General features: G+C 39.2%; 1 protein-coding gene, 1 long non-coding RNA gene and 1 pseudogene across 10 annotated transcripts; 1 reads left to right on the top strand and 2 right to left on the bottom strand.

Moving 5' to 3' along the window:
- The first annotated feature begins 40,032 nt into the window (after positions 1-40,032).
- FERMT2 (fermitin family member 2) lies at positions 40,033-117,324 on the top strand. 9 transcript variants are annotated; one of them, XM_036010117.1, is made up of 18 exons: positions 40,033-40,311; positions 41,927-42,092; positions 75,126-75,359; positions 86,051-86,185; positions 96,160-96,192; positions 96,510-96,735; positions 96,846-96,948; positions 98,566-98,673; positions 102,107-102,241; positions 102,933-102,982; positions 104,437-104,561; positions 110,596-110,702; positions 110,869-111,090; positions 113,063-113,086; positions 113,623-113,643; positions 114,236-114,360; positions 114,702-114,843; positions 116,048-117,324. In XM_036010117.1, exons 2-18 carry the CDS (start codon positions 41,936-41,938, stop codon positions 116,219-116,221), a joined length of 2,121 nt encoding a protein of 706 aa, XP_035866010.1. In that variant the 5' UTR covers positions 40,033-40,311; positions 41,927-41,935; the 3' UTR covers positions 116,222-117,324. The 9 variants fall into 9 exon arrangements, with proteins under 9 accessions (XP_035866010.1, XP_035866008.1, XP_035866007.1 ...); XM_036010115.1 differs by lacking the exon at positions 40,033-40,311 and adding an exon at positions 41,280-41,446; XM_036010114.1 differs by lacking the exon at positions 40,033-40,311 and adding an exon at positions 41,280-41,535.
- On the bottom strand, positions 48,885-48,982 carry LOC114493612 (annotated as a pseudogene).
- LOC118496914 lies at positions 100,041-102,499 on the bottom strand. The gene is made up of 2 exons (XR_004899471.1): positions 102,289-102,499; positions 100,041-100,479 (listed from the first exon to the last, which is right to left on the bottom strand). It is a non-coding gene; the product is annotated as an uncharacterized LOC118496914 (long non-coding RNA).
- Positions 117,325-128,245: the final 10,921 nt, after the last annotated feature.

The following is a 128,245-nucleotide window of genomic DNA, read 5'->3' as shown; positions in this document are numbered from 1 at the left end:
TTTAATTACTTTCAGAGGTTTTGATTTCTTCCAAATGCAAAATATCCTTAATTATTTTAATTCTTACATTCCACGTAGAAGTTGGAAGAAATATGCAAGTAACACATACACAAATAAGATACATCTATCATTTCTTACTTAAAATAGCTAATTCAACATGATCAATGTTCTCCTCAGGGACATTCTGATGAGGGAAGTGGCCTTAGACTCACTCTGAAGTCTCAAGGAAAGAGCAGGGTTTGGGGCTTATTACTCATTTGAACACATTGGAGACCAGAAGGCAGAGCAAGAATGCAGTTGTACACCTTTGGAATATTTCAGTAAATTTAAATCTTGTATTTCTTTCATAATGGAAATGGTGAGTCATCTGGAGTCTCTGGTACAACTAGTTAGTTTACAAACACTTTGGGGGAAGAAGATACCTGCACCCCTGACAGTAAAGCGTTTTCTAGTCTGGTTGGAGCCCAGGAAATGGTCCCTCCGGGATCGTTCTACTGGTGATAGAAGCTAGTGTCCAAACAACACTCATTTCTCATCCTTGTCCCATCTGGAAAATCTCAGCTCTCACTTTCTCTCACTCTTTGTAACACACACACAGAGCCAAGAACTTGTGTGTGGGACGTTGTTCTATTTTTAAGGCCGTTTTGCATCTGTCTTTGCACCATTACCTTTTCGTGAAATTATCACAGTGGTAATTTAACTCCAACTGTACACCTTAATTTGTCCCTGTCTGCATCAAATAAACCCATTGGCCAGTTAAATATGCCCTAGTTGTAGTTAACATGAGCGGGAGAATGACGAAGTAGGCTCTGACCCTCTTTGTCCCGCCCCCTGCAGCCACTTTATTGGCACATGTTCCATCACAGTGCACTAAAGTTCCTAGGTCTTTTTCACAGTGATTGTCAGTATTCAGGTCTTCTCAGCTGACTTGTGAATCCTGAATTCAGATGTACTGTATTGATACTTGTTAACCTTCTTGATTGTAAATAACAGCAACCAACTATGGCTCCTTAAGCAGAAATGGAATGTACTAGATAGGTATTCAGTAGCTTCTAGAAGCAAAGAAAGGTGGAAATGGATCAGATAGGACCCAAGGGAGGCAAGGCTCAGATGAGCTGTCACCACAGGAGAAGGCTGCTCAGGACATGCCACACACTGCAAGGTACCACCCCAAACTGGCATCAGCACCCCTAGATACCCACTACCCCTGTGACTACCCCTGTGCTGGGCTTTGCTGTCATTGGATATGGATCCCACCCTTCCAGACTCTCCTCCCTGCAGAGTCACCCTGAACAGTCCCTAATTGACCTGAGCCCTCCCGTCACCCCCTCAGGATATCAAGCCCCAGGTGGGAGCAGTTGATCGACTGTGCGTAGGTCCTATCCTGGCTCATGCTCCCAGGAAGATAACTGCCCCCTTTCCCTCCGTAGTGGAGAGGTCTGCTTCCCTATTATTATGTTAGTGTTCCTCCCAAATACAAAATGCTTTTGGACACTGGGCAATCCAAATTGTAAATACTATATGTAAAATTTCATTTTGTTCATTTAGATTTATCACTTGAGAACAATATCTTTCAAGTAATGATTCTATCATCCAGTTAGTTTTTAAATTTTTACTTATTAACTTGAGGGAGAGAGAAACACTGATTTTGTTGTTCCACTTACTTATACACTCATTGGTTGATTCTTGTATGGGCCCTGACCTGGACTCAAACCCACAACCTTGGCATATCGAGACGATGCTCTAACAAACTGAGCTACCTCATCGGGGCCAGTTAAATAGTTTTCATTCCCAAGTTTCCACTGCTACACACTTTCTAAGCTGGTCTTTCATGTTTCTCTAGACTCAGTCACAGGGCTGCACTGCATAGGGGCAGAAGAAAGCATTGTGACCAGGCTTCCCTCTGGTTTGAGGACCACATGTTAATCCTCAGGAAATGGTTGTCTGAACAGCTACATTTCTCTTCATTGTCTAATTACCCAGTACACATACGTCCATCCTGACACTTAGATAACAGATATTAAGAAAGGTTTTTATCAGATGCCTTGCAAATATCTAGATATACTAGCTCTCCACCAATAGCCTTATCTACCAATCTATAAACCTTTCAATTTTGCTAGTTAACAGGCTCTGTCCAGTAGCCACCAGAAGTATAGGGATAACAAGATCAGAGAATAAAGATTGGAAACATAAATTTTCTGTTCTTCATGTCCCAAAGAGAATAGGAATCAGAAGTAAACTATTGAGCTTTGGGAAATAAATACTAACTTCACGATGTTATTTTTATAATGTTTTATTTGGTTTTTACTAGTCTCCACAGACCAGGGATAATGAAAGAAGAAGAAAGGGGAGCCCGCATGACCACATCAGGGAGGTGTGAGCCAGGGCAGTGCACTCTCACATGGCTTGGAAAGCTATTCTTGCAACTTGTCTGTAAGTTTCAAATTATTTACTATAAAAATTATCTTTAACATCTAAAAAGCAGAGGCTACCAGAGATATACAGGTAAAAAATAAAAGGACCCCCCCAATGCCTCATGAAATGAACACATCACTTTAAAATTTTAAAACAAATATTTATCATTTATCACCAGATGCCATGAATTTCAAGAACGAATGGCCAAAGAAAGGCCATTAAGCCATTCATGTTACTTATTATTTCGTTCCAGTTGAAATGATTAATTCTAATTGTTAAAAAATTCTAGCCCTGGCTGGCATAGCTCAGTGGATTGAGCTCGGGCTGCAAACCAAAGAGTTGCAGGTTCGATTCCCAGTCAGGGTACATGCCTGGGTTGCAGGCCATGACCCCCAGCAACCGCACATTGATGTTTCTCTCTCCCTCTCTCTCTCCCTCCTTTCCCTCTCTAAAAATAAATAAATAAAATCTTAAAAAAAATTTTAAACTCAAAAATATTCCACCCCCCAACCCCAAGAAGAGGATACAACCTCCAATTGGATGGAAGAAAACTGATGCAGGATATTAAGTAAAATTTTAGAAAAGCAGCGCTCAAATATTCTGATATTTCGTGCTCACAGCACAGACAGGACAGTGTGAAAACACAGTATTTGCAGTCCTCAGAGTGTGATATGGAGGAGAGCAGACTGGTTTCAGAAATGTATAGAGGAAAAGGATCCTGATTCAAAGCAAATGGAAAGTAGAAAATCCAAATAAAATATGAACAGTATGAAAAAAATTTCAGAGCAGTTTTACAAATATGCTTGCTTTTTAAACAATTCAAAGACAGGAAAAGAGCATAAACATGACAGATAAAGGACTCAACTTAGAATAACCATAGAAACAAAGGGATTGCCTACAAATGCTGTATACCACAAAATAATATTTTAAGAACAGGAATTAAATAAGAGCTCAAATTCCCCATGATAAAAAAAAAAAGTAAAAAAGCTGAGTAAGCTGAAAGAAAATGAGGACAAAACAACATAGTTAAAAAACCAATTAAGTAAAAACAGCAAGGGAACAATAAAAAGAGCTAAAACTTGAGCGAAGGTTTGAGTATAATCACAGTAAGTAGGTTAAAACACCCCTAAGAGATTTAGAGTCAAACACTGAGACAAGCAATATCAAATTATCTATAGGGGATGGACTGATCTCAGAATCTGATGTCAGAAACAGGAGCAGTGACTGAGGGAGTCTACCCCAAGAATACCGTCTCCAGATAAGCTGTCATTCTAGCATATAAGCAAAGCAGACTTTCCCAAACACGCAAGGCTCAGGAAACACGGTGCCCATGAGCCTCTCTCGAAAACACTACTTGGTGAGATCCTGGCATTTACAAGAATTCAAATAAGAAAAAAGAGAACACAGAAGCCATATGAAGGGCTCTGGGGGAACACCAAACCCATTTACATGGAGACCACTACAAAGTGTTGAACCGTCGCAAAACAGAATGTTAGTGTTACAAACCCATCAATGTAAGAAAAATAGTGTAAAATTTGGGGAGAGAAGAAACGAAGATGGGAGAATGTATCAGAATGTTATTATGCCCATCTTTTATAGGAGGGATCAATCAAGGTATGAATTAAAACACCCAGTTCAAAAAATGCATAGTGACTTTCAAAATCTCTTTTTAAAAAGATCTTTTAGGAGCTAGTATTTCTTATACAGAAGAAGAAATTACTGGAAATTGAGCAATTCTTTATATTTTACTTCAAGTTTGTTTTCTATTAATCCAAGTTGTGCTCTTCTATGAAATCCAAGTGAAAATAATTGAATAGTGTTATTTGTTTGATCATAAAGGGGCCTTCATGAGACAACATAGGTGAATATAAATATTGTTCATCCCCCCCTTTAAAGATGTACATTTATTTCATTGTGTTCATATCTATTAAGCCAGTGGTTTCAAATTATGCCTTACATGAGTGCATACATTTGTCAAAACTCATCAAACAGTATTTTATTATATTTAAATTTATCTTGATAAAATTTATTTAAGAGGCTTTAAAACAATTCAGCCCCACTGGAGTCTGCATAGAGGGACAGGAAGGAAAAGGAGGTGAAGGTGAGTGGGCAGGGCCTTTCCCACCCGGTTCCTCCCCGTCTCTGTGCCATTAACCTGGGCAGGCTGGCATTTACGTCTCTTATACAAAGTCCTCAGTATAGGGTTCCAGAGCTTTAAGGAAGAAGAAGAAAAAAAGAACAACTACTGTTTTAAAAGTTGATATCAGTGAGTCTGAATGTAAACCTAAATTGTGTACAGCCTTAGATGGCAGGGAAAAAGAATAAGCTAACAAGATCATTCCAGTGAATTAAAGGTTAACTCATATTGGAAACATTTCTGAATGAGACACACACATTTCTGCTTTTCAGAGCAGCTTCAAGCCAGTCCTTCTAGGACAGACAGATGGAGATGGTCTCCAGATGGCATGCGGTGCTTCTAGATGTATGAATGGGCCTCACTGAGGCTTGGACAAGCCCCTGACTCAGCCTCCACGTGTCCCCCAGCCCTGCTCAAGTTACCAGCAGGCCCAAGCCAGGGAGTGGCTGGCTGGGATCCTGGCGGCACAAAACCTTTTCAGTTTTCTTAACAATTTTTCCCCTCATCCTTGCAATGTTTTGGCAGCTGTGGAGCCTCTTTTTCAACTTGCTTTCAACTTGCCTAATGCTTCAAGCCACAAGGGAGACCCAAAACCCTGAAGAACATCCCGGAATGCAAAGCATTTGCCATGAGTCACAGCTGCAGAGGTGCCAGCAAGGACTATTCCAGACTTAGGGAGGGAACGAGGAGGGAGGGGTCAGTGGCAGCAGCTGCAGAGCCTGTGTCAAAGTTCTGGACCCAGGAAAGAGTGTCAGTGGCATTGGCTGGAATGAGGATAGAAAAAAAAGAGGAAAAAGCTGTATGGGGACCACTCCTCCAAGGCATCCAGCCCCACCTGCTTTACATTGGGGCCGTCAGCTCTTCTAGCCACATTCTCCAAATCTTAAACATGTTTACGGGGAAAAAACACCTTCTGGAATATGGAGGATTGCAGAGTGGCTCTTGGGAAATGACTCCTAACCGTCCTCTAACCAACAATCATAAAGGGCTCAGCCCACTGAGCTTTCCAATGCTCTATTTTAAGATGCCCTTTAAAAATGCAGTGGGCGTTCTCTCCTTTTAGGCCAACAGAGGGGGCATTCAGTGGATCTTTCTTGCTGCCTGAGAGTACTCCTCCCTTTAAGTCTGGGAGAGGCCATTTAGTCTCAAAAACCTCTCTTTAACTTTTTTATTAACCACGAATAGAGAATACATTTATAATTTCATCTGAAGTATTCAAAATCTAGCCCTGACTGGCTGGCTGGGCATCATCCTGCAAACTGAAGGCTCGCAGGTTCCATTTCCAGTCAGGGCACATGCCTGGGCTGCAGGTTTGATCCCCAGTCAGGGCGCATATGAGACTCAGACAATTGATGTTTTTCTCTCACATTGATTATTCTCTCCCTCTATTTCCCCCTCCCTTCCCTCTCTTTCTCCCTCCTTTCCCTCTCTCTACAATCAATAAGCATGTCCTCAGGTGAGGGTAAAAAATAACAATAATAAAATAAAATATTTTAAAAATCTAGAGAATAACAAGTGTCCCTGTCATTTCTGCCCACCTGGCCACCTAGTGCCCCATCCTGGAAGCAAGCTGTTATCTGCTTCTTGTGTATTTTTCCAGAACTATTCTTTGCATGTTCAAGCATGTCCGATGCATGTAAATTTCTGTACCAATAACATATATTGCGTAATGTTCCATTCTCTGTTTTTTAACAACCTTGGAAACTGTCTCATATCAGCACAAATAGAACTCCCTCATGTGTTTGTTTGTTTTCACTCACTATTTAAACAGTATCCTGTTTATACACATGTTGGTTATTTTCAGCCTTTCCCTGTTACAAACTGTGCTTCAGTGAATGCCTTTGAACATATATCACGTGCAGATACATACGGACGTAAAATTTCTGGAAATGGAATTGCTATAGCATATTCTGATATTTTGATAGGTATTTCACCAAATTGCCCTCCATACAGATTATACCCATTTATACTCACATGTATGTGTGCCTGTTTCCCCTATTTTCCCCTATTCCTCAGCTCAGGGGTATCCGACTTGTTCATCTTTGTCAACTGATAGGTTAAAAATGGTATCTTGTTGTAATTTTAATTTGGTTTCTTTTTTTTCTTTTTAATCCTCCTGAGAATACGCTTGTTGATTTTAGAAAGAGGGGAAGAGGAACATCAATTGGTTGCCTCTTGTGCCTGCCCCAAAGGGGCAGAACCCACAACATAGGGACGTGCCTGACCAGGAATCAGACCATGACCTTCCAGTCTATGGGACGACACTCTAACCAACCGAGCTGTACTTGCCAGGGCTAATTTGGTTTCTTCCTACTTCAAGTGACAGTGAGCATCTTTATCTGTGTTTGAGAGCCGCTGGTATTTTCTGTGCTGTGAACTATCTTCTCTGCCCGTTCTCTATTGTGTTGTTTGTTCTGCTCCTGTAGGCGGGGTTCAGTTTCTTGTCGGTTGTCAGATCATGGGCCTCCGCTCCTTGCTGGCTGCGGGCTGCTGGGGGCCACTGGAAGTTCCTTGCCACCTGGTCCTCTCCATAGGGCAGCTCTCTTCATCAAAGCCCACAAGGGAGGGAGTCAACAGAGTCCACTAGCAAGATGGAAGCTACAGCCTTATCCGATCGTATTCAGTGGACAGAGGAGACATTCTATCAGCTACACCGTACTCTACTGGCTAGAAGCAAGTCACAGGTCCCACTCACACATAAGAAGAGGGGTCACACAGGAGTGAATACTAGGAGACAGGGATTCACTGGGTCATCCTGGAGTCTGTCCACCCTCGGGCCCTCTATGATTCACGTCCCTCCTACAGGGAAAATGCACCTCCTTTCAAGTTCTCCAAAAGTCTCGTCCCGTTACAGTGTCACTTGGAAGTCCAGAACCTCGTCATCTAAATCATGCCCAAGCATGGCAGAGGCTCCTCAGGCAGTTCACCAGGTCCAACAACTACAGCACAACTCCTCTGCGTCAGTGGGCCTGTGACACCAGTGCGACGAGTCACCTGCCTTACACCTAAAACCTGCGGTGGTGGGACAGGCCAAGGAGAGCCGCTCAAGACACTTCCATTCAAACAGGAAGAAGGCAGGGGTACAAAGGAGCCACTGTCCACAGTACTTCACAGGTGTGGGTTTGCTTAACCCTTCATAGCTCAACAGCAATAGTATTCTATTTTGTTTTTCCCTGCTGGTTCGTATGTATATGTATATTCCCTTTTTTATTATTCCTTTTTATCACCACCACCATCACATTGTGCTTACCAAGTTCCAAGTACTTTAACTAACTGCTTTACATACACTAGCTTATTTAACCCTCACAACAGCCTAGGAGGGTAGGCACTATTATTATCTTTATTTTACATAAGAGCAAAACAAAGTACAGAGAGAGACATTAAGCAACTTTCCAAGAACATACGGGCAGTACAGGGCAGAAACAGAGATGAGGTCACTGGATGAGCGTTCCTGGAAGAGCAATTTGGAGGAGGTTAGAGTAAAACAGAAACTGAAGCGACGCTCCCAGTCGGCAAAATTCTCCCCTGCTCCTTGTAACACAAAGGGGGGTGTGTGTGTGATGTTTTAGCCTTTTCTGCACCCCAGTCGGCAGCGATCAACAACTGTGGGGCTGTTCACAATTTATAGGTACTTTTTCCTGCCCTCCTTCACTGACTGACGGCTTCCTGCAAATACAGCTCTTGTGTGTGTGTCCCCATCTAACCCCACCTCCCCTGCCACTCCTCAGCGCCCCTGGGAACTCCTGCATCCAGCCAAAGCATCCTGTCCCCATCACCTCCAACAAGGGAGTGGTATGTTCTTTCTCCTGATGTGCCATGTGGGGCATTTGTCTGAAACCTCCCCTGTAGGCCCCTCCTGGTGTCTTCACCAGCCCCTATGAATCTTCCCAGCATCTGGCAGCCATTCTGCTTCATTGTATGCACAATAGGTCAGAGCCTGCAGTTGTCACTTTTGGTTGCCCACTCTGTATCCATTCCCCGTTTCCTCCTTCTTGACAGAACCAGAACTTTGTTCAGGCCCCCAACACCCCTCACAGGCAGCCCAGGAGGTTCAGGGAAACGGGGCTCCAGCCCCTCTGTTCTCATTCAAGGAAGGGGCTCTAATTGACCTAAACCAATTTCAGTCATTTCTTCTCCTCTTTTTGCCAGTTTTTGCTTCAGCAACTGCGGTTCGACCAAACAGCTGGTAGCAGTCCCTGTGGTGACAGTTTCCGATTCAGAGGCGGGCATGTGAAGTTGGCCCGCCAGGGCTTTCATTTGCACTCTCCCCTGGTGGATGTGGAAAAGAATTGTGTAGCCAAACTGCTGTGGATAGCAGCGAAGAGAGGCAGAAAAAACCTGGAGGACTGATGCTACTGTTGACCCTGCCATAACTCGGAGTCCCTGTCACATGAGTTACTGCATTTCCTTATTAGGTAGTGTGAGTCAGACTCTGTGACTTGCGGTCATAAACTCCCTAATGAGCACAGAATTAAAGATGTTGCCTAGTTTGGGTGAAGACACATCTTTTTATTTCTTTAGCTTTTTTTTTTTGGTAACTTTTACATTGGGTTGGCTACAACCACTTATTTTTGAGGACGTTCACAACTGACTAGTAGTTCTAATTACCTTCATGAACTCTACTAATTCATCCAGGATTTTAAACTATCAGAAAGTATGGTTTGCTTCGAAACACAGAGCAACTGCATTGTCCGGGGAGGCTCAGCCTTGCAGTAACTGTCATACTCAGGGAAGCAGGGGCGTTCCAAGACATCACGTTTGTACACAGCTCCTTAGACTTACCACCCCCTGCCGTATTTCTCTATGTGTCAGTCATCCACCCCTGGGGGGTGAGGGAGACTGAGGCAGGGATTGGGTTCTCCTCATCCAACATCTCAGCACAGTGCCTACAACTTAAGAATAAGACGTGAAATGCGCCAATGTTCATTTCCAAATCTCAGAGTAATTTCAAAAGTCCTATATTAGGGTGCCCTAGGTATAAAACTAGAATCAGAATGGCACCCTAAATAAATAAGTGGGGGGGCTGGACGGAATGAAGACTTCCCTGAATTTTCAAAACTCATGGCTACGGTGGAGGGCAGGAGGAACTGTGACATCAGGTGTTTTTTTCCCCTCAGTTACTCATTGTGTTATAGGTGCTAAATTGTTACATGTTGATTCTAAGAGTTGAGCGGTCCTTACTATTCTTCAGATGATGATGAAAAGTGAAGAGTTTTTGCACTTCAGGCCCAGCATGGAAGACTGATTTAAATGAGTCCAGAGAAGACTAAGGTAAAGGCTGGCATTGGAATTAGGTGTGTCCCCAAGCCTGGGTACTTAGGAAGGGGCAGCTCTTGCAGGTTCTCTGGAAGTGACAAAGATGGGACCCCATCTACAGAGTGCCTCAGATAGGGGGTTGAAGGGATGCCTGAGTCTCTGAGGGTGAATTTCCCCATTGGCAGAGCGAACTACTCCAAAGAGCTACTGAATTGGCCCAAATAAAATGGTCTGAGTGGTGATCCTGGCAGCCCAGCAGTGCACAGCGGCAGCGAGCAAAAAGCGGCACGTCTATAATGTCCAGAAAATCTTGTTTTATCTCTTGGTTTGGCTTTTTGCGTTTTAGGAAGCCCTTCTCTACGCATGGGTCACAACAGTCTGTACAATCACGTTTCCTATTAGCTTCATGAAAGCTTTGAAAAAAGGTCCATCGGCAACCAACATTTGTTTATGCAGTAGGTGGGGATTCCATTTTGTTTTTCTTAATATACTAAGCCAATTTTCCCGTCTAGTAAACGCTCCAGCCTGTCCCCCACTTACATGTGGGACCGGTTCCAACTGACACGGCTGTGTCTCTGAGCCATTTGTTGTCCTGTTCCAGTTGTCCGTTTTGTATGTTCTGAACCAATACCGTAACGTCTGAATGAGCGTGGCTTAGTAGTATGTCTTAAATGTCTCCTCTTTGCCTTTCTTTCCCAAAGTAGACATAGCTAAATCATGTTTCTCAAAACACAACCAAAAAAGCTGCCATTTTGATAGTGGTTGAATTTAATTTATAGAGAGTCTGCATTTTGATACTATTAAACCATTCTATTAATGAGCATGGAAAACCTCATTTATTCAGATCTTCTTTTATGTCATGTAATAGTTTACATTTTTTCCTTATAGAGTCCCACTGTACTCTTTGTTAATAGTTTTTGTTGCTACTATAAAACATATCTTTATTTTTCTATTATATATTTTCTACTTGCATATTGCTAGTGTGAAGGAATGAATGCTATTGATTTTTGTCTCATCACTTATTTATACATTAATGATAACAAGTTCCATAGTTTCTTTTTGTTTTTTTTTTATTTTTAGTTTATTTTCTTCTCATTTGAGAGAGGGGAAGGGGAGGAGAGAAAGACATTGATGTGAGAAACACAAGTTGGCTGCTTTTGCATGCACCATAACCCAGGATCAAGCCTGCAACCCAGGCATATGCCCTGACCAGGAATTGAACTGGCGACCTCTCACTTTGCAGGACAACACCCAACCAACTGAGCCACACCAGTCAGGGCCATAGTTGCTTAGCTGGTAGGAGATTTTAGTAGGTAGAAAGGGAGAGATAGATCCATGCGTGAGGACAAGAAGCTAAAAGGACAAAGAGAGCTGCCAAATGCTTTGGAAACCAATTTTATTACTTCATCTTTTCCCCTGAATTGTTATAGAATTATCCTAGTTCTAGAATACAGGCCAGGCTCTGTAGAAATGTGCCACTCTTTCCACCAGCAGGATCTATCAGCAGTCCGGTCGCCTCTCAGCACCATCAGCGCGGTCTCTCTAATCCAAGCTCCCTCCTCTAAGCCAAGCAGTCACCTCTGACAGTAACCTTCCAAAAGGTCTCCCACATGCGACACTCCCCCATGCTGTCCGTCCCATCAAGTCTGTCCTTTTACCATGCCACTCCTCTACTCTACACTCTGCAGTCTGGATCCTTCCCTCACTGGGGTCAGCGGACAGGGTCTTAGTTGTTGCTCACAGCTCTCTGTGAGCCGGTCCCCCATTTGCTCTCTGACATCATCGTTTACCAATATTCCTCCTGCTCACATTGTTCCAGCCACAGTGAGCCCCTTGCTGTTCCTCTGACTTGGCAAGCAGCTGAAATCTCAGGGCCTAAATAAATTATGTATTGCTGCATAACAAATTATCCCAACACTTAGCAGCTTAAAATAACAAAGCTAAATTATTTCTCACAGTTTTTGAGAGTCAGAAAGCTAGGAGTGGCTCAGCTGGTGGTCCTGACTCAAGGCCTCTGTCGAGGTTGCAGTCCAGCCCAGCTTGCGGCCGTGGCTTTTGCCTCATCTGAAGGCCCAGCTGGGGGAGGGCCCACTGCTAAGCTCACCCACGAGGCCATTGGCAAGCCCCAGGTCCTCACGGATTTTTGGACTGAGTGCCTCATTTCCTCCCTGGCTGCTGGCCAGACACCACCCTCAGTTTCTTGCCACGTGGGCCTCTCTGTAGAGCCGAGAGCCACTCTCCTGGCAGCTGGCTCCCCCCAGGGAGAGCGAGCTGAGAGGGAACAGGCACCCAGAATGGAAGCTGTAATCTTTTTAAAACCTAACCTCAAGTAACATACCATCAGTTTTGCCGTATTCTGTTTATTTCCAATTCAGCCCACACTCAAAGGCAGGAAAGTAAAGCCCCACTTCTTGAAGAGTATCAAGCATTTATGGACATATTTGTTATAACAATCACAACACCTTTGCACCTGTTCCCTCCACCACGGTCACACCATGTGGCTGGCTCCTTTTCTCATTCAGGTCTCTCTGCTCGTGAGAGGTGCTTCTTGTGACCTTCTTGTCTCAAACAAAATCATTCTCTATCCCTTCCTGGGGTTTTTTGTTGTTGTTGTTGTTGTTTTGGTAGCCCTAATCATCTGACATATTAGGTTTTATTTATTTATAATTTGTCTTCCCACTAAAATATTAGCTTATTGAGGGTAGGACTTCATTTTACTTACTGTTAAATTTGCAGTACCCTAGAATTATGACTGGCATGTAGTAAGCACTCAATAAATTTTTGTAGGGAGAAAGGAGGAAGCAGAGGGTGGGGAGAGAATCCCAAAACAGGGGCCTATGTCTTCGGTGTCTACCAGATGGAAACCTGGTTCATGTCTAGAGCAAACTAGCCATCTGCCCGGCCCTTTGGATACCTGCAGGAATCCTGAGTGCCAGATGGCAGGCCAGGGAGAAACCTGTGGCTTTTCTACACATGGGAATGCGCACTTGGTTGAATTATGCTCCTGAAAAAGATGTGTCCAAGTCCTAATCCCCACAGCCTGTGAATGTGACCTTACTCAAAAATAAGGTCCTTACAGATGCAGTTAAGGATCTCAAGATGAGATCATCTTGGATTGAGGACGAACCCTAGATGCAATGGCTGATGTCCATATAAGAGTAGAGGAAGATTTGAAACACAGAAACATATACAGGACAGAAGACCAAGTGAAGGCAGAGCAGAAATTGTATCTACACTTCCCCTTGACCCTTCAGAGGGAGCGTGGCCCTGCCAACACCCTGATTTCAGACTTCTGGCCTCCAGAACAGTGAAAGAATAAATTTCTGCTGTTTCAAGCCACCCGGTTGGTGGTCATTTGTTACAGCAGCCCTAGGAACTGACCCAGGATTGAAGCATTTCTCTGAGAGACCCTGTCCCTTGGGCATCTGATTATAGGCAATTAAGAAGGATCAGCTCCATGACTCACATAAAAAATAATGATTTGGATCATTTTTATGACCCTGCACGCCAAATAAAAACTCTTTAACACGATACTGCTAACAATATATGTGACTTTTTAGTAACAACTTCCTTACATATAGTTAGAATTATCTGTAAATTCAGGATGTACATGAATACATGTTCACCGGCCTCAGGTGACGGGCACTGGAGCGGAGGAACAAAAGTGGGAGGGAGACACTTTGAAATACGAACCCTTCTGTGTTATTTGAATTTCCCCTTGTGCCTTTCTTTTCTTCAACATTCGCAAACATACAATGAAGACAAAGTAGCATGGCATTCCTGTTACTTCTATAAACTGTGATGTACTTCTCACAGAGTTACACAAAAGTATCTTCTAGCTAAAAATGTATTAATCAAAATCAAATGTCTATCAAACTGTTAATTTGTTTATATAAAGAGCAATGAGAGAAGCAGAGAGCAGAGTGGTGGTTGACAGGGGCTATGGGGAGGGAGGGGGGCACCAGTGGTCAGAGGGACCATTGTTTCAGTTACACAAGCACAATAAGTCCTAGACATGTACTCTAAGTGTACTGTGTGTAGTTAATAATACTACTGGACTATAGATTTCAAAACTTGTTAAAAAAATGATCTTATATTTAATGTTCTTATACAAAAAAGAAGGAGGGAGAAAACTTTTAGCGGCAATGGTTAAGTTTATGGCATTGTTTATGACATTTTCATAAGTTTTGCCTTCTCACTCATCAAAATGTATTCATTGAATATGCATGCTTTTTTGGCATGTCAATCATACCTCAATTTTAAAATATTTTTTAAAAAGAACGGTGATAATACTAATAACAGTTTGGCAAACAGTTGTGAGATTTGGTGCTTTGCTATGCTGATACTGTCTAAAACTTGTTTGCAAATCAAATTTGTCTTCCTCTCCTTGTTTAATTTCTTCATTATAATTTTTTTGTTTGCATTGTTAGGCTGTGTTGGCACCTTCCTTAATATGGTTGAATAGTCATTACAGCTAGATTATCTAAAAAAAAAGAAAAAAGGATAGTGACTCCAGAACCCAGGCTGTTTTTGATTATGTTTTGTCCCCCAAATAGAAAGGTGAAACAGGTGCATGTGTGAATGTTGAGTTTGAGGTTAACAATGATTATATCAGTCAATATGTATTTTCAGAGACCCAAATAAAACTATACTCATTGATATTCATTTATTCTGTCTTTCATTTAAATGTATTGCCTGCATGTGCGTTAGAAGCTAAGGATAAAAGCAATAAGGCAGGGAATCTGCTTTCAAGATGGGACAGACTTGTAACTGAGTTTGTGTGATTCACTGTGACAGGCGCAGCAAGAGCACACAGCAGCCACATGAAAGGAGTGACTTGCCTGCCATGTGGGGGAATGTCAGGGAGCTTCCAGAGGACAGCTTACACAGCAAAAGTCACAGAGATGATCAGTTGTGTTAATAGAGCCATGATGGAATATACTATTACAATACTATAGCTATAGTACCAGGCCATCTAAACAGAATCCTCTTACATTATCAACTTCTGTCATTCTTAGAAGTATCTATGATGGATGTTCTCTTAGCAACTTTCAAAGACCTGATTGAGCTCACTCACCTCTGTTGTGGGAGAAGCATGACCAACAAAGACAGGTGTAAATTAGAAGCAGGGAGAGGTCTCCCTGTAAGGAAAGTAAAATAAAAAGCTATATGTTTTGAAATTAACATTTAACATTCTTAGTTATTCAGATTTTTGGTAATTAGTTCATGCACTATATTACACTTTGCAATTTTCATAGTTAGGAGCTGGACATAAACATTATAAATCCATTTAGACTTTAGTCTATTACTTAGTAAAAGCCAACTTTGCTAAAGGACATTGTTTCCTTATGAAGGCAGAAACATGAGCTGCTTCCTTACCATATTCTCCTGTTGTTTCTGGACTAGACTACTTGTCCCAGCCTCCCTTACAGATAGGAATGGCCATGTGACTGGGTCCTAGCCAGTAAAATGAACTGAAGTGGTATGTGCCACTGCCAGGCCGGGCCCATTAAAACTTCCCATGCTTGATCCTTCTTGCTCTTTGTCCTTTGCAGCTGGCTGGAATGCAGATGACCCCCAGGGCAACCTTGAAGTCACCAGTTAATGATAGCAGAGCCTCCATCAGCCCGAATGATCAAATAACTACACAAGGAGCCATCCCACTGACCCGTAGAGTTTACCTATTACTATAATGTGAACAAGAAATAAACTCTAAGGTACTTGAGCCATTTTGCATTTTAGAGTCAATTTGTTACAGTACTTAGTCTTTCCTAACTCAAATACTTTCCTAGCAAAATTCTCTTTTACTTTTTTGAAGGAGGGAGGTAACATACAAGAAAGAATGAGTTGAGGAAAATTTAATGATAACATTGGTGCTAGGTATCTATCAGTTGCCCCTTGAGACCCTGCTCCATCCTTCTGTACCCGAAGACTGACCTCTGTTCAGGGCCTCTTAGCCCACTGAGTGCCTGGGAGATAAGAGGGAGGGAGAGAAGGAGGGAGGGAGGGAGGAGAAGGAAGATCAGGATATCTCTTGTGCTGGCTTGCTCCCTGTGAGGTTCTGACAGAAGTTCACTGCTCCTCTCAATCTGTTTTACATTACTCTCCCACTCCTGGATTCAAGTAGTGGTTCCCTGCCCTTGTCCATGGGGGCCTTCTCTTAGTCATCCTAGTTTAGTCAACTTGGGCTGCCATAACTAAACATCATAGGCAGGGTAGCTTAACAAAACTCATTACAATTCTGGATGCTGGAAAGTCCAAGATCAGGGTGCCAGCATGCTTGGGTTCTGGCGAGAGCCCTTTTCCTGGCTTGCAGATGGCTGCCTTGCCACATCTTCACATAGCAGAGGGGATGAGTCTGGTAAGTGGGGAGGCAGGGAGAGAGAGAGTTCTCATCCCTTCTCAAAATGGCACCAATCCCACCATAAGGACCCTGCATGACCTCATCTAAACCTGATTACCTGCCAAAGGCCCTGAGTCCTAATACCATTACTTTAGGGATTAGGGCTTCACGTCTGAATTTGGGGGTGGTGGTGCAAACATTCAGTCCACAGCTGGCCCAGGTGTGTACTGTCAGCCAGGCTGCTAGGAGAGCCAGGTTATAACAGCATTCTTTGCAGTGACTCTACACCCACACTTTGTAAATAAACCCTCCTCGAATCATTCTACTTTGAGTGTGCCATCTGTTTGCTGTTAACACTTTGAATGAGACAATATTGCTTTATCTTCACTCTCAAATAGTGTGCCTGTTAAGGCAGTACATTTTAGGGCAATCAATAACAATCACACGCAATAATGCACAGGCAAAGTATTACATTCCTTCTTCAGTGGCATCTTGAACTTCTTGGCATCTCCAGATTCACCTGCCTCCACAACCCAAACCTAGTATGTAACCCCCCCCTAGCCTTTAGGTCCAAATTCAAGTCCTTAGCCCTTCATAGTTTGGTCTTTATCTCCTCTCCAGCATTATCATTGCCATTTCCTCCCTGACTCTCTCCATACCCCCTGCAAGCCTGAAAAATCTTGACTGTGATTCTGCACATCACACACCCTCCCGCTGGATAAAGCTGGGATGAACATAGGAGCATGTCCCCTTCCCTTCCCATTCTCTCATCTGGGGTCATCATTCCGTCTTCATGAAGGAAAAGATAACTCATCACCCCTGCCTTTAACATGTTCAACTCACCACAAATTCCCAACCAGTAGTGCCTAAATTACTGAAGTTTTACCACTATACACATTTAATCTTCTTTTACTTTAGTTTTTTGACTAGGTAATACATGTTCATGGGTCAAAACTAAAATGTATACACAGTTCTATTATGAAATGTTTCCCCCCACCCCAGCCCCTGTCTCCATTAACCCAATCCCTCCCTCCATACATAACCACTCTTCTCAATATATACTTAGTTCCAGAATTGTTCAATGCACCTAAAAATAAACTGCAAATATACATTCTTATATTTCTCTCTTCTTTAGCAAAGCATGACATACTTTTCTGAACTTCGATTATTTTTCACTTAACATGTTTTGAAATCTGTCCTGTTTATAACTTGCCTCCTCTTTCTTTTGTAGAGTGACATAGTATTCTGGTCTGTAGATACATCATCATTTCTTTAACCAAACCTGTATTGGTAGACTTTTGAGTTGCTTTTAATCTTTTTTGCGAATAATTCATACAATAAGGTACACTTAGTCTTGCTATAATGATATAGGATTCAGTGTGTAATTCTTTTAGCATTTTGATTTTATACTTTATTTCAAAAAACTTTTAATCTGAGCACCAATCAACACAGGACATTTACTAAAGGATAAATTAAGGTTAGACCATAGATCAATGATCTGAAAAAGTTATTTAACTTTATGAGTTCATTTCTGGGCATGTATCCATAAGAATGTTGGACGCTATAGCGAAGTATGAGTTCATTTCAGTGGAGCAGGCAGCATATGTGTAAACTTTTCAGTTTCTGCCAAGGTCGTTTGGACAAAGCAGCATTCCCGGATTCCTCCTGGGAAAAGGCTCAATTATTTTGGTACTTTTGATGATTGGTAATATCTTTAATGTTATTTTTGATGCTAACACATTGCATTCAGCAGAGGTGTACAGAAGAGGAAGGGTTCGGCTGTGCATCCACAGCCAGAGCACCACGAGCCTTTGAGGAAGGCATGCTGCATCACTGTCAAGGTCCTGCTCATTTCAGAGTCTGAGAGGTCGACTGGGGGTTCCCTGTCTGCTCCCCAGTACAGAACAGACATATGTGAGGTTCCATATGGGATTCCTGCACATACCTGCTGCTGTAGAGGTTGGTGTTCCATTTGGCTACAGGGGAATTGCACCCAGCTGCCCTCTTCTTAGTGGCTGGTTGGTGGGGTTGCCTAGTGAGAAGAGCCCTCAGGCAGGGCACACGATACATCTGCTAGAAGGCACTGATGGGTTGGCAAGGACCAATAAAATACCAGTAGAATTTACTGCAAGCTTGTAAGGGTTCATTCCTCAGAGGGATCTTGAGAAGCTCCTTCTGTCTGAACAATGTCTGGGTTCACGGCCAAACCTGTAAGACCAGATGCATCTGCCTTCAGGAAAGCTGGGCCTCCAGGTCCTCTGAAGCAGAACCGACTGAGGATGCTGAGTGAGGCCACTGCCAAACCTTGTTTGTGGGGCCTAGAGACCCAAAGTCATTTCAAGCAATGAAATGCTCTCCTGTATGTCTTTCCATGTTTACTTTATACTTTCCAAATGAAAATCTTGTTCTGATTTAAGAAAATAAACCCTAACAGTGAAGTGTGAAATTAGAGATCTAAATTAGAAGAAACTAACTGTTGCTAAAGAATAAAAATATTTATGAATAGTTTCCACAAGCCTTGGCTTTATTTGGAACTTTAGACGTCCTAACCCTTTTTGAGTTTCTGGTATCGATATTATATCTATTTGATGAATTTCTGGAAGCCACTCCAATTAATTCTCACCACCTCTTCCCATCTTGCCAGTCATCGGTTTGGAAACCCTAAATTGGATAAACCACTCTATTACATTTCTGGTATTTAATAGGTAAAAAATTTGAATCATATTGTGGTTTCCTTGTTTATTTATTTCCTGCCACAGGTTTTCAGTGAGAGCTTACACGAGGCAGGCCCAGTTCCAGTCACTTGGGACACACCAGTTGATTGCTCTCCCTTTTCTTGTTCTCCTCCTTCAATTTTCCCAGGCATCTCCTTGACCTTTCCCCAACACACACACACACACACACACACACACACACACACACACACACACAGAGCTGTCTTTGTAAACCTTCTGAATGAAACCTCATGTAATTAAGCGCTTAATTAAAATTTTGTAGTATAATAATATTTTATGTTTCAGCTATCCATTGCTGTGTAACAAACGGCCCCCAAATTTAGTGGTTAATGTAACAGCCATTTTATTTCCTTATGATTCCATGGATCAGGAATTTGGGCTGGGCTTAGCTGTGTGGTCCCTCTGCTTCATATGACATGGGCTGGGCTCATTCATGGGGTTACATTCAGCTGTGAGCTTGGCCAGAGCTGGAGTGTCCAAAGTGTCTTCAAGGGTCTCTCTTCTGGTCTCTCTCAACAGAGTGGTGGGACTTCTTCAAGATGGAGATCCAGCCTTGGAAATTACACATTATTTCTGTCGCATTTTATTGGTCAAAACAGGTCTCAGAGCCAATGTAGATTCCAGTGGAGAGGGAAGCATCTCCACCTCTTGTTGAAGGAGTGGCAAGGCCACAATGCCAAAAAGCATGGGGATAGGAGATATCATTGCAGCCTTCTTTGGGAATATGAGCTACCACACTGCATAGACCTGTTTTATGTTAGCTGGTAATCTACTATAAATCCCAATCCCGAGCATTTGTAATAAATATAGTATTAGTTTTCTCTCTCTATCTCTGTCTTCTTTTCACTAATCAGTACTTTAACTAATAAAGGATGTGTTGACTTATAATCCTAATTCCATGAGTGTCAGTGAATGTTTTCAGTTCCAAAGTACAAGAAGCAATTCAGTTTATCAAGTAGTTTACAAAAGAAAAGAAGGTTTGAGAACTAGACTCAGAACAAGAGACAGAACCTAAAGAAGGCTGAAGGGAATATGTAGCCATGGTAACACCACAGGGTCACTCTGAGCAGGGCACTGCTGCGGGCACTGCACAGTGGATATGCTGCTATGGGGCTCTCAGTGCTATTGTGCCTACATCTGAGGCTTTGATTCTTTCCCTTGTGGTCCACGTGTTGAGTAGGAACAACCAATTATCAAAGTGTATTTGTTCCCTCTTTAACCAGGAAGTAGGAAAGAATCCTTTCCACTTCAGAGGTGGGGGCTTGGGGTATTCTGCCTCCTACATAGATTTACATGATGGAGTATCCCTAACAATGAGCTAGCCAGCACTGAACAGCCAGTAGTCATTGCTGAAAACAGTACATTGTCCTGATCTGGCCCCTGCTTCCTCTCTGACCTCAACTCCTGCTCACTCTCCTGAAGAAGCAATGCAAAATACCAAATATGCTTCTGTCTCAGGACTTTTGCACATGTTCTGCTCACATCCGAAATGCTCTTCCCTAACATCTTCATGACTGTCTCTCTAGCCTTATTTAAGTCTTTGCACAAATATCACCTTCTCATAAGGCCTTCCGAAAGGCATTCTATCTAAAATTGTAACTCTGCACCATACACCTTTTATCACCCTCCCTAATTTCTTTCTCAACTCTTAATGTTACCCAACATACCATATGTATATTTTCTCTTCTACCTCTAAAATCTAAGCTTCACAGGGCAAGGATTTTAGTCTGTGCTGTTCAGTGTTGGATCCCTATCATCTAGAACAGTGCCTGGAAAATAGTAAGTGTCCAGTAAATATGCCTTTCATAAATGATTGTAGAGCCAGTATCTGCATGGTCCCTTTGAAACACGTTTGCTATACTGTTGACAGTGCTTCTTTTTAGAGTGTAATCTTCCTACCAATATAGCTGCCTAGAATATGTTTTTCTCATTTTAAATTGTTATACAAGACAAAATGAAAGATTTTGATAAGTTAAAAAATTGCTTACTTTATTGCTCCCTTCCTTTCAACCAGACTTAACCCTCTGCCTGGAAGGAAATTAGATGAGTCAGAGAAGGATCATTTGTTAGAAAATTGTACCTTACACTTTGTTCTCTCCTCAGCATTTTTAAATTGATATTTTGCTGATTTATTGCACTACTTTTCAGGGTACTGCTGCAAGCTTAATACTTTTCAAGGTCATCCCTTTCATCCTTCATTCAAAATGACATTAAGTTGGCCTTTTTCCAGTTCTCAGGAATGGCTTAGTTCCCTGGAGCTGCTTTGAGCAAAGCAGCACCACGGTGACCTTAACTAATTCATGACATTCATGCCACAGGGCAAAACATCAGGACCCATAGATATGAATATATTGATAGTGTTTAAATCAGTGAGTCAAAAATGTTTACTGAGCCTCTACTGAGTACAAAGCCTGTACAGGTTCTTCCATTTCTGGGGCCTGAAGTCCTGTCTACTCATTGGTGGGTGTGAGAGGTGAAACTCTTCCATCATTGAGATGGGAGAATCTCATTGCATAATCAAGCTCTGCCATTTGCACCACTTGGGCAAACAGGAGGCAGAAGAGAGAGGCTCCCACTGGCTTCTACAGGCCCTTCATGACATTTCACTTTTGTGTCCCTGGCAGGGGGCCTAATTTCAGAGGCTCTGTTTCAGATGATCATATATTTCCCTGTTTGTATATTAACTAGTGAAGATAATCTCTTCATTCATTCATTCTTCCATTCATTCATTCATGAAACACGTATTTATTAAGTTTCTACTCCGCACCAGGCATTGTGGTTATAATAGTGAACAAAAACAAAGCTCCAGCTCTCAGGAAGCTTATGATGAATTGTATGACCTATTTTTACAATTCTTGTTTTAATGACTACAAATATGTATGTACGGAAATGTTCATGGCACCCTGGCTGATGTGGCTCAGTTGGTTGGGCATCAGCCCACGAACCAAAGCGTCACTGGTTTGATTCCCAGTCAGGGCACACACCTGGGTTGGAGGTTTGGCCTTCTGGGGCATGTGCGGAACACAACCAATTGATGTTTCTTTCTCACATCAATGTTTCTTACCCTCTCTTTCTCCCTCCCTTCTCCTCTTTCTAAAATCAAAAATACTTTTTAAAAAAATGTTTATAAAAGTATTGATGGTTGGCACTTTTACCATGCTCCAAAACTACAAAGCCTTGGGCCAAAAATTAATAAAAACAAGAAAAGGAGACTGGCTCCAGTTCTTATTCATCTCCCCAGCAAGTGTCATTCAAACATGCTCAGAAGAGATGAGTAGATGCCTTTCCCTCTCACTCCAGGCCCCTGTCACACTATAACACTGCCTCGTTATCTGTCTTTCCCCAAATGATGACATTCTTCTATCCTGGTCATGAACTGTTGGCAGAGATATATGCAGTGGGCAGGTACTCAAGTGTTACAATTATTAGAGCATTTGGGGCAGCATCAGCTCATGAAATTCATACTCTTAACTGCAAAACCAAGTACTGTATTTGCAATCATTTTCTCTCCCCATTCCTGCCTGTTTGGTACAATAGACCATGGGTTTCCAGAACTTTGGAGCTTTCTTTTTTTTATCTATTATTTGCCCCTAAGAAGCCCTGCCCATGAACCTCAGAAGTTCACCTCTTCTCCAAAGTGGAGGAAGTGGTGATAAATAAATAAACAAACTGGCATTTAGTGAGCATTAAGCACATAGAATATGAGGCGAGGTATTTCCCAGCACAGGTCGTGAGCAAAAAGGAATAAAAATTAGAACTAATGATCCACAGTCACGTGCTAGATTTTCAATTCAGTGCAACACACATTCTGTTTGAACACTTGGCTTCCACACTCTCCTGCCTTTCTCCCTACCCCCTTCCTCTTGCTCTGTTTGTGGGTTGTTCTTCCTCCATCTTACCTCCACTTGTTGAACTTCATGGCTCAGCCTTGGGCCACTTTCTCTTTTCCATCTATCTGTACTTTCTTCCTTAGGTGATTTCACCACACCCTAGTCTTTAAATACTATGTTAATTTTAATTTAATTATTTTATATATATTATTTTACTATATACAAAGGAGTGAAGTAGGAAGAGAGAGCGTAAGGGAGTCAATTCAATTCATGTATATATAACTTTAATTACTATATAGAGAGAGTGTACATATTGTACATTGACTCACAAATGCATAGTTTCAGCCCAGTTCTCTTCTCTGCACCCCAGATCCATATATCTAATGCCTCCTTCACATCTTCCCTTGGATGTTCCGAAGGCACCACAAACTCAATATGTCAAAACTGAACTCATGTATGTTCTCTCTCTCAAAATCTGATCTTCCTTTGCTTCTGATATCAGTGAATGGTGCTTGCCATTCACTCAGATACACAAGCTGAAAACCCAAATTGGACATTTCCATCTCTTTTATTGCCCACATCCAATCCATCACCAAGTTTTGATGTTTGCCTCCTAAATATTACTCACACTCTTATCGCTTCAATCCATACAGAGATCATAAATCTTCTGGATTGACTCCTGCTCGTCTACCCACATCTATTTTGGTCTCCTACCATCTATTTTCCACAGCACAGCCAAAGAGATCATTCAAAATGCAAAGCTCTCTAATGGCATCTTTACTGGTCTTGGGATAAATAAACCTGGCCCCTGCCTGCAGGCATCAGCCCTCATTTGGTCTATATTCCCTTTTATTCTCTCCATCCAGCTCCCCTGCCTTCTTCAAGCTATCCTTGAAGAAGGATAGCTTGTCCTTCAACCTGAAAGTCTTTGCCATATCTTCATGGAGTTTACTCTAATTCATGCTTTAGATCTTGACTATCTCTTCCCGGGCACCACAAAAATATCTGTTAAAAGATACTGCACTTTGAAGAGGGGATTCCTTTTTTCCTGCCTGGGTTTAGAGCCAGCTGAGAGATAAGATATAGAGGAGACCATCAGATGGAGATGAAAATGTCAGTTTTATGATCAACAGAGTTGAAAATGAGGCTGAGGTGGGGAATAACATCGTTTTCCCCAGTACAAAATCCCAAATCAGGCAATCTCATAAGTGTCCACTATGCTGGAGACCTCCACATCTGTGCCCACAGGATAAGCACCTCACAGAACTCAGACCCTAGAGGAAGAACAGAATATATGTTCAAGAGAGGAGAAGAGAAAGGGGTCCAGGCTATGCCTCTACCACCATCCTGAAGAGCCTTTCCCAGACTCACCAGCCAGGTAACTCACTCCACCTCCATGGAGTAGAGTACAGAGTGCAGCAAGAGGCGAGTGTTTTGGGAAAACCTTCCTCATACAAAACAGAGGAGTAGATAAAAAAGCAATATACCTCCAACAAGTCAATAAGCAGCTATGAGTAAATGAGTAAATAAACTGGACACCTACTAAGTATCAGGTACAGAACTCTAAGCATTTTGGATACAAAATAAATAAGAATATCCAATATTTTTCAGTACTACATGCCTAATGACTTCCAGCCAAGATGGAGGTATAGGTAGACACACTGTGCCTCCTTGCACAACCAAAAGACAACAGCAAATTTAAAAACAAAAAACAACCAGAACTGACAGAAAATAAAACTGCATGGAAGTCCGACAACCAAGGAGTTAAAGAAGAAACATTCATCCAGACCTGCAGACACTGGCAGCTGGGTGGAGAGGACTCACAGCAAGGCGGTGGCTGGCAGACCCGGCAAGATGGCGGATTGCAGACTGGGCGGCCCACATTCACATGCAGATAAACCGTGAGGAACAACTAGGGAGTGAGACAGACGGCACAACCCAGGGCTCCAACTCAGGGAAATAAGCCCTCAAACCTCTGACTGAAAACACCTGTGGGGGTTGAGGCGGCAGTGAAAGAAACTCCCAGCCTCACAGGAGAGTTCATTGGAAAGACCCACAGGGTCCTAGAACATTCACAAATCCACCTGGAAATTAGCACCAGAGAGGCCCAATTTGATTGTGGGTAGTGGGGGAAGTGACTGAAAGCCAGTACAGAGCTGAGCCAGCAGCAATGTTCCCTCTCAGACCCTACCCCCACAAACAGTGTCAGAGTGCAGAGACCTGGGTTGCCCTGCCCTGGTGAACACCTAAGGCTCTGCCCCTCACTGCATAACAGGTGCCCCAAGACAAAAAAAAAAGGCCCAAATGAAAAAACAGATCAAAGCTCCAGAAAAAACACAACTGATGAAATGACAAAGAGATAGCCAACCCATCAGATGCACAGTTCAAAACACCAGTAATCAAGATGCTCACAGAATTGATTCAATATGGTTGCAAATCAAAGGAAAAAATGAAACCTCTGTGAAGTGAAATAAAGGAAAATGTACAGGGAACCAACAGTTGAAGGGAAGGAAACTGGGACTCAAATCAATGGCTTGGAGCAGAAGGAAGAAATATTCAGCCAGAACAGAATGAAGAAACAAGAATTCAAACAAATAAGGAGAAGCTTAGGAACCTCCAGGACAACTTTAAATGCTCCAATATCCAAATCGCAGGGGTGCCAGAAGGAGAAGAGGAAGAGCAAGAAATTGAAAACTTATTTGAAAAAATAATGAAGGAGAACTTCCCCATTCTGGCAAAGGAAATAGGCTTTCAGGAAGTCCAGGAACCTCAGAGAGTCCCGAAGAAGTTGGACCCAAGGAAGCACCACCAAGGCACATCATAATTACATTAGCCAAGATTAAACAAAAGGAGAGAATTTTACAGGCAGCAAGAGAAAAGGAGACAGCATGTGCCTGGGTTGTGGATTCGTCCCCAGTTGGTCCCTGGTTGGGATGCATGGGAGAGGTGGCCAATCTATGTTTATCTCTCACATTGATGTTTCCCTCTCTCTTCCTTCCTTCCCCTCTCTCGAATAAGTAAAGAAAGAAATGTAGTTTTAAAAAATGAATTTATATAAAGTGTCTAGAATAGCCTTGGCTGGTGTGGTTCAGTGAATTGAGTACTGGCCTGTGAACCAAAGGGTCACCAGTTCGATTCCCAGTCAGGGCACATGCCTGGATGTTGGCCAGATTCCCAGCAGGGGGTGTGTGAGAGGCAACCATACAGTGATGTTTCTCTTCCTCTCTTTCTCCTTCCCTTCCCCTCTCTCTAAAAATAAATAAATAAAATCTTTAAAGAAATAAAGTGCCTAGAATAGTTAAATTCATAGAGACGGAAAGTAAAATAGTAGCTCACAGGGACTAGGGTTGGGAGGAATGGGAATTTAGTGTTTAATGAATAGACTTTTAGTTCAGGATAATGAAAAAGTTCTGTAGATGGATGGTGGTGATGATTCCACAATGCAAATGTACTTAATGCCACTAAAGTGTATACTTAAAGACAGTTAAATTGGTGAACTTTACATTATGTATATTTTACCACAAAAAAAGTCGTTATAAAAATGGACAATTAAAAAGAGAATGAGATTACAAGTAGAAAATAAGTTCATAAAGGTAATAAAAGGATAGAAAAAATTATAGGTATTCAGAAAAACAATAAAAATGAATGATGGAGGATTTTTTTAATGAGACTAAAGAAATAGATTGCCTACTGGAAAATTGTTGGGATACTAACACCATATTTGTAATTTGTAATTTTTCACAAAGGAGAAATATATAATCTCCAAGAGAACAAGATGAAATTTAAAAATTTGGGTTGATTACCAGAAGCACTCCATGTCTGTGAGATAAATATTAAATTATGAAATGGTCTCTCCAGGGAAATTGTAAAAGTCATCTTCCAAAATATTAAAAATTAAATCATACAAAACATTAGACAGGCCTAATGTAGGAAATGACCCTGCTCTGTTTGGGGGAGGCAGACTGGAGGACTTGCTGGGGTTTTTCTATTATTTATTTTAAAGATTCTGCCAAGAAGCAAAACCCATATCGTCAGTTTCAGGAATAAGCTGTGAAGTTGCTATTTAGAATTCTTGACAAAACAAGTGTTTTATTAGAGGTTGGAGGTATGGTTTGGGCTCTGTTTGGAGTGTATTAACCTGGAGACCCAGGAATGCCCAGACCCTGCACTATCAAGAATCCTTTATACTCCATGGGCTGAGCCAGGCAAAAGGAAAGCGCTAAATGCAAAGCAAAGTTCTACTTCACTCAAGCTGAATAAGCACTTTATATTGCCACAAAGAGGGAGGGGGGTCTCCGGCTGGTTTGGAGAATTCGACTTCTGCTTAAGGTCTAGATGAGGTCTCATTTCTTTCCCCCAAACAGGAAGGGCCTGAGTCCGTAAAAGCCCCATGGAATGAAAGAGAGGAAGGTGTTGAGACTGCATCAGGTGTGGTAAACCTACCACCAAAGAATGCTGTATATAGGTGCAAACTTTAACATTGACCCTGCCTATTGACAAAACTATTCCAACTAATAATCTGGGCTCCGAACAACAAAATTAATACCTCCTCTCTCAGGGCAAGCAAGCAACAGAGATGGGCAAAGGCTTACAGGTATTGGGAGCAGGGGGAAGTGTCCTTCTCTCCATTTCTCGAAGAAAGAAATAATGTATGAGGGCTGATTAACTCTCAGAAATGCAAAATTATTGAATATGTATTATGTGTTCACCTCCTTTAGAAGGGAGGAGGCCACTGGAAACCTGCAATGAAAAGCCTTTCTAGGCTTTGAGAATTGATGTCAAGGAATACTGTGCTTTGAAAATAAAAAGTCCTGTTACAAAAGGAGTCTTGTCTATGGTTAGATTAGGAAGACAAATGTTTCAGTTGGAAAGGAAATACTTTACAAGATAAACTCAGACAAAATTAAGGAAGAGTAGTACTACCAGGTGGAGCATACTGTAACATGAAATGGAATGAAACATGGAATTGAAAAATTGAACTTATGAAAGAAAAGAGGAGAAGACTAGAAGGAATATCAAAGTGTTGGAATGTAGAAGACCAAACACCTGAGAATTTCTCAGACAGCCCTCAGCAATTTATGGATGAAAGGGTACTGTCTACGCATTTTCATTCATTCAATAAACATTTATTGGGTCCATTTTTGTGTCAGGCACAGGTAGGTGTTGAGAATAAAAAAGTGGTGGGATACACACTGTTCCTTCAAGGTGGGGACAGCATATACTAACCAAAGAATCACACACCCATCTAATTATAAACCATGAAAAATGCTGTGATATAAAATAGGAGGGCAAAAAAAAAAAGAGAGAGCATGTAAAGAGTGAACTGATCTAGTTTGGAGGTGAGGGAAAGCTTCCTTTACATGGGACGTTTGCATTGTGTGTCTTAATCTGAGTTTCCCAAAAGCAGACCCTAAGACAAGGATTTGGGCACAAGTGACTAATTTCAGAGCTGATTCTGGGAAGATGTGTGAATGAGTAGAGAAGTAAGATGGGAAAGAAGGAAAACTGTTAATGAGAAAGTTATCACTGTGGTGACTGGGGCTCAGTCCTACTGGGGACTCACTGAGAGACTTTATGGAACCCCCTAGGAATGTTTCACTATGGGGTGTAAGGTTGGGACATTTATTCACCAACTCCCACCCCTCCTTAGTTAAGGGTCACTGCAGTGGTGTTAAAATCTCAGCACTTGCAACTTTTCCTTCAGGCAGACAAGCATAGGAAGCTTGAATAGACACTGTAAGCCAGTGGTTCTCAAATGGGAAGAATGCCCAGAGGACCTGATAAGACAGAGATTTCAGAATCTCAGCCCAGACCTTCTAACTCAGTAGGTCTGGGGTGGAGTTGGAGAATCCATGTCTGACAGATTCCCAGGTGATGCTGACGCTGCCGGTTTAGGGACTACACTTTGGGAACTCCTGCTCTAGACCAGCCACAGAGCAGAGCATCAACAGTACCTGCGACTTACTAATATCTAAAAGATAATGGTCATTAGGTGACGAAGAGTTAGAGAGAAACAAGAGCTGTCCATGTAGAGAGAACCCTCTCCGAAGACCCAGAGGCTAGAGAGAGTCTCTGTGGTGAGTGGAACTGAAAGGTAGAGCCAAAACGGGGAGAGAGAGTACAACCAGATGAGACTGGCAAAGCGTGCAGGATCAGGTCAGTCATGGCCCTGGGGTACATGGTCTGGATTGTAGACACACTACATGTCCTTCTCCCATTCCTTCCACAACTATTTATCAAGCACTTGCCATGTGCCAGGTGCTCTGCTAGGTGCTGGTGGTTATTGCTAGGAACAGGCAGAGGAGGGCAGGCTGCCACAGGGACCTTTGTTCACATGGACTATAACACGAAGGTGCCCATGGAGCTGTGCATTAGGATGCAATTGAAAGCTCCCTACCTTCAAGGAGCTTACATTCTTTTTTTAATTTTATTTTTCAATTACAGTTAGCATTTAATATTATGTTATGTCATATTCAGGTGTAACAGCTTAGAGGTTAGACAATCATATACTTTACTTAGTGTCGCTCCCGATATTTCAAGAACCTGCCTGGCACCATACACAGTCATCACAGTATTATTGACTATATTCCCTATGCTGCATTTTACATCCCTCCGACTATGTTGTAACTACCAATCTGAAGAACAAAATATACGATCAAACAAAACAGAAAGAGATTCATAGATGCAGAGAAAAAACTGATGGTTGCCAGAGGGGAGTGGGGTTGGGGGAGTGGATGGAAAAGGTGAAGAGATTAAAAACTACAAAAGAAGTTTACACTTGCATGGCAGAGGGAAGACTGGGTGGGATAGAGACAAATAAGAAAACAAATAAATAATATCAAATTTTCCGTTAAGCTTCCTGGGAGAAAAAAGCAGATGAGGAAACCGGGGCAAAGGCTACTATAAACAGTGTGACCAGGGAAAGCTTTTCTGAGGATATGATGTGGGGCTGAGAAGGAGAGAGTCGCAGGAAGAGCCGGGGGAAGGCTGGGGCAGCAGGGTTATGGCAAGTGCTGAGACGAAGGAAAGAGGAGTCCTGTCTCACTGGAGAATGTGAGCGGGAGGGCAGCAAGATATGTCGGCCTGGATCCCGTGAAGGCTTTTGAGCCTGTGTAAGGAGTTTGGGTTTTATCCTAGGATGGAAAGCTGTTGATGTTTCAAAGAGAAGAGAAAATGTTGTGATTGGCACATTTAAAAGAACACCCCAGCTACTGTGTCGGAAATGGACTGGAGAGAGCAGAGACCACTTAGGAAGCTGTTGAATAAATAATCCAAGTGAGAAGACAGTGGTTAGGACTAGGGTGGTGGCAGTGGAGGTGCAGAGAAGTGGATCAATTTGGAATCTATTTCGGAGACAGGCTTACCTTTAAATAAGTCATTGGAGAGGGGTGGCAAATGAATGTTGGGAAATCAAGGCTGAGTCATAAATTTTAATCTGAGCAAATGGAAGAATGGTGGTGTCATTTACTGAGATGGAAAGTGTGTTATTTTGAAATGCCTATTATACATGGATCTCCAAGTCTGGAGCCCTAAGGACAGGTCTGACATTTGGGAACATCAGCATAGAGACACTATTTTGAGTAGGAGGAAATCAGCTAGACAGAGGATACGTACAGAGAAGAAAAGAGGTCCTGGACAGGGGCCCATACCTACCATGCTGAATTTAAAGATCGGCTAGAGAAGAAGTCAACAAGGGAGACTGAAAAAAGAGGACAGAGGGAAGAAAAACATGACAGTTTCCAGACTCCAAGAGGAGCGAGCGTTTAGAAAGAGTGCAGACAAGTATCTAATGCTGCTGAGCAGTTTTGCCACACAGAGGTCATTAGTGATATAAGAACAGTTTTGATAGAGTGGTGGAAACAACAATTTAGGGTGAGTTAAAAAGTAATTTAGAGTTGAGGAAGTAGAGATAATGCATACAGGTATTTCGTTTGAATGGCTTTGTGTCCAAGGGGACCATAGCAATAAGTGGGTAGTGGTGGGATATATGTGATCAAGAGAGGTCTTCCTGTCTTTCCTTCCTTCCTTCCTCCCTCCCTCCCTTCCTTCCTTCCTTTAAATGGGAGACTGTAGAATCTGTTCACACGGTGATGGCAGTGATCTAGAAGAAAGTTAGGAGAGAATTAGATGAAGCAGAGAAAACTGCTGATGTGGGAAGAGGGTGCATGCCTTCAAGAGCTCAGTCCTGAAGAGAGGCTGGGATCCAAAAATGAAGAGTTTATCTCCAAATTGGTGCAAGGACACTTTTTCCATTTGCTTCCTACATTCTTAATGAATTATTTAGTTCAAGGGAGAGAAAGATTTGCAGTGACACCTCCTAGGCACCAGATGGTGATGTTCAGCTGTGGTCAATTGTCTGTCACCTGAGTACCTTCTCAGGAACAAGTTAATAAGAAGCGCTTTTGTCCTTCCAAGGGCTGAGTTGGCCCTAAGGCAATTGGAATTGTGACTTTCTGGTTTGGCTCTTTCAGTGGAACTGCAACTCCTGATCTGAGAAGAATAGAGAGGGTTTACGCATTTGAAGAGGACAACGCACAAAGGATAGGTCAGGATCCTTTCTCAGAATGGGGGTTGAGAGTCAGCAAAGTACCTGCTATTCAAAACTGGGAGGAACCAGCTAGACAATAAATAACACTGAGTATCAGGGAAAAGCCTAGTGAGTTCCTTACCAAGGAAACGCTTATCAAGTGGGATTTTCTACTGTGTGGTAGGAATTGAGTGCATAAAGGCTCTGGGGATTGGCCTCTTGCCCCGAGTCCTTCAGTGATTTATAAGTGATGGTCGCACTGTCCCCAGGCCAGCTGATGCCCAGCAACACCTCTGGGCCAAGCAAGTTGGCATCTGTACTGTCACTACTGGTTTTCCTTTGTGGGCCTTTGAATCACTGTCCTAGATGTACTGAAATAATCTCTTAATCACATCCTTCCTTTTTTACATCCTGGCCCCAAGCTGACCTCCTAGGAGGACATCCATTTGAGCAGCACAATAACCCAGCCAATCCCCAACCGCTCCTTGACTAACATGAACAGTGTTTACTTAAATATGTTTATGTATCATTTGCTCTATCCTGCTCTGCTTTTGCATCTTTTTAAAATTACAGCCTTCCGATAAACCAATCCTATCCTTACAGACTGGTGTGTATTTCTTCCACCTTGGCAAGGGCTGCTCCTATTTCCCTCTGAATCTTTGGGATTATCCCAAAGATATCCCAGCAGGGATCGTGGTTTCAGCTTTAAGCAACTATTCCCCGCCTCCCCCCCACCCCCACTTATATTTTCCACAGTCTTTATACATGCTCAGGTCTCCTTCGTTTTGAAAAAATAATTGCTCCTGTAGCACCTCCAAATTACTGGTCATATTTCTTGCTCTCCTTTTCCTAATAAACCTCTTTTTCTCTTTTAACTCTTTGGAACCAGTCTTCAGTTGACTATAAAATTGTTCTCTGCAAGATGAACAATGATTTTCACCAGTCCTTATGTTCTTCAATCACTATTCTCTTGGAGTTCTCTGCATCATTCAATACTGCCGACCACCATTTCTTTCTTGAAAATAGTTTTTTTTCTTTTCTTTTTTGCTTGCCTGACACTGAACTAACCTGATTCTTTTTCCACCTCTGATCCCTTTGCTCTGTTGCCTTAGATGACTCTTCTTGTTTCTGCCTTTGGGGAGCAGTTATGCAAGGGTCAGCTTCATTTGAGGGGTTGGGGCATCCCTTATGGCTGGCCTCTATGTTAATAATTTCTCTGTGTGATATGATCCTCTCACAAGATTGCCAGGCTTATTTACCTAATTGCTCTGTAAATGTTTCCCTGAAATATATGGCTTTCACCCCAAGTTCAATATTTCTTTGTTAAAATGCCTCATCTTTCCCTCACTCCCTTAAATCAGCTCCTCCCAACTCCGTGTCTCAGTTCAGTAACTCCACTGTTCTTCTTGGTCATCCAAACACAAAAACTTTGGAGCATTTATGACCTTTTCTCAGACCTAGGCTTCAATCCTAGTGCTTCTGTATACCAGCTGTGTGGTTTAGGACAAGTTACATACCCAGGTGACAAATCTGATGATCAGTTAACTCACATCAAATAAGGATAATAAAAACTCAGGATTGTTGTGAGGAACATTTAAAGTGCCCTGCACAGCACTTACAACATCAACTATTCTCAAAAGCTTCTGGTAATAATTCTGCTGAAATTCCCACTGTCCCCCAACCCCTATTACTTATCTTACCAATCAAAGACTTTTTCTTACATCTAAGTTATGAACAGATTCCAAACCAACTTTCTGGATTTGAGTCCATAGCTCTTCCAATACAGTATGTATATTTTTACCAGATTAACCTTATTTGAACATTGCTTCCATGTGTTGCTACTGTGTACCAACCAACTTTCTAATGGCTCCCTTTTTCTATCTGAGTCTAAACTTCTGTCCTCCTTGGTCTGGCCTCACTCCATGCTCACTCTTCCCCACAACTTCTCCTGGGCTCTTCTTTCTTCTTGGCTGGTGAACCAGCCACGCTCACTTCAGCCTCATGATTTTTCATACTACTCTTTATAGATCTAACTCTGTCTACTCCTTCAGATACATTTTGATTTCTCTTCTTCATAAAATGTTCCATGACTTCACTGGTGACCTCCTTCAGAGGCTAGGCTATGACAGTCCTCAAAGTAGGTCTGTACTTCACAGTTTAGACTTACAGAGTAACAGAGTTTTTCTCCCTTCTGATTTTTTTAATGAATCATTTTTAAAAACACTTGCGTACAAATAATAGCCAAGATGGAAACAACTCAAATGTCTTCATCGCTCAAAAGACATTTGGGTTGTTTCCATCTCTTGGCTATTATTCACATCTATATATAAGAATTTGTGTGGACATATGTTTTCATTTCTCTTGGGTATATATCTAGGAGTGGAATTGCTGGGCTGTATGGCAACTTTATGTTTAATGTTCTGAGGAACTGCTAAATTGCTTTTCAAAACAGCAGATCATTTTGCATTCCCACCAGCAATGTATGAAGGTTGCAATTTTTTCACATCCTTGCCAAAATTTTGCTTTGTCATCTTTTTTTAATCACAGAGTTTTAGTGAGGTGTGAAGTGTTGTCTTATTATAGTTTTGATTTGCATTTTCCTGATGCCTAATAATGTTGAGCATTTTACAATAGTATGTGCTTATTGGCTATTTATATATCTTCTTTGGAGAATTGTCTATTCACATCATTTGCCCTTTTTTAAAAAGACTTTATTTATTTTTAGAGAGAGAGGAAGGGAGGGAGAGGAACATCAATGGGTTGGCTCTCACATGACCCCAGCTGGGTACCTGGCCCATTATCCAGGCATGTGCCCTGACTGGAATTCTAAATATCACCAGTTTGATTCCCAGGCAGGTAGGTGTTCAATCCACTGAGTCACACCAGCCAGGGTTCACTTGACCATTTTTTTAAATATATTTTATTGATTATGCTATTACAGTTGTCCCATTTCCCCCCTTCTCTCCCCTCCACCCTGTACCCCCTCTCCCACCCACATTCCCCCCCTTTAGTTCATGTCCACGAGTCATACTTATGAGCTCTTTAGCTTCTACATTTCCCGTACTATTCTTGCCCTCCCCCTATCTATTTTCAACCTACATTCTATGCTACTTATTCTCTATACCTTTTCCCCCTCTCTCCTCCTCCCACTCCCCTGCTGCTAGCCCTCCATGTGCCCTCCATTTCTGTGGTTCTGTTCCTGTTCTAATTGTTTACTTAGTTTCTTTTGGTTTTGCTTTAGGTGTGGTTGTTAATAACTGTGAGTTTGCTGTCCTTTTACTATACATGTCTTTTCTTTATCTTCTTTTCTTAGATAAGTCCCTTTAGCATTTCATAAAATAAGGGCTTGGTGATGATGAACTCCTTTAACTTGACCTTATCTGAGAAGCACTGTATCTGCCCTTCCATTCTAAATGAGAGCTTTGCTGGATAGAGCAATCTGGGATGTAGGTCCTTGTCTTCCATGACTTGAAACATTTCTTTCCGGCCCCTTCTTGCCTGTAAGGTCTCTTTTGAGAAATTGGCTGACAGTCTGATGGGAACTCCTTTGTAGGTTACTGTCCCCTTATCTCTTGCTGCTTCTAGGATTCTCTCTTTCATTTTTACCTTGGCTAATGTAATTATGATGTGCCTTGGTGTGTTTCTTCTTGGGTCCAACTTCTTTGGGACTCTCTGAGCTTCTTGGATTTCCTGGACGTCTATTTCCTTTGCCAGATTGGGGAAGTTCTCCTTTATTATTTGTTCAAATACGTGCTCAATTTGTTGCTTTTCCCCTTCCCCTTCTGGTACCCCTATAATTCGGATGATGGAACATTTAAAGATGTCCTGAATGCTCTTAAGCTTCTCCTCATTTTTTTGAATTCTTATTTCATCATGCTTTCCTGCTTGGTTGATTCTATCTTCCTTCTGGTCCACTGTATTGTTTTGAGACCCAGTTTCCTTCCCTTCACTATTGCCTCTCCTCTGTGTATCTTCCTGCATGTCTTTTATGGTAACCTGCATCTTTTCATCTAATTTGCACCCAAAATCAACCAATTCCGTGAGCTTTCTGATCACCAGTGTTTTGAACTGTGCATCTGATAGATTGGCTAATTCTTGGTCGCTCAAAAGGATGAGTCCTGGGGGACTGATCTGTTCTTTTGGAAACATATCTCTCCCTGTTTCTCCTTTTTTTTTCTTTTTTTTCCCCGGTCTGGTCGCTCTTGTTACAGTGGGGGGCGGAGCCTTAGGTGTTCACCGGAGCTGGGCACCCCAGTCGCTAGATTGTGATGTTATATGTGGGGGCGGGGGCGGGGGTCAGAGCGGGGACGGGACCAGGGATGGGAGGGAACAATGGTGGTAGTTCCGTTCTCCTGGGATCTCAGTCCCTTTTCTGGGATCCTGGGCTGCAAGCTCTGCCCTGGTCCACAATCGTCGCCTCACTGGGTCCACCAGCCGCAGCTTGAGTACTGGGGACCACCGCTGCGTTCTTGTGCGCCGGATGGCTTTCGCGCTGATTTCACGCCAAGTTTTCCCACGCGCCGCCAACCCCCCCCCCCCCCCCCCCCCCCCTGCTCATCATCTCCTATCAGTCTGGATGTATGGGTCTACTTCAACTTCTTGGCTGTCTGACTTCCATTCAGATAAATCCTCTGACAGTTCTGGGTGTTATTCTGTCTGTCAATTATTGTTGTTCTAATTTTGGTTGTGTGAGGAGGTATGGTGCGCCCACCTATTCTTCCATCTTGCTGGAAGTCCTCACTTGACCATTTTTAATTAGGCTACTAGTCTTCTTACTGGGTACTTGTAATAGTTCTTTATATAGTCCAGATATAAGTCCCTTAAAAGATATATGACTTTCAAAAACAATTTTCTAATTCTGTGGGTTTTTTCCCCACATTTTTGATGTTATCCTTTGAAACATAGGCATTTTAAATGTTTATAAAATCCCATTTTGTTTTCTTTTGTTGCTTTGCTTTTATGTACTACTTAAGAAGCCATTGCATAATCCAAAGCCACAAAGGTTTACTCCTGTTTTCTTCTTTCAGAATTTTATGGTTTAGATTATACATTTAGTTCTATCATCTATTTCGAGTTAATTTTGTTTATGGTGTAAAGTATGGGTCTAATTTCACTCGTTTTTTAATGTGGATATCCTTTCTGATGTTTTACATATAAGCTTCCTGCATTACACTGATGTTCTTCAAAAGTTCGTGACCTTATATATCTACATGTCTGTCTTGGTGCCCTGCTTGCACCCTGCCAAGCACACAATTAGCTACCTTGCTTGTGCGAGCATATATGTGAACATTTCATATTTTTGATAGGGGCAGAACTTTTCACAAGATGACATGATGTTCAAATTTAAAGGAAAAAAGTTTTAAGTACCGATCAGCATTATTTTCTACAAAACACTTTCTATTGGGTTGGTCAAAAAGTCTGTTACGTTTTTTCTGTAAAATAAAAGACACATTTTTTATTTTTGCTAATAACATTATTGATTTGGATATTTTGAGTATGTTGACTATCTCTTGCTATTGACTTCTAAAGGGCAGAGGCCAGGGGTGCTGCTAACATCTTCCAATGCATAAGACAGCCCCACAGCAAAGAATTATTTAGCCAAAATGTCAATAGTACCAAGCAATTTTGCAAACCACTTTTGACACATTTGATCAGTCATAGCACCTTCTCTATATACACTGCACAGATCTTTTTTAATGTCTGAGTTTTTACCTTCCTTAAAATAATAAAGCATAACATGATGATGTGCATTTTCTTCCATCTTCAATATTAAAATGACTGCATAAAACTTCACTGATGTTGATTTTTTTTTAAAATGCACACTGATATGACAGCTGTCACAATACAACCTAACAAAATTGTTTTGAATGAAGTTAAAGGCAACTAAGCACTACTAGAGCCATCATATGGAAAAAAATCTAACAGACTTTTTGGCCAATCCAATATAATCTAGAGCATTAAACGTGAGCAGTGCATTTTTTTCCCCTAAAGTAGAGCTTTCATTTTATCTCAGAGCCCTTCTTTAGGTCTATATAGAAACAGCTCCTTTCCTAGCAAATCCTTTTTGTTTTTGTTTGCCAGCCCTTTCCTTGCTATTTAAAGTGACTGCCTGCTTCTATCAAAAAATGTGGCACTACAACCTCTCCTCCCATTCTGAGCTCACACCACATGCCCCTTGATTTCTACCTCCTTAGTAGCATTACCAGTTCGTTCCAATTTGGGGAATCCCTGAGACAGAGAGCGAATTCTGCTCACCTGGTATTTGACAGGAATAATTCATTACATTTCATCTTGCTGGCCTCATTTAGCATTATTAACCATCCTTACACATTCACACTCACACGAACCTCTTCTTATTCTTATATCCCGCGATCTCTCTTTTTATTTTCAAACCCCATGGTTATATTTTATATTGAACTTTTAGAAATATAAAGCACAGTTTAAGCTCAGAGAAAAAGCTGAAGTCAACCTGAGGATTACCAAGCTGGAGGACTGCGTTTGACGGCAGATCTGTGAGGTGTCATTTAGTCTAAATCTAAGTTCAGTGCTTGGTACCTTATTTGGATATTGCTGCTTTCAGTGCTTGAGCTGTTCTTCCAAACACTGGAGTTCTCGGCTACTTTTCAGTATGATGTAAGTACCACAAGTATTGCACTGTCTTTGAGTTTCTAGTGGGGGATTTCAGCTAAGATTTCACATCTGAATACACTGGAAGACTTGAGGTGGAAGTAAACATTTATGAAAAGCATTTGAAGGTCTCATTTGATAAACTAGAAAAAAACTGATTTAAGTCTGGCTCCTCTTTAATCTTCAAATCAACCAACAACTTGGAATATTTGAAAAGAAGGCCCCAAGGGACCAGATGCGCCCATCCTAGTCCAATTATCCCCCAATGATACTTAACAGAAGGTCACTGCCTTTCTGTGCTTTATGCCCCTCAAACATATACTGCTGGTTTTCTGAAGCTAGTAAAGTTTCTCTCTTTTAATTCTCGAGAGTCCAGACTTTTAAAAAAAATTATTATTTTTATTGATTTTACAGAGAGGGGGAGAGAGAGAGGGAGAGTAACAGAGAGGTGAGAGAGAAATATCAATCTGTTGCCTCTCACAGTGCCCAGAAGAGGGATGACTGTGTAACCTAGGCATGTGCCCTGACCAGGAATTGAATCCATGATCTCTTAGTTTATAGGAAGACATTCCACCCAACTGAGCCGCACAGGCCAAGGCTAAAGTCTCTTATAAAGTGATAATTAAGCTATTTAAAATGTTAAGAAACAGGACTGTTATTCATAATATTAAATCCACCCTCCTCTATTGCTAAATGTAGGGAATATTCAGACAAGTGGGCAGCAGCCACTACAGCAGGCACTGTGGTGGAAAGTTCAGAAAGTAACTCACGGAGAATGAGAAAAGAACTGGAATGTGTAAGCTGAGTATTAAAAGGGTTTCTGAGCCACGACAGCCAGCTTTGAGAAATTTGTCTAAAGGAACAGGTATGTTCAGAAAGGACATGGATTTTTTCACTTCTATAAAGTCATGTTTGTGAAGCCATGGTTATTCAGACTTTATTGGAGTGCTTGTGAAGGTCATTAGGTACAATTCTTAGCCTCATTCTAGCTTTCGTTGTAAATATCTATCCCCTCTACCTCTGGTCTTTTTTTGTTCTCTTGTTTTGTGCCATTAATAATGTATTCTATATCATAGTTTATGCATCCTTATACAGTGCCATAAGTCTTTTTGGGATGAGGTGTCAAAATAAACATATAAAAACTTAAAGCCAGGATTTCCCCAATAACGCAATTTCTCCACAGGAAAGACCTACTATTTCCATGACATTTGTGTTGATTTGGTATCAGCATGTTTTACATTTCTTTTGTGCCAATCTATTTGTAAATTTGTTGGCAATACAATTTAAAGTTCCTACTCTAAGTTTTATTTGTGGATATTAAAAAGCACACAAGGAAACCCCTGAGAACCCTGCTCTGGAGTCTGGTCGCTGGTCTATCATTGTGAATGTAATGGCATGCACAGAGAAACTGAGATGCTGAATACAATCTGAACTGGTGATAGAAGGGTTCTGAATGCAAAGCTTTGGAGTTTTTAGAAAATAAAAAAGACCCCTGGCTGGCGTAGCTCAGTGGATTGAGCTCAGGCTGCGAACCAAAGTGTCGCAGGTTCGATTCCCAGCCAGGACACATGCCTGGGTTGCAGGCCATGGCCCCCAACAACCGCATATTGATGTTTCTCTCTCTCTTTCTCCCTCCATTCCCTCTCTAAAAAAATAAATAAATAAAATATTTTTAAAAAGACAATAAAAAAGAAGAAAAAGAAAAAAGATCTCCTATGATCTCAACATCCAGAGAGCTTCCTAATTTTGTGGTGTGTTTCCTTCCAGATTTTTTCTCTGCATATTTAAGAATAGATAAGCTTGTGATTTTACAGCTGCATGTACAGTTGTACCCTAACAATTTTCGTTTATTAAAAAACATTTCCCCATATATTTTCAACACCGTAATTTACATAAATCTTCTCTCCTCTCTGGTTCCAAGCCAGCTACTTGAAATCTCCACTCGTAGAAATAATTGGAGAGTGGAGAGACTACAGACTTGAGGCATCAATTTCTCCATGACTACTAGCTGAAAATACTGTAATGGTTTTCCCTATTTGTGTGTGTGCGTGTGTGTGTGAGCGCCAAACCTCTGGCATCTGACTCAATTTCGCTGCTTTCCTTTGTGGGTCCCACCCTTTTCTTGAGGCCTCTAATCTGGTTTCCCAATTGTGTTGATGAGCCAAGGCTTATTTACCTGGTGGGTTCCTCTTCGAAGAGTTTTACAAAGCTCAAGACGATTTTGAGACTTTTAAACCTGGGGTCTTTTATGGGATCTGCGGTATCTCATTCGCGTCTTCTAGACCTACATTTTTTGAGCCATGCATTTGCCAGCGAGGCAGTTCCCCTGATTAGCTGTTTCTGAAGAGAGCCCACTCGCCAGAGCACTCCAGTAAATGGGGAAGTGAAAAGTAAAATGGGAAGCTGGAGGACCGTTCTCCATCGCTAGACGGTCTCAACAGGTAAGGTTCTTAGTTCCTCCCTATACTTGCTGGCACCAGTCCAGAGCTATTGAAATTCCTTCAAGGTGTGGCTGAGGGTGGGGTAGAGGAGGTATGTTCACTAAAAGCCTTCGTGGACTGTTAGATTTCAGTTGCCCATAGAGACATTAAAAGAGCTGGAGAAAGTTTCAGAGTAAAACCACTGTACTTATTATTTTTTTCTTTTTTTCCCGTTAAACAAGAGCATTGTAGGACGTATTTGGCTCACTTCTGGCTGGAGCTTCCGAATGGGTTAAGAGCGCGTGCAAAGTCTTGGGAGTCCAGTAGGAGTTGCTGGTTGTGCCGGACATTACTTGCAAAGCAATTTTTGTGGTTCACCTCCCTCTGGGTTTTGTCATTCTTTTGTGGGATGTTCATGGAGCTGGCTTGAGCAACTACTTTTTAAAGTTTTCACGTCCCAAACCTCATCTCCAGCTCTTGGAGTGCGGCACGTCTCAGCGCCCCGAGACTTCTGGTCCCGCTCCAAGCGTGGGGAGGGGGCGGGAGGTACTTTGTTCCCTGAAAACTACCCTGTCCTGGGAATTTCCTGTGGCCGTTTCTCACGGACAAGCCCCCTCCACCGGCTGGAAGCGCAACCACTCTCTGCCACGGGTCCCGCACAGCCAGGGACGCGAGCAGGGAGGGAGCGCCCCGCTGCCCACCCGCGTTCCCCTCGCTCCCCCTCGCTCCCCCTCGCTCCCCCTCCTCAGGTCCCTGCGAGAGCCCGGATGTTGGATTCTATCCCTACGCCGGGTCCTTCATTTCCATAAAAGGGCAGCGGCTCCGCGGGGCTGAGATTGCTGCCGCCGCGGGCGCCCCCCGCCCCCTTCGCTCAGCTCCCGCCCCCGCGCACCGCCCCGCCCCCAGCCCGAGTCCGCGCGGCCCCCTGCCCCGAGTGCGGTCGCTGGGGACGGTGGGGGAGGGGGCGCGGCAGCCCGGCCCGCTCCGGGCGGCTCGGCCGGGCGGAGGAAGGAGGGAGCGGGCGCGCCCAGCCGCTGCTGGACTCCAACTGAGGGGGCGGGGAGAGAGGGGTGGAGCCCCGGTTGAGAAGCGAGGGGCCGCGACGACGGGACTCCATTAGTAGCTCCAGCCGGGACGCTGCGCTTTGCCGGTTAAGGTGGGCGACCCGGACGCTGCTGCCCCGCGAGCCACCGCCTCCGCGCTGTTGCCGCGCGAGCCGCAGGTTGGGAGCGCGAGGGGCGCGCAGTGAGGGGCAGGGACCTCGGCTGATACCTCGGTGGGGAGCAGGGGTGGGCAGGAGAAGGAGGAATGTGGAGCCCGCGGGCGGCGTCTCGTCGGCCGGGGTGCGGCCGGGCAGGTGAAGCCCACTGCGGTCCGCTAGACTGGGGCCGTGCGGGCGGGTGACGTCGTGGCCGCCGAGGGCCGCCGCGGGGCGGGAGCCGGGGCGGCCGACGGGAACGGGCGCGGGGGCGCAGACTGCTGCCCGCAGCCCGGCCCCCGCCGCCGCTCTCCCGAGTTCGTGTGGAAACGCTCGCGTCCTTCACGTCCCACCCCGTTGCCGACTCGGTGCTTTCGGTGGGATTTGCCTTCTTGGGAGGAGTGACGCTTACGAGAGCCATTTCCTCCGTGCTCGCAGGAAGGAGCCATGGCTCTGGACGGGATAAGGATGCCAGATGGCTGCTATGCGGATGGGACGTGGGAACTGAGTGTTCATGTGACGGACCTGAGCCGCGATGTCACCCTAAGAGTGACTGGAGAGGTGCACATTGGAGGAGTGATGCTCAAATTGGTGGAAAAACTCGGTGAGTAGCATCCCAGACTGCGAGGAGGGGAGAACTTTAGGCGAGGGGGAGGGGTGGATTTTAGAAATCTTGGTTGGCGTCCCACAAATACGTTTTTAAAAATGTAAGATTTTTCAGTGTTTAAGCTATAGATATTTTCTTCTTCGCAACGTGTTTTTTATCGTTACTCTTTCAAGTTTTCATAATGTGGTTCCAACTTTCCGATTAATACATTTAATTGCACAGTTACCCGGGATAACGCCTTAATTCTTCTTTAAATTTAGTGAGTTCACATTAAAAGAAATGAGAAACATGCACAAGTGGATTCTGGGAGGGGGATGTTACAGGGTTTGTGGTTATCAATTACTTATCTTCAGTTTACCCGAATGTTGGTGACGTTTGAATTTGAGGAAAATCCACTTGGATGATGCAAAATCTATTTAAGAATAAACTGTACAGGAAAATGTGCAACTCCTGTCGCCAATATCAAGGTTCTGTATAGCTGTACTCCTGCGTGGAGTGTATTAAAATAAATTTCCAGTCATCCACTCTTGCAAGGGGCGGGGCAGGGTTTGACTATCTATAGTCCATGCTTTAAGTAAGCTATTTCGAGTGTTCAATTTTATATTAATAACAAGCTGGTGAAAGAATTTTGTGTTAAAAACGGACGTTAAGCTACTTAGAGATGGATAGTATTTGCTTGGGTACAACTATATATTGAGTTGATTTAAAACTGACTCAATTTTAAATAGTAGGATATACAACAATCTGAAGTGTAAGGAAATTTTACAACACACATTTTTTGTGATGGATGAAACCACTTTCAGCTGGAAGAATCTACTGAAATCATTCAGTACATAATGTTGTCACAAGAGAAATGCTGGGCGTACTGTCTTCCTGAGCTTCAAAGTGCCTTTTATATGTAATACAGTTCTGATAAGGTGGTGATGGTATGTGTGGCATAGTCTTTTTAGGCTTTTGGGTTTTTTGTGTTTTTAGAAAAGCATTCCTTCTTCAAGCCACTCTGGGAAAGTAGAAAAGTGGTATTTATCAGGAAATTTATTTCTTACCAAGGGATTATTGTATAACCTTCCATATAAACTGACTTGACTAGTGCCCCAATGCAATATGCAAAATAAGACAGAGTTCATTTAGGTGGACTGTCTTTGTATTCCTTCAGGAAATTTAATTATTGAAGGGCCAAAAAGAAGCCCCATGCAAGGTAGTTGCCTCCTCAGGACTGCATTCTTTGGCTCCCTGAGACAGCCCACGAAAGAGATTCCCCTGGGGTAGTTCTTTGAAAATGAGACTTTTCTGTATTGTTTATCCAGTTAACTAGTGGTTAACATTTTTTCTGATCTGGTTTGGATAAATCAATTACTGTTTGCAAAATATTTGTAACTCTTTTGTCCAGCACTAGTGTGGGGATTATTTAAGGAAGAAAATATCAAATATAATTGTTCATATCTCCTTTTGTTTTCAAAGGAAACAAGCATTTACATCAGAAATTGCTTTAGGATCTTATTAATAATACTGGTTTCAACAAGAGAGATTGCTTATTATGAAAAAGGAGCTGTTGAAGGTGACAGAGACAACTTGTAGTTCTTGAAAGCCAGCCTTTAATGAATAAATAATGAATTCTATATTTATATTACATTGATTAAAATTGTGTATTACAGAATCCCAGACATACATAGAAATATAGAGAATAAACTATTTACAGGGAGAACTGATGTTAATTTTAAGTGACTGTAATCTTAATCTTTTAATGTTCATGCATTTAAAATGTTTTATATCGTGAAAAGGAGCTCAACATTGTAGGAAATGTTGTGCACATGGAAACCTTGCATCTTTCTTGAACTGAACCAGTACCAGTCTTCTTAATATTTTGATTTCCAAATATAAAGCACTTATTAACATAATTCTGATGTTCCTGTTTAGTACAAGTGAAGCTAAAAGATGTTTTGCTCCTTGCTTTAGGATTAGCGAATGGTAAACAGTTTTGTTACCTGTTGGCTAGTAAATAGAGAAATTCAGTAGAGCAGCATTTAAAATTTACAAATTAATCTAGTAAAATTAGAAAAGAACTTTATAACTCTTTAGAGTTGCCTAAAACTGGAATGACCTGCCTTCTGAAGCCTTAAGTTGTGTCATTGAAGGTGTTAAAGGGCAGACTGAATGGCTACTTGTTAACAGTAGCTATAGTTGATCAGAGCAGCTTGGTGGAGTCTAGATGATAAGAGGTGGAGGTCAAGGTAGGGATGGGGATAGCACAGGGTCTTATGTCTCTGGATTGCAGAGCAAGGATGGACAATTAGCAGAACCAGTTAGCTACTGTGGCCTTGGGACAGTTACGTACCTTGAATCAGAAGCTACTACACCATTTACCTACAACCTTAACTCCAAATGCTTATATGATATACTCTTAGTCTCATTAGAGTGTGTATAAATACCTAAGTATTATGTTTTAAGACTGTCTTGTCTAATCAATTTTACAGTGACTCCTCCCCTTAACACTGTAGTAAAATTTTGTATGTGCACATTGTGGAATTTCTTGAAAAGAGGCTTTTTAGCTTTTATTAGATTCTCAAAGAGGCCTATGATCAAAAAAGGTTACGGCACAACTGTGCAGATTGGCCTTTCAGGGTCACCCTTACTGCGAAGGTACAGTGTTCATCCCAGACTTAAGCAGTTAAGCTAAAAAAGTAGATAATGCTTCCTAAGTGGGTGTCATTTTTGTAGCTAGAATTTTACAAAGAACTTTAAGCCATGATTTTTACATTTATGACTTTGTTTCAAAGATCTGAAAGGTCCCTTTTAAATTTCAGTGTAAGCATTGACTGGTGTCCTGCAGAGCGCAAGCTCTCTGATTCAATTCTGGTCTGGTCACATGTCTGGTGTGCAGGTGGTCCCTAGTTGGGGTGAGGTAGGGGTGTGTGGGAGAGGCAGCAGATCAGTGTTTCTCTCACGCATTGATGATTCCCTCTCTCCCTTCTCTCTAAAAGATGAATAAATAAAATCTTTTATTTTTAATTTTTAAAAAAGATTTATTTATTTATTTATTTTTAGAGAGGGGAAGAGAAGGAAAAAGAGAGGGAGAGAAACATCAGTGTGTGGTTGCCTCTCACGTGTAGGAACCTGTCCTGCAACCCAGGTGTATGCCCCTGACTGGGAATCAAACCTGTGACCCTTTGGTTTGCAGGGCTGCACTCAATCCACTGAGCTATGCCAGCCAGGGCTAAATAAAATCTTTAACAAATAAAACAGTATAAAACACATTTGTCATTCTGCACTAATCTTTTAAAAGAAAGCAAAGATGTACATCAAGAAGTGGGTTTTAGGGAATTATATCGTGATGTGACAAGTGGTTGTATCTGTGACTTGGTCTAGGCTGATACTGGACAAATGATCTTTAACATGGATCCTTTTAATGTTTATACCTCATTCCAAAAATGAAAAATTGTTTCCACCTTTTTTTAATATACAGATTGAAACCCTTAAATACAATTTTTAAAATATATTGCACGTTTTGTTAAAAACAATTTTCAAGCCTGTATGGTGTTTTTTACTTTAAAGAAAAGGATTAAAATATAAAACATAGGGATAAGGATTATAAATATATCAGAGAATAGAATTATAAAGCAGTTGTATTAAAAATAAATTTTGTAAAGAGGCTGAATTTTATGGACTTTCCTGATGTTTCTCTGGAGATCATTGAGAAATACTAAAACTGTTCTCCATAGGATTTAAACTTTAGTCAGGATTTGAGGATTCTAAATTCCAGAGAGATACTTTGTTTTAGTGCATTTTAATAATCACTTTATAAAAATTGTTTTTTAAAAACTTATGTGTACAATTAAATTTTTACCTTTATATAAAAATTCATTTTGGTTAAGGAATAAAGAATTTCTTTGTAACTTGAAACTCACTGAATGGAAATCTCCAGCCAACTCTACAAGCTTGAAAGGAAGAATAGACTATGTGATTTGTAAGTACCTTTTAGCTCTGATTATGAGTAGGAAGAATGTAGAAATTGACTTAGATCAGGTTAAATAATTCAGAGGGGAAAACGTAAGTTGGGTGACTCAAGCATAACTATAAAGAGATATATGGAGTTGACTTACACAAGTTTGAGGAATATGTTTCTGAATGTAGACTTTAGAAAGAAGTTTGTACTTGCTTTAAAGTCTGTTATGTTCTTGCCAAAATAAGGTTGGAGTTGTATGTTACAATAGTTAGGTTGTAAAGTTATCACACATGATCAAAAAAAGAAATTTTAATTAAAATTATCCTTAGAAATCTCTTAAAGTGATCTTGAAGTATTGTATGTCTTCTGTCTCTCACAGAAGGGCACAATAGCTAGTTTTTCCTTTAGAAGCTGCAAAAATTTTGTTAGTTGAGCACTAGATGAAGTTGGCTTACATTAGGGGCTTTGTTTCACAGAAATACTTTAAACACTAGGATTAGAGTTTGGCAAGATGCATACAGGGAGAGAGGCATAGGTAACTGGACAGCTCCCTTCTCATGCTTTTGCTTAGTGCTGCTCCTTGGGGAAGGCATGATTATGTAGTTGGAATGGTGTCTATGACGTTGAAATCCTGTTTTTTCCCCTGAGGGCTTATGGTTGAATTCATGGAAATAAAATGTCTACATGATGCAATCTCACTGCATTCACAGTGAAATATATGAAGATTTCACTATGAACTTAAACATTTTTTTTTAATCTTGGAATAGGAGGAGAGAAACATATAATGGTGAAATTATATCTATTAAAGTGAGCTGAGTTTTAGTTATATATGTACTGTTTGATAGTAAGTTTACTCAGTGTTGAGAATACTGTCAATGATCCATAGGAACTGGACATTGTAATTTTATGGTTCTTAGCAAATTTTAAGCTCCTTAAAAATAGAGGATAGTAATGTAAATTTTATTAAAATTATATCACCTAATAAAGTGTGTGCTATTCCTTGCATACATTTTGTGTTGTTTGCTGCTGTGTTTGACACTTAATTTTTTTTTTCAAATCAGCAAATACTGTTTGATTCCAGCTAGAGTTAACTTATATTTATAGAGGCACTAAAAAGAATATATGTTTGTTTATGCAGTTTCTTACAAAAGATCTTGTTGGAAATATCCAGTACCTATTGAAGGAAACTGAAAGAGAATTTAAAGTTTTACCTTTTATCTGGCTATTTTTTCTAATTTCAAACTTCTAAGTTCAAGTATAGTATACAGTAAACAGTATAATCTTCATGTGAATCACCAGTTAGCATTTTGCCATTTGATTTCTCTACACACACATACACACACTCACTTTTGAACCATTTAAGTTGCAGACATCATAATCCTTCATACTTAGATATTTAAAAAATGTATCACCTAGGAACAAGGACTTTCGCTTAAACGTTACAGTGCAATTATCAAATCCAGGAAATTTAACATTGAATTGATACTATCGTCTACTATGTATCTGTATTCAAATTTGCAAATAGTTCTAGTAATAGTCTGTTTTTTCCATTCCGGATCTCATTCCACATTGAGTTTTAACTAAATTGACTTCTTAGGGTCCTTAATTTTATTTTATTTATTTTTAGTGAGAGGGGAAGGAGAAGGAGAAGGACAGAAAAACATCCGTGTGTGAGAAACATTGGTTAGCTGCCTGGTGCACAATCTAGGCCCTGACTGGGAATTGAACCTGGGACCTTCCAGTTCACAGGCCAGCACTCATGCTGAGCCATACCAGCCAGGGCAGGGTCCTTTAATATAGAGAATGGCTACTAAGTTTGGAACCACAGGAGAATATATAATAAATGGTTTGATTAAAATTACATTAAGATACATGTAAAGTAATAAATAGTACCTGTTTCCAGACTTTATAATCACCCTATAGAACAGATTCTTAACCTTTGTCTTTCAAGACACTGTTAACTTTTAAATAAGATTCTGGAGTTGTTTTTTTTTTTTTTTTTTTTTTTTTTTTTAGAGATGTTATTTGTTGCTGTTTTTTTTTAAGAGATGTTGTTTATTTTTAGAGAGAGAAGGTAGGGAGAAAAAGAAGGAAACATCCATGTGTGAGAGAAATGTTGATTGGTTGCCCCTCCCATCCCCCCAGCTTGGGGACATGGCCTGCAACCCAGCCATGTGCCCTGATTGGGAATTGAACTGGTGACCTTTTGCTTTGTGGGAAGGTGGCCAACCCACTGAGCCACACCAGTCAGGGCTAAATAAGACTTTTTATCAGTGCAAATTTCACTTCAAAATGATATTTTTATAGGTTCATTTCAGATACTTTGTATTTAAAATTCAGTTATTTTCTTAGTTTACTGTTAAGTTATTGACAATATTTTTAGTCATCATTTGGTATAGATTTCCCGTATTGTCTGTCTTCAGGCTGCAGTAGATGGTAATAAATTAAACAGAATAGTAAGAAACAACATTCAGGCCCTACCACTTAATGGTATGATCTAGGGACAACTAATTCAACTTTCTGGGTGGGTTGTTTTATTTTATTTATGTTTTCATTGAATTTATTGGGGTAACATTGGTTAATAAAATTACATAGATTTCAGATGTACAGTTTTATAATACATCTGTATATTGTGTTAAAAATATAGAACAGCCTTGGCTGGCGTAGCTCAGTGGATTGAGCGCGGGCTGAGAACCAAAGCATCGCAGGTTCGATTCCCAGTCAGGGCACATGCCTGGGTTGCAGGCCACAGCCCCCAGCAACCGCACATTGATGTCCCTCTCTCTTTCTCCCTTCCTCCCTCCCTCCCTTCCCTCTCTAAAAATAAATAAATAAAATCTTTTAAAAAATACGTAGAACACATCACTAATTTGCATGTCATCCTTGCTCAGGGGCCATGCTAATATCATTGCAGTTTTAGTGTCTGTGCTGCTGAAGCAAGCACCTGAGTGGGTTTTGGCATCTCTACAATGCAAATTAAAGAAAAACAAACTTTCTCATAGGTTTTAGAGAGAATTAAGAGAGATAATATGTGTGGAGAAATGTATTATATAAACTATTAGTGCTATAAAAATGATAGCAGCTATTTTCTAAGTAACATTAAAAGTCTCTGAGTATACTGAACTGGAAAAAAAGGAAAAGGGAGTTAAAATGTAATCTAGACTATTTAATGTTAATAGGTTTCAGCTTTAATGGTGAGAAACAGTATTCCTCAGGAGCTTGCTTTGGTACTACATTGTGTTCTCACCCCCTAAATAACAAGAAAAATAGTTATCATTCCATCCTTCCTCTCATTTTCAAACACACACCTGCCTTTGTAATGTAGCCAAGAGCTATTTACTATTTTCATGAGATTTCTGAAATGGAATGGAGCAGTAAGTGGATGGTGGTATCTTAGAGATTTGAAAAATGTATAACCACGAATGCTTCAGTAGTAAATTAATTGTGTACTTAATATATTTTACAAGAAAATATTTTGTATACAGTTATAACAAAGATATGATATAAAATTGTTTCTTGGCACATGAAAACATTGAGTGCATTTAGAAATTAGTGAAATTTTTTATTTCAATAATTTTATTAAAATAAAAATTGTAATGTCATGCTATGGTATTTTACAAAATGGCATATTATACACCCAGTGTGAGATAAACATATTCCAAAATAATATTTTAAATTAATATTTTAAAAATTGAGATATGGCCTTTTACACTTGGATTTGTGGTTTCAAATTTATAGCCACTATAATCCATTCCTAACAAATTATTTGTGTAATTATTGCATTTTTGTCTTGTTAGTTTTCTCACAAGGTCAGGCTTACTGAGGCATGATTTACAAACAGCAGAATTCATTCTCTTTAGTATAATGTGTTGAGTTTCGACCAGTGCATAGTCATATTAACTACCATGATCAAGATAAAGAGCTTTTCCAACACTCCAAAAAGTTTCCTTGTTACTTTATAATCAGCCCATCCCCTCCACCCCCTGCTCCTGAAAACCACTGGTAGTTCGCCTTTTCTAGAATGTTGTATAAATGGAACCATACAATATGTAGCCTTCAGTCTGGTTTCTTTCACTTAGCATAATATATTTTATTTTACTTTTAAAAATTTAGCATAATTATTTTTATTTATATTTATGTATTTACTTTTTAATTCTCACTCAAGGATATGATTATTGATTTTAGAGAGAGAGGAAGGGGGGAAGAGAGAGACACACACAAACATCAATATGAGAGAGAAATACTGATTGGTTGCTTCCCATATGTGCCCCCACGGGGTATCAAACCCATAACCTTTTTGGTGTACAGGATGATGATGCTCCAATCAGCTGAGCCACCTGGCTAGGGCAGCATAATTTTAGATCTATTTGTATGTGTATCAGTTTTTTTTAATTGCTGAGTAATAATCCATTTACAGATGTGTATTATAGTTTATTCACCAGTTGAAGGGCATTTGTGTTGTTTCCATTTTTTGGAGATTATGAACAGGGCTGCTGTAAACATTTGCAAGAATATATACTTTCATTTCTAGGGGATACCTACCTAGGAGTGGGATTGCTGGGTAGTGTCTTAAGTATATGCTCAAATTTGTAAGAAACTGCCAGACTTTTTCAAAGCAGCCACATCATTTTGTATGCGTATCAGAATGGTGTGAGAACTAAAAAATAATTGAGAATTCCAGTGGCTCTGAGTCCTTTCCCAGTATTTGGTATTGTCAGGTGTTTTGCTTATATTTTTGTTTAATTTTAGCCAGTCTAATAATTATGTAGTGGTTCTTATTATGCTTTTAAATCACATTTCCCTAATGACTAACATGTTGGAGAGCTTTTTACATGCTTATATGCCATTTGTGTATCTTCTTAGTGAAGTGTCTTCATTATCTTTTGCCTTTTTTAAAAAATTGTGTTTTTCTTGCTCTAGTGGTGTGGGCAATTGGTTTGGCATGGTCCTGCAGAGTGAAAGTTTGCTGGGTTCAATTCCCCGTCAGGTCACTTGCCTGGATTGTGGTTTGGTCCATGGTTAAGGTGTGTGCAAGAGGCAACTTAGCAATGTTTCCCCATATTAATGTTTCTTTCCCTTGATGTGGACCCTAGCTTGTGGGGTCCGTATCATTATGGATGAAATGAGACATTCACACGGAGTAATCCGGTGGAGGAAAAGGGACTGCATGGCTTTTCTCTCAAGGGGAGCAAAATACCTCCGCCCTTGCTCCAATGAGATTTTATTGTCTTACTGGCACATTACAAGAAGGTCCTCATTAACTATGCACAGACTCGCTTTAGGTGGTTATCTTTTACAGAGAACAAAGGAGCCAATGCTACTAATCACATCACAGAAGAGGGATATTTGCAAATGAAAAGACAAAAGTAGTTGGACCCCTTACACTCATCCTGGAAGGTTTAGCATAGTTTTTAGGAAGTTGCTTTGCAGTAAATGTCCTCAATTCAGGGTGAGGGAGTTTTAGCAAAAAGCAAGACTCATAGTGGCCTAGGTACACTGCAGGCCTGATTCCCCACGGGAGAACCTATCCGTGGGCATGGGTTCTGTGCATCTCTGAGTGGGAGCTGGGCCCATGCCACACAGAACAGTCTACTACACTCCCTCTCTTTCCCTCTAAAAATAAATAAAATCTTCTAAAAAATTGTGTTTTTCTTACTGACTATTAAGAGTTCTTTATGCAGTATAGATACAGATTATCAGATAATGTGTTTTGCAATATTTTCTCTTAGTCAATGGCTTGTCTTTTCATTTTTAACACAGTATCATTATTTGTTTACTTGTTTTTCTTTCTTTTACTGATTCTAGAGCAAGGGGAAGGGAGAACGAGAGGGAGAAAAAGAAAAACATTGATGTGAGAGACAAATGTCAATCGGTTGCCTCTTGCATATGCTCCGACTGGGGACTGAACCTGCAATCCAGGCACATGCCCTGACCAGGAATTGAACTAACAACCTTTTAGTTTGCAGGACAATGCCCAGGCAACTAAGCCATACCAGCCAGGGATAACACAGTATCTTTCAAAGAATAGAGTTTTTAATTTCCATGAGTCCATTTTATTAACTTTTTTCTCTTCTGGATTGAGGTTTTTTTAAAAAATTGCCGTATATTAGAAATCTGTCTAATTAAGACCACAAAGATTTTGTTCTGTAACTTATATATAGCTTCTGTTTACTTGTATATGTTAAAAGGAGGAATAGCTCTGGCTGGTGTAGCTCAGTGGATGGAATGCATACTGCGAACCAAAGGGTTGCAGGTTCTTTTCCCAGTCAGGGCACATGCCTGGGTTGCAGGCCAGGTCCCCAGTAGGGGGCGGAAAAGAGACGACCACACATTGATGTTTCTCTCCCTCTCTCTGTCTCTCCCTCTCTGAAAATGAATAAATAAAATCTTTTTTTTTAAAGGAATATATGAAGTATAGTAGTAATTATGTATCCGAGAGGAAATAACGTAATTTACTACTTTAATTTGGTAGAATTTGTGGTATAAAATAATAGTCTAGTGAAAACTTATTTATATGCAGCAATTCCACTGCTAGGATTATATCCTAAGAACCCTGAAACCCCAATCCAAAAGAACCTATGCACCCCAGTGTTCATAGCAGTACAATTTACAATAGCCAGGTGCTGGAAGCAACCTAGGTGCCCATCAGTAAATGAATGGATCAAAAAACTATGGTACATTTACACGATGAAATTCTATGCAGCAGAAAGAAAGAAGGAGCTCCTACCCTTTGCAACAGTATGGATGGGTCTGGAAAGAATTAAGCAAAAAGTAAGCCAGGTGGTGAAAGACAAATACCATATGATCTCACCTTTAACAGGGACCTAAACAACAACACTAAGAAACCAGAAAAATATAACCAAAGACACTCAAATAGAGAACAGGCTGACAGTGACCAGAGGGGAGGGAATTTCAGGGGAAAAGGGGAAGGGGTTACAGGAACAAGTATAAAAGACACATGGACAAAAACTTAGGGGAGAGTGGAAATGGGAGGGAGGTGGGGAGGGCTGGGGAGGTGGGCTGAGAGGGAATAAAAGACAGAAAACTGTACATGAACAACAATTAAAATTAAGAAAGTTATCATCAATCTACTAGAAAACTTAGATATTTAGAACTTAAGTCTTAAAAATATACTGGTAGTGAAGCATCTTTGAATAATCAAAGAAAAGTTTCAGATACTAATGTTACAGAAAGAAGTCAGTCTGAGTCCCAGTGCTGGTCATACCACTTAATAGCTATGTGAAATTTTTTAAGTGAGGGTTTTCAGTATTCATAATCTTAAGTTTTGGGTTTTTTTTTCCCCCTGTACAGTATAGATAAAAGAATAAGCCTTTAATTAAGTTTGTTTCCTTCACTTTGTAATATATGAGTTCTTTAAAATTGTTTTTTCAAGTATGGTAACCACCCTCTAAACTAGAAAATATCATTCTAAAACTATGCTATTGTGGATAAAAGGTCACACAAATCCTGGTCTATTTTCCTTCATTGAGAATGTTATACTGGTAAAATCCTTTGAAAATTTATTCTTCTGGTATTTTCTCTCAATGTCAATTCTACTTCTCATTGAATTAGTGTGTATGAGAGAAGAAAATAACCCGTAAAGGATTAAAATGTGAGGTTTACATTTGGATTTCCTTTTATGATTCAGTTTTCAGACTTATTTACTGTCTACTTGTAGAAGGACTGGTCAGCCTCAGTGTGTCCTTGGGGGAGAATCTTCCACAGGTTTCAAGGTTGGGAGCTGACAACCTCAGTCTTTTCTCATATATTTAACTATGTGATTTTTATATTATGGTGTAACTAAAAATTACATCAGGTATTTTAAAGATCAAGTGTAATTTCAAGCCATCAGTGTAATGATGGTTTTTGATATCTTTTCCTTAATGGAACACTCAGGGTTATGAATAAAACACCAATAAAGTGCCAGCATTATTGATTGTAGATGATGTCTATTGGATAAGTGCCTTCCAGCTTAATGTCCCTTAATGTACTTACATAAATTCAGATTTAAGAATTTTATAAACTTTGGAATTAAAAATAACTTGAAAAAAGGCAAAGAATTCCTGTATCAGTTTCGAAAGTTTTATGCAAGGTGTTGATGAATTTTGAAATTTTGCTGGGATAGAGTGTTCTTGGTGTGGAGTGTGGACTGGGGAGAGGGCAGCCTACTTGAGTCATAGTCCTGACTTCACCTTACTCTACCTGTTCAATTTTGGGCTGTATGACCTACCTGTCTGTGCTTCTGGTTTCTCATCTGTAAAATGGGGATAATAATTGTACCTTTATAATAGGGTTATTATAAGGACTAAGTAAGTAGTGAAGTGTTTAGAGTGGCTGTGTAAATGCATCTGTGATGATGATGGCAGCTGCATTCCAGACTATTCTAGTGGTATGTGTATTTCCCCCTTTTAATAAGCTAGTGAAATAATAGTATTTTATAAAAATCGGGAATGTGTCTATTATAAAGGTATGCCAAATAGTTATTCTTTACAATATTAAGAATTAAGTATCTCACCTTCATTGTACTACCTTGCAATCACTATCAATATTATAAAGACAGTATAATAGTAGATTTTTTAAAAAGATTTTTACTTTTAGAGGGGAAAGGACAGAGAAAGGGAGGGAGAGACATCAAAGTGTGAGAGATACATGGATCGGTGGCCTCTCACACGTCCCCCAGGTGGGGACCTGGCCTGCAACCCAGCCATGTGCCCTGACTGGGGATCAAACAAGCAACCTTTTAGTTTGCAGGCTGGCACTCAGTCCACTGAGTCATATCAACCAGGGCAAGATTTTATGCACCTGTATATATATAAAATAATAGCTAACTATGCTAAAATGGAGAGTATGTTTAATAAATGTAATATTCTAATTTTTAAAAAGTGAACTTTGTTAGTGTTTAAGAACTTAGTTTAAGACATAGCCTGGCCAATTAATAGCTGTATATGACCTTGACATGTTATTTTAACCTCTCTTGATTTTACCTTTTACTTAACCTTAGTTTACTTATCTGTTACTTGAAGTTAATGTAAAAGCTAAGAATGGTATTAAAAGGAATTACAATCCCTGGCAGTCAGTAGAGGGAATATAGTTGGAGCTCAGTAAAATGTTATTCTTCCTGTACTTGAACAATGATTAAAATAAAAAAGAAAAAAAAGAAAAAGAAATAAAATAAAATGTTGTTCTTCAAATATTTTATAAACCTAAAATAAACTTTATTTGTAGATTGAAATAGTTTATCTAAATAACTTCTTTTCATTGTATTTATGTAGTATGTAACCAGAAAACCCTTCCTATTTTCTTGGATTTGCCGATTTTGTATAATTGTTCCAAACTATCAGAATATGTTCGCTAAAGCCCGACTGTCTGGGTTTGAATACTGGTTTCACTACCTGTAGTGACCTTGTGCCAAATTATTTAACATTACTGTGACTTACTTTTCTTATAAATAGGATTTTCATATAAGTAAAATGGGGATGATAATATATTTATCTCACAGAGTTGTTGTAAGGATTAAGTGACTATATATATACTTGGTACATATTAAGTGCTAGTTACAATAATTTCTTATGTTTTATTGAGATCCTAAAGGACCTCTGGGATATCTCACTATTAAATATGAGTTTGGGGGAAGAAATGCCTTAAAGAACTTCGACTAGGAAAGAAGGGCCTTAGCATGATATGGAATATTCACGTGTACATGTTCCTGCATAAAGATAATTTTATACATTCTTTAAAAAAAGATTTTATTTATTTTTAGAGGGGAAGGGAGAGAGAAAGAGAGGGAGAAAAACATCCATTGTGGTTGCCTCTTGTGCATGCCTCTACCCCGCTGCCCCCCCCCCCCCCCCCCCCCACACACACACACATTGGGGACCTTGGCCTGCAACCCAGGCATGTGCCCTGTCCAGGAATTGAACTCTAGTGACTTCTTGCTTCGCAGTCAGATGCTCAGTCCACTGAGCCACACCAGTCAGGGTTCATTCTTTTTTTTTTTTTAATCCTCACCCAAAGGGCATGCTTACAGATTTTAGAGAAAGGGGAAGGGAGAGAGAAGGAGAGAAACATCAATGTGAGAGAGAAAGACTGATTGGTCACTTCTTATATGCACCCAGGCAGAGCACCAAACCTGTAACCTAGGCTTGTGTCCTGACTGGGAATTGAACCTGTGATCTTTCAGTTTATGGGGTGATGCTCCAACCAAGTGAGACACACTGGCCTGGACCACTCACTCTACTTTTGGTAGGTTATAGAGGTATATGGCATGAGACTTCTGTGGGGACATGAACTTGACCTCATCAGTAGCAGCAGAAACAAACACTTGGGGGGTACCAAGCATTACATTATTAATGGGACATAGTCCTCATTCAAAATGTGAGCAGTTTTCTAGTACACAATGAAGACGGAAGACTGTTTTGAGTTGATGGTGTGGTTGTGAAGTGCCAAGTAAGTGGTACGGGAAGATTATGGAGATTTAGAAGTATGATCTTATTGGGCTTAGTGGTTTTATTTGAAGGAGGATCTGGGTGAAAAGTTAGGAAGAAAGGCATTCTGGGTTGAGGCTTGCAGTGTTTATGGTGTATTGGAAACTAGCTTAGAGAAGTAGAAGATAAGATTATAGAAAGATTTGGTTAAGTGTAGAAATTATATTCCTTTCCTTCACTGACCCACTTAATATTTTAAATGAGAACCTACTGAATGTTAGACACCATACTATGAATAGGAGAGATAAGACATGGACAAAATTAACTGAGTCCTTGGCCGCACTCAACTTGAAGTCTTAGGGGCAAGACAATCTTTAAATAATTCATTGCTCTAATGTGATGAGTGTTATGAAAATTGAGCTTTCCGGCTGGCTGCAGCCATCAGGGGTCTTTAAGGCTCAGTTAAATGATTTCCAGAAAATATTTAGCAGACTCAAAACCTCTTAAAACCTAAATTCCTTTCCACTCAGAAATCTCAAACCATCTATTTTGTGTGTAGATGTTCAGCTAAAGGAATAAATGTTTGTTAAACAGAGGGAAAAAGAAGAAAATTGAAACAGTTGTGGGACTATGTGCCCAGGAGCCTGACCTAGTGTGTAAGGGAAGGACTTTTGGAGGCAGTTATCTTTAAGCTGAAAGCTGAAGGTGGAGTAGGAATTAGAAGAGTGGCAAAGGATGTTAAGTGTGGGGATACCGAGTGGCAAAAACAACAGGCTGGGAGAAGATGGGAATTCCAGATGAGAGATGAGCCAGGGAGGGCAGCTATTGGAAGAACTGAAAGAAGTCTGATGGTGGAGGAGAGTCATCCTGGCGAACCAGTGACTTGACAGGCTTAAGAAATGAGCAAGTATTTAGAGTCCTTTGTAAACCAGGTTTAAAAGATTGTGTAATAAGAACTGTGAGATGCCATCAAAAAATTTTAAACAGGGAGAGACATCAGATTTTTACAAATTTGAAGACCCCCAGATACATATAAATCAACAGAAGATGATAAGCAATAATAAGCCTCTTGGATTCCAAGAAATGTTTTTTCCAGTAGTCTGCAATACAGTCCCGTATTAGAATTTGTTAGTACTTTGATATTTAAAATGTCAAAGCCAATAAAGTATTTACTAAGTTACTTCTTTTTTGAACTGTTGAATAAATGCTTTTGATTACCTTTAAAAGACAAATCCCGTTAGTACTTGTATGAGTCAAGTATTAATGGACGAATTTAGCCCCCGATGTTACTCTCATAATTTGTCAAATGTTGACATTGTGTGGACTTGGAGTCCAGTTTTCTAGGAGCTAAGCCAAGTTGAGCCAAATAAGTATTAAGCCTTCAGGATTGGATAGAAAGTTACCCACCCTCTGGAAATGAATAATCAGCACACGTTCAATTTGTGTGCATTCTGTAATTGTGTTCATAGTTTATGTCAGCTGGTAACACTTCTTAACTACTTGAGTTAGTATATTTTGTAGTATCAAATATTAAATTGAAGTAGGTAGTAATTATTATTTGGGGTTTGTAAGTAGCTTTAAGAGATGATTTTGTTTCAATGAGTGAATTCCTTGATTTTCAATTAGTTATGTCAAAGATACATCAATTTGCCAACTTCTCTCAGAAGTTTATTTTCTAAATTTTTTGCCTAATTGGTCAATCCTTCTGCTTTAGTCAGTCATTGAAGCCTTAAAGGTTTGTTGAAACTCTCATTAGAATTTTACTCAGCTGCAGACCTTTGCTTTCAATATTGGTTGAAATCTACCCCCCAGGAATCCTCTTACCCCAGTGCAAGTCACTTAGCGCTGAGGTAGGAAAGGTGCTTAATTAAGGGAGGCAAGGAAGTAAAGACAGTCCCCATGTGATGCGTATCTCATTTCTGTTGCTCATTGGTCCCCCTGACAAGACTTGGTATTTCTACTTTTTTAATAATCTCTTTACCTCCCTGTAGATGTGCAGTCTATCTTCTTTCTCACTCCTAAATACCTATTTTCTATAAGAAATATGCAAGATAAACATCAAGATTTTACTATGAAATATAAATGAATCTTAATATTAGTCCTTTGTCCTCAAATTCATCATATCCAAACCTGCTTCTCTTCTGAATAATTTTACCTTGGTTACTGGACTGTTACTTAAGAATGCCACTTCTGAAATCACACTGTTCTGATTCAAATCCTAACTTCTATATATACTAGCTTTATCATTTGGCCAAGTTATACACTTCTGTCTTTTGGTTGTCTCATCTCCAAAACCGGGATTATAATAGTATTTACTGCTTAGCATTTTTGTGAGAATATGTTAAGTGAGTACTAAATGGTTAATAAACAAATCTTAATGCTATTGTTATTATCCCTTTAATTATCAAGCTAGGAACTTTCTTGCTTTCCTCTTTACCTTCCAACTGCCCTCTCATGTCTAATCAATATCAATAAAACTGTGATTCTAACTTAGACATGTCTTTCCTATTTGGCTTCTCTTCATCGTCTGCCTTAGGTCAGGTCCAGCTCACAAAAAGCTGCAGTACTTTTCTTGCTGCTAGACTCTTTTTCTGATTCATTCTTTGTAATCCCATTGTAATTACCTTCATAAAACAATCTGATTGAGAGCTTGGATTTTCTATAGAATAGTTACTCTTAGCACATGTTGGAACTCCCCCATCTCTTAAGACTGTGATGTAGTGCCCCCTCTTCTTCAGAGCCCAATTCATCTTTCCATTTAAAGTTGGTTGCTTCTGTGGCATATTGTTCTTTCATCTGTTTAGCTCGTTTTACTTGTCTGTGTCCTTCACTTGGACTAAAAACACCTCTAGAATGGAATTCTTACTAGTTTTATATTCCCATGACCTAGGTTCGTGTCTGGCATATGGTAAGTGCTTGGAAAGTGCTTACTAATTTATTTATTGATTGTGCGTCAGAAGAACACACTTACATCTGTTTTGCCCCCTCTTTTCCTCATAAAGAGAGCAGAACAAGAAGGCACATTCTAAAAGCAAAGGAGGGGGACCCTCAGCTTTCTCAAGTCTGAAATGATAAGGAATTTGGGAAGAGAGAGAGAGCAAAAGACTGGAGAATATGGAGTTTTTAAGAAAAAAAGATTGTGATTCTGTAGTGAAATTATTATTTAATGTCCTTTATATTTCAGGAAATATTAGAGATAACATAGAGTTTAATTTTTTAAATTCTTTTAAGCATTAATTTTACCTGTAGACTCTTTCTTTACACATTACTGGCAATAATAGCTCATTAGAAACATTAGGAGATTTGTTTGTTTCAGGAATTGAAAAGTAGAAGATAAAACTTTTCTGTTTCCACTAGCTTAGTAAAGGAAAGAAACCTTGGCCTAAGACAGCACATTGTAGCTGGGAAAGAGGAAATAGGCAGGTTCACCTCCGAGTTTGTGGAAAGATGCCTGGGGAGTAGCCAGTTGTCCTGCTGTAGCAGGAGGTCTTGTGTCCCTCACAATTTACAAGCAACATTCCCTTTCTTCCTCCTCCCCACCATCCATACTCTGCAGGTGCCACCACTAGAGTTCTTATCTCAGATTGAATCATTAAGCACAAAAAGCCTTATGATCAGTGTAGTTTAATATTACTAATAATGTACATGGGTTAGGTAATAGTCTGATTTGGAACCTGTTTATAATGTTTTTCTGTGGTGAATCAGATTTCTAAGACGAACAAATGAATGTTTGGGACATTATCATTTTGCACAATAGGGATTGCGCAAAGGAATTCATCTTTCTTAGATGGAAGAGGAGGAAGTCAGTTCAGTTTGATTCCCCATTGTTTAGGAGATTCTCTGCCGCATTTCTAGCTAGTATAGAAGCATGTTTTAATTCTGAAGTTGAAAAAGATAAAATGGATTTTTAAACATAAAATTTAATTAGCAAATCTTATATATTTTTTTCTTGGTGATTTAAGAATAATTTTCCTTGTTGAGATTAATGTTTTGTTAATAATGGAATGTCTTTAACATTATCACTATGAGGATTCATTCATTTATCAGATGTTGCGTGCCAGGTCCTGGGCTAGCTGCTAGAAGTACAGGGTGGTGCAAAAGTAGGTTTACAGTTTGTATGGAAAATAGTACAATAATAATACAGGAATAAACTCTGGTCCGTGTACTCACAACTTTGAACCTACTTTTTCCCCATTCTGTATAACTGTGATCAAAATAGACATTGTTTTTCTCAGAGTTTATAATCTAGCAGGGAAGAAAGACACCTCCCCTCCTATGAACAAACAAAATGAATACAAATTTTTAAATAAATTAAAGTTTTAATAAGTGATATCACAGTGTACTGAAATAGAGGATAATGAGAGACATTAGGAGGGCTCATCTTCGCTAGGTGGTTAAAGAAGGTTTCCTGAAGAGCGTGGACATTAAACTAAAATTTGAAAGATGAGACATTCTGAGGGGAATAGCATGTTCAAAGCCACTGAGGCAGAGAAGAACTTACTTCTTAGAAGACAGTTCTTGGAATAAGAAGGCAATAAGTGTGGCTGAAGTCCAGAAAGAGCACAGGATAAATTCAGAGGAGTAGATGGGTCATATTGTGTGGGGCATTGTAGACTATGATAGGCATTTGGATTTTATTCTAAGTGCAGTTGTTGGACGCTGTTGAAGGATTTTCAGCAGGAGAATGACATGAAAGTGTTGAAGAGATCACCTTGTCAGTTGTGTGGGAAGTACTGAATGGAATCTGGAAGACCAGTTAGGAGGCTGTTGCTGCAGTCATTGGAGGAGATGATGGTAGCTTGAAATAGGGTGGTGCTAGTGGAGATTTTTGGAAGTGGAACTGAAGCAGGGCTTGCTGAAAAATGGGGAATATAGGAAAGAGAAGAATCCATTACTTTTAGGTTTCTCACTTGAGCAACCGTGCTGATGGTTAGTGCTTTTTTTTTAAAACAGGGATAAGAGAATGTTGAGCTGAGTTAGGAGATAATAAGTTTGAGGTACTTGTGAGACATCCAGGGGGAAGAGTGGGATAGACAGTGGGGTATATAAGCTGGTGCTCTAAGCACACGGTTGTTCTGGAGATTAAAATTAGGAAGGTAACATGACATTTAAAGCCATGGGAATGGTTGAGATATCTAGGAAGCCACTGTAAGGAGAGAAGTGCATGGTTCCAAGAAGGTGGGAAGGGCAGCATAGCACAGGTAGGATTTCTTTTAGATAAATAGGAAGAGAGATGCTTTTTTCATCATAACATAAAGGCAGGAGACCTGTAGGAGTAAAGATGGAAGGAGGTTGGTAGATTTTGGTTGGCACTTAGGTGAAATAGTTCGAATCTGATGGCTTCTCTATTTTCTCAAGTAGAATCCATGGTTGTCTTCTGGGAAGGAGGACACTCAGGAATTGGAGGACAGTTGAGAAGTTTGAAATAGAGTGGTGGACGGAAGGAACATAGTGGGATTGCCCACGGGTATCTTAGGACCTGTTTGACCATAAAGTTTTAGTAATTGTTTCCATCTGCCTGGTTGTGAAATGGAGGAGGAAATCATATAAGGTAGACAAATGACTGGGTGGTATAGATAGATAAATGGTGTGAGGTGTAGGGGGAGGAGTTTGAAAGTCCTTTTTGGCAGTTAGGAGGACACTGGCCCACCATACCTGGTCTGGTCAGTTTGCATGACTTGCCAGTAGTGTCAGACCAGCTGCTTAGTAGTGTTTTTACTAGGGCTCTAGGGTTGAAGTTTTCTTTACCATCAGTAAAGACAGGCTAAAAACTCTTGAATATCTTGAATATGGTAATAGTTACACTAATTAATTTGTGGTTCAGGAGGCTCATAAACAAAGGAAACAGCAGAGCGTGTCAACAATGTTAACAAAATGAAAAATATATCTACTTACCAAAAATAAGGCATGTGTTCAGAAAGCTTCTGTGTATTTAAAATTTTAAATGTAAAGTTGCCCTACCAAATATTATTTAAAGTAATATAAACTTTGCTTCTGGTTTATGGAAGTTGAGAGAATGCTGAACAAATTTTACATTTTCTTCTTGAGTGAATATTCTTTCTTAAATGTGCAACTAGAAATATAAGTGACTTAAAAGCACCATCTTGTCTTTTCTTCATTCCAGACAGTTTCTAATGAGTTACTTATTTTAAGACTGACAGCTATCAGAGAGGAGGGTTGGGGAACTGAATAAAAGAAGGTGAAGGGACTAGCCAAAAAGCATACAGGCATAACCCCATAGACACAGACCACAGTGTGGTGATGGCCACAGGGAAGGCGAGCGGGGGTGGGAGGAGCTGGGAGGAGTTGGGTAAGTGGAATGGGAATGGGGACATCTGTAGTAGTGTCAACAATAAAAATAAAGTCTAATAAGAACAAGAAAAACATGACTACTTAAGAAAAATAAGTTATCTGGTTAACTTGTTTCCATTTTCTTGGCTTTTTAAACAAAAGCAAAAATAATTGCATTTTAAAACCCCATATCAAAACAGTCAAGTACGAATTGGTAATCCTATTAGGAAAAGGTTAAATATGGTGTTATTAGTAGTGTATCTCAGCGGTTTTCAACCTTTTTTCATCTCATGGAACACATAAACTAATTACTAAAATTCTGTGGCATATAAAAAATACATTTTTGTTGCTCTAACAAAAAAAGGTATACTTTTGATTAATTCACACTGAACTGCTATTGTGTTGGCTGTTGTTGTTTTTTTCATTTAACAATCTAAGGACAAGAGGTCAGTACCCCTGTGTAAATAGTCAGGTATTGCAGGCTTTAAAAATTCTTGTGGCACGCTGGTTGAAAATCACTGGTGTTTCCTTTCTTCTAGGGTGTAAGCTAGTTTTCATTCCATAAAGAGGGCGTATAATATTTTCTCCATAGCAGAGAAGTTTTTTTTGAAATTATTTGTTTTCTTTTTTTTCTTTTTTAATTTTTTATTTTTTGGATTTTTTTTTAAAGATTTTATTTATTTATTTTTAGGGAAGGAAGGGAGGGGAGGAGAGCGAGAGAGGGAGGGAGGGAGATGGATGTGCGGTTGCTGGGGGTTATGGCCTGCAACCCAGGAATGTACCCTGGCTGGGAATCGAACCTGGGACACTTTGGTTCCCAGCCCGCGCTCAATCCACTGAGCTATGCCAGCCAGGGCTAAATTATTTGTTTTCTTTTGTGACTCATGGAGCAGGTGAATGTTGTTACACCAAAAGCCACTTGGTAGAATAAGCAGTATTTTTATACTCAGCCCCCAATGATGAAATCCTAAGCCTTTTTCTGTTCCTTAGAACATGTGCATGATATCTTTGTAGAATACTATATTTTGCCATGTATAATGTGTACTTTTTTGCCCAAATTTTTGAGGGAAATATAAGGATGCAAATTATACGTGGGTAGTGCTAATTCAGTATCTGTATGTTTTCAGTTCTTTTATTTATGCTTATGTGTGAAAAATGTAACTCTAGAAAGCAATAACAATATGCATATGCAAAATAATACCCTGGAATATGATCATTGGTTTTATATATAGATTAAAAAAATTGATTAAAAGATAAAAGACTTCTTTCCCTGAAAGTTTGGGCCTAAACATGGGTGTGCATTATACTCGGGAGTGCATTATACATGGCAAAATACAATATACAACTACTTGAATATGAGGGGCATTTTGTTACAGTCAAGGGAGGAGACTTTTATTGATTCAGTTAATGTTTTAGTCATTTGGAATTTAATATGAATTTGAGTGCCTGTCAGATACTATTTTATGTGCAAGAGAGCATAGCATGAGTGGCTCTATTAAGTAAAGGAGGAACACAGGAGTAGTTCTTTCCAGAATCCCAGCAAAATATTTTGAAAATTGAATAGGAAAAATGAACATTTTGCCAAAAGTTATTATAGAAAATTCTTGTCTTCTATTTTACACCATAATCTAAGTAATTCTTGACCTGTAAAAATTACTGAAAGGCTGTATTTATAAATAAATAATGAAGTTCCTTACTTTCTCCCCCAAAGAAGGAAAATAAACAATGACTTCATAATAGTGCATTTTCCCTTTTAGTGCATTTTAGTGCATAATAGTGCATTTTCCTGAAATGTTTGTATTTATGGTAGGTTGTTTCTGGAAATCTAGAAACAATAATTTAAAATTATAATATACCAAGTAAAAGGTTACATGATACCTGGAACATAACTGGAAATCATGATACTGAAAAAATTGACTGTTAGCATATGTTGTTGAGCATGATCTATGCTTGACTAGTTTCAAGATGTTGATTGAAACAAGTCTACCCTGGTGATGCTTGGTAACTCCAATCATGGCAGGTGCCTGCCTGATTGTGTGTGTGTGTGTGTGTGTGTGTGTGTGTGTGTGACATTCAGTTGTTTAATGGTATGCTTGAAATCAAGGCTGGCATTCTAAAATGGCACAAGTGTTTGTTATTCAGTGTGGTCTGGGGCTGAGATTGTGATATAGAGGGGACAGTATTTCAGACTTCTGGTCAAGATAGCAGTGTAAGTAAACACGGCTGGCCTCCTCACACAACCACATCAAAATTACAACTAAAATACAGAGCAACCATCACTTGGAACTGTCAGAAATCGAGTTGAAAGAAATCACATCTGTCCAGACTCTTAGGAGGGGTGGAGGTGTGGAATGGGCTGGTCCCACATCCACGTGTGGTGGATAAAAATTCAGGAGGGGTATCTTGGGAGCGAGGAATCCCAGGTGTCCCAGTCCTGGGTTCCGGTGCCGGGGAGAAAAGTCCCCATAACTTGTGGCTACAAAAATCAGCAGGGGTTGAGTTGGTGGGAGAAACTTCTGGAGTCCCAAGCAATTCCTCTGAACTCATTTACAGGCTTAGAATCACCCCCCTCTGAGCTCCAGCACCACAGTAGCAGCTTGAAAGCCACCAGTGGCATATAGGGAGGAACTAACATGTCCGGCATCAAGGTGAGAGCTGGTAGGGCAGCTTTCTCCTGACAGAAACGCAGGCAGAGGCCAATGTCCCTTTTCTGACCTCTCTCCCCACAGAACTACAGAACTGGCAGGCTGGTGCCATATCTGAGACTCCATCAACCTGGCTAACACTGTTTGCTCCACCCTGGAGATCCCCAGAGACTCAGTCCCGCCCCTACCCAAGCTGCTTTTCCTTATAAATGGCAGGTCTTGGCTCATACTCACCACTTCCAAAATCCTCTCAAACAAACAGCAGCCAGCCTCATTGAGCCCCCAGCACCCATACTTCTTGCTAAGTAGCCCCAGGCCTGGCACTACCAGCAGCTACCCTAGATTTACAGTTTGGCTTAGCTTGGGAATCGCCAAGTGCAGTTGAGTAGCAGCCATCTTATACTGCTGTTTTAGCTCAGGTGGGACAGTCTCAGGCAAAACACAGGTGGTAGCTGACCTTGGCCTGCACCATCTGGGAAGCCCCAGAGCCTGTACACTGAGTGGACAACTACAGACAACATCGGAGCACCACCACCCTGCCCCTTACACAACTGATCTTCTACAGAAGACGGAGGTAGGTTCTCAGTGGTCATAACCAGTCCTTGGAACTGACTAGCCTGAGTAAATCCCTCCCACTGACCTGCTAACAGCAATCAAGCCTCAACTGTAAGAGGAGGGTATACTTAGTCCACATGAAGGATGCACCTTGAGTACCCAGCTTGGGGTGATAAGGGACACTGTACCATGGGATCCTAAAGGACATCTACTACATTAGCCATGCTACCATGCTATGACATGGAGTCATATGAGGTCTACCTAATACATAGAAACTAACACAGGGAGGCTGCTAAAATGAGACAAAGAAACATGGCCCAAATGAAAGAACAGATCAAAACTCCAGAAACAGAGCTAAACATAATGGAGATAAGCCAGCCATCTATCAGATGCAGAGTTCAGAATGCTGGTTATAAGGATGCTCAAGGAACTTAGTGAGGACCTCAGCAGCATAAAAAAGGTCCAGTCAGAAACAAAGACACACTAATTGAAATAAAGAACAATTTACAGGGAAACAACACTAGAGTGGAAGGAGCTGAGAATCAAATTGATGATTTGGAACATAAGGAAACAAAAAGCAACCAATCAGAACAAGAAGCAGAAAAAAGAATTCAAAGAAACAAGGATAAGCACGGAGCCTCTGGGACAACTTCAATAGGTCCAACCATCACATCATAAGAGTGTCAGAAGGAGGAGAGAAAAAGCAAAAATTGGAAATCTATTTGAAAAAATAATGAAAGAAAACTTCCCTACTTTAGACATGCAAGTCCAGGAAGCACAGAGTCCCAAACAAGATGGACGCAAAGAGGCTTACTTTAATTCACATCATAATTAAAATGCCAAAGGTTAAAGATACAAAGAGAATCTTAAGAACGGCAAGAGAAAAGCAGTTAGCTACCTAGAGGAGAGTTCCCATAAGATTGTCAGCTGATTTCTGAAAAGAAACTTTGCAAGCTAGAAGGGATTGCACAGTCATGAGAGGCAGGGACCTACAGCCAAGATTACTCTACCCAGCAAAGCTATCACTTGATTTGATTCTAAAATCAAAGGGCAGATAAAGAGCTTCCCAGACAAGGAAAAACTAAAGGAGTTCATTATCACCAAATCATTATTACATGAAGTATTAAAGGGACTTAAGATAAAGAAGATCAAAACTATGAACAATAAAATGGCAATATATACATATCTGGCAACAATTGAATCTAAAATACTAAGCAAACAAGAACAACAAGAAACAGAATCATGGATACAGAGAACATTTTGATGGTTGCCAGATGATACAGGGGGTGTAGGAATGGGTGAAGAGGTGAAAGGATTAAGAAGTACAAATAGGTAGTTACAGAATAGCCATGGGATGTAAAGTACAGTGTAGGAAGTAGAGTAGCCAAGGAATGTACATGCATGACCCATGACATGTACAGTGGTGTGAGGATTGCCTGAGAGAGTGGAGGGATGCAAAGGGGGAAAAACTGGGACAACTGTAATAGCATAATCAGTAAATATAATATTAAAAAAAAGTATTTCAAAGGTTTAAATTATTTAAGAATGCTCACCCAAGGATATGTTTATTGATTTGAGAGAGAGAGAAACATCAATGTGAGGTAAACATTGATTGGTTGCCTCCTGTATGCATCCCGACACAACCTCAGTATGTGCCCTGACTAGGGATCAAACCTGCAACCTTTTGGTGCTGGGGGCAAAGGACAATGTTCCAACCAACTTAGCCACTGGGGCAGGGTTCAAAGCTTTATATTATGCAAATGAAAAAAATATCTATATCTATTCCTTTATAAATGCTAATACCACACAAGAAAAATACTATGTTACTAATCGGTAGCATTTTCTTTTGCTTGTCATTATTTATTCATAATTACTTATGGATGTCCATGTTCCTTTTAGAGACAGCATGTTTTTATGTTTCCAGTTAGTCTTTAACCAGAGAAATAGGTAAATGCACAATATGGTTTGACTTGCCACTGGTGAGACGAGCAGTGGTGTAATGTACTAGGTAACTTAAGTACTTTCAGGGGCTATTGCATTAAGATATATTATATATTGCTTTCCACACACACAAACATTTTGTGCAGTTACATATTTTTGATGTGTACTTGGTTCTTATGTTTGCCTAGGTGAATGATTCTCAGTTGGTAAAACATCATTTTTCTCAGGATTTTGGTCAATGTATAAAATTCATTTTTGCTACTTCTGAGTAGAAATATTTCTGTGATATCCCAAGTGGAGCTATTTGTAGGACTTGATGTGGAGATACTGTTAACTTGAAAATAAGATACACAGTGTAATAAAAATACTCACCAAAGAAGTATTTTTCTAAAAGGTGAGAAAATATTGTCTTGCAGATTGAACAGAGCTCAAATCAAGTCTTAGAAAGTTTTGAAGTGACACTATGACACAGTGACTCTCTTCTAAGGGATAGTCAGTCACATTAAGGAATGAAAATCGTAAATATCTTTTAACCTTAACAGGGTCATTCCAATCACTGTTTAAGTAATCCCATTATATCTTTCCCTTCTTAAGAAAATTAAAAATGCCTCTTGGACTTGCTATTCCTTTCTGCCCATCTACCATCTTTATTCTCCCCACCATAAAAAAAGTACTCAGGAAAATTGCTCTGTTCCTTATTACTGCCCAACCATTGTAATTCAAACTTTCGTTTCCGCTCCCACCTTAACTTTATGCATGGTCTTATTTTCACTCTTGTACATCCCTGCCCCTTAAAATTCTTCTACATCATCAGTGATTTTGAAACCTATATCATTCCCCTGCTTAAAACCAAAGTAGTTTGGGCTCAGCCAAGGCATTAATATATTTGGAAAGTTGCTTAGGCAATACTAATGTGAAATAGGCTGAAAACCTCTGCTCTAGTGGCTTCTGCCGTACTCATCATAAAATCTAGACAACTTCGACCTACAGGGCTCCTGCCTTGCTCTCTGATGCCATCTCCTGTTTTCTTCACCTCCTCCACTTTGGTCATACTGGCTTTCTTCAAAGATGATGGTGTTTTGTTGTTCTCATCACTATCCCTAGCACTAGAACTGTGTGCCTACTATTGAACATAGTATCAGTTCAATAGATATTTGTTGATTAATGAATATTTTACAGACACTGTTCTTGTTCTCTAGTAGTGATTACCCTATAATAAATGCTGTTAGGTTGCTAGCATTTCTCGTCTCCAAGAATGCTACCAAAAATTCTGTTTGAACATGTCACAGGCCCCCACAGTCGAACTATTCCTTCTTCCAGCACTATCTACTTCTTTTGCTGTCAGAATGCCTGCTTTTCCTTATTTCTCTCTTGGTATGTGCACCATTGACACTTCTGATCTTTTCTGGTGTCCTGTGTCTGCTTTTATTTTGTGTAGTTTTTCGTTCTTGTATTGCTATCCACTATTTTCTGTGGGTAAAAAGGACTGGTCTTACCAGTGTTGTCAGTCACTAAGAGATTCTCTTTCCTTCTGTGGGTAAATACAGTACTCATAGGATTTCTAGTACATCTTTGGATTGCATGCCCTTCCTGTCTAATTATTCTTGTTGGATGCAGGTGGCTGCTCCTTTAGTGTGAAACGGCAAGATGGAATTTATGGGGAGGGACAGACTTTAAAAGGGAAGATGGACACTGGCTGGTGTGGCTCAGTGGATTGAGTGCCAGCCTGAGAACCAAAGGGTTGCTGGTTCGATTCCTAGTCAGGGCACATAGCTGGGGTTGGGGCCAGGTCCCCAGTGGGGGGCGCATGAGAGGCAACCACACATTGATGTTTCTCTCCCTCTCTCTTTCCCTTTCCTTCTCTAAAAATAAATAAATAAAATCTTTAAAAAAAATAAAAGGGAAGATGGGCAACAGGGGAGGTATATGTTTCTGAGGTCAGAGTTTGAAGCCTAACTGATGCAAAAATGAATTTTTATTGAATCAGGGGCCCACAAAGGTTTTTTTTGTAAAAGTCCAATTAGTAAATATTTTGGGCTTTATGTGTTCTTAGGTCTCTGTCACAGCTACTGTACCCTGCTATTGTACTACAGAAGCAACTATAGACAAATGAGTGTGGCCATGTTCCATGAAACTACTTATGAACACTGAAATTTGACTTTGATCTAAAAATTATATGAATAATCTTTTGTTTTATTCCCTGAGGCATTGTGATGTATCAGAAATACGTAGTTAATCATTCAGAAGATCAAAATATATTTCTCACTTACATTTGGTCTTCCATAATTGCTGGGTCTCAGCTCCTGAGAGCTGAGAATTTCTTAAGTTAGGAGGTGTCTTTGTTATGTTAATGAGTGACCTTGGGAAAGCACCTGTGGATGGTGGCTGACTGTGTGGAGAACCAGCCATGTAGAAGGTTGGAATTTTAGTTTCACTTGTAGTTGACGTACAATATTATATTAGTTTCAGGTGTACATCATGGTGATTAGACATTCTTTAGGTATATTTTATTGATTATGCTATTACAGTTGCCCCATTTTTTTCTCCCTTTCATTCCCCTCCACCCTGCACCCCGCTCCCACCAGCGTTCCCCCTGCCCTTAGTTATGTCCATGGGTAGAACTTAGTTCTTTAGCTTCTATATTTCCTATACTGTTCTTAACCTCCTTCTATTTTATACCTATCATTTATGCTTCTTATTCCCTGTACCTTCTTCCCCATTCCTCCACTTCCTCCCCCCTGCTGATAACCCTCCATGTGATCTCCATCTCTGTGATTCTGTTCCTGTTCTAGTTGTTTGTTTTTGTTTTTGTTTTAGGTTCAGTTGTTAATAGTTGTGAGTTTGTTGTCATTTTATTGTTTGTCTTTTTTATCTTCTTTTCTTAGATAAGTCCCTTTAACGTTTCATATAATAAGGACTTGGTGATGATGAACTTCTTTAACTTCACCTTATCTGGGAAGCACTTTATCTGCTCTTCCATTCTAAATGAAAGCTTTGCTGGATAGAGTAATCTTGGATATAGGTCCTTGCCTTTCATGACTTGGAATACTTCTTTCCAGCCCCTTCTTACCTGTAAGGTTTGAGAAATCTGCTGGTAGTCCTCTTCTTTTTCTTGTTTTTTTTTTTTTTTTTTTTACGATTTTGTTTATTTACTTCTAGAGACAGGGGAAGGTGGGGAGAAAGAGAGGGAGAGAAACATCAATGTGTGGTTGCCTCTCACGCTCCCCGCACTGCGGTCCTGGCCAGCAACCCAGGCACCCCTGGGATGCTGACTGGGAATTGAACTGGTGACTCAATCAGTTGAGCCACATCAGCCAGAGCTATGGGAACTCCTTTGTAGGTAACTGCCTCCTTTTTCTCTTGTTGCTTCTAGGATTCTCTCCTTAATTTTAATCTTGGGTAATGTAATTATGATGTGCCTTAGTGTGTACTTCCTTGGGTCCAACTTTTTTGGGACTCTCTGAGCTTCCTGGAAGTCTGTTTCGTTTGCCAGATTAGGGAAGTTCTCCTTCACTGTTTTTTCAAATAAGTTTTCAACTGCTTGCTCTCCACTTCTTCTTCTGGCACTCCTATGATTCCATTGTTGGAACATTTAAAGTTGTCCTGGAGGTTCCTAAGCTTCTTCTCATTTGTTTGAATTCTTGTTTCTTTATTCTGTTCTATTTGAATGTTTATTTTTTCTTTCTGCTCCAAACTGTTGATTTGAGTACTTATTTCCTTCTCTTCAACTGTTGGTTCCCTGTATATTTTTCTTTATTTCACTTTGTCCTCTATTTTGCAACCATAATAATCATTTCTGTGAGCATCCTGATTCCCAGTGTTTTAAACTCTACATTTGATAGGTTGGCTATCTCTTCATCACTTAGTTCTGTTTTGGGGCCTTTGATCTGTTATTTCATTTGGGCAAGATTTCTTTGTCTTGGCATGTCTGTAATGTTGTAAGAGGTGGAGCCTTAGGTATTCGCCAGGGTGAGGCAACCCATGTTGCTGCATAGTGGTGCTGTATATAGGGGAGGAGTCCTAGAGGGAACAATGCCACTTGTTTGGCTCTGGGCTGGCTTTCAGTTACTTCCCCTGTTACCCAGAAGCAAATTGGGCTCTCCTGGTGCTGATTCCTGGGTGGGTGGGTTTGTGTATGTTCTAGGATCCTGGGAATTTCTCCCGCGGCTGCAACTCCACAGGTTCTTACAGCCAGAGGTTTTGAAGCTTTGCCCCCCGCCCCGGCCCCCCTGGAACCCTGGGGGACCACCCAGCCTGCCAGCCGGCCGCCTCACCCACCCAGTCCTCCAGCTGCTGCTTTGCCACGCGCCCTCTCTGCCCTTGCTGCCCACTTCCGCCCCTCCTACCAGTCTGGCTGAATGTTTCTTCTTTAACTCCTTGGTTGTTGGATTTTTATACAGTTTGATTTTCTGGCAGTTCTTATTTTTTTGGTTTTTGTTGTTGTCCTCCTTTTGGTTGTTCAAGGAAGCAAAGTGTATCTACCTACACCTCTCTCTTGGCTGGAAGTCTTGATTAGACATTTATGTAAGTGAGAAAGTGAAGGGTTGGAACTTTTGATACCACCCCCTGATCTCCAGGAGGGGTGAGGGGCTGGAAATAGATTTAATCAATCATGACTATGTAATAAAGTGTTTAAGTTAAAAGGATGGGTTTGGAAAACTTCAAGTTGCTGGACACGTGGAAATGAAAGGAGAGGGACATGCCTGTGGAGGGCATGAAGCTCTGTACCCCTTCCCACATACATACCATGCCCTGTGCATCTCTTGCATCTGGCTGTTCCTTAGTTATATCCTTTTACAATAAGCCAGTGATGTCGTATTTACTGTGTTTCTCTGAGTACTATGAGGCATTCTAACAATTAATCAAGCCCAAGGAGAGGGTGATGGGAACCTCTTATAACCAGTGGTTCAGAGGTACAGGTGACAACCTGAACTTGGCAGTTGGCATTTTGAGTTGGAGTGGGTCATTGCTACCTCCAACCTGTAGTTAGTAGTCCAGAAGTACAGGTAACCTGGGCTTACATCCAGTGTTTTGAGGTGTGTTTGGCAGGGGAAGGGATGAAGCAGTCTTGTAGGACTGAACTCTTAACCTGTGGATTCTGATCCTATTTCCTGGTAGGTATCAGGTAGATGCTACCAGGAGATAGCATCAGAATCCAGTTATAAAAACCATTCTTAGCTGGTGGGCCACACAAAATGAGGCAGAAGGCAGGATTTGACCCTGGGGCCATGCATAGTAATGGCATCCTTACGTAATTTTGACTTGAGAAGTCCAGTTCTTGACCAGTAGTCCTTTTCACAGTCCACATTGTAGAGGCTGTTTTTAAACTTTAAACTTTTGGTGTTGGTGACAAATGACCTCTTCGGGAAGTTTACCTGTAACTTATTCCAAAGAGCTTACTCAGCTCCTTTTGTTGGTGTCTTTGCCTTTGTGTTTTAGCACCTTCCTGCTGGGCCACATTTGAGACTTGCCATTATTATGGCTTTACAGTATTGCTTTTTGTCCTGAAACCACTGTAAAACAGTACAGTTTTGTCTGTCTGAATAAACATTTCTTTCAAGTTTATAACGTGTTATTGAGGCCCTCTCCCCTACCACAGTTCACTGGCTGCTGTAGTGTGCAGATCCTGAGGTCTTCTCTGCTTAAGCACTAGGGTCTCTTAGTTTGCTCTGCCTGACTGTGGGTGGTCAGCCCCATGCATGGCAGGAAGTGCTGGTAATTTAATGGCCCTGGGAGCAACTCTCAACCAAGGAAATGGATAGATACCCTGGCTTTCTCTTTCCTCACTGGGACAATTTTAAGGCATGTTCTACATGATTATTCAAAGGGTCTCTAGCAGGAGTGAATTCCAGTATCCACAGCTGTTAATAAACCCTTAATAGAACTTTCTTTCCATGACTCACTTTTTCTAATCCCCTCAAGTGTGCTTCCTGGTTCTCCTGTCCCCCAGATAAGCTCTTTGCACCGAAGTTCTTACCTCAGGTTTGCCTTTTGGGGGAACCCAAATGATTTAACTCAGTGTTTACCAACTACTACTACTCCTACTACTGTTACTGCTAACACTACTACTACTTCTTATCATCATCATCATCATCATCATCATCATCATCACAGAGCACAGCTTTTTCCCTCCCTTCTGCCCCTACTGGAAGTACATGTGATGTGATGTCGCTTCCTTAATGGTTGAATCAGTACCCGAGTACCACAGAAGTGACTGGACTGAAGTGTTGGAAAGAAAGTATTTCATACCTACCTACTGTTAATTCAGTTCAGCTTTGCCTAACTGTAGTGGTTACTGTCATTCTTTGCAAGAGTTACTGTATTTTTCAAACTATAAGATGCACCCCTCCCCATTTGGAAGTCATAATGGTTGTTAATGCTGCTGTTGAGTTCTGTTTACATTTACATTGGTGAAATATTTATGTTATTAAATATTTTACCACGTTTTTTGCTTCAAACAAATTTTCCCTATTTTCTTCTGAAACCTAGGTGCATCTTATGGTTGGAAAAATACTGTGTCTTTTCCTGTCCTGGGCTATCTATGCTTTTTTTTTTTAAGATTTTATTTTAATTTATTTTTAGGAAGGGGAAGAGAGGGAGAGAAACATTGATTGGTTGCTTCTTGCAGGTCCCCTGCATGTTTTTTTCCATGCAAACAACTGTGTGTATCTGGGACCTTGTGTGGGGTGGGATGTAGGTGTTTCTTGTTTTTTTGTTTTTTTCTCTTAGGTTATAGTGTTACTCATGGGTGTTTTTCCCCCTTGGTCTATTTCACTTAAGCTGTTGGTTTTTGTTCACTCTGGTGCCGTATCTTTTCACCCCTCCTTACTCACCTTAACACGCTTCTGTAGCCTGACAAACCTCAGCCTTCTTACCTACTTTATTATCAGAATGTTGTCCACTTCATTATTTATCCTTTAGATTTCTGCCCCCAGGCTTGTCTTTGTTCTTCAGATGGCTGCAGAGAATACTCTGTCACCCATGAGTTCCCACATTGTACTTAATTCAGGCATTATTAGTGTTCTTGTGTATTTTGCCTTAGCTACTTCATAGCCTTCCAGGGCGGGAGGGTGTTCCCTTGGCTTTTTAGTATTTCTTTTGTATCTATCACATAACGGGCACTTAGTATTTAATTGTTTGTATAACAATTATTTAGTTTTCTGCTTTTAATTTCTCTCAGTGTAGTTGGGATGATTTTTAAGTGTTTTATTTGTTCATTTTTTTTAAATAGACGTAAAAAAAGATTGGTCTGACCACGCTCTCTGGTGGGAAAAGAAGAGAACTTGGCTTCTTAAGACTCACTGGACCTTGGATAAGTACGGCATTCAGGCAGATGCTAAGCTTCAGTTCACCCCCCAGCACAAACTGCTTCGCCTGCAACTTCCCAACATGAAGTATGTGAAAGTGAAAGTGAATTTTTCTGATAGAGTCTTCAAAGCTGTTTCTGACATCTGTAAGACTTTTAGTAAGTATTACATGAATTCTTCATGAAAGTATGAGTTATATGATGTATGTATAATATGACTGATCACTGACATTTATCTCAAGAAATAGGGCTTAGGTTAAGCTCTGTGTGTTCATGTGTATATTTGAAATTTTTACTTTGTTCTTTAAATTTTTTATATTACTTTAAGGTAAGAAGTATTGGGTTAAGGTGGAACAGGAGGAATCTAGTAGAGATTCTTTCCTTACTAGAAGTACATCAGGTATTTATTGTTGTATAATACTTCATTCTGATGACATATTTTTATGGGAAGGAGAAGAGAACAAGAAGGAAACAGGTATTATTTTCAGAGGGATGTAGTTTTTGCAGTGTTTCCTTCACATATAAATCACTACTGGATTTTAGTGATTCAGGAAGATTATGTCACTTCCTTCATTAAAGGCCTGACACAGCTTCTAAGGAAATGACCATGAGTGTTGTCTTCCTTAGCCAGTCTACAATTTGAACACTCTTGCAGCGATTCTATCCATGCTCTCTGAAAAAGAGATGTGGATTAATTTTGGCTCACCCAGTTGTGTCATGTGACTGGAAGTATTCAACTGTCAGAGAAAATGTGAACTGTTGTCTTTACCACTAGTATATAACTCTATTGTGCTGTAGATTAGGGCAGCAGTTTTCATCCGATGCACCACAAGAACTTTTAAAACATGCAGTGCCTCACTATTCAGTCAGGGATACTGACCTCTTTTCCCTTAGATTGTCAGATAAAAAAATGACAACACAATAGTAGTTGTCCAGGTGAATGAATCAAAGCTAAACCTAATTCTACCTACTTTTGGGGGCGGGGGGGGGGGCAGATTAGCAAAAAATATATTTTTGGTGTGCCACAGAATTGTACTAGCCAGTTTATGTATGTCATGACATGAAAAAGTTTGAAAATTTCTAGATTGAGGGAAATACAGGTAGATTGACACAACTATTTTGATCTAATGACTCTGAAATAATAATGGTTCTCATGTTAAACAGAATTTTAAGGAAAAATTTAAATACAGAAAATTTCAGGTAATTTAATATTTGATATCATTTTGTCAAACTGGTAAGTCAGTAATATAGGTGAAGTTCTTCAGTTACATTCTCTTAATTTTCTTCAAAAAGCAACTGTCATTAATTTAGTGTGTATCCTCCCAGTGCTTTTAAAATACATCAACACACACATATATTCATATCTATGTATGATTATATACCCCAAAATAATATATGTTACTTCCATTGCTGTGTTACTTCTATTGAACGTGGGTGCAGGAACTTCTCTTGAGTGTTTAAGTGAGAAGTGGAATTGTTTTAAGTGGATACATAATTTATTTCACAGTCTGTCAAATTGCTCTCCCAAGTGGTTGTACCAATTTACATTCCAACCCTCAATGTATAAAAGCCCCTCATTCCAAATCATCACTAACACTTGAGTTGTCAGTTTTTAGTGTTTGCTTCTCTGAGCAAAAAAAATACAGACAATTTCATTTTAGTTTATAAACTTAAGTATGTTTTTATATCTTTACTGGTCATCTAATCTGTTTCTTCTATTTTGAATTGCCTGTTTAGTAATGCTCTATTCTTCTTGCCCACCCCCAGTCCTGGGCATCACTAATTTCTTTACTGTTTCTGTAGTTTTGCCTTTTCCAACATGTCTTTCAGTTGGAATCATAGAGTTTATAGCCTTTTCAGATTGGTTACTTTCATTTAATAATAGGCATTTAGCATTTAAGTTTTCTCCATGTCTTTACATGGCTTAACAGCTCATTCTTTCTGGTACTAAAAAATATTTCATTGTCTAGATGTACCACAGTTTATACATTCTCCTGTTGAAGGACATCTTGGTTGTTTCCAAGTTACTTAAGTGTAAATACAGCTGCTGTAAACATCCATGTGCAGGATTTTGTGTGGACATAATAGGAATTTTCAGCTCCTTTGGGTAAATACTAAGGAATGTAATTGTTGGATCAGATGGTAAGAATGTGTTTAGTTTTGTAGGAAACTACCAAACTGTCTTCCAAAGTTGTACCATTTCGTATTTATACCAGCAATGAACAAGAGTTCCTGTTGCTCTAAATTGTTACCAATTGGCCAGTATCGATCAGTATTGATAGTGGTCTGCATTGTGGCCATTCTAATAAATGGGGGGTGGTGTCTCATTTTAATTTGCAATTCCCTAATGACATATGACGTGGAGCATCTTTTCATAGGCTCCTTTGCTCTCTGTACATCTTCCTTTGTGAGGTCTGGTAAGGTCTTTGGCCTATTTTTTAATCAGGTTTTTTGTTGTCTTACTGTTGAATTTTAAAAGTTCTTTATATATTTTGGATAACAGTCCTTTATCAGATATGTCTTTTGCAGATATTTTTTCCCAGTCTGTGGCTTGTCTTTTCATTACCTTTGACAGTTTCTTTCACGGAGCAGAAATTAATTTTAATGAGCTTCATCTTATCAGATACTTTTTTTTGGATTATGCTTTTCTTATATCTTAAAAAGTCATTGCCAACCCCAAGGCCATCTAGATTTTTTCCTATGTTATCATCTAGGGGTTTTATAGTTTTCCATTTTATATTTAGACCTGTAATACATTTCGAGTTAATTTTTGTGAAAGGGAAAAGTCTGGGTCTTTTTGCATGTAGTGATGTCCAGTTTTTTAAAAAATTCTGTTAGAGTTGGCAGTTTCTTACAGAGTTAAACATTGTCTTACCATATGATTCAGCAATTATGTTCTTAGGTATTCACCCAACTGAGTGAAATCATAGGGTTTTTAGCTGTTCTTCACTTAGCATAATATTCTCAAGGTCCATCCATATTGTCACTCATAGTTATTTCTATTTTTTACTTTTCTTTTTTTCCCCTTTGTGGTAAGGGATCATATTTCCCACCTCCTTTATGCCTGGTAATTTTGATTGAATACTGGACTCTATTACATTTTTCATTGTTGGTGGCTGGATTTCTTTTTAAGTATTGTTTGCTAGTTTTTCTGGTCAATGTTCAGATTAGTTGGAATCACTTGGATCCTGCTTTTAAGCTGTGTTAGGGTAGGTCTAGAAGTGCCTTTAGTCTAGGGCTGATTTCCTTCTGGGGATTCTTCTCTGTACCTGTGTGCAAGGAGGCCTTTCTCTCACAAATGCACAGATTACTATTCAGCCAGATTCCAGCAGTTAAGTGCAGATCTCCACAGCTCTCCGTGGAGCTACCTTCTCTTCAGTACTCTGACCCATAAGTTCCAGCTATTTCTTGGCCTCCCTGAACTCTGTCTCAGATCTCTCAAATCAGTAAGATAAGGCTCTGTTTGCGTCCCCCACCCCTCACTGCACTGCTACTGGGCTGTAAGCTGGTACACTCAAAGGGCTTGTCCAGGTCTTTTTTTTTTTCTCTCTCTCTTCTCTTATGCTGCTTGTCTAATATCTGAAAACCTTTCTTTTCCTTTCTTATCAGTTAATTAATGCAGGAGGGTAAATCAAGTCCCTGTACTCCATCTTAGTTCAGACTCTCCATTTTTTATTTATCCTTGATATTTTTTCCTAGCCATATACCTTTTTTTGGAAGTCATCATTTGCTCACTGAAACACTATTTATAATAATAATACCATTTCTTTCAGAGACATTCAAATTGAACATGTTCAAAACTGAGCTCATAGTATTCCTTACTAAATCTCTGTGCTCCCTCCTCCCCTACTCTGTCAGTTAGAAGTTTCCATAGCAGCAAAATGTACCACCATTCCAGATAACACATACTAGAAACTTGGGAGTCATTCTTAGCATCGCCTCCTCATCTGTATATTATCAGTCACCTAGCAGTGTTAATTTTGCCTCCCAAGATATATCTTGAATCTTTTCACATCTTTCCACCTCTGCCACTTCTCAGCTAGACCACATCACCATCCTTAGATTCAACAACATCCCAGACAGTCTCCTTTATCCATCCTTGTTTGTTCCAATACATTCTTGACATAGTAAGCAGGAGCATTAAAAAAAAAATTTATCAAAGCAATAGATGCAGAGTTAAAGTTAAAAAGGCATTCCCCTAATCACATTTCCTACCACTTTTCCTTTTTTTTAGTGTTTCTGATATTTAGTTACATTATTTAAATAATGTGCTTATACTGTTATTTCTAGATTTACTAGTTTTAGATATTTGTTCATTTCTTTTTACTCAGCTTTCCCCCCTTTTATAACTATTGTAATTTTTGGCTAAATTGGTACCATTGTTTACATTTTAACAAGGTAAATATTTTTACTTCCTGAACCAAAGTGTATACTTTTACTTACCCTTTCTCATATGCCTTTTTGTTTACCATTTGCTAGTTTTCAACCAATATCTCTTGCTGATTGTTCTACATGATCAAATACATAATCTGATGATAATCTCTCACCTCCCTGCTTTTTTCCTGGAGATACTCTGAAGCCTCTTCATCCTGCTCCAGTAATCTGGGGTGGATGTTTTCTAGGCCAAGGTGCACAGTCACCCCAGGACTTCCTTCACCTTTGTCCAAAGAGATTGTCCTCTCTCTCGACTTTGATCATTTTTGGTGGGCTATGTCCTCCATCACTGTACTAAGAAAAAGGTGAATGGGATGTGAGTTTTTGAGATGTTATATTTGAAAATGTCTTCATTTTGACCTTCAGTAGAATCGTTGGGTTGAAAATTATTTACCCCCAGAATTGGGAAGTCATTGTTCAGTTGTATTTTAGCTTCCAGTGTTGCTATTAGTAATTCTGATAGTGTTCTTAAATTTTATTTTCATCTTTTCTTTGTAGACCGCTTTTTTCTCTCTGGAAATTTACAGGATCTTTTTCCTGCCATTTAAAATTTCACAGTAATGTGACCCAATTCTCCCCCTCCTTTGTTTTCTCCGTTCTTTCTGCTACTGGTAATTAGACTTTGTTCTTGGATCGATCCTGTTACCTGACTTTATTTCTCTTCTATTATATTTTTACAATTATGGATATCAGTTTTAATTTTCAGTATATTTTTATCTGGATATTTGTTACCCAGGTATTCATGAACACATCTCAGATTTGTAGGCTTTATTTAAATTAGCCACAACAAAATAGTAAAAAAAAGAAGAAGAAAGTCAAGGACTCCCCATAGATATGATTATCTTACCTTTCTGAGAATTGTAATTAATTTTTGTTTTATTCTTTTGTTCTCTGTATTAGTTCTGTTTCCCTTAGTTCTTTTTCTTTTTCTTTTCATTTGGCTTCTTATATGTTAGAATCTCTGAGTTTTCCATGGCTGCCATAACAAATTACTATAAACTTAGCAGCCTAAAACACAAATTTATTATCTCACAGTTTCTGTAGGTTAAAAGTTACAGCACAGCATGGCTGAGCTGGTTCCTATGGTTAATGTTTTATGAGGCTGAAATTAAGGTGTCTTTGAGGCTGTGTTTCTTCCTAAAGGCTCTGAGAAAGAATTCCATGCAGTAGAATTTGGTTCCATGTGGTTGTAGGACTGAAGTTCCCTTTGGTTTGTCTGCCAGAGGTGATTCTCAGCTTCTATAGGCCCTGAATCCTTGGCTTGTGGTCCCCTTCCTCCATCTTCAAAGCCAGCAACAGCACACCCGTCCTTCTTAGTCTTTGAATCTGTCTGACCTTTCCCTCTGTCCCATCTCTCATCTGCCTTTCTCTTCTTCCTTTTCTATTTGGAAGGAAGGCCTCATGTGATTTCACTAGACCTACCCAAACAATCCAGGATGTTCTCCCTAAAACCCCTCGATTAATAACTTTAATTCCATTTGCAAATCCTCTTCACAGCAGTTCCTTGATCAGTGAGTGTATGACTGTACACTCAGGGACAGGGATTTTAAGGGGATCGCTCTAGAATTCTTACCACAGAGGCCTTTCTCAAATGTCTGTCAGTTGTTGCCCTAGGAAGCTTTGCATTGAACAGGGTTCAGCTTGTCACCTCGCTGTGGAGTATTCTCCCGACATGGGCAGTGATGGCATTTAAAACTGTAGGTGCACTGAGAGTTATTTAGCATGGTCACACTAATGTGCAGCTCATAAACCACTAGGTCTCTTAGAATGTTGAATCTGTTTCTTTTCAAAGTAGTTGAAAAAATGATGATTTGATTTTATTAATTAGATAATATGGCTCAAAAGATATACCTGAAATAGCTTAAGAGTTTCTGAATCTACATAATCAGCAATTAGTGCTAATGCATCAAACCCCAAAAATTACATGTGAGGATCAATGGGTTAACTTCTTTATACCTTGGATATATAAGAATGAAGAAAATACTTGCTTTTTAATTATATAACTTTAGGTTAAGGATATGCTGGCCTATTTTTAACTTTAAAAAGAAACCAGCTATAGGTAGAAACTTTTGAGAAAGTAATACAGTTTAAGAAATAGTTATTTTTAACTTGACTTCTGCTGTTTAGTCCTTAAGATGTACTTACTCCAAATATATTAGTAATTAAAAAGTGGTTATGTTCATGTACTGCCTGGTAAGCTCTCTGTTCAGGACAGTTTTTCTGGTAATTCTATTTTTATGTTTCAAAAAATACCCCCCAGAGATATCCTGTAAAATACAGAAAACAAAAACTTAATGTGTATCAGAGTGTTCCTAATGGTCATATATAAGGCACATATGGACAGAGCCAAAGGGGGGTAGGATCAAGGGTGGGAGGTGGGTGGGGTGAGGGCAACTGTACTTGAACAACAGTAAAAAAGGGGAGTGTTCCTAATGGTAAAATTCAAATAACCAAGAGAGAAACAAACAAAGAAACCCATATAGCTATTCAAAGATTTTTTTGGACTTCTTTTTTAAACATGGGATAAAGTATATATAAAAAAATTTTTAAAGATTTTGTTGTATTTATTTTTAGAGAGGGAAGGGAGGGAGGTGGGGGGGAGAGAGAGAGACAGAGACACATCAGTGTGGGGTTGCTGGGGGTCATGGCCTGCAACCCAGGCATGTGCCCTGACTGGGAATCGAACCTGCGACGCTTTGGTTCGCAGCCCGCGCTCAATCCACTGAGCTACGCCAGCCAGGGCCGTATATAAAAATTTTTTAAAGTCCTAAATTGTTTGCAGTAATTTTCACTGTTAATTTTTTACATGCAAATTAACTTTGATTTGAAGAAATATAATAGAAAAATGAGCAAAAGAAGGAAATGTGTGTGTGTGTGTGTGTGTGTCTGAAAAATCCTTGAGGAAATGTACATGACTACTAATCAAAGAAATGTAAAATAAAACAAGGAGATGAATGTACTATTTTTCAAATAAGCAAGTTTTAAAAAATAACATGCCCATCCTGTTCACTTTTGCCCTGAAGCTATTATAACCTTTGATCTGGTAATTCTACTTCAGTAAATTCCTAAAGAAATAAAATGTGGGAAAATGTGTACATAGGTGTTTGTATAACTATTATTTGTAAGTGGCACAATATTAGAAGAATGGTTAAATTATGATATATCCACACAGTAGAATTTTATACATCTATTAACAAGATCACTTGTTTACGTAGTCATATTCCATTTTTTAAGAACGGGTTTTAAAGGTCTTGATTATTTATACTTTTTGTAATTTCCAAATTATTGCGTATTTTTTAAAGTTAAAGCAAAGCATTAATACCTAATACTTAAAGTACTTGTTATGTGCCTGCCCTGTTCAAGGAACTTTTCCCGTGTGAATCATTTAATTTCCACTGCAGGCTCCTGAGTTGCACTATTCACACTGTGCAGATGAGGAAACTCAGACACTGACAGGTTGAGTAGCTTGCCCAAAGTCGCACAGCTACTAAGTAGTGGAGTTGACATTTAAATCCAGGTGGTTTGGCTATGTGCTTCTTCTACCTTTGAGCCCTGCAGCAATATGGTCTATCCTAGTTTCAGGTTCCCTACAAACAAAAAGCTTTCTGAATTTATAATACTGGATTCAACTAGTGGATACTGTGGGCTTCAGAAGGTACAAACTGCCAGGTATAAAACTTTGAACTAGTGACCTAGCAGTCTCTAGCCTTAGTTATGCAGTGATTTGTATTTTGCTGTCCATTCGATTCATATTCTGACATACAGTGTGGTGCTGTCAGACGTTACGATGTTTAGACCCAGGGCTTCTCCCTTCTTCTTTCTCTCCCCTTGGCTCTTCCTCTCTTTACGTTTTTTAATAATTAACTTTATTTTGGTATAATAATTTTGGGAAAAAATAAATTGAACCTATTTAAAATTCACAGTGTGATGAATTTTGATAGATGTTTACATCTGTGAAACTACCATAATGAGGATACAGAGCATTTCCATCAGCCCTGAAACTGTAGCCAGACAACCATCAATCTGCTCTGTCACTATAGATTTGTCGTCATTTCTTTTAATTTTATGAATGGAATCATATAGTATATACCCTTATACCCTTTTCTAACTGGCTTCTCGCACTTGGTGCAGTGGTTTGGTTTAGGTATACATATGTTATTGTATGTATCGGTAGTTTGCTGCTTTTTACTGATGAGTTGTGTTCCATTGTGTGAGTATTCCACTGCCATGGAAATACTTTATCTATTCAGCTTATTCCAGTTTGGGCTTTTACACATGAAGCCCATATTACAAATGTGTTTTCCATGTTCTAGAGTAAATAACTAGGAGTGAGTGTTTGAGTTGTATATGTTTAAATTTATAATAAATTGCTGGGGGTGGAGCAGGAGCTGGGTGGAGGTAGGCAAAGTGGGAGGTAATGGGGGATATCTGTAATAGTATCAACAATGAATAAATTGCCCCCCCCCCCAAAAGGCTCATTTCACATTCTCACCAGCTGGGTGTGAGAGTTCTAGTTCCACCTCTGCATCCTCACCAGTACAGGCTAACCGTCTTATAATAATGTTGGCTACTCTGGTGCATGTATAATGCTATTTCATGTTTTTAATTTGTATTTCCTGACCAGTAATGTTGGGCATCTCTGCATGTGTTGTTGCTTAACCATTCTGTGTACTCTTTGGCAAAGTGCTTGTCCAAATTTTTACCACATTGGTCTGTATGTGTTCTTTTTATTTTGGATATAAGTCCTTTGTCAGATAATATGTATGTATATGTTTTGTGAAAATTTAATCCTAGTATATGGCTTGACTTTTTGTTATCTCAACAGTATCGTTTCAAAGAGTAAGTTTTTCGTTTTGGCTTTTTTAAAAAAAAATAATAAAGGGCAGGTTTTTATGTGAGTTGTGTGTCTTATATAAGAAATCTTTGTCTACTTATATTTTCTTTTAGGTCTGTGATACATTTAGAATTAATTTTTGCATATTGTGTTAGGTGAAGGCTATTGTTTTTTTTTTTAAATATGACCCTTGTTTAGCACTGTTGAGATTTCCCTTTTTAATCGCCATGGCACCTTTGTTCAGAGAAATTGACCACGTATATATGGGCCTTCTCTGCTGTTGTCTTGATCTGTATGTCTTACAATTCAGCCAATAATTGCACCGTCTTGACTGCTGTAGTTTTTTGATGCCTTGAAATCAGGTAGTATAAGTCCTCCAACTTTATTATTCTTTTTAAAAATTGCCTTGAGTAGTCTAAGATTGTTCTGATTTCCATATAAATTTTACAGTCAACTTTAACAAAAAAGCAAGTTGGAATTTTGAATAGGATTCCATTGAGTCTTGACCTCATTTTGGGAAGAATTGACTTGTTAACAATTCTTGGGAATTCATGGAAATGGTAATATATTGGGTTGGCCCAAAAATTCATTTAATGTTTTCCATAAGATGGCTATAGTAGTACTTAGTTGTCTTTAATTTCATTCAAAACAATCTTGTTAGAGTGTATTGTGACAGCTGTCATATCAGCATGCATTTTTTAAAAAACTTACTAAAATTGGTGAATTTTTGTGTAGCCATTTTAATATTGAAGATGGAAGAAAATAAGCAACATTTCTGTCATTATGCTTTATTATTTCAAGAAAGGGAAAAACACAAGGGAAATGCAAAATGACTTGTACAGTGTATGGAGAAGGTATGTGATTGATCAAACATGTCAAAAGTGTTTTTGCAAAGTTTGGCACTGGAGATTTGTTGCTGGACAATGCTCCATGGTTGCATATACAAGTTGAAGTTAACAGCAATCATATCGAGACATTAAGTGAGGACAGTCAACATTATACCATGCGGGAGAGAGCTGACATACTTAAAATATCAAAATCCATAAAGTTATTGGTGAAAATGAAAAATGTGTCTTTTATTTCACAGAAAAAAACTAAATATACTTTTTGTCCAACCCAATATGTGATATGTAATGTAATATATACCCATTTGAACTGTCTTTAATTCCTTTGTTACTTTCATTTAACTATTTTGCCTCTAATCAGATTCTTCACATGAAAATAAATAAACACAGAAACTTGTAGCCATTTGAGACAAGGCAGAAAAGTTTGAATAAGTAAAGCTTAATTTCTTATGGTTTTTAGATTAAAATGTATAAGAATTCTGATATTTCTTTTTGTATCATAGATCATTATCTTAACACTTTGAGGTCACTGTATTTATTAGATATGAATTAAGGGTACATTAGATTTTTTAAAATGTCATATTTCAGCCTTTTGCATGGCATTAATATGTGGCAAAGCAAACACACATACACTGAAGTAAACTATAAATTCTTATTTTGAAATCAATAGATGGATTTACTGTGTGTAAAGTATTTATATTTTGTTATTCTAGTTAAATGTTTTCTTATCTTAACAGATATAAGACATCCTGAAGAACTTTCTCTCTTGAAAAAGCCCAGAGATCCAACAAAGAAAAAAAAGAAAAAGCTGGATGACCAGTCTGAAGATGAGGCACTTGAATTAGAGGGGCCTCTTATTACTCCTGGGTCAGGTGAGTCTCTCTGACTAAACAAAGGTTCAGTGTGAGAACCATGGACAGTATTCCTGTGTCTTTTTGATAGTGAATAAATGGATTATAAAGGTCAGAAGGGTCAACTTAAAAATAAAAAAACTCACCTTCAGCATCTTTTCCCTCAAGCTTGAAATTAACAGCACAGTGTGTCGGGTGAAAATCATCACGTCAGGTGTTAGTAGTTGCATCAATAAACAGGAAGGCTGGTTCTGCCCGCTCAGGAAAGGACAGTATCTTAACTGGACTCAGTTCTTCGCTTTTCTGATACTGGACAACTTTTTAGTATTTAGGTTCTTTTTTCTGTATTCTGTGAAAAAACACCACTATTTCATTAAGACATTGTACTTTTGTCAAGTTACTTAAAACCTTCTCTTTGCATATGTCAGTTCCTTTGCCCACAACCTTTTTCCTTTAATTGTTTACTCCTTTAAGGAGCTTTTTCAAATTTCCTTCCATTACCTCTCCAACCTGAGTTAGGTCTTCTAATTCAGCTTATTCCTGGATTTAAAACTTTGGATGATGATGATGGTGGTGGTGGTGGTGGTGATAATGAAAGCAAACACTTCATATTGTGCTGTTTGTCTGGAACTATTTCACACACTTCACTTGGGGAAATTCATTTAATTCTCACTACAATCCTTTGGAGTGGATTGTGTTACTCTGTTTAAAGAGTGAAGAAATTATGTCTTTGTAAGGTTAGGAATATCTAAGGTTACATGTCTTGTTCTTTTTATGTCACTACCCATGTACTAATTGCATTTGGGAGATAACAAGAAATAGGATAATCCTTACTCTTAAGTAGTTTAAAGGCTAGTTGAAAAACACAGTTACTACATTTAAGGAGGTAAGGATTCAGAAGACAAAACAATTCCAAATAGGGTATACTTAGTTTATGAGTTGGGGGAGGAAGTTTGTGAATTGGCTCTTAAATTCCAGTGGCTAGGATTCTGATGGAAAGAAAAGTCAATCCAAGCAGAAAGAATGATATTGACAAAGAACATGCTGGCTGAAGAAAGGTATAAATGTGAACAAACCAGCTGAGCCAGTTCATGGAGGCAAGACCTCCAAGGAACTTCAGGCTCACATTGGCAGGTCATTAATGCCAGACAGAAATTTAGAGTAGGGCATTGTAGAGTCATTGGTTTCTGGCTACATTTACAAAATGAACAAGTCATTATTTTAAAGGTTTTATTTATTGATTTTTAGGGAAAGAAACGTCAATGTGTGGTTGCTTCTCATGCCCCAATCCCCCACCCCCACGCCCACCAAACTGGGGACCTGGCCCAAAACCCAGGCATGTGCCCAGACAGCGAATTGAACCAGCAACCCTTTGGTTTGAAGGCTGGCACTCAATTCACTGAGCCACACCAGCCAGGGCCAAATTATTATTTTAGAAAGAATAATAATACTTCCAGTCAGTAAATATATTGAAGGGAATAATAAGAAAGGATTCCAGGTAGTGTAGAAGACTAAATATTTTTTAAATGCATTTTATTGATTTTGCTATTACACTTGTTCCAATTTTCCCCACTCTGCCCCCCTCCACCTGATTTTCCCTTCCCCTCCAGCAGTCACCCCCTTAAGTTCATGTCCATGGGTCACACATATAAGTTCTTTGGCTTCTCCATTTCGCATACTATTCTTGACATCCCCCTATTTTGTACCTACCAATTAATGCCTCTTAATCCCTGCACCTTTTCCCCATTCCTCCCTCCTCCATCCCAGCTGATAACCCTCCAATGATCTCCATATCTATGATTCTGTTCCTGTTCTGGTTGTTTGCTTAGTTTGTTTTTTTCCTTTTCCTTTTTTCTTTTGGATTTCAGTGGTTAATGTAAGTTGTGAATCTGTTACCCTCTTAATATTCATAGTTTTGATCGTTTTGATCATCTTTTTCTTAAATAAATCCCTTTAACATTTCATGTAATAATGTCTTGGTAATGATGAACTCCTTTAGCTCTACCTTGATCTTAAAAGCAGCAAGAATAAGACTATCAGCTGATTTCTTAAAAGAAACTTCGCAGGCAAGAAGGGATTGGCAAAAAGTATTCAAAGTGAGGAAAAACAAGGACCTACAACCTAGATTACTCTATCCAGCAAAGCTATCATCTAGAATAGAAAAGCATATAAAGTGCTTCCTAGACAAAAAGCCTACAGATTGAAGAGTTAAAGGAGAATAAAAGAATATGTTCATCATTAGAATAAGGTTAATTTTAAAATTTGATTTAGACATGATGATTTATATTAAAGGCATTTGATGTAGATATAATCTGCTTTCAGTTATCTTGTAGTTTATAGTTTAACTCATTTAATTCTTGTAACATAGAACTGCATAGAAAAGTATACAACTATTCATATGGAAAGTAATAATACAAGAATAAACTGTTTAATATACTCACCATTGTAAACCTACTTTTTTGCCCCACCCTATATTTATGGGGTGATTCTGGGGTGGTGGAAATCATGCAGTATTGGTCTTGGAATTACAAAGGAAAATTTTGTACAGCTTTAAGGAAAAATAACTTGAAAACAAAATGTGACAAATTTAGATGAGGGAAAGCCATTACATCTTTGGGCGAAGTATAGATTTTTTTTTAAGATTTATTTATTTTTAGAGAGGGAAGGGGGGGAGAAAGAGAGAGAGAGAAATATCAATGTGCGGTTGTTGGGGGCTGTGGCCTGCAACCCGGGCACGTGCCCTGACTGGGAATCGAACCTGCGATGCTTTGTTTCACAGCCCGCGCTCAATCCACTGAGCTATGCCAGCCAGATTTGTTTTTTATTGAGTTGTTACATTCACTAAAGTGAACAAATTTTAAATTACAAATAAGTGATTACAGGTATATACACCTGTAATCACCCAGGACACAATGTAGCATATAGCATACATAATACCATCAAAGCAGGCCTCCCACATGCCTTTTCCCAGTCATTATCCCACAGAATAACTACTTTGGCCTCTGTGACCACAGGTTAGCATTTCCTGTTGAACCTCATGAATGAATCATAGACTATGTGCTGTCTTGTTTATGCGAAGTGACTATTTTGAGTGAAGGAATTTAAAAATCGGTGTTTTAGTTATCTACATTCAAACAATTTACTTAAAAACATTTGAGGAATTCCAGCAAGTTGATATGAAACATTAAGAAAGTGCACAAAGATAGTGATATGTAGAAGATCGATAATCTGTAGAGAAGAGTCCATTGAGTGCCATACACACAAAAAGGTGCAATTAATTTTTAAAAGAAAGATGAACTATCTAGTTTGTCTGCTTTTATGATCTGTTAGGACTTTAGTCAGTTATTGGACCAAGTACTAAAAACTATGATCAGTGCCTATTATGTCAGTAACAGGTAGCAACAGTGTCATCTCAATATGTGGCATCTTTAGGACATTAGACGCTGTACAGTGCTTCACAAATGTTCCTCTGTTATAGGTGTGGTGAGGATTAGACACAATCTTCGTTTTACTGAGGAGATAAGTTTTCCTTAGTTCCCACATGCTTCTTGAATTGTGAATATCTCTGTATACATAGTCAATAAAAATGTATTCAATAAATAATAACTATTATTTAATACACACATTATTTTTCATTTGAGCCTCACAATATCCCTGCGGTTTTAGTGGTATCATACCTGTTTTACTTATAAGGAAAGAATACCTCACAAGGATTAAGTAATTTGTCCAAGATCTCAAAGTTAGTAAGGGGCAGAGCTAGAATTCAAATCCATGTCTGTCTGGCTCAAACAGTCACGTCTGTTATGTGACATTCATCTATCCAATTATATTTAAAGTAAATACTTTGTGAATTCTAATAGGATCATTTGATAAAATATTAATGTGTAAATTGTAACCCAGTAGGGCTAACTTTAAAAAGTAATGTTTTAAGAGATAAAAGATCATTAGTGAATGAATGATTCTCAGACGTTAGCCAAGCTCTTTCATAGAATTATGATAAAATTCTGTGAGTCTTTAAAGACCTTGCTTACCTGGCATTGGTCAGGCGGCACATTCTTCAGTGTTTTGTCACTTCCTGACTGTAACCAGGTAAATATCTAATTTGCAATTATCTATTGGAAGGAACCAACTGAACTAGTCTGGTCCCAAGTCTGTGGAAAACAAGTTTTTTTAAAAAAATTAATTTTACAATACAGTTCTGATTTACAAATTACTAATTTTTGGATGTGTTATGTAGTTAGAAGTACAAAATTATTTCATTAGAAACTTTCTTAAAAATCTTGAACGCAGGAAAGTTCTGGGTCCTAAAATAATACATACAGGAAATAATCAGTACTCACTTGCTTGGCACTGTCAGGAAAATCACTTACACAGGATGCCGTTTTTTAACTAGAACTTGCTGTTTTAAGCATCAAAACATTAAAAAAAGTTCTTTATAAAAGTAACACAAGCACATAGTAAAAATTCAGATATTATAAAACTATATATTCATTTTTGTTCACAATGAAAGTGAGAGTGTATAAAAGTGAGACTTGTGTTAAACACGGTTATAATTTGTGTTTTCCACACAGTGATGCATACTAATTAATGACTTTATATCTTTTTAATTTCATAAGTCACACTTTAATACAGTCTCACTGTAAAGAATTCAACTAGGACAGAAAATTTACTAAATGAATGTGAAAATTCTACTTCATCAACTTTCTTGCTACTCCCTCTCAGTTTCTTGATTGATGTGTATAACTATGTTGTAAACAGTTGCAGTGCAACTTTCTAGTCAGTACCTTTTCCTTGTTTGTGTATGAGGTTTGTCCAGAAGGTATACAGCAATGCAATGTGAAAAATAGAGACATTTATTGAAGAAGATACAAAATACCAGAAACATTGTAGATAGGACAGTGATGCCTCAGTCCCTTTTCAAGTAGGCACCTTGGGACCTCACACAGGTCTTCTGGTTGCTATCAGCTACCCCATTATATTTCCCTGATCTCCTCGAAGGTCTGAAATCTCTTCCCTTAGAAAAGGGATCTTAGTTTTGGGAAAAGCCAGAAGTTGCAGGGCTCCAACTCTGGGTTGTAAAGGGGGCTGAGTCTCTTGGGTGATTTCATGTTTCGCCAAAAAACTACCTGATGTGATGCCCGAGTGGCTGTGTTGTCATGATGAAGCTGTCAATCACCAGTTGCCCATAGCTGTGGCCTTCTGAGTCATCCCAATAGTTTCCACAGAGGAATATTCAAGCTTAACGCAAAATTTGATGCAGATTCATTGCTCTGCTCTCTTGGTCATTTTGAATGTGATGACCACGCAGTGCACATGCTCACTCAGTGGTGTCCCCCAGTGACTGGTACAGTGAAGTCATCATTGTTCACGCACGTGCATTCCAGTCCACTCTCCTTGGCTGCCAGGTTACATCTGTTGTGCACACCGTTCTTGTTATATTAACAACAGTTAGGCTTTTTCTGGACAGATCTCGTATACATACATGTCTAGTTTTATTTTTTACGTCAGTGAGAGCCTAATATGTATTTTATATTCTGCAATTTGTGTTTTTTCACTGAACAGTGTATTTTAGTGATCCTTCTGTGTCAGAGTAGAGAGATTTCCCTGGTTTTTAAATGGCTTCAAAGAGCTGAAAAGAAATATTTTATTTTCATGCTCACCTCTTAAAAGTCATAAAAACAATCAAATAGGAAAAATAAATGTATAGCTTCAGAGTTTTCCATGTAGAAAAACTGTTTCTCTGCCTAGGGGGTACCTAATTTTTCTATCAAATATACTCCATAATGTTTCCAAAGTTCGTATGTACTCCAAAAGAGGGTAAAAATGATGCTTTTACTCTCTTATCAACAATATATGAAAATGCCCTTTTTTCCTACATTCTGCCATTAATAATGATGTAACTCTTTATGCTGATATGACAAGAAGTATTTTGGAATTACTTTACTTTCTAGTTCCTTGATAAGCACAGGTGTGAATAATATGTCAGATGTTTACTAACCATTCCTGTTCTGTTAATTTTCAAATCGTGGAAATGATTTTGTTCATTTTTTAATTTATGTTTTTGGTTTTTAGTGTCATTAATCATTTGCTATATTAGATATTTTCCCTATACTGGGATTTTGTTTTGAATTTCATTTGTGTGTGTTTTTTTATTACACTAAAGTTGTACATTTTTATGTAGTCAAATATACTGTTTACTTTTTAATACTGGGTTTTCACTCTTGCTTAAGAAAATCTTTACAAATATAGGTAGTTCTTGCCAAGATGGAGGCGTATGTAGAAGCCCTTCACTTCCTCACACAACCAAAAGGATGATAGCAACCAATTTAAAATCAATAAACAACCAGAAGCACCAGAAAATCAAACTGCATGTAACTCCGACACCCAAGGAATTAAAGTAAAAATCAACCAGAATAACCAGACCAGTAAGGCAGCGGACCACATGGGTGTGGCTGATTTAAGGGGAAACTGAGACTTGGAGTTGGATATGGACTACGGTGGTTGCCCCAGTGGGAGAAACTCCAAGTCTCAAACAAGAGTCCCTTGAAAAGTGCACTAGAGGCAAGCTGCATTGTTCCCTCTCTGGCCCCTCACCCATAGGCAGCACATAGCACAGCAAAGAGTGTTGGTCTGCCTGTGAATACCTAAGACCCCGCCCCATTACAACTTATCAGGGGTGCCAAGACAAAGAAATATGGCCCAAATGAAAGAACAGAGCAAAACCTCAGAAAGAGAACTGAGTGATGAGGAGATAGCCAACCTATCGATGGAGAATTTAAAGCTCTGCTCATCAAAATGCTCACAGAACTGATTGAGGTTGGTTGACAAATGAAAAACCAAATGAAAGATACCCAAAATGAAATAAAGCACAATATTCAGGGAACTAACAATGACAGGAAGGAAACCAGGACTCAACAATTCGAAACAAAAAGAATAAACAAACATCCAACTGGAACAGAATGAAGAAACAAGTATTCAAAAAATGAAGAGAGGCTGAGGAATCTCTGGGGCAACCTGAAATGTTCCAATATCCAAATTATAGGGGTGCCAGAAGGAGAACAACAGCAAGAAATTAAAAACTTATTTGAACAAATAATGAAGGTAAACTTACCCAGTCTGGTGAAATAGACTTTTAGGAAGCCCGGAAAGTCCCAAAGAAGTTGGACCCAAAGAGGAACACATCAAGGCACATCATCATTAAGTTACCCAAGATTAAAGGTAAAGAGAATCCTAAAAGCAGCAAGATGAAAGGAGAGTGCCCATAAGGCTATTAGCTGATTTCTTAAAAGAAACCTTACAGGCAAGAAGGGGCTGGAAAGAAGTATTCCAAGTCATGAAACAAGGACCTACATCTAAGATTACTCTATCTAGCAAAGCTTTCATTTAGAATGGAAAGGGAGATAAAGTGCTTCCCAGATAAGTCAAGTTAAAGGAGTTCATCCTCACCAAGCCCTTATTACATGAAATGTTAAAGGGACTTATCTAAGAAAAAGAAGATAAAAATATGAATAGTAAAATGACATCTATCAACTATCAAATACAACTATCAACAAATGAACCTAAAAGAAAAGAAAAAATCAACAAAAACAAAGCAAACAACTAGAACAGGAACAGAGTCAGAGAAATGGACATCACATGGAGGGATTTTGGTGGGGAGGGGAAGGGAGGAATGGGGGGAAAGGTACAGGGAAGAAGCATAATTAGTAGGTGTAAAATAGGGAGAGAGAAAAAATGGTATAGGAAACAGAGGACTCAAAGAACTTGTATGTATGACCCATGGACATGAACTAAGGGGTGGGGGAATGATGGAGGGTTGGAGAGGCAAGGGGGAAGGGGATAAAGGGAAAAAATGGGAAAACTGTAATAACATAATCAATAAAATACTTAAAATCTTTACAAATATAAAAAGTATATCTTTTAATACTGTCATAATTTTATATTGGTAATGTTTTAACATCTGTAATGTCAATATTTATAATTTTTAATTCACCTGTAACTTGGTATGAAATAGGTATTTTTATGAAAATTTTTCTGAAATGTATTAAAATACTTTAGTACTTTCTTTAAAACATATAGCAGAATATAAACATACTAAGTTGTGAGGAAGATTATTCTATGTTAACATAGCAGTACTCTCTGGAGCTAATGGGTTATGTACAGATTTTAAATATCTGTAACAGATGGCCCGAGAATGTAGTTCTCTCTGAACTCCTTATTTCACCTCATAGTTTTCATAGTTTTAAGTTATTTTCTATAGAATTCAGCAAACTCCTATTATGTTGCTAATTATATTTCTTCATCTAACCTTGTATTAGTTTTCTCCTTCAAATGTTTTAAGTTGGGCAATCAGGAATACAAGCTAGTTGGGATTCTTACTGAACTGAGGTTTAAAAGGAGTTTAAAATGCATAGACCCTCTGAACTAGTGATGCTGTTAGAAATGGGAAATAAGCACAGGAGTGTTTATCAGAAACTTTTGCAACAACAGTGGTGACGTCAGTAACTAAACAAGTCAGTGCCTGCCACTGGGAGTGGCAGTGTGTATAACTGCGATCAGGCTGGCTGATTGATAGCTTGGCTCTGCAACCTAAGTGTTGACGTTGGACAAATTGTTGAATGTCTTTGTGCCTCACTTTCTTCCTCTAAAATGAGGTTAATAAGATAATTGGGAACTACAAATGAGTTATTACCATAGCGTGCCTAACAATATAAGAATAAATAGTAACAATGAAGTGATCGAATATGAAGTGTACAAAGTATTGAAAATTGATAGGAAAGAGATTTGAGTTAGAGGCTGGTTCTATTAAGTGTGTGATTTAGGGGAATGTATTTTGTGTTTTAGAAACTTCATAAAGAAAATGATCAATTCTAACTTTATTCAAGTGCCCTTGGTAGTTTCAAGTTCTAGCTTTTAAAGCTACAAAATAATATCACAATGTTCTCTAAAGGCCTAAAAAGGAGAGTTCTCAGCTTACTTTGTTGCTTATTGAAGTTTAACAATGTTCAGATTCTACAAGTTGCTTTAGAACACATATTAGGGACATCAAATCAGATAGCCTGTAGCTAGCAAGAGGTTTTTTTAAAAATTGTGTTCTCTTCTCAGATTAGGTCATGACAACTGCAAAAATCTCTAGCATTACCACCACTTTTTAATAGGAAATTGTTTCTATCCTTGTGTGGGCAGAAGTTAGGAAAGAGGAGAGATTTCTAAGCATTCCTAAACCAGGTAAAGGAAGGAGCTGCCATTCTCTTTCCATCATCCATTAAACAGTATGATACCCATTCACACTCTTTCTAAAAATTATGATTAAAGTCAAGATAAATTAACAGAAATGTGATTTTGAAGGAGAGGTGCTCTTATTGTCACTCTGAACTTTTTTTAAAAAGTCTTAATCTAATCTTAATTTTTGCAGTTTAAATGATAGAGGATGTATCATAAATTGACTAATTCAACAGGTCTTTATTTATGTAGCTTTTACTATACACCTAGCTCTTTAAAACGGAGGTTTCAGAAGCTTTAAAAAAGTATCACTTCAAAGTTTTCATTGTAAAATGTACTTTTGTTAGCCTCTTTCCCGGGCAAGACTTTGTTTACTTTTAATATTTTATTTGTAAATCTGTTGGAACCAGTTTACTCATTGAGAAAACATTAACATAGTTATTTTCTTAGTTTATGTGAACTTACATTGAGCTGTCTTAAAACATGGTATGGTTTTCAAAGGGCGATAAATAGCCATGTTTGTTACTAGACACCTGACTAGAGCACAGCTTCATTCTTTTGAATTGGACAGAAAAGTTATTTTACTTAGATTATAGCTTCTAAGGTTTTTTTAACTCTTAAATCCACTTGAAATACGAACTTCAGTTTATGATTCACACTTAGGAAAAACCTGTTTTTTCCTTTTCCTGTTTCCTTTTCATTTTCATTCTTTTGTTTCTGTCTTCTATTATTGCCTTTCCTTTACCTTCTGAATTCCTTTCTTTCCTTTCCTATAGGCACTGATGTTCTTTACATTGGCCCTCTGAAAGGTGAGCCTTGCCACAACTGAAAACAAAATGTGTTGGTCTGCTTTAGCTATATCCTTATCTTCTAATTCTTTTGCACTGATTTTATCTCCAGAATTTCCACCAACCTGCCTTGTTATTGTATGATCTAATGTTATACAAATGGAGTATTAAAAGTTAATTTCACATGTTTTCACGATAGGTAAAGTAATGAAGTGAGCTTTCTTCCAGAATGACATTTGAGTTTTACAATGTACTTTTATATCATTAATAGCATGTGTTATTGAAAACTAAGATTCTCTACTTCATACTTACTACCTATTTTTCATGTTGTTTATTAGGAAGTATATATTCAAGCCCGGGACTTTATAGTAAAACAATGACCCCCACATACGACGCTCATGATGGAAGCCCCTTGTCACCGACTTCTGCATGGTTCGGTGACAGTGCATTGTCAGAAGGCAATCCTGGTATACTTGCTGTCAGTCAGCCAATCACATCGCCAGAAATCTTGGCAAAAATGTTCAAGCCTCAGGCTCTTCTTGACAAAGCAAAAATCAACCAAGGGTAAGTTTCAAAATACAGATACAATTGAAGAATTTCTTATCCAATTAGAAGTAGAAATAGTTTACCAAATCTGTCTTGCTTTATTCCACTGCTCTTGTTACCTTGTCCAGGTGGCTTGATTCCTCAAGATCTCTCATGGAACAAGATGTGAAGGAAAATGAGGCCTTGCTACTCCGATTCAAGTATTACAGCTTTTTTGATTTGAATCCAAAGGTACCAAGGGTTTAGAGGAATCTCTTCTTTTGTTTCCTTTTTGTTTTGTTCATTTGGATGTTTGGTTTTTTGGAAGTTGGTGGGGTAAGAAATTGTAAATAGCAAGTCTTGAATCATAAAAACCCAAAGCAATAGACAAAGGCATCTGTATTTTAAGTAAGTGGATTGTTTTAGTAAGTTGTGAACATAACTAAACTTTTTTGATTTGCATATCAAAGGCACTAATTTGGTAAGAGACATGGAATTGGTAAAGTTAGTTTTTGGATTTTTTTCATACCTCTCTTCATCTGTACTTTAGGTAAAAGAAAAGTTTCTGAAAGATTACCTTTTCAATTACTTTGATTTCTACTTATATACCAAAACATACTGCTTTAAAAAATTTTTTAAAGTCTACAGGTCTTCCTGTCTTATAGCCAAACATTGTAATATGTTTTTACTATCAAATGATTGCTACTGAAGTACTTTGTTTTCCGGATAATATTTAAGTTTATTATAAAAATATGGAATGTTTTATTCCAGAAAAAATATGGCACACAGATTTGGGTCTTTTGCTTCCCTATCATCAGTAGGGGGAGAAGTCTCAACTACCATCTCATCTTTTTCATGTCTAGGTTATAGTCTAGATTTTAATGTATATAGTTAGCATTTTTAGTAAGTACTTAAATAATTCATTATACAACAGTAAAATATATAGTAGAACCATTAAAATCATTGTAGTTCCAAGGGGAAGGGTTTGGAGCAGGTAACAAGTATAAAGGACACGTGGACAATAACAAGGGGGGCTGTGGAAACGGGAGGGAGGTGGGTAGAGCTGGAGGGGTGGGCTGGGATGGGAGTAGAAGGCAGAAAACTGTACTTGAACAACAATTAAAATAAAAATTTTTAAAAATGTAAAAAGAAAATCATTGTAGTTCCTTTTCAGGCCATAACATACCTGATTTTAGTAAAACCAAAAAGGCTTTGGGAATGTAAGTACATTTGCTGAGGGCAGGAAAGAGAGTTATGTATTTTGTTAACATTCTAAGATTTTATTAATACATTAGTATTGTTTTTTTAATATAAATGAGTAGAATTCAATAACATAAATAAATCTTTTCTGTAAGACTATATGCACCCTCTATTTTGGATTCTTCAAATAATTCCTGTGTCTAAGGATCTGCTACTTTGTCTGGGTATGTTTTTACACACTGAGCAAGATGTTCCTGAAATAATTAATTTACTCTCTGATCATGACATTTTAGTGTGGCAAGTTGCAATAATAATACAGAAGAACAATCAGTTCTGCCTTACTTTAATGTCTTCACGTTAGATTCCTTGTGTTAAGGACTAATAATATCTTATGGTTATTTCCCTAGAAAACAACATACCGAATCTGTTTCTGATATTGAAGAATAGTCTTTTGGCATATGTCATTGTCATTTTTAATGGAAAATTAAATGTAGATATATATTCAACCCCATAGGTATATTTCTTATTGCATATTTGATAATAAAATCCCATAAAAATTATGCATATTAATTTTTTCTTACAAAGTTTTAAAGTGAATATTCAAAGTTTTATAACTTTTTATTATTAAAAGTGATGTATTATAAAAGAACTGTGTCTCTTTTGCTGCAGTATGATGCAATCAGGATCAATCAGCTTTATGAGCAGGCCAAGTGGGCTATTCTCCTAGAAGAAATTGAATGCACGGAAGAAGAAATGATGATGTTTGCAGCCTTGCAGGTAGTGAAGAGTACTGGTAAATGGGACTTTAGGGGGGAAGAGGATATGGGATTATTTTTAAATAGTGAAGTGGCATAGTAATCCAGTAGCATTTTAATAGTGTTTGCTTTTTTGCTGTGCAGGAAGTGAATAGATACTTAGGAAGGTAAAATACATATATGACTTGTATTTAATCTTTTGTCTCATCTAAGAATTTAGTTAGTATATTTAATAGTTACTTTTCTGTGTCCTACAGGAGAAAAATTATCCTCTCACCCCCAGATATATATTACCTGTTTGCTTTTCCTTTCGAAACAGTCTGTATTAAAAATAAGATTTCTAAAATGAAGCTTACTCGCATAATTTCATAAGCAGTTGTGGTTGATAATATTTGTAAAATGGGCTATGGCAGAAACAATACCCTTCATGAAGATAAAATTTTAAGAAACTAGTGGAACTGACCATGAATATCAATAGGTTTTTAGAAAGATAATCCTTAAGAAGTAGGTAGCTAATGTTTCATTATCATTGAGCATATTTTCATATGTCTATTGGCCATATGTATGTCCTCTTTGGAGAAGGGTCTATTCAGGTCCTTTGCCCATTTTTTAATTGGGTTGTTTTGGTTTTTTTGTTTGTTTGTTTGTTTTTGGTGTTCTTTTCTAAGTACTTTATAAATTTTGGATATTAACACCTTATCAGATGTATTGCAAATATGTTTTTCCCGTTTTGTGAATTGTCTTATTTTTTTTGTTTTTGTTTGTTTTGTTGGGTTTTTTGCTGTGCAAAACTTTTTAGAGTTTGATATAGCCCTATTTATTTTTTTTCTTTTGTTTCCCTTGCCTGGGGAAATATATCTGATAAAATACTGCTATGAAAAATGTCTGAGATTTTGCTGTCTATGTTTTCTTCTATGATTTTTATGGTTTCAGAGCTGACATTTAAGTCTTCAATCAATTTTGAATTTATTCTTGTGTGTAATGCAAGGAGGTGGTCTAGTTTCATTTTTCTGCATGTATCTATCTGTCCAATTTTCCCAACACCATTTATTGAATAAACTTTGTTTAGCCCATTGTATGTGCTTGCTTCCTCTGTTAAATATTAATTGACTGTGAAGGTGTGGGTTTGCTTCTGAGCTCTCTATTCTGTTCCATTGATCTATGTATCTGTTTTTATGTCAGTACCATGCTGTTTCAGAGGAACAAGTTTATTGCAAGTCCCTCACTTGGTTATGACTTTCCACCTGTACCTTGCTCTTAGAATATGGGCTTGTAATTTTTCAGTGAGAGTTTTGCCAATGAAAGAATGATACATGTAAAATATATATGGGGAAACCCACAGATTTTCATTGTAGGTTATTTCTCTTTATCTTTATTGCACATTTTAAAAAAAGCCAACATAACAGTGATAAGCACATAGTAGGTGTTCAAAAAAGTATTTGTTGAGTGAATATACACTCATATTGTCACAGAAATGGGATTATTCTGCAGCTTCCCCCGACCCAGTGTACAGTAGATAATCCATTTCAGCGCAGTAAAAAATACCTAGAAATTATGGATTTTAATTTGGGGAGACTGCATGTCCTTAAGCACAGTGCTCCTGAACCACTTTAGATTCTAGATTTAATGAAGAATTTTGTATTACAAATCCCTTCAGTTAGAAGCCTTCCCAGAGACTCACCTGAAGGCCCTAGGTAGCCATCCAGTATCAGAAGGGGGAGACTTTGAAAGCATGACAAAGAGGTAGATGCCTACTATTTTTTATTTCAGATACCCTGTACTCTAGACTGTTCTCCCTGGGGCTTCTGGTTCCTTGTGTAAAATAAATCTATGGTAGTAAAAAAAAAAGTAATTCATAATAAGAAGCTGTGGATAAGAAAATAAAGTAGAAAAGTTGGTAACACTGTTTTTAAAGCATTTAACTCTAGGACCTTTTACATCAGAATCACCCAAGGAAGTTAGTAAATATGCAGATTCCAGGGTGGACCCCAGAGTTGCTGAATCAAAATCCCTGGGAGTAAACCTAAGAATCTATTTCTTAACCAGCTCTCCACATGATTCTTAATATACTCTGACATTTGAGGCCACTGCCTGTGACAGCCTCAACCTACCTTATTCTCCATTGATTTGTGGAAGTTCGTACCACTGTAAGGATCTCTTTTCAGCACAACTGAAGGCATAACTACAGACTTTTCATTACTAATTCACTAAATCTTAAAACACAGAGGAACACTGAAAATTGGCCTCAGATTACTTCATTAAATGTTCTCATGAATAGATTATATTCAGTGAATATAGTTCAGAAATTTGGAGTACTATTTAGTGCTTTGAAGAGTACGTGATTTAATAGTTCTGTTTATCATTGTATAAAGCCTCTCTGTGGTTTACCATTAAAATCTAATTGACAGTTAATATTTGTTCTAAGTCACGTACCTAAGTGTATTTAAAATGGTGACTACTTAATCTATATCCAGAGATTTTTCTGTTTATATAAAGTAGTTATCAGTGCTTATGCATGTATATATGTAGTCACCTGTAACCACTTATCATTCTCATGTAACACTATAAACATCTCCCTCAGGGCATGTTTTCAGCATTGAATTGAGGAATGGGGGAAATGCACCTTTAGCTTTCAACATGACACTGACAACTAACCTTCTGGGTAATAGTAGAATTATAAAGTAATCAGTGTTAATCCATTTCTACAAATGACCTTATACATATTCTTCTCATTCAGTATTTATTGGTCCCAGGCCCTGTTCTAGACATAGGCAATAAATAGTGCAGTAGAGGACAGGGGAACATCAAAATATCTCTGTGTAGAGTTTAGTGGAGGATGTGTTTATCACTAGGGCCTAGGACCTTCCAAACTAGGAATTTATTTGTATATGCCCCAATACTTTCTTCGTTTGGACACGTGTTTATTAGCAGACTTAGGACATTGATTTCAGGTGCCATCACCTTTATTTTCCTATCGTTCTAGTTCCAGGACACTTTTATCTTTTCACATTAGGTGATGAAAACCATTTACTATAGATGTAGATAACAATCTCATTAGAACATTTATTTTTTAAAAAATATATATCTTATTGATTATGATATTACAGTTGTCCTTTTTTTCCTCCCCTTTATTCCGCTCCACCCCATGTCACCAGCATTCCCCCTCCCTAGTTCATGCTCTCAGTCGTACATATGACTTCTTTGGCTTCTCCATTTCCTCTACTACTCTTAACTCCTTCCTCCCCTGTCTATTTTATACCTACCATTTATGCTTCTTATCCCCTGTACCTTTCCCCCCATTCTCCCTCCCCCTTCCCGCTGATAACCCTCCATGTGATCTCCACTTCTGTGATTCTGTTCCTGTTCTAGTTGTTAGCTTAGTTGTTTTTGTTTTACGTTCAGTTGTTGATAGTTGTGAGTTAGAACAGTCATTTGAATAACATTTCTGGTTTCAGTATCATATCAATAAGCTGTCGATCATGACATCAGAGAATCATTTGAACAACAGTGACAAAGAAGTTGATGAAGTTGATGCTGCCCTTTCAGACCTGGAGATTACTTTGGAAGGGGGTAAAACGTCAACAATTCTGGTAGGGTGAACCTTTTGTCTACTAATTTACTTTGAATTGATGCTTACCTTTTTGTCGATTTAGGTTGTCATGAAGTATTTGGGGGATATAGAGAAATATCTACGGCTTTAGAGAATTCAGACATCAGTTTTTTAGAAACTTTAAAAATTAATATTGTTCTAGTCTCTAGTGCCTCCAACACAGTAAAGACACGTCTCCTGATACTGTGCACGCTGTCTTACAACTGGTAGTGGAGCGCTCCTGGAGAGGAAAAGTTAATCTTGAGTCATGGTAAAATCCATTTAGTGGTCTCCGAATTTGGTGTATTACAAAAAGAAGAGAGAAATGGATCTTAGGAAAAATTTTAAATGCTTAGTTTTATGATTCTGAAGCTTAGAAATTAGTTATTATAGAAGATGCATTTAACTTGGGGTTGTTATGATTTACAAAATTTCCATATGCAGATACAAACAGTTTCAGCTGGTATTAACAGTGTATTCTTGTGTGTTGTATAAATTGCCATTTTGATCAAATGTTATGACATTTTTGCCTTTTTATGACATTTTGTACTATATGACCACATAATACAATTGTACCTTTACAGTCTTCATAATCTGTATTTTAGGTAAGTAAGCTGGCTTGATGTCAGATAGCAGATACTAGAGTTTTTATTTCATGAAAATAAGAAAAAATGATTAAATTATTTCCCCAGGGTGACATCACTTCAATTCCTGAACTTGCTGACTATATTAAAGTTTTCAAGTAAGTACAAAAAATGTAGGGATTCCAAATACTAATGAATAATAAGTTTCAGTCTTACAGTTTTGTTGACATTATTGAAATTTACTGTAAATTTGGCAAATGATCTGTAAAAGCACTTACCAATTAGATGAACACTAAATTAAAATGAGGGGAAATAACCATTTATTACCAAATTAAAATCACAATACTCTTTGTTTTAGCTAGTAATCATTTTTCTTGAGGAAGGGGAAAGAAAAGACTATAGCCTAGATTGCATCACAGTCAGTGTGAGCGGCCTGCCTGGGGGAGGCCTGGCGCGTAATGAACTCTAACTGCCAGCGGTTATCGCCTTGTTCAGAGCTCCAGATTCCTTTGAATTCTATCCATTTGTTCATGAAACATTTTATAATCAAGGTTCCAGTGTATGTTATGTAGACTTTTAACAATTAGTCCAGTCGTATTTCACAGAATCACAAGAGCTAGGCATTAAGGCAGAGAGGGGAAAGAGGAAAGGAGGTGATGTGGAGTGTAATACACAAAGCCATTATGGAATAACCTGTTTACTGTAGCTAAAGATAAAACAGCTCAACATACATAACATTTCTGAAATAAGGGCATGATTTCAGATGCTGCTGCCTCCCCACCCCCTTTCTTCCCTACTTATACACATTTTTCATCTACTTGTACCTTTATTTACTCTCCCTTGTGACTGCTCTTTGTAATGTCTGACATTGGAGTGGCCAGTTAAAGTCACCATTGAGGCCCTGGCTGGCGTAGCTCAGTGGATTGAGCATGGGCTGGGAACCAAAGTGTCCCAGGTTCAATTCCCAGCCAGGGTACATTCCTGGGTTGCAGGCCATAACCCCCAGCAACCGCACATTGATGTTTCTCTCTCTCTCTCTCTCTCTCTCTCTCTCCCTCCCTTCCCTCTCTAAAAAAAATAAATAAATAAAATCTTAAAAATAAAGAAAAAATTATCTGTTAAAAAAAAAAGTCACCATTGAAATACCTCCCTGAGAGAGATACACTTACCTCACTTTAGTCATGCCAGGTAAGTTGTGGTTCAGAGAGGCTCCAAAGACAGCCCTACAGACATCTGTGAATCTGTGGGTAATTATGGGACCTAGGAAATTTCCAGTTCCTGACATTTACTCCACCTCTCTTCCTGTCCTTTCCATGTGACCTGGTTGTAATACCGATGGCTGCAACTGACAGAAATACTGGAATGTTGGCCCTGCTCTGCTGTGTTTCTCCTCTGCCCATTCGCTGTTTGTGAGATCTTCCAGAGTAGACTGGGAAGGAAGGGGCAAATTCAATACTAGTACCACTGAATATAATACATTGGCCAAAGGGAACTGAATTCAGCAGATATGAAACTTGGCCTGAGACTTTTAACATTGTTAAACTTGTTAAAACAAAAAACATTGATAGTTATTTCAAAAGTGGTTTTTCTCTTAATTCTATTTGACACATAGGCCAAAAAAGCTGACTCTAAAAGGTTATAAGCAGTATTGGTGCACCTTTAAAGATACATCTATTTCTTGCTACAAAAGCAAAGAAGAATCCAGCGGCACACCAGCTCATCAGATGAACCTGAGAGGTAAGTAAGGGAAACCATGGAATGGCCAGTGTTGATGGTAAAATATCTATCAGCTAACATTCAATAAACTTCACTTTACTGGGAGGGAAGGTTTTTCAGCCGTTTCTACACTTCTTTAGGTTCTTTTCCATGTTTAGTTCTTATCTTAGACTTACCTTAGACTACTGCACTTGGTTCTTCACATTGCTCCTTCACCTCTTTCATCTGATAAATGGACTGATTCAGGTGGTAGGAGAATTTCCTCTCCAGGTTCAACTGCTACTTCTCCAGCTGGAGAGACATCCTGCTTGCCTCCTATTGTGACTTCTCTGTGGTTTGTAGTTTGATGAGCCTCCATTTGTGATACTCGCTGAAACTACCTGGTGGACTTCCAGTTCAGATACCACTTCCTCTAGGAAGCCGTACCCCTGCGACATACTCCAGATAAACCCATCACAAGTCGTAAATGCATTTAATAACACCTGACCTACTGAACATCATAGCTTTTCTTAGCCTACCTTCAATGTGCTCTGAACACAATGCCCCCTTCTCCGCCTGGCTCCCAAAACCTGACAACACAGTACACTGTAGAGTACCAGTGGTTTGCCCCAGTGATCATGTGGCTGACTGGGAGCTGCAGCCCTGCGCAACATCGTGACAGGTGTACTGCATGTCACTAGCTTGGGAAAAGATCAAAATTTCAGATCTGAAGTACAGTTTCTATTGGACACATGTCACTTTCACACCATCGTAAAGTCAGAAAATTCTAAGTTGAGCCATTGTAAGTTAGGGACCCGTCTATAAACCTTGGCACCCTGCATGCTCCGTAAAGGAGGCAGTAGCTTGGCTCTTCACTGTTCCACACTCGCTTCACTGTGGCTTCCCTTACAGCAAAGGCTAGTAAACTAAAAATACGTTTTTCAGACTCATTTCTAGATTCTAGTCAGATGCATTCACAGGAGACTTGAATTCCCAGCTGAGTTAAAGGGCTGAAGAGGCAGAATTGAGAAAGGAGTGGGGTTCTTCCAGGTTCTGGAGCTACAGCTGCGCTGGCCGTCTCCTGGGTTCCCAGCCACTTAGTTGTCGTGAAGGGTGCACCTCCCTGGTAGGCCTGTTGTGGTGTTTAGGGAATAATTCCTGTCAGCCCAGCCTACCTCCTTTGGGTTACATTTTACATGTACATTTATTATTTGTAAAACATTTTGGACAAACGTACCAAAGAAAAAGGTCCCCTAACTCATTTCACGAAAATTATTCCCAAAATAATTTCACCTATCACTTAAAATGCAGAGGTGTTTTTCCTGATCTTTTTTCTTAGTACATTGCACATTAGGGTGTTTTAATGTATTTCCAAAACATTTCCAGATTTCTGCTTTGTCTGCCTAGTAGTCATCTGAACTGCTTCATAGTTATACACATTGTGAAAAAGAGAAAACCTCTGTTCTGGGGAGAAGATAGCTGTGTTCAAGTGTTGGAATTCTGTAATTTTCCTAAAACTTTTAATTAGTCTCACTGTCTTTCTCAGTCACAAGAGTGTAACTTTGGGTATCTACCAGTATTTGTTACTCAGAGTCCGATTTAGCTTTCTTCTTGCTTACCTCCTAAATTGCCCAGGATCAGCTCAGATTCACCACTCCCGACAGACTAGATCTGTCTTTCGGCGTCTGTCCTTTCCGTCCCTATTATATCCTTAACCTTCTGCCTTGAATGAGTGAGAAGTCAGGTCCTGGACGGAGAACAACTGCACAAGGTGTTCTCATTCCACTTCTGGATCCTCCCAGAGGAGCACTTTTCTGGCACATCACACTGAGGAAGGTAAACACTAGCTTAAGAATCAAATGGCCAAGATTCTGCCCTGCCATAAACAAGCCCTGTGATTTTGGAAAAATAGTCCATTTGGACCTCAGTATCTTCCTCTGAGACGTGAATCTGTTGGACTAGAGGCTGTAAGGCCCCTTAAGAGATTGAAATGCAAAGTTCTAAAAAAAATTCAGTTTAGTAAATGTAATTGAACTCCTGTGCCACAAACTACTAGGTACTAGAGACATAAGCAAAAACAAATAATAGTCTCAGCCCTCAAGATGTTAAGAGCATGTTGGGAAGATAAACAATTACAATTTAGGCAATAATAATATTTTAAAAATTCAGCAATGGGCCAAAGGAGCAAGGGAGTAATGGTGCTGTATCATTTAGTCTTCAGTAATGGCGGGGAAAATTAGGGGAGTCTGCATAGGGGAAATGCTGTCGGACTCAGGACCCAAAAGAAAGCTGAGATATGGGAAAGAAAGGAGAGTTGGTAAAAGAGCCTTCCAGGCAGAGAGCCTGGTGTACAAAAAATGCCTGGAGAAAAGCATCAGCAACCACAAACGGTCCTGTGCTGCTGGAATGCAGAATTTAATCAGAAGGATGGATACTTCCTTAATAGCTGTTGAATCTGGTTCCTGCTAACATGAGAGGAGTAGCAGAGGATGTTGGCAAGAATTTGTGGATAAAAATATTGAGATAACTTTATAAACTGGCAGCAGTAAAGTGCCACCAAAAAATTACTAACATGAAAATGACAGAACCCATCATATTTTTAGAACCTGGCTACAGTTTAGAGGAGTAATTTCAGACAGTGATAGGGATCCAGATTAAGGTTATCAATATGGATGAAGAAAGGGTATAAATTCAGTAGAGTGGAGGAGGTTCAGTCAGTAGACTGAGTGATTAATTTGGATGGGTTTAGAAGAAAAGGACTTGTTTCTGGCTTATACAGTTAGGTGGATAGTGTGTTCCTGAGACTGGGAATAGATAAGAGCTGAGTTTGGGGAGAAAGATGAATTTACTTTTGGGATATTTTAAATTTGAGGTACTTGTGGGATATCTACCTGGACATACCATCTGTAGGCCATTTGATCATGGGAGAGATCCACGTTACAGATACTGATACAGTAGCACTAAGCATTAATGGTAAATGTACCCACTGGAGTGATTGTCTATTATGTGAGAAAGCTAAGAACAGAACCCTGCAGAAGGTTCGTGTTTAAGGGACAGAGCATATTAGAGGAAGAAAAGCTTGTAAAGGAAACAAAAAAGGTATGTAGGAAGATATAAACATTATATATGATGGAAGCTAAGATAAAAAGTTATTTCAAAAAGCACAGAATAACTCAGCATCAAATGCTACAGAAAAGTTCCTTGGCTGGTGTGGCTCAGTGAATTGAGTCCTGGTCTGGGAACCTAAAGGTCACCGGTTTGATACTGGTTGTTGGGGCACATGCCTAGACTGTGGGCCAGGTCCCCAGTTGTGGGCATGTGAGAGGCAACTGATTGATGTTTCTCTCACACATCACTGTTTCTCCTCTTCTCTTTTCCCTCCTTTTCCCTCTCTGTAAAAAAATAAATCTTGTTTAAAAGTTACCCAGTTCTTCATGTTTAAAAAAAAAAAAGCTACAGAAAAGTAATATTGTGAAGCCTCCACAGGATTTAGCCACATCGAGGTGGTCAGTGGCCTTGATTCAGAACAGATTCAGCAGATTTCAGGGGCATTTTGAGTGAGAGTTAAAAATACAGTCATTGAGAAGTAAATAGGAAACAAAGATGGCTCTTTAATGGGCGTTGTCTATGACAAGCAAGGAGGACAGAGGGCAGTAACAAGACAGGTATAAAGAGAGGCATTTTGTGGTTTAAGACGGGAGCAAGTCAAGGAAGTTAAGTGCTGATGGAAAGGTCACAGTGGAAAGAAACCCGCCCGGGAGAGGGAGAGGACCTCTGATGAGCAAGGTTCCAGGGACGGTAGAACACTCGATGCACTTAGAGAGGGGCGCCTTAGCAGGGATACGCCTCTCTGCTGTGTGGAAGCGAGGGCAGCGAGGTTGATCTGGTACCGTGGCAGGAAACTTGGGATACTTCATTCCTGGTGGCTTTTCATATACCTGGAAAAATAGGTGAGGTTGTCCCCTGAGAGTTTGTGGTAGAAGAGGCCTGAGAAGAGTGAGGTAGACATTTTTGAGAATGTCTGTGAACACAGGGCTGCAGGTGTCAGGGGCTGGGTTGAGGCTAGAATCCCTGAATTTTTAATGAACCTGTCTCTGCTCAGTTTTGTGTTTTTCCCCCTCCCTTCTTGGAGTGCTCAACAGCCTGAGTATAGGCAAATAAAAGATAAGAGGGTTGCATTGAACCAGGGTAAAGGTTTTGCTAAGTATGTATAATGGAAGGACAATAAGTTTAGGGAACCGAAGGTGCTACCTGGTGAATGGCATCCAGGCCAGACTGGGGAGAAGGAATGAAATTGAAAACGCATTGCTGGTGGGGAGAAAGTTGAGGGATCACAGGATAGATAGCGTCCCCCAAAGAGTATGAAGAGAGTTAGGACTGAAGATTGTGATCCAAATGGGCTGTTTGCATTGATCAGTTCGGAGAAGCAGTACCTGGGTTACAAGGAAGTCCAGCATCTCGCCACGGAGCTGTGGGACGGAGGTGGCGCGGAGTGGGTGTTGTCTGAGGCGTGGCCCGGTGAGTGCCTCTTTGCCCACACTAGCACCCGAGTCACCACTCACGCTGTCACTCCCTTTTTAATTTTCTTGGCATTTTACTTTTTAAAAGGCCTAATTAATGGAATTTTTCAGAAGATGTCTATATTCAAACTTCTCTTTGTTTTAACATTACATGTTAACCCATTGCCGTACAACTTCCTCAGAGTTTCTAATGCTTGTTTAGAGGGAGTTAAATGCTGTAGCTATTTATATGTAGTAAATATTTTAAAAAATAAAGACGGGGAGAAAGTCCACCAAATGTTAGGAGTTGCTTCTGGAGAGAAATGGAGTATCCCCTTTATCTAAAATGGCATTTCTATGCGAAGGAAAAAAGGACAGTTTTAACATCTGTTCTTCTGTGGTAGACGTATAGAGGTTGATGACTGTGTTCTTTGTACTCTGTGCCAAGAGAAGTTGCTCCAGTGCAAAGAGCAAAGCAGTGGCAAGCCCTGCTCGCAGTTCACATTTGTCATTATAGAGCCTCCTGGATGATCTTAAGACACATTGAGGGTGACATGAACTAAGTACAGACAGTTGGAATACCCTTCAGCGAACTTTGACATGTACGTTATCTTACTTATCCTTATAGCATCCCTATGGGGCAGAGTTTAAAGTTCGGAAATTTGGGTTTAGCAGTATTAAATAAATTGGGCATAATTATTAAGCGGTAGAGAAAGGTCTGGAACCCAAATCTGTCTGATGGTAAAGCTTTTCTTCATTATATTATACTGGTTACTGCATAAACCATTGCTTCATTATGTAACTGGGTATATGTTCAATAATTCTGTTTTCTTCTGGAAAGCTACCATGCCTTTTTTTTTTTTTAGAGAGGAAAGGGGGGGGGGGGAGGAAGGAACATCAATGTGCGGTTGCTGGGGGTTATGGCCTGCAACCCAGGAATGTACCCTGGCTGGGAATCGAACCTGGGACACTTTAGTTCCCAGCCTGCGCTCAATCCACTGAGCCACGCCAGCCAGGGCCCATGCCTTTTTTTAAAAGATTTTATTTATGTATTTTTAGAGAGGAGGGAAGCGAGAGAGAAAGAAGGAAAGAAACATCAATTGGCTGCCTCTTACAGGCCCCCCATATAGGACTCTTACAAACTGGCTAATCCTCCTCACACACTTTTTTAAGGCATATTAAGTCATTTATTTTAACAAAAACACACAAGTTAGAATTTGATTAATAGAAAGATATTTTTAAATCCTTATATATTAAGAAACTTAAAAATCCCAAATAACTTAATATTCAAAGATCTGGATAATATTAAAGCAGTACCTATCAAAACTTGTGGTGCAAGTTGTGGTTTTGGTAATATCCTTTCAACAGGACCCCTTCCTTCACTTAGTCCAGTTTTGTGAATTGCAAGGGCCACAACCTCTGTGCCATTAATCACCTCTCCTCTCCCATAGATCTCTGACTCTTTGCTCCACACCAAGCAAAATCACTGGGTGTAAAGAAAATGAGGGATCTCTTTATTGACTTGGGGTTTCTTAAAAGTAAATTTGACCATTTTAATAATTGATTTTTTATTACAGGATGTGAAGTCACTCCAGATGTAAACATTTCAGGCCAAAAATTTAACATTAAACTCCTGATTCCAGTTGCAGAGGGCATGAATGAAATCTGGCTTCGTTGTGACAATGTAAGTTTTCCAGTTAAAAGTAAACCTCAGATGTGGGGGGTGGAGGGGTTGTAAAAAAAAGTAACCTTCAATTTTTCTTTAATCCCTTAGGGAATTAGGCAGTCATCCTTATATTTTATACTCAAAGGACCCATTGAATTCATACCTCCATATTTCTTTTCAACAGGAAAAACAGTATGCCCACTGGATGGCAGCCTGCAGATTAGCCTCCAAGGGCAAGACCATGGCGGACAGTTCTTATAACCTAGAAGTTCAGAATATTCTTTCCTTTCTGAAGATGCAGCATTTAAATCCAGATCCTCAGTTAATACCAGAGCAGATCACAACTGATATAAATCCCGAATGTTTGGTGTCCCCACGCTATCTAAAAAAGTACAAGAACAAGCAGGTACTTGATTCATTTTATTTCCTTTACTCTTTTCTGCTGGTTTGTTTTACAATTTTGTACACATATTTTAAATTTAGGTTCCTCCCTTTAAAACTTTTTAGTCTTAATTGGTAGTCTTAATTTCATATCAGGTGATTAGAATATAAAATAAATAAATAGCCTTCAGTCAGTTTAAATTGGCCATTTAAAAAACAACCATCGTGTTAATAGATGGATATAATGAGGTAGAAGAGCTGGGAGTATATTTATTCTAAACAACTTGAGTAAAACCATTCTGTTAACTGGGGGTGTTCATTCAGGGAATTAAATGTGGTCTTCATGCTTTGTGTTCCTTTATGCAGTTTTATTCACTTCCCCAAAAATCTGTATTGACTCTTCTTGCTGTTGAAATGGAGTTTTCCAGCTTTGGAAATAAATTTTACAATGGTAGAAATAGCCTACATTTTAACGTTATCTTTTCTTAACATTAACAGTCAAAACCTAACCAAGATTTGCGTAATGTGACAGAATTTGGTGAATTCTCATTGAAATTCACCACCTTTGTTTACTCTGTTTAGAATCCTTTCCTGGAAATTAATACTATAAAAGGATTGCTGTGTAGGAAAATGGATCTCCGGTGCAACATGGAAGGTTTTCGCAGGGGAATTTCACTTGGGATAACCCCTAGTGTTGTCTGCACCAAACATCCTGCCATAAAAGGAAAATGCTTCTTCAGTTTGGGGTGTGGGGAGACGACCTTTAAAATAAACATTTTATTTTTATCTAGTTTCATTTTGATCTTTAAAGAATAATCTTAAAGCATTGAAGAGGCCCAGTGAAATACCGAGGGCACTTAGTAATCCTTAATTTTAAATATAATGCTTATCATACGAGTCTGACATCACTTAAGCAGAAGTCTACAGTGTTCAGCATCAGTCACCAAAGTAGTTGTGTTTAAGTTTCTGAGGCTGTGTAAGCTGCATGGAAGTTACTCCCCCCACAGCCACACAATGTGGGAGTAGTGAGGAATGAAGGAAATGCTGCCCTGGGGAGCTTTGTGGAATGTAGATTGTAAGTTAAAGTGAATCAAATACTAATTTATTTAGTTTTATTCTTAGTAATTTCATTTAAAGATTATTTGAAAAAAAGAAAGGATTCATATGCCTTCAAAGGCAGTGAATAAATTCAAATCTTAGTGATCTTATTTTCACTATCAAGTATTATGAAAAAAGATATTAAAGTATAACTGAAAATGGCCAAATGTTGGTTTAGCTGTCAGAGAAAGGTGTTTGTATTTCAGAAACTTTCAAAATGGTAGTTTTCACTTTAAAAAGTTCTCAACTAAACTATCAACTGTACATTCTCTTGAGGACAGAGACAGTGAGTGTTTGACTGCCCTGAACAGGCGGGATGGCAGCAGTGTGCGGCCCCTGGCTAAGGCTCCTCCTGGCCTGTCTTCCACAGGGACCTTTTCTCAAATGCACATTCCTTTTTAATCCTCCTTTCCCTAATTAGACTTACACATGTTCCCAGAAGGTAGACTCCAGGTATTGCCCTCACGCCTAGTAAGTGCTGATCGGGGAAAGTGCGGTTGCAGTTGTGTGTCAGGTGCTGTGCTGGTGGTTGGCCGTAGTGCGCAGTGATTATCCGTTCGCTGTGTCACCCGGTGGCATGTCCAGGGGTCAGTCAGGGAGATGTGTAGGCCTGGTGCCATTTGTCCCCACCGGGGCATGAGCACGTGGTTTTCCTTTGGGTCCATCAGTGTAGCCTTTGTCATGTTAAATGTACTTGAATTCCTCAAAGCTCCATGTTAAATTAATTAAACTTGCCATGGATATTTTCACATGAATGTGACCCCCAAGCTGGATTTTACATTTTAAAGAAAGGAGTTTTTCCATGTTTTATCTATGTTAATCCAAATTGAAATGGACTAATATGTTTATAGCCACCAGTCCTAGTGTAGCGTATGGCATCTCTTTATTTTCCCTTCCAGGAAAAAGGATGCAAAAAACAGATGGTAATTGAGGGGTTTGCTTTTCCTGTGTAATTAAAAGAAACAGTATGGTCATTGCACTTATTTTATGCCTTCAACCTATTTCTGAAAAGCAGTGCATGAATCATACTATCTGACTTAATCTGAGATAATATTGAAGGCTTTTAAATATTAAATTTGATTTTACTACTAAAATAATTAGCTCTACCCTAATCAGTAAGAACCTGGTACATGAAGGGGAAAGGGGGTATTTGCTCTTTTTATTTCCTCCCTCAACCTTCCACCCTTATTAGTTTTAGTAACACTTAACAATCTAAAACAATATGGAGTGTTTTCTCAATATTCTAAATGGAAATAATCACTGCTTCCTCATTTTCATTTTCATGCTTGCATTTACTTTGCTTGGTTTCCACCTAAAGTAATTTTTTGCATGGTTTTTGGCTAGAATTTTGGTTTGCAGGTTACCGCAACTTTTTCTTTGCTTCATTGCCGGGGTTTTTTTCTGATTGCCTTTTTTTTCTTTCTGCTTCCTTTTCTTTTCCTCGCATTGCCATCTGCAGCCAGGCTATATAAGAGATTTGGTAAGTTCTCCATATTTACCAAAAAAGAAAGGAGATAAATAAAACATTTTAAAGCCCTAGCTACAATCTCCTCTCATGGATTAATTTCCTTCCACTCCTTGTGGGAGTAGCCTTCCCAAAGTGAGTATAATTTAAATTAAAATTTAACTTTTGTAATGATTCCCTTAGAAAAATTTAAAATTATGGTAATAAATATTTCTGCTAGAAACTTGTTTTCTAGGTAGTCATTTTGATCATATATCGTGATGCTAAATTTAAAACGTACCATGTATATGAGGATTAGAACATGCTGTTCTATAATAGAAGTATCGTAGATGTGTATACTGGAATATGTGTCAAGAATGGCAGCTCTGTACTCCCAGTAGTACTTTTTGTTTCTTGATATATGCAAACTGAAATTAAGAAATACGTAAAGGTTTATTTTGAGAGGTCATTTTACCAAAATTCCCAAATGTAACTTTCTAATTCCAACTCTTGCAACATACAATTTGGGGGTGGGACATATAATTCAATTTTTCGATCTTTTGTCTTGAGTCTACCATGAAAGAGTAATGTCTCGGTAAAAATGATGTTGATGTTCCATCATATTTAGATAACAGCAAGAATTTTGGAGGCCCATCAGAATGTAGCTCAAATGAGCCTGATTGAGGCCAAGATGAGATTTATTCAAGCGTGGCAGTCCTTGCCGGAATTTGGCATCACTCACTTCATTGCAAGGTCAGTGGTTCCATCCAGCACCTGTGTGTAAACCTTAATCTGCGCCTCACCACTTCATCTGCTTCATGTAATTAGAAATCAAACATTTAAAGCTACTAATTGAGACCCCATTAACCTAGTTCACAGTAATATTTCAAGATTGTTAGAAAGTATTTTCTATACATGTAATTTTTACATTAAAAATTCAAAATGATTGCATTTCTGTTTTTACTTGTATAAGTAAGGCTAGCACTTTCTTTTAGAGCTAAAGAGAACACCTCTTAAAGAAAAAACAGACCAGCAGGTCCTCCCACCCCTGAGATGTTTTTAAACATTTATTTACTGTGTTTTTAATGCTACAGGTTCCAAGGGGGCAAAAAAGAAGAACTTATTGGAATTGCATACAACAGACTGATTAGGATGGATGCCAGCACAGGAGATGCAATCAAAACGTGGCGTTTCAGTAACATGAAACAGTGGAATGTAAATTGGGAAATAAAAATGGTAAGCTATAACAATACTACTTGAATACTGTTAAAAATTAGTAAATTAAGAATAAAAATCGCTATAAATTCTGAAGATTGTTTTGTATCATTACCTCTTAAAGTATAAAACATGGTTATTCACTTCCTACTTTGAAATTCTAAGTATTAGAATTATTAAAATTCAAGAACAGCCCTGGATGGGTGGCTCAGTTGTTGGAGGATCGTCCTGATGCGCCCAAGTTGCAGGTTCGATGCCTGGTCAGGGCACATGCAAGAATCAACCAGTGAATGCGTAGATGGGTGGAACAGCAACTCAATCTGTCTCTCCTCCTTCCCTCCCTCCTCCCTCCCTCCCCCTAAAATCAATAAATAAAACAAAATTTTAACTTAAAAAAATGTTAAGAATATATTGATATACTTAGAATATTGTTGTCTTTCAATAATAGATAAATCCCTTCCACTCACAGTAACAGCTCCTGTTTATTAAATGCCTACTTAGTGCTAGGCATGGCAGTAGGTGTTTTACATTTGAACCCTACTTCCAAACGTCACCGCAGCTTTGTGAGTTAGATGGATTACCCCTACCCTACAATTGAGGACACTAAAGTGTAGAGGCCTGAGGGCTGTCATTGTCCGAGGTCACACACGTAGTAATAGAATTGATTCAAACTGAGATGTTTAGGGCTCTAAAACCTAATACTGCTGCATATCATGCCGCCCCTAGCCTTGGAGTGTACATGAATGTCATTTAAAATAAACAGTCTTTTACTAATTACTCATGTGTTTTAAGATCACTAGGTTTGTTGTATCAATTCCTGTTACTTCATTAGACTCTCGTATTTCTGAAATATTTAAACATGATACCTAAAGGTTAAATATCTAAAGCAAATAGTAAATTAAACACAGGAAGTAGGTTTTCTCCCAGGACTCGAGGAGGGACATTCTCATTAATTGAATCACCAGAGACCATTTGGGAACTTAATGACCTAAACCCCTCGTCTTCCTTTTCAGAACGAGAAAACTAAAAAGGAGTTGGGGAGGGGCTGGTAATTTTGACTTATTCTTTTGGTCTGGAGCCTTTATTAAGTTTAGGATTAGAAAAGAATATTTGAGGATCAAGTATTTTGTGATTGGGCAGAACTTAAATAGCACCGCAGCTTCGCTTGGACCCACCCACCTGGTGGAGGTTTCCTGGACCCAACAGTTCTCTGTCTTTGTTCCAGGTCACTGTGGAGTTTGCGGATGAAGTGCGACTGTCCTTCATTTGTACTGAAGTGGACTGCAAAGTGGTTCATGAATTCATTGGTGGCTACATATTTCTCTCAACACGGGCAAAAGACCAAAACGAGAGTCTAGATGAAGAGATGTTCTATAAACTTACCAGTGGTTGGGTGTGAATAGAAGAACTGTGTAATGAAACTCCATGGCCATAACAATATTTAACTTTAAAAGCTGTTGTTTCTTATATGCTGCTTAATAAAGTAAGCTTGAAATTTATCATTTTATCATGAAAACTTTTTTGCCTTACCAGACCAGTTAATATGTGCACTAACAAGCACGACTATTAATCTGCTATTATGATACAGTATATGAACTTGAAGACGGCACACATTCCTTAGGGCAAGATTCGAAAACTGAAGTAGTGGGCAAATCAGGAGCAAACCGTCACTGATTTAAGCTAGCCAAACTAAGAAACTCAAGCCATCTATTTTATAGCTATCCAGGGCTTAAACTATATGAAGTCTATTTATCATGTTTAATGCATGTATTTTAATGTATGTTTAATTTGACCTTGTATTTTTAAATATATCCTACTTAACTCTGATAGACATTTGAATCCCTCCACCCCAATAAAATAAGGCCTACGAAAGATGCCTCAATGTTTAATAATGTAATTGTTTTAACCTTGAAGGAAAATGTTGTTAATCTGTTATGCTTGGTTTGTCTGTTTTTGTCTTTGAATAAGCATGTATGTATATGGTCTTGTATTTTTATTTTTACACTATATGTATTACAACACCTAGTATTCACCAGCATATTCACTGTCTGCCTAAAATATGCAACTTTTGCATTACAATATGAAGTAAAGGTCTATGAAGTATGCATTTTGTGTAACTAATGTACAAACACAAATTTTATAAAATTGTACAGTTTTTAAAAAAATTACAACTAGCAAACAGCTTAGATATGTAGCATCTTTACATTAATTAAATGCTTTTAAATGTATAATTAATGTGCAGTTTTAATATCTGCTAAATTAAGAATGACTTCAATATAGTTGTGATTTGCCACGATGCCCTTAACTCCACTGCCTGGACTGGCCGTACCCTAGTCTGCTGCGCTGTTACAATCCGCATTGGTGCTAGTCAAAGACTTCCTAGCTCACACAGCCCGTAAGGGTGCCAGGGAGGGGCGGGGTACCAGTATTGTCCAATAATCCATGGTTTAAAGACTGTATAAATGCATTTTATTTTAAATAAAAGCAGAATCTTTTATTTAATGTTTCTTTATGTACTTCTTGTTTTTATGGTTTACATAACATTAACTTTGTAGAAATGTAGAAATTAACTTTTGCCTTCTGGAAGTACTTTGCCTACATCCTGTGTTATGAGAAACAATTTTCTACTATTCTAAAGTGTTAATAGATATACTTATCTCTGAGATATTGGGTTGGCCAAATGATTCATTTGGTTTTTCCCCTGAGAAGACTCTAGTAGTGCTTACTGGTCTTTAACTTCATTTGAAACAGTTTTGTTACTGTATTGTGACAGGTGTCGTAACAGCTTGCCTTTTTAAAAAAATTATCAAAATCGGTGAATTTTCATTTAGCCATATTAATATTAAAGGTGGAGGAACATAACATTTTCAGCATATTATGCTTTGTTTCAAGAAAGGTAAAGTGCAAAAAAAAAAGACTGGTGCAGGATATGGGGAAGGTGCCGTGACTGACAGAACGTCTCTAAAGTGGTTTGTGAGGTTTTGTGCTGGAGATTTGTCGCTGGACGATCCTCCACGGTCAGGTGGACCAGTTGGAGTTGATAGGGATTCAAATTAAGACATTAATTGAGAACAATCAGAATTCTACCACACAGGAGGTAGCCGATATACTAAAAAATATCAAAATCAATAAAGTTATTGGTGAAAATGAAAAATGTGTCTTTTATTTTAAGGAAAAAACTAAGTGGACTCTTTGGCCAACCCAACAGATTCTTCCTTAAATTGAGAATTTCTAATTTTTCCTACTAAAAAAATGAACTGTATAATACTTAAATGTTGGAAATGTAATTACAAACAAAAATATGACAGATAAACACATTATTTACAGGCAGAATTTGTTTAAAACCGCAAAATGACTCTTGGTTTAAAAAACCACTACACACATTTATTAATTTACTCCCTGTTATGCTACCATTTCACCTTCAGACTCGGATCGTTAGTCCTGAACCTTCTCCTTCACCTGGCGCCTCTAACCCGGCCAGGTCTCCCGGATTTCCCCTCACCCAGCCTGGTGTCTTCCCACCGACACCGAAGGTTGGGTCTGTGCCCTGTGCCTGTTACGATGCAGCAGCCTCACAAAGCAGAGCTCTGACCACGTTCTCCATGGCTTTTCTTTGTACTCTGGGGCCGGGCCTCACTCCAAAACTTAACTCTTTTTCCATTAAAAATAAAAGTTTTAAGTAATATAGTCTGTCTCCTCATCTTAAGTACAGATCACCAACTTGTAAAAATGGCTTGCTAAAAACCTTAAACTACATTTAGACTGGGACATCCCACAACCTCCCCGCAAGTGAGAACAGCCTCTGCTGGTTTGTCTCCCTCTGGTTTGGCCCACTGACCTCCCCGCGGTTTTGAGATTAATTCTAATTCGGCCGCAGCACAACACTGCCTATATTTCAGCACCATGACTCCTGCTCGCCTACTGCATAAATGCCAGTCCTCAGTCAAGTGCGCAGAGGTCTTCTATGGTCTGTTGACCATTTCACATTTTCATCCTTGTCTGCCAACAGCCCTGCATTCCAGTCAAACTGGACAGATCACATTGTCCAGACAAACTACATCCACCCATCCCCATCTTCTGTCCCAAACCTGGATGTCTTCATCCACAAACCTCTTCCAGTCTCTAGGTCTCCAAATGTCACCTTTCTAGTATTTTAGAGCTCAAGTGTTCTTTCTCCCATTAATACTTTGAAGTTTCTTTGTAGCCAGAAATTTTCTCTTACTCCTCTGAACTGCCACTGAGTTTGGTCCTTTTGGGAACATAAGGGCAATTGTCCATATTATGATTGACTGTGCCTATTATCCCTAATAAATTATTGGTTCCTTGAGAATTGGGTCTGAGCCTCATAGTTTCTACCTAGGATCACTTAATACATATTTGTTTATTGAATATAATGATGGTTACTTTGGAAATCAAGGAGTCATTACAACTCAGAATTTTTATAGCCTTCGCCCAGTTTGATACAGAGGAAATGAACGTCTTTTCTGCACAGCGACTATGCATTGCAAGTTCTGCCAAGGGCTTGCACATACATTAGCTCTTCTAAAAAATCATACAATCCAACCTCATTTTATAGATGAGGCTCAGAGAGGCCAAGTGACTTACTTAAGGTCACATAGCTATAGTTCCTTAGTGCCAAAGCAGAGCTGGAAGTAGAAGCCAGATTTCTATCTCCCTATCCAGTCTGGTTAAAAACAAACCTTTCATTCCTCAAGTTAAAAATGGAAATACCACATAACCAAACAGTTCCAGTCTGGGTATTTATCTGAAGAAATCCAAAATACAAATTGGAAAAGATAGATGTACCCCTCTGTTCATTGCAGCATTATTTACAAAGCCAAGGTGTGGAGTGACCTTGGTGTCTGCCAGTAGATAAATGGATAAAGATGTATGTACGTAACAATGGATTATTACTCGGCCGAAAAAAGAATGAAATCGGGCTGTCTGCAACAGCATGGATAGAGCTAAAAAGTTACGCTAAGTGAAATAAGAGAAATACCGTATGATTTTGCTTATGTGGAATCTAAAAAAACAAAATAGATAAACTCATAGACACAGAGAACAAATCGATGGTCTCCAGATGGGAGGGGCGTTGAGGGGATGGGTGAAAAAAAGGTAAAGGGATTGAGAAGTACAAATTGCCACCTAGAAAAATAGTCACAGGGATGTAAAGTCCAGCATAGGGAATGTGGGCAATCATGTAGTAACCATAGTATCAGATGGGTACTAGACTTAGGGTGGTCACTTCATAAGGTATCTCAACATCTAATCACTACGCTGTGCACCTGAAATTGATGCTGTATGTCAACTGTAATGGAAAAGTAAATTTAAAAAACAAAACCATGAGTCCTGACGGAACCCTGTTGGTGGTGGCCTTTCTACAGAGACGGCATCGGCATGTGGAAAGCACGCTGGCTGGGGCCTCCAGAGACACCGTTCAGGTTTCCGCTCTGTGTGACTCAGTGCCATGTGGAAGACCAAGCTTCCACGGACTCCACTTTTCTTAAATCAGCAGTTTAGACACCTGGAAGCCCCCGATGTAGTTAATCAGTAATCCTAACTTAGTGCAAATTATTTTTTGCACAACCTTGAACTTGACAAAAGTCAGAGACCTAGAGACACAAACTTCCCCCATAGTTTTACTGAGGTATAACTGACAAAATTATAAGATGTTTGAAGTACACCTTGGTCATTTGATATATGTACATATTATGAAAGGATTCCCACTATCTACTTAACACGTCTATTACCCTAGAGACATGAACTTTGTTGAAAGGAAGCCACTTGCTGTTCTTGACCTGCTGTTACACAGGCCAAAAATCAATAATGTGGCAGATTATATTTGTCCTTTTTTTGTTGTTAAACGTGTTATTAAAGTGCTTTTGATTAGTTAGTAGTTAGTGATGAAGTGAGATCAGACCAACCTGGGTTCCTGACTTCATTTATTTGGAGAACTACCCTACAGAGTTATATAAAGTGTTTAAAGCATCCAACAATGTGCCTACTGATACATTGAATATGGTAGTTTCCCAGTAAAACATTAGGTTTTTCTTTTTTTAAAGATTTTATTTATTTATTTTTAGGGAGGAAAAGCGGCGGGGGAGAGAGAGAGACAGACAGACAGACATCAATGTGCGGTTGCTGGGGGTTATGGCCTGCAACCCAGGAATGTACCCTGGCTGGGAATCGAACCTGGGACACTTTGGTTCCCAGCCCGCGCTCAATCCACTGAGCTACGCCAGCCAGGGCTAGGTTTTTCTTTTTAACTCAAGTTTTTTTGATCCTCTGGAGTGCAGCCCTCTCCTATTCCTTCCCTGCTGGACCATGTGTATAAGTCTGAAAAGGGCTGCTGCTGGTTCTACCACCAATCACTTAAAACATGGTAACATTCTCACCACTCTGATAACTGACAAAATAAGAGAACAGGGCTCTCTGGAATCCATCTGTCTGTGACACAATATCATCACTGATCCTGAATGTGTCTCCTAAAAGCTTTACCCAGCACATCTGCCATCTATGCCCTGCTTTATTCTAAAAATGTCAATACCAATTAAAAAAATATCCTGCTTTCCTCCCCTGCCCCCCAACAAATAACATGAATAACATGTTTCTGTAGTAGCTATGTAGTTGTGAAGACAAGCGAGGATGCCTTGACTCGCTATAGGCTACCTGGGTGCAGACCTAGCACATTTGGTACACTCTGCTGATGAAGTTCCAGTCCTCTCTACGCAGTAATATCCAGGAAGAAGCTGTTTACCAAAAGCTCCGTGCTCTTCGACAAATTAACTGTGGGCTTATCTGTTTGAACTGCTTTGGTTTGGCAACTCAAGAACCAAGGAGAACAAAAACAAACAAAAAAGGAATGGGGGAGGTAATAGAGTGACAGGAAATGGGAAATTGTCAGTCTCGGTTAGAGGAATGAAATTCTCAGAGTGGACTGCAGAGCCACAGAACAGGAAACAGTAAAAAAAAAAAAAAAAAAAAAAAAGCCTTATCTGGTGACCTTATTTCCCATGTGCTGATTCCTCTCTTGCTTTCTCTACTTTATTTAATAAACAATACAAAGTTTCCCAGGCTGAATGTATACATTAAAATTCTCTGTTCCCTTAGTAAACAGTTACCAGCACACACATACCCTAGTTGAGTTTCCAAGTTGATATTTATGCATGAGCTGCATATACTAAAAATTACAAGCACTTAAAATAATTTGAGGCCATTATTTCATGAGATCTAATTATAGTCTCATGTGGCTTCATGGGCCAGGCATTATCTGTATTACTGCTCGGGGAAGTGGTCCAAGTTCAATGTTAATTAAATTTGTGATAAAAACAGCACAACCAACCAAATGGGTTGGACATATCTGTATTAATATGGTTTGTAGATATTACACAATAAAGAAGAAAACACTTTATGAGCATAAATTCTCAAATCTAAATTTTGTGAATGTTATGATCAAGTAAAAATCAAGTAAACACCAGAGTCAACATCAGAGTATCTAAGTCTTGTTTCTATCTTTCTTACCTAATTATAAATTCAATTAGCTCTGAGAAGGAATACTGGAAAACAGCATTTGTATAACCCAGGAGAGCAAACAGCCAACAATAACCAAAACACTGTAAAGGAGGGGGCAGTAGCCTTAGGAGACAGCAAGAAGTCAGTGTAAAACTACATTAAAAGTGTAATGTTGGCACCGAGATCAACAAAATAGCCAGAGTGCAAACAGAGACTGCAGAGACGAACGTGCGCACGTATGGAAACGTCATTCCCGAGAGCAGCCTCGCACGCAGGTCAGGGTGAAACACGGGGACTTCCCACGCACGGTGCCAGCAGCATCTTCATGGAACTAAGGAGTCGGGACCACGCCCTCACACGGGTGTGCAGCAGGCCAAATCAATTCCAAATGGATCCCAGACTTCAGTGGGAAAAGTAGAACTAAAACTCTTAAAAGATGACATAAGAGCAGTTACATGACACTGAGGAAAGATTTTGCGTATTAAGGTATACACACACACAAAGCAATCTCATTAAAATGAGAACTATAGATTTCAAAGGGTAAAAAGGCAAATCAAACTGGGAGAAGGAAGTTGCCACGCCTCGTGGACAAAGGATTCTCATCCAGAATATAAACATGCGCACGTGCTCAATTGGTCAGGCCCAAGGAAAAGTGGACAGAACGCCAGGATGTGGACCTCACAAGAGAGAAAAACTGAATGGCCACAAAATCTACGGAAAACTGTTCGACTTCACTGGCAGTCTAGAAAAGGAGGAAAAAACAAATTTTAAAGATGATTAAAATACAGCTGCACACCTAGTATGTGTGTAAAACTTTCAGGGTGACAACATCAGGTCTTGCTAGTGATTAGGCTCTTGGGAACACTCCATGTTGGTGGAAATGTGAATGGGAAAAGAGCACTTCAGAAACACTTGGACGTCATCTAGTAAAAGTCCAGCGGCCGGCAACTGCACTCCTCGGTGTGCGCACAAGCCCCGGAGACCCCGGCACGTGCATACCAGGGGACGGGCACAAGACTCCGCACAGTAGGGCTACTCGTGACAGTGACACGCTGGAAACAATCAAACGTCCAGCACAGGAGAATGGGTAAATTCTAACACACCTGCAAATGGAATGAAATAGCAGCAGTGAATAAATCCCAATGCACCAACAAAACAGATGAATTGCAACCTAATGCCAAAGCAAAAATTTAGCTACAGAACACAGTATGATTAAAGTTTTTTTAATATGCAAGATTTTTAAACATTAAAAAGAACAAAAGTGGCAAGTAATTTTTTTCTTCTGTTGGAGAGTAAATGCAGCATGTCTAAAAGATAGATTGTTGGTGATTCTGAAGTCCAGTGCGAAACAGTGTGACACTGATGGTCACTGCGGCCCAGTGGAAGGATGCGAGTCTTGCTCTTCACAGCTGCCACTCTGCTCTGTGGACATGTGTGTTTTACTGGGTCTGGACGAGACCAGCACATGAGCCTGGCCCCTGCTACCAAGTGACTCACTAATTGGCTGACTCTTTGGCTGTCCTGGTTTAAGAATGGAGCTAATGAGCCCCGGGTCAACAGTTCAGTCCCCTGTGGTCCAGTTGGCTTTGCAGTCTGTTTCATGCTCATAGGCTGTGCCATTCTGTAAATGCGTGTTAGTCACAAGAGGGACTAGACAAGAGAAAAATAACAGGTCAGTCCGATTTGGAAATCAATCTCAAACCCATGGCTCTGGTCAGTATGCAAATCACAGTGCTATTAATCATACGTAGTTGCGAAGATGTCAACCCAAATCTTATTAAACCAGCCAAGTCATAGCCGGGGAATCAAGAAACTTATCTGACACTGACTCTTGCTGCGTGGGTGGGCACCGAGGGGTCCCTGAGCTTCAGACCCAGCCTTCTACACACTCGTACAGGTGCTGACTTTGTGAGACAGGAATTCTGAACAAAATGCTGATTCAAGAAATTAGGATTCACGATTTGACAGTGCTTTATAAATGCATAAACACAAAGTCAACAGAATAGGAAAGGTGGATTACAAAACACTGCTATATAGCAGGACAATCTAAAAATTACCCAGTATCTAATTTTGGTTTATTTTTAAAATGTTCCTGGCTCATACAGAAAGCACCTGAGTAAGGAGTGCTTGCAGTAATACAAAAGACTTTTAAAAAATTGATGCATGAAACTAGTTAAACAGATTCAGTGAAAATGAAAAAGAGACATAATATCATGAATATATATGTAATTTTCTCACAAGGGTATACACTTGACCTTGCACAACATGGGGATTAGGGACATCAATCCTCCATGTAGTTGAAAATCCACATAAAACTTTTGATTCCCCAGAAACTTAACCAGTCACACCTCAGGACTGGTTCCAGGACACCCTCCCCAGGCACATCTCATGGATGCAGAAATCAGAGGATGCTCGAGTCCCTTATATAAATGGCATACATCAATAAAGTCAGCCCTCTGCATCCGTGAATTCAACCAACTGCAAATTAAAACCAGTATTTTCAGGAAGTTCTAGCCATAGCACTTAGGCATGAAGAAGAAATTAAAGACAGCTAAATTAGAAATGAGTAAGTAAAACTGTCACTATTTTCAGGTGACATGATACTATATGTAGAGGGAATCCTAAAGATTCCAACAGAAAACTATTAGAACTGATATAAAAATTCAGAATAGTAGCAGGATACAAAATAAATATGTAGAAATCGGTTACATTTTTATATACCAGTAATGAACTATCACAAAGAGAGACTAGGTAAACAATCCCATTTACAATTGCATATAAAAAAACCCCTAGGAATAAATCTAACCAAGGAGCTAAAAAGACCTGTACTCAGAAAATTATAAGGTACTGAAGAAAGAAACTGAAGAAAATACAAATAAATGGAAGCATATACTATGCTCAGGGATACAAAGAGTTAACATCATTAAAATGGCCATACTACTCAAAGAAATCTATGGATTTAATGTAATTCCTATCAAAATACCAAGTGTTTTTCACAGAAATAAAATAACCCCCAAATTTATATGGAACTGCAAGGACCCCAAATAGCCACAACAATCTTGAGAAAGAAGAACAAAGTTGGAAGTTAACACACTACCTGATATAAAACTGTACTACAAAAATATGGTGATCAAAACAGCATGGTACTGGCATAGAAACAGACAAATATATCAATGGAACAGAATGGAGAGTTAAGAAAAAAACCCATGCCTATATGTGCATTAATACATGACAAAGGAGGCAGGACCATACAATTGGGCAAAGACAGCCCATTTAGTAAATGATGTTGGGAATATTGAACAGATACATGAAAAAAAAAAGTGACCACTTTCTTACACTCTATACAGAAATAAGCTCAAGATGGACTAAATGCTTAACTGTTAGACTTAAACCATAAAAATCCTAAAGACCTGGCTGGCGTAGCTCAGTGGATTGAGCGCGGGCTGTGAACCAAAGTGTCGCAGTTTCGATTCCCAGTCAGGGCACATGCCTGGGTTGCAGGCCATGGCCCCCAGCAACCCCACATTGATGTTTCTCTCTCTCTCTCTTTCTCTCTCCCTTCCCTCTCTGAAAATGAATAAATAAAATCTTTAAAAAAAAAGCTTTAAAAAAAATCCTAAAGAAAAATCTCTGACATTTCTCTTAGCAATATTTGTTTCTGACATATCTCCTTGGGCAAGGGAAACAAAAGAAAAAATAAAGAAATGGAACTACATCAATTTAAAAAGTTTTTGCACAACAAAGAAAGCTATCAAACAAAGACAACTCACTTAATGGGAGAAGATATATCTGATAAAGGGTTAATATCCAAAATTTATAAAGAACTCATACAACTCAACACCAAAAACAAAATCCAATTAAAAAGTATGCAGAGACAATGGCTGGTGTGGCTTAGTGGACTGTATGCTGGCCTGCAAACCAAAAGGTTGCCAGTTTGATTCCCAGTCAGGGCACATGCCTGGGTTGTGGGCCAGGTCCCCAGTTGGGGGTGTGCAAGAGGTAACTGATCAATGTTTCTATCCCTCTCTTTCTCGCACCCTTCCCCTCTTTCTAAAAATAAATAAATAAAATCTTAAAACAAAGGTGAGCAGAGGATATGAGTAGACCATTCTTCAAAGAACATATTCAGATGGCTAACATACATATGAAAAGATGCTCAATGTCACTACTCATCAGAGAAATTAAAACTAAAACCACAATTAGATATCACCTTACACCTGTCAGAATGGCTATCATCAATACATAAACAAGTGTTATTGAGAATGTGAAGAAAAGGGAACCCTCATGCAATGTTGCTGAGAGTGCAGACTGGTGCAGCCACTGTGGAAAACAATATGGAGATTCCTCAAAAAATTAAAAATGGAACTGCCTTATGACCCAGCAATTCTACTTCTGAGTATATATCCAAAGCAACCCAAAACGCTAATTAGAAAGGATATATGCGCTCCTATGTTCACTGAGGCATTACTTACAATAGCCAAGATACAAAAGCAACTGAAGTGCCCGTCAGGAGATAAGTGGATACAAAAGCTGTGAGATATATACACATGAATACTACTTGGCTATAAAAAATGAAATTTTACCATTTGTAACAGCATGGACGGACCTAGAGGGTATTATGTTAAGTGAAATAAGTCAGTCACAGAAAGACAATGCCATATGATTTCACCTCTATGTAGAATCTAAAGAACCAAATAAACAAACAAACAGAATAGAAACAGTCTCAGAGATACAGAGAACCAGCTGATGTTTGCCAGAGGAGAGGAGAGTTGGGGGGCTGGATGAAGAACGTGAAGGGATTAAGAAATACAAATGGGTAGTTACAAAACGGTCACAGGGATGCAAAGCACAGGGAATGCGGTGAGTGATGCTGCGATAACTGGGGATGGTGCTGGGTGGGTGGGGACTGGAATATCAGGGCGACCACTTTGTCAAGGATGTAACTGCCTAACCACTATGCAAACTATAACTGAAAAATGAAAAAATAAAAAGAAATGCAAGTTCTTGGAATAATTCTTGGAATAACTTTTTTAAGAAAAGAAAGTATTTTCGATCTGCTGTTGGTTGAAAGTGCAGATGTGAAACTCAGGGATAAAAAAGGTCAGCTGTGTACTTATTGGAAAAACCCCACGTATGAATAGGCCCAGCCAGCTCAAACCTGCACTGTCCCAGGGTCAACTGTACTTGAAAAGCCATCACTTTACCAGAAGGTGACAACACCAGCTGATCTGCACCAAAAATGGGGAAAAGTAAGCGAGCTCTTCAAAAACAGCCTCGACAGGAAAGACAAGAGCGCAGGATAAGCATCAAATAGGAGACGGTCGCTGAGGTCCTCTTTGTCACGCAGGCCTGGCCTTCACTTCTGACCTTAGTGATGCCGTGTGAACTGCCTGTGGGTTTCTGTGGAAGGTCTGGAAACGCTTCAGTTTCAGGTGCTCGAGAGAGAGGCCTGTCTCTTCCTAAACATGTTATGTTTCTTTTCCATGGGGTTTTAGTCCCGTATCAGTGCTCCAAGCACTTGCCGTCTGGCAGGAGTTTAGAAACTTCCTTTTGCTTTCTCATAAATTTTGTTGAAAGCAACCACACAATGAAGAGTACAGGCCTTCAACTTACTCTTAGCAGGAAGATGAGCTAAGTTCCTTGAAACGCCCTGTCCGGATCGCTGGGCACTATGGACAGAGGCCTCCACTGTGAACTTGACTCCTCTCACATGCGCAGAACTCCTCCTATGAAGCTGTTTAAAGAGATAACTGGACAGATGTTTTCTTTCATCTTTACAGGTTGAGACAAATCTGCGGAATGTGGAACTTCTAGAGTCATGGGGCATTGTGTGTGTGTGTGTGTGTGTGTGTGTTCAGGTGAACAACACGAGTGACCAATGCTTCCTCTAGCCCTGAGAGCGGCCTGTGAC

Source organism: Phyllostomus discolor, chromosome 1 (genome assembly GCF_004126475.2).
Source record: "Phyllostomus discolor isolate MPI-MPIP mPhyDis1 chromosome 1, mPhyDis1.pri.v3, whole genome shotgun sequence".
In the NCBI taxonomy this organism is placed as follows: Eukaryota; Metazoa; Chordata; class Mammalia; order Chiroptera; family Phyllostomidae; genus Phyllostomus; species Phyllostomus discolor.
Note: the sequence above shows the minus strand (reverse complement) of the source record. Positions and strands in the feature narration are given on the sequence as shown.

Coding starts and splice junctions, on each gene's coding strand:
- FERMT2 (XM_036010117.1), top strand. CDS start 41,936: ATGGCTCTGGACGGGATAAGGATGCCAGATGGCTGCTATGCGGATGGG. Junction 86,186..96,159: donor TCTTATTACTCCTGGGTCAG/GTGAGTCTCTCT, acceptor CCTTTCCTATAG/GCACTGATGTTCTTTACATT. Junction 113,087..113,622: donor AAGGATGCAAAAAACAGATG/GTAATTGAGGGG, acceptor TGCCATCTGCAG/CCAGGCTATATAAGAGATTT.